The 101,276-nt window shown below is 50.6% G+C and overlaps 2 protein-coding genes and 1 long non-coding RNA gene across 4 annotated transcripts; 1 reads left to right on the plus strand and 2 right to left on the minus strand.

The window, feature by feature from the left end:
* Positions 1 to 7,958: 7,958 nt before the first annotated feature.
* On the minus strand, positions 7,959 to 10,626 carry EXOSC6 (exosome component 6). Its single transcript, XM_043526353.1, has 2 exons — positions 9,761 to 10,626; positions 7,959 to 9,721 (listed from the first exon to the last, which is right to left on the minus strand). Exon 1 carries the CDS (start codon positions 10,576 to 10,578, stop codon positions 9,775 to 9,777), a length of 804 nt encoding a protein of 267 aa, XP_043382288.1. The 5' UTR covers positions 10,579 to 10,626; the 3' UTR covers positions 7,959 to 9,721; positions 9,761 to 9,774.
* Positions 10,627 to 11,896: 1,270 nt separating this feature from the next.
* Positions 11,897 to 60,567, minus strand: AARS1 (alanyl-tRNA synthetase 1). 2 transcript variants are annotated; one of them, XM_037877512.2, is made up of 21 exons: positions 60,224 to 60,567; positions 57,965 to 58,128; positions 56,876 to 57,064; positions 54,285 to 54,430; positions 52,419 to 52,610; positions 51,243 to 51,387; positions 48,561 to 48,706; positions 46,467 to 46,575; positions 46,197 to 46,347; positions 40,109 to 40,233; positions 39,246 to 39,390; positions 38,264 to 38,442; positions 35,653 to 35,766; positions 34,124 to 34,330; positions 31,918 to 32,102; positions 31,712 to 31,820; positions 30,521 to 30,634; positions 29,852 to 29,971; positions 29,020 to 29,106; positions 21,797 to 21,910; positions 13,013 to 13,650 (listed from the first exon to the last, which is right to left on the minus strand). In XM_037877512.2, exons 2-21 carry the CDS (start codon positions 58,106 to 58,108, stop codon positions 13,465 to 13,467), a joined length of 2,907 nt encoding a protein of 968 aa, XP_037733440.1. In that variant the 5' UTR covers positions 58,109 to 58,128; positions 60,224 to 60,567; the 3' UTR covers positions 13,013 to 13,464. The 2 variants fall into 2 exon arrangements, with proteins under 2 accessions (XP_043382022.1, XP_037733440.1); XM_043526087.1 differs by lacking the exons at positions 13,013 to 13,650; positions 60,224 to 60,567 and adding an exon at positions 11,897 to 11,965.
* On the plus strand, positions 13,650 to 44,065 carry LOC114020951. The gene is made up of 4 exons (XR_005222205.2): positions 13,650 to 15,542; positions 15,797 to 15,944; positions 42,603 to 42,689; positions 43,541 to 44,065. It is a non-coding gene; the product is annotated as an uncharacterized LOC114020951 (long non-coding RNA).
* Positions 60,568 to 101,276: the final 40,709 nt, after the last annotated feature.

The raw sequence follows: 101,276 nt of genomic DNA on the forward strand, positions 1-101,276 counted from the left end.
ACACCACTTGGACACTGCCCCTCCTCCACCCAGACCTTCTGCAGGGGCAGCAGCACTGCCTGGGCAGTTTACCTCTGGCTTCTGGGGGGCCAAAGGGGAATACTGATATTGATGAGGACTGAATCAGCTTCAGTACAGCTGCTCCAGTGACGTAAAGCAGAAGGAAGGGGTGAAAGGGTAGAAGACTTGGAACAGGGAAAGGTGGGGCAGAGGAGTGGAGGGCATAGAAGCCACATCACTAAAAGGCTAGCATACAGCAGATGGAAATAAACCCAGGAGGAGCCCAAAACAGATCTTGAAGGGGGAGAATAAAATGGCAGAATTGCTTCATTTTAGGTTAGAGAGTCTATCTGAGTTTCTTTCAATTACCAGCCTAGTTAATTGTGGTAGTGATGGACTGGGAGGTGAAAAATAAATAAGACATCTCTGCCTACAATGTCTGAAACCCATCTGAAAGGGGTGTGCGCAAATTCCCCTACAGACAAACATGACATCAAACAACTGCAGAGCTCACCGCGGGAGTCTATCAACAGATTCCTCAATAGCTGATAAACTACTATTCTGCCTTCAAGGAGAAATCTTGACCCCATGGATATCAATGCTAAAAAAAACCCCAAAAGTTACCTACCTTCTCGTAACTGTTGTTCTTTGAGATGTGTTGTTCATGTCTATTCCAATTAGGTGGGCACACACCGTGTGCTGCTGGAAAGTTTTTCCCTTAGCAGTATCCTTCGGGTCGGCTCAGGCGCCCCCTGGGGTTGTGCCTTTATGGTGCTGGATATAGGGCCCTGCCACCCCCCCAGTTCCTTCTTGCCGGCTGCTGCGCCAGAGAAGTGGGAGGGTAGGTATTAGAAGGAACATGAACAACACATCTCAAAGAACAACATTTATGAGAAGGTAGGTGACTGTTTTTTTTCTTCGAGGGCTTGTTCACGTCACTTCCAATTAGGTGATTACCAAGCCCAAGTTTTGGAAGCGGGCTTGGAGCTCAAAGGTTCGCTGAGAGTAGCACCGCACTACCAAAGGCTGCATCGTCTCTGGCCTGCTGGGTAATAGTGTAATGTGAGGTAAAGGTATGTATTGATGACCATGTTGCAGCTCTGCAGATCTCCTGCATTGGAACATGGGCCAGGAATACTGCTGAAGATGCCTGCTCCCTCGTGGCATGTGCTGTAAGCGGGAGCGGGCAGGTACATTCACCTGGTCATAGCATGCCCAGATGCAGGATGTGATCCAAGACGAGATCCTTTGGGAGGAGACTGGAAACCCCTTCGTTCTGTCTGCTACTGCGACAAATAGCTGAATGGATTTCCGGAATGGTTTTGTTCGCTCGATGTAAAAGATTAACGCCCGGCGAACATCCAACAAGTGAAATTTTTGCTCTCTGCTGCTTGAGTGAAGCTTAGGATAGAAAACTGGGAGAAAGATGTCTTGGTTAATATGGAACTGGGAGACAACCTTAGGGAGGAATGCCGGATGAAGTCTGAGCTGAACCATGTCCTTATAGAACACGGTGTATGGAGGCTCATAACTTAATGCCTTGAGCTCTGACACACTCCTGGCTGATGTTATCGCTACCAGGAATGCCATCTTGTATGAGAGCTACAGCAAGGAACATGTCACCAGCGGTTCAAAGGGTGGCCTCATCAATCTGGACAGGACTAGGTTAAGGTTCCAGGCCGGGACCAGCTGTTATACATGAGGGAAAAGTCTGTCAAGTCCCTTTAGGCTCACCATCAGGTTGGTGAAGACCAGCTGACCTTGCATGTCTGGATGGAAGGCCAAAATAGCAGCCAGGTGGACCTTTATAGAAGACGGGGTAAGCCCTTGCTGTTTGAAGTGGAGAAGGTAGTCCAAAATAATAGGTATGGATACTAAAGTTGGAGACGAAAGCTGTTGTGAAGACCAAATTGAGAATCTCTTCCATTTGGCCAGGTAGCGAGCTAGTGGAAGGTTTTCTATTACGGAGAAGGACTTGTCTGACTGGGTCCGAACAGGCGAGCTCATCGGATTCAACCATGGAGTGTTCACGTGAGATGCAGTGATTTGAGCTTCGGGTGCTTAAGATGGCCGTGATTTTGAGTTATCAAGTCCAGGAAGAGTGGTAAGGTGATTGGGGTGCCATGGACATTTCCAGAAGGTACGCCCTGGCCTGTGTAGAGTCCTGTAAACCTATAAACTCTATCTGCTGCACGGGGAATAGGATGGACTTTTGTACATTCAGAAGGCGGCCCAGATCATCAAAAGTAGCCCTTATGAAGCTGACGTGTGCCTCCACATACACCCTGGAGTGGCCCTTGTTTAGCCAGTTGTCAAGTTATGGAAATAACTGCACCTGTTGCTTGAGCAGGAACGCAGCCATGACTGACATACACTTGGGAAACACTCGAGGAGGCCGAACGGGAGGACTAAGAATTGATAATGAATGTGGTTCACCACAAATGTGAGGTAACTTCTGTGGGACGGCGTGATTGAAATATGAAAGTAACATCCTTCAAGTCAAGGTTGGCATACCAGTCCCCCGGATCCAAGGAAGGGATAATGAAGGCCAAGGAGACCATGCGGAACTTCAGTTTCTTCATGAACCTGTTGAGATGTTGCAAGTCTAAGACGGGCCTGAGGCTTCCTTTGGCTTTTGGTATTAGGAAATACTGGGAATAGAAGCCTTTTCCCCTCAGCTCCTGAGGAACCTCTTCCACTGCCCTCAGCATTAGGAGCGAGTGTACCTCCTGCGTGAGGAGTTGCTCATGAAAAAGGGTCCCTGAAGAGGGATGGGGAAGAGGAGGGAGGGCAGGATTAATCTGCTGTCTGGACTGATGTGTCGCCCGAGGCGCATCTTCAAAAGTTTTGTTTCTGGCCAGAGGACTGCTTTGTCTGACCAGAGCCCTGGCCTGACGAAGGGTGAGGCCTCTTCCTATTGTTTCTATTCTGCCTGTGAAAGAAATATTGCCTATTTTGAGGCTGGTAACAACAAGGTGGAGGCTGCAGCTTAAAGTGTTTCCTTTAATTAGCCGGAGTATGGAAGCCAAGGGACATGAGGGTGGCCCTTGAGTCTTTCAGGCTGTGGAGCCGGGAATCTGTTTTCTCAGAAAACAGGGCCAAACCCTCAAAGGGGAGTTTTGTATTGTCTGCTGGACCTTGTAAGGGAGCCCAGAGACCTGCAGCCAGGAGCTCCTTCTCATGACTATCCACGAGGCCATATTGTGGGACACCGAGTCAGCCACATTTAGGGCTGCTTGAAGTGAAGCACGGGCAACCAGTTTCCCTTCCTCCATGAGGGAGGAAAACTCCACCCTGGAGTTCTCTGTTAACAGCTTCGTAAACTTGGCCATCGCTCTGCAGGTGTTGTAGTTATACCTAATGAGGTCCAATTTTTCGCTTCTCGATTTTTGGGGAGAGTCCCTGGAAGCCTTGGCGCTCCCTCTCATTTGCCACAGCCACCACTAGGGAGTCCGGCAGGGGGTGGGTATAGAGGTGCTCGTAGCCTCTAGAGGGAACAAAGTACTTCCTCTCATTTGTCTTTGCTGTGGGCGGCTAAGAGGCAGGGGTCTGCCAGAGAGTTTTAGTGGTGTCACTAATTTTTGTTAATAAGTTGCAGAGCAACACGGGAGGGGCCCAAAGTGGTGAGGATGTCAACCATAGGTTCTGATGCCTCCACCCCCTCCTCAGCCTGGATTGCCACCCTCCTAAGAAGTTGTTGGAGCACTCTGCTGCCCTCCAGGGCAGAGGCTGTCGACATTCCCACCACCGCCTCATCAGACGAAGACAAGGACAAGACCCTAGCTACCAGCGGGTCCTGTTCCCTGCTCTTGGTGCCGAGGGGATCTCAGGGTGCTCGTTGTTCCGGCGTGGCCCCTGGTGCCGGAGTGATCAATGTGGATGCTGGTGTCAGCGTCATGTCGGCGGTGCTGAGTGTGTCGATGCCGGTTCCAGTTGGGTCAGTGCGATCAGACCCTGGTCACACTGGGATGGCGAAGGAGCAAAGGTAGTCGACCCTGAGTAAGACCACTGGCTCTGGTGGAAAGCCCAAGGGGTCCAAAAAGGCCACTGAGCAGGGGGCTGCCACTGTCTCGGCCACGGTGCCAACTGAAGGTGGTCTCTGCCTGTCTGATCTGGAGAGGAAGGACTCCGTGTAGGAGGACCAGGGCGGAGCAGTGCCACTTGGTGCCGGAGAGCGGCATCTAGGGCTAGGAGACTGGTGCACTCCCCTGTGTGTGGCACCGGAGACTGGAGTCGAGGGGATGGTGACCAATGCGCAACCATTATCAGTTTGCCTGTGGACAGCACCGGAGGTCTCATGGATGCCCCTGTGACCGACATGAGCGTCCTGTCTCGTCTCGGAGGGGAGGGCGGCGACATGAGGGTGATAAGGTCTCTCGCCACCTCGAATGCCTCCAGCGTGGATGGCATCTGTAGATCACAGCCCTCACTGACCAGTGACAGATGGGGGCCCGGACTCGACTGGTCCCATGTAGGGGCAGAAGTCAATGCGCCCCTCGAAGCCGAGGCCGCGTGGCCCGACGCAGGTCTTATGGTAGCTGGCTCCTTTTGAGCTGGTCTGGGCGCAGGGGAGCGGCCCCTTTCGGGTTTCTTCTTTCTATGAGGCACTGGCGAATGTAAGTGGTGCTGGCCCCTGTCCTGTTGGAGCTGAGAGTCTCTACTTGAGTTCTTCCTCGGTGCTGCTTCATGCGCTGGCCGTGCCAGAGCACTCCGCACCGGTGAGGTGCTCAGGGTTGGCTCTGCCGAGCCAGGGTCCAACTGCAGATGGAGAGCTGCCTCCATGAGGATTAACTTGAGGCACTGCTCTCTCTCCTACAGCTAGGGGAAAAATTTTCCGGCTGCCATGCATGCAGCCTACGCACACCTAATTGGAATTGACATGAACAAGCATTCTAAGAAGAATCCCACTGCTTTCAGTGGAGGCAGGATATCACCCAGTGGTTTCCTAGTAAACATATGGCTACCAGAGGCTGCTGTTTGGTAGCCTGGTGTGCTGCTATATATACTGATTGGCAAAAAATGTGTATAGCTTTATTGAGCCTGGAGAATAAACAGACAAGATGGGTAGCATGATATTGAGTGCAATAGCTAGCTTCCTCTGCGATACCTAATTGAGCTAACAACTTACACAGTTTTTGACCCAAGGAAGGAAATTTTTGTGCGCCAATAGTTTGTGTATACGTTATTTATTGCTCTAATTAGATGCTGTTCATTATCTCCCTTGTCCACCTATAACATTGTGAATGGCTCGCTTTGATTTGTTCATGTGTGACTAGAAATTGAGCTGGGACCTACTCTGTTATGGAGATTTATGGACAAACTGTAGAGATGCAGAAGCCAGAGCTTACGGACAGAACAGACCATAGTCTGTGGTTACATTTTCTGAAACCTGGTGAGCAGAGTGTCATTTTGGTGTCCTTTTCCTGTTCCCTCACTACAGCACAGCTAACCGCTTTCCACTGCTGAACTGTGGTAGGAAGAGTGTCCCTGTACCAAGCCTTCAACATCCCCATCAGATGCAACTTGGCTAGTCACATCCTTTACCTCCCTCACAGAGGTGTTGTGAAGCTTAATTTCCCAAGGCCTGTGAACTGCTTTGAGATCCTCCAATGAACTGTGCTACACAGCAAAGAATTCTTTATTATTTGTCTTATCAACTGGCCTTTCTGCTTCAAGAGAGCCATATCATAGTCACTGGCCAAGGACTTCCTAGAACCCAACCCCACCCTGAAGGGAAGGATTGGTCACTCTCCATAGCACTATCTACCTACATCCAGCCTTATGGAGATCAGAGACAGTTGGATCTAACCTGTCTAGACAGACTTTTAGAAGGCACAGTCAGAAGTGCTAGCACACAAGGCTGGCCTATGCCTCTTAAGTTCACTTAACCCTAAGATTCTCCAGTTTACTTTGGTAAGGGACATTGGCCCTCACCTTAGGGAGGGGTTCCTCTTTCCTCATTTCATGCCACCTCTTGCCCTGACACCAGTACAGAGGCCTTGATGCAGAGTGCTTCCAGATCAGCGTATCAGCTGCTAGGTAACAAACAGGTTATTACCTTCTTCCACCATATTTCCTAGCAACTATTAGCTGACAAATGAATCAAGAGCTATATAAAACAACCTGCCTGCTGCAGCTCTGCTTGATTTCTGGTACCAGTTACAACTCACCACAGGGGAGAGAAATTCAGATACTTTAAATCATCTTCCTTCCACCCCTGATCCCACGTTCATCCACGGTACTCTCTGGCTTGTCTTCAGCCCAGAGCTACAACCAATAGCGGCTATAACTAAAGATCAGCAAATAAGCTTAAAGAGTTTTGCACAAGCCCACTCTACTATTGCCTCCCTGTCCTACCAATAATCAACCTTCCTGGAAGGCAGCTGTGACAGCACATAGCTCTAGCCGGTATCAGACTGACGTCGCCCTCCTCCACCCAAACAAAGGGTTTTATAAAGTTAAAAAGTCAGTGTTGCCTTGTGACCTCTGCATTCTACTTTGTAAGCCTTTGCCTGGGGTAAGTGTGCTGTTCTGCCAGTGAGAAACAGTTGCTAGATAAGAGGGGAAGGATGGCATAATGGTTAGGATGTCATCCAGGACACCTGGGTTCAATTCCCTGCTCCACTAGACTCACTAGGGCTAGGTCTTCACTGCAAAAACAGACTGTTTGTTCACTGCGATCACTGCTCCCTCCTTGTAAAAGACCAAGAGACAAAGCACAGCTATGTTTGTACCTCAGCGTAGCTAGTCAAGATCAACCCAATACCCCTGCACCATGCAGCTGATCTTGGTTAGCTACATCCAGGTAAAGCTACAGTGCCTTGCCTGCATTAGGATTTCACACCAAGATAGCTATCTTGATGGAAAAACACACCTTTCTTGCCGCAAAGACAGGCCTTGTCTCTTGAAGCCTCAGTTCCCATCTGTGCAATGGTGATAAGAGCATTTCCCTATCCCCGGGGGGTGCTGGGAGGATAAAAACGTTAAACACTGTGCTCAAATACTACTGATGGGGGCCCACAGGTAAGAACAGCCCCATATTGGGTCAGACCAAGATCCATCTAGCCCAGTATCCTGTCTTCCGACAGTGCCCAATGCCAGGTGCCCCAGAGAGAATGAACAGAACAGGTCATTACCAAGTTATCCATCCTGTCACCCATTCCCAGCTTCTGGCAAACAGAGGCTAGGAACACCATCCCTGCCCATCCTGGCTAATAGCCATTGATGGACCTGTCCTCCATGAATTTATCTAGTTCTTTTTTGAACCCTGTTATAATCTTGGCCTTTGGCAAGGAGTTCCACAGGCTGACTGTGCATTGTGTGAAAAAATACTTCCTCGTGTTTGTTTTAAACCTGCTGCCTATTAATTTCATTGGTTACCTTTAGTTCTTGTGTTATGAGAAGGAGTAAATAACACTTCCTTAGTTACTTTCTCCAAACCAGTCATGATTTTATAGACCTCAATCATATCCCCCCCCTTAGTTGCCTCTTTTCCATTTAAGGGATATCAATCACATCATCGCCTCTGCATAAACACTAACAGCTGTAATGCCTTCCCCGCTAGGACTAGACTCAAACCAGCCCAGCTGTTACAATGTGCTGTTCAGTAACCGTGGTGAAATTTGTTGCTGTCAATCCAGTTTCTAAAGCAAAGTTTTAGATAATTCCCCTTTTCCATATGAGCAGAGGCCGATATGCACAAAGCTACCCTCTCCATGCTAGAGGTGACCCCTACGGCTCAGAGCTGGAGAGTGGGCAGTAGGTGAAAGCTAGCACTGCCACTACCTACACTGTATCTGATGTGTGGATAAGTATGGATTTTTAGTCTGCAGGGCTGGGAACCTGGCACTTTTCACCAACACAGATTTCACTTAGAAGATGTTCCCATCAAAGGGCCCATTAAAGAGGAGAGGATTAACTGAGACACTCACACAGATCAAAGCCAAGAAAAAGTGAACTTCACAGTAAGATGATTTATTATAGAAAAATGTTTCCCATACAATCAGTTATCTTTGGTCGTGAATTACAAATAGGTCTTATATATGCACTGGATTTTACTGGGAAGTGGTTTCTGACTGTTGTTCACAGTTTAGTCACAAAGCATAAAGGCGACACCCAAACCCTTTCATCATCACTTCTGTCTGGAACACATCTCCCAGTCAATACAATCCAGGGGCTGGGTGAGTTACTCTGTTACAGCAGATTCAGCACGAAGGATCTCATTACCAATTCTTCCTATTGTGGTCAATTAACAACACTTGCGGGCAACATGAAAAGAATGCAAGTGTACATGAAGCCCACAGAAAGAAAAAAAAACTGCATTAGTACATGTCCATTGTATGGAGAATTTGAGTTAATTGGCACCTCTGCAAATTAAGCATTGACAGACAATAAAGAACCCCTACTGAGCAGAGTTGCAACCAGAGAGGTGGTAAGAAAGGGCCAGATCAAACCAAAATAATCACACTAGCCTACACTAGCATGGTTCCTGCCATTTTTAGGGAAAGAGAAATGAACACCAGGAAAAATGCAGTCTCGATTTTCAGGGGAAGAGTTAAGATATAATCAACAAATGTCAAAAAAAAATAATAGAAAGACATTTCAAACCATCTAATAAAACAGATCTCTGGTGATCAGCAGTATTTCTTGCCATATCCTAGCAATCAGTTAGGAGTCAACAGAAACCTTTTAAAATCTAAGGCAGGAGGGACAGTTTTTTTTTCCTGGAGCACACACTAAATACATTTATACACACCAAAATATCAAGGAAGTCTAATCCTACCAATGGAAAGATTGGACTGCTTCAAATTTTTGCATAGAACCAACAACCTGCAAAACCCAGTTAATATCTCAGTGGCATCTGCTGAATTGTATTAACCATAAAGTACAAAATCATTTCTATTATACTTTAAAAAACACTTAAGAGTAGACAGTTGTATGGCGGATGATAGCTGCCATGGGCACAATGTGCCACTGGGTGTGGGGAACTTGCCCTAAGGTTTGCCACAGTTTCTGTAATTTCTGCAGCGTTAAGTCTCTTCTACAAGACATCTCCAGCTCACCCCACTCAGTACTGGAGTTGAGAAGAAAAGAAAAAAAATCCCTCCATATGTTCCGTCTCCAGATTCTGCCTCCTGTTTTCAGTCCCAATTTCGGTTGAAATGTCCACAATTTTCCCATCATGCAGGTGCAGAGTTTTCCTCAGGGCATGGGGGCTGCTTGATCCCCAGTGCAAATGTCTATGATGTGTTCCCCTTGGAAGACAGGCCTCAATTTGGCTCATTTTTCCTTGCTGAGTGGAGCAGCCCCAGGCAGTGGCCACACCGCCTCCTTGTTGATCCCCAGTGGGGCTCCCCTTTGGGGAAGGTGCCGCTGCCCCGTGGGTCAGTTACGCCGCCCCATTAGCAGTCCAGCAGCAGGAGGATGGGATTGCGGCTCTGCCCCCCCCAGCAGTGGGGCAGGTCTCCAGCTGGCTTTGTTGGGGGGGGGGGGGGGGGGGCGCCCTGCTCACCAGCCGCGAGGGGGGCCGATCTCAAGTCACAGATTTGCTGGCCGGAGGGAGCTGTGCTGCTAGGACCCCCAGACGATCTCTGGGAGGGGGGCTGCCCCATCCCCTGTTCAGCCTGGAGGACGGGGGCTGGAGCGGTTTCCCCGGGAAGCGGGAGCGGTGGGCACCGCTTTGAGGGAGCTGGGGGCCCGGTCGGTGCCGGTTCCGGGGGCCGCCGCTGATCCCCCGGGCCCCGCCGCTGACCCCCCGGGCCCGCCCGCCGTGGCTCAGGCGCTGGCCCCCACGGCCCGCGGGCCCTCGGCCGCCCGGCGCTCGGCGGCGCGCAGCAAGCTGCGACGCAGCACCGGGTAGAGGCGCTGGCAGCCCTCCAGGCCGAGCCGCACGGCCTGGGCCCAGCTCTCGGGCGGCCCGCCCTGGCCGCTGCCCAGCAGCCCGGCCACCTGGTTGAGGCCGGGCATGAGGGCCACGGTGAGGCGGGCGGCGGCCGCGCGCTCCTCAGCCTCGCTGGGCTGCAGCAGCCAGGCGCCGCCGGGCCCGGGCGCGCGGCACAGGCCGCAGCCCACCACCAGGTCGAACATCTCCACGCCCGCGTCGGCCAGCGCCAGGGCGGCGGCGGAGAGCGCGGCCGCCAGCGCCGAGCCGCCGTCCTGCAGCACGAGCGCCGTGAGCTCCAGCCGCGCGCGCGGGTAGCGCGCCAGGCGCACGGCCGGCGCCAGCGCCTCCTGCAGCGCCAGGCCCAGCTCGCGCTCGCGGGCGGCGGGGGCCGGGCCGGGCCGCGGGCGCGCGCCGCGGACGGAGAAGGGCGCGCGGCGGAACTCGCAGAGCAGCCGGCCGCGGCCCTCGGCCGCCTCGCGCGGCCCGCGCACGGCGCACAGCACCTTGGTGCCGCCGGCCAGCTCCACGTAGGCCGAGCCCTCGGCCTGGCTCAGCAGCCCGGCCCGCGCCAGGAGCGGCCGCAGCGCCGCCGCCTCCCGGCCCGGGGCCTCCGGGCCCGCCTCGCCGGGCGCCGCGTACAGCAGCGGGGCCTGCGACTCCTCCGGGCCCGGCACGCGCCGGTGGTCCAGCGCCATGGCGGCCCGCTGCGCTCCACGCGGCGCGGGTGGGCGGGGCCGCTGCCGGGGGCGGGGCCAGCGGCGCTAAGCGCGGGGAGTGAGCGCGCGGCCGGCCGTCAAGGGGGGGTGGGGCTGGGGTAGCGCGCGGCCGGCCGTCAAGGGGGGGGGTGGGGCTGGGGTAGCGCGGGGCCGGCCGTCACGAGGGGGTGGGGCTGGGGTAGCGCGGGGCCGGCCGTCAAGGGGGGGGTGGGGCTGGGGTAGCGCGGGGCCGGCCGTCAAGGGGGGTGGGGCTGGGGTAGCGCGCGGCCGGCCGTTAAGGGGGGGTGGGGCTGGGGTAGCGCGCGGCCGGCCGTCAAGGGGGGGTGGGGCTGGGGTAGCGCGGGGCCGGCCGTCACGAGGGGGTGGGGCTGGGGTAGCGCGGGGCTGGCCGTCACGGGGGGGGTGGGGCTGGGGTAGCGCGGGGCCGGCCGTCACGGGGGGGTGGGGCTGGGGTAGCGCGGGGCCGTCCGTCAAGGGGGGGTGGGGCTGGGGTAGCGCGCGGCCGGCCGTCACGGGGGGGTGGGGCTGGGGTAGCGCGCGGCCGGCCGTCACGGCGGGAACCGGGGTGGTAGCGAGAGGCGGGCGGGGGATTAGCGCGCGGGCGGCTGGGAGGGCGGGAGAAGGGGTAGCGCGCGGCCGGCCGTGGCGGCGGGGGATTAGCGCGGGGCCGGCGGTGAGGGCGGGAGAAGGGGTAGCGCGCGGCCGGCCGTCGCGGCGGGGGATTAGCGCGCGGGCGGCGGGGAGGGCGGGAGAAGGTGTAGCGCGGGGCCGGCCGTGGCGGCGGGGGATTAGCGCGGGGCCGGCGGTAAGGGCGGGGTGCGCGGTTTAGCGAGGGGCGACCCTCCCCAGGGCCCCTCAGCAGGGACAGCGCAGGCCCTAGGCGCAGGGCTCCCCGCGAAGGCAGCCTGGGGCTGACCCCCTTCCTGCAGTGCCCCCCCTGGGGAGCGGGCACCGAGCTTCCAGCTAACCCTGCCCCCCTGAGGTAGGCTGTGTGGGGCCCACCCTGACACCAGGCGCCCTTGCAGGGGTGGCTGGGGACCAAGGGTCATCGCAGTGGCGGTCAGGGATCCTGCAGGCCTTGCCTGGGGGGGTTGCTCCGTTGCCTGAGTTCAGGCCCAGGAGCTGCTGTCTAGCCTGGTGGCTGGGCTGAAGGGGAAGGGGACGTATGTTCCAGGGGTTGCTGTCGCAGTGCGCCAGGCTAGCCGCCTTCTCCCTGTAACCTCCGAACACACGTGGGGCAGCATTTCACCAAGAGAATGACAGGGACGCTGGGTGTTTGTGTGCCACAATCACTCCGCTGCAATCAAACACCCTACCTAGCCCCTGCTTCCCTCAGGATCATGCCCCCACGAGGCTGGGCTCCCTCCTGCTGGAGACACAAGACAGTTCCAGATTTTTCCAAGCTGGCACCCCATAACTAAACTGACTCAATTACAGCAGTGCTAACCTCTACCCTCCATGCACTACACCAGCACAAAATGGGGCTTATGCTGGTTTGGGTTAGGTTGCTGTAGGTTGAATCGAGCCCTGAGGCACGTTAGCAAAGTATCTGTGGGGCCATACTTGCTCTGGTTTCCTATGCTTCATTCTTCCTTTCCTCATTCCTCTGTTTCTTCTTTATGGAACCCCGGGGTCTGATTCATAAGGGAAGCCGCATAAGGACATTACAAGATATTACAGGGTGAGGGTTACTAAGGCTATGCTAGGGCGAAGCCACCCTTCCCCTGTCCCTGGTGCAAGCCTCTCTGTATACACTGCTCCTTTTCCTGTCTCTCCAAGTCCACAGTGAAAAGCAGCTCTTAGGACAAATGAACCACTGGATTCATTAACTTGTTCTTTTTGCCAATAAGGGGCACCTACTGTGAAGGGTGGAAACATCTGATTAATATGCTGCTCCCACACTAAGTGCCCTCAGCAAGTCAAAATGGCAACACTTAATTTTTCATTAACAATCACAGAATATCAGGGTTGGAAGGGACCTCAGGAAGTCATCTAGTCCAACTCCCTGCTCAAAGCAGGACCAATCCCCAATTTTTGCCCCAGATCACTAAACAGCCCCCTCAAGGATTGAGCTCACAACCCTGGGTTTAATCAGGCCACTGCTCAAACCACTGAGCTATCCTCCTGCTCCTTTTAAGTTCACAGCACTCAGTGCATATGTCATTTTATTAACACTGACCCAACACTGACTTGGCTCACAGTTCCAAGCAGAGAGAGGTTTCCCAGCTAAAGGTAGGAGATATAGCTAGAGCAGCTTAGATTAATACAGCTTCCCACATTATCTACAGCTGGGTAACAGTGGTGAGGGACAAAATAACGTAGCAGCTTGGATCCCAGCTCCAACACTCATTCTAATTACAGCTCATGCTTCCAGTGGTTGTAACAGGAAGGGACGGTTGGTATTCGCAGACTCTTGACTTTCATGCATTTTAATTTATTTTAGAAGGTTGACAATATTTACTAATATTTAGCACTTTGGACTGTGCTCTGCAGACTTTACATTAGCTAGTTAATCCTCACAGCAACCCTGGAAAGTAGGTCAGTATTATCAGCTCAATTTTAGACAAGGATCAGATACAGAGGGATGAAAGTGAAGTGACTTAACCAAGGCTACAGCAGGAGACCTTAGAGCTGGATTAGGACACGAGTTGCTGGCTCTCTGTCCCTTGTTTTGATCACTACAGCATGATTCTGCTTTTAGTCTGCTAATGCCTCAAGCAGATGGATTCAGAAGGAATGATGTGCAGTATCTGTCTCCACAGACCCCATTAGAGTAAACTGTAACCTATCAGCCAGGCTGATGAGAATGAGGAGGGAGTTGACAGCATTCCCTTATGTGGCACGAGCCAGTGTAGGGGCATTAGGTCAATTCTTCAACTCGCCCAGGTGGAGCTTGGCAAAGTCTGTGGCCAGTTTCAGAGCCTCCTCTAAGCAGCCAACATTCTTGCCTGTAGCCTGGGCAGAGACATCTTTCCCACCACCTTTGCCATCCATCAGCCCCGACACCTCCTGCACCCACTGGTTGGCCTTCAGGCCATTGTTGGCGACCTCCTGGAAAAGCAAAAGAGTTCAGATTATTATAAAGACAGCAAGGTTTGGAGTCAATTCTAGTGACTGCTGGGGGAAGGCAGGATTTCCAGGCTCTTTGCTGTAGCTGACAGTGCCGGGGGTTGAAGGAGGTGTCTTTTCCAGGTAGGCAGGCAAGAGCCCCCATCTTTGTTTACATCAGTGGCTCAGACTACTATACCCCTTTCAGGAGTCTGATTTGTGTTGCATACCCCAAGTTTCACCTCACTTAAAAACTACTTGCTTCCAAATTCAGACAAAAATACAAAAGCATCACAGCACAGTAGTACTGAAAAATTGCTTATATGGTCAAAATGAGAAAGTAATTATAAAATAAATCAATTGGAATATAAATATTAAGAACATAAGAACGGCCACACTGGGTCAGACCAATGGTCCATCTAGCCCAGTATCCTGTCTTCCGACAGTGGCCAATGCCAGGTGCCCCAGAGGGAATGAACAGAACAGGTAATCATCAAGTGATCCTTTCCCTGTCGCTCATTCCCAACTTCTGGCAAAACAGAGGCTAGGGCCACCATCCCTGCCCATCCTGGCTAATAGCCATTGATGGACCTGTCCTTCATGACCTTATCTAGATCTTTTTTGAACCCTGTTATAGTCTTGGCCTTCACGACATCCTCTGGCAAAGAGTTCCATAGGTTGACTGTGCATTGTGTGAAGAAATACTTCCTTGTACTTACATTTCAGTGTATAGTATATAGAGCAGTATAAACAAATCATTGTTCGTATGAAAGAAGTAGTTACCTTGTGCAGTAACTATGGTTCTTCGAGATGTGTCCCCCTATAGGTGCTCCACTTTAGGTGTCGGTGCATCGTGGAACTGCAGATCGGAGATTTTAGGTAGTAGTGCTCGGTCGGGTCGCGCATGCCCAGTAGTCTCTCTGTGCTGTTGGCACCTCATGTAGTTTGCGCATGACCCAACCCTTTCAGTTCCTTCTTTACTGAGGAGCTCGAGGTACGAACTCCAAAGTAGAGGGGAGAAGGGCAGGTAGTGGAGCACCCACAGGGGAACACATCTCGAAGAACCATCGTTACTGCACAACATGTGTAACTACTTCTTCAAGTAGTGTCCCTGTAGGTGCTCCACTTTAGGTGTCTGTAAAGCAGTGCCCTATTGTGGACAGTAAGGCCTAGTATAGCGTCCGACATAGTGCACTGGGTGATGGCATAGTGTTTTGCAAAGGTGTACTCTGATGCCCATGCGGCAGCCCTATGTGTATCTATTAGAGGGACATTGTTCAGGAAGGTTATGGATGTAGCCATGGCACGGGTAGAATGGGATTGGATGCCTGGTGGAGGTTCCTTGTTGTGCAGCTGGTAGCAAAGTTGGATACAGGTAGAGATCCATTTAGATAGTCTCTGGGTCAATATTACCCAGCCCTCGGAGCATTCTGTTATGGAGATAAACAGTCTTGGGGATTTGCGGAAGGGTTTGGTTCTGTCTAAATAGAATGCTATGGTTCATCTGACATCTAGTGTATGTAGGGCGGCCTCTTATGCATCCAAGTGTAGTTTAGGGTAAAATGTAGGTAGGTGTATGGTTTGATTTACATGAAAGGATGTTTCTACGTTCGGTAAAAATTTTGGGTGTGGTCATAACATGATTTTGTCTTTAGTGAACACAGTGTAAGGAGGTTCGGCCATAAGTGTCCTGATTTCGCTGACTCATCTGGCTGATGTGATCGCTACCAAAAACGCAACTTTCATAGACATACGAAGGAGTGAACAGGTCTCCAGTGGTTCAAAAAGTGCTCTTGTAAGGCATTTGGTACATGATTCAAGTCCCCTGGTGGTGCCGGTTGTCGGACTTCTGGGTGCATATTCTGTATACCAACAAGGAAGCGTCTAGTAGTTGGGTGAGTGAAGACGGACGTTCCCTCCACCTTATGGTGAACGGTTGTAAAGGCTGCTAGGTGTACTTTGACAGAGCTTATGGCTAAATCCAATTCTTTTTAGTTCTAACATGTAATCTAATATGATCAGTAGAGGCGCCGTGACTGCAGTTAGTTTTTGTTGGCACCATAGTGAGAATCTCTTCCATTTCTAGAGGTAGATATGTCGAGTGCTAAATCTCCTGCTATTTAACAGCTGTTTCACTCTTTCTGAACAGTCCAATTAGCTACGTTGGAACCACATAGGAGCCATGCTTTGAGGTGGAGTTTCGCTGGATTCAGATGGAGAGTCCAGCCTCCATTCTGTGAGAGGAGATCCAACCACAATGGAAGACGTCATGGAGCACACACTGTTAGGCTCGACAGGTAAGGGAACGAAGTCTGTCTGGGCCAAGTGGGAACAAGCAGAATGTGTGCGCTCTGTCAGCCCGTATCTTGTGAATAACTCATGGGATTAGAGGTATCGGCGGGATTGCATACAGGAGTGATGTGTTCCACGATATGAGAAAGGTGTTCCCTAGTGACTTGGGTGCTAGTCGCACTCTGGAGCAGAAGAGTTGGCACTTGTGCTTTGCTGCTGATGCAAACAGGTCTATGGATGGATAGCCCCATTTTTTGAAATATCGGTTTGAGGACAGTCGTGTATTTACCATTTGTGTTCCTCAGAGAAATGTCTGCTTAACCTATCTGCTGTTGTGTTGACACCCCGGAAGGTAAGATGCCACAATGGTTATGTTGTGGCAAATGCACTAGTTCCACAATTTCAGGGCTTCTGTGCAGAGAGAATGGGAGCAAGCTCCTCTTTGTCGATTGATATAGAACATGCATGCTATGTTGTCAGTTAGTAGGCAGATTGATTTGTTCTGTATAATCAGGACGTGTCGGCACGCACTGTATACCTCTTGGAGCTCCAGAAGATTGATGTGGAGCTGAGTTTCCATCGCTGATCACTTGCCTTGTATGGTGTGTTGGTCTAAGTAAGCGCCACATCCTATCAGGAGACATGTCGGTCGTGCTTATTAGTGATGGAGGGTCCTGTTGGAAAGGGATCCCTGTGCAGACATTTTCTGGTTTCGTCCACCAGTGTACTGATGCAATAACCTTTGAGGGTAGTGTCACTTTCTTGTTTAGAGTGTTTGCTGGGCTTGTACACAGTACTCAGCCAGTCCTATAGGCAGCACATATATAGTCTCGCATGGTGCATAACGAACGTCGTGGCCGCCATATGACCTAATAGTTGTAGGCAAGTCCTCGCAAATTTTTGTGGGCTGCTGGTGACTGTCAATATGAGATTAATTATATTTATGAACCTGTGGTGGGGCAGCATTGCTCTGGCCTGTGTGGAATCGCGGTAGGCGCTGATGAATTCCAGTTGTTGTGTCGGATTCAGAGTAGATTTCTGTATATCAATCTACAACCTTAGTGTATGGAACAGTTTGATGGTGGTCTGTACTATGTGCGTCGCTTCTTCCCGAGTCGTACCTTTCAGTAGGCAATCGTCTAGGTACAGGAAGATCATCACTCCTCTCCTTTGTAAGTGGGCCATCACTACCGCAAGGGTTTTTGAAAAAACTTGAGGGGCAGTAGAAAGGGTACCAAAGGGTAGTACTCGGTATTGGTAGTGGTTGGACCCTACAGTGAATCTTAAGAATAATCTGTGAGCCAGGCGTATGGTAATATGGAAATAGGCATCTTGGAGGTAGAGGGCTGAAAATCAGTCCCCTGTCTAGTGTGGGGATAATTGTGGCCAGTGTGACCATCTTGAATCTGTGGTTGCGCACAAATTTGTTGAACTTCTGAAGGTCTAAGATGGGTCTCCATCCGCCGATTTTCTTTTTGGTTAAAAAAGAATGGGAGTAAAAACCCGTCCCTTTGTATTGATTTAGAACTTGCTCCACGGCACCCAATTGTAGGAGATGGTTCACTTCTTGTTGTAAAACGTCCTTGTGAGAAGGGTCCCTGAAGAGGGATGGGGATGCCATAACCCAATCTTATGATCTCCAGTACCCACTGGTTCATTGTTATTGCTCCCCAAGCATAGTAAAATGGGCGCAGGCAGTGGCCAAAAATTGGGGTAGGAGCAGTGCTGTAGTGTGTGGAATCATACAATATCAGGGTTGGAAGAGACCTCAGGAGATCATCTAGTCCAATCCCCTGCTCAGCAAGACCAATCCCCAATTTCTGCCCCAGATCCCTAAATGGCCCCCTCAAGGATTGAACTCACAACCCTGGGTTTAGCAGGCCAATGGTCAAACCACTGAGCTATCCCTCCCCCCAACCAAGGGTCATTCAGACCCTCAACCAAGGCTTCAAAACTGTGGCTCGGTTGCAGATGGTTGAGAAGACGAGGACTGGCTTTGTGCAGCCCTACATCTTTGTGGACATTTGTTTCTGTTGTGATTGAATTGCCGTTGTTGTGGGTGTTGGAAAGCTGTGCGTCTACTTTTCTGGTATGGTGTATACCAGCGTCGCTTATTAGGCAGAGTGTATATGCCTAATGTGCACAGGGTGTCCCGAGAACCTTTCATCGTATGTAAAACCTCATCCATTTTGGTGCAGAAGAGAAGAGCTTTTCCTGGTCAAACGGAAGGTCCTCCACCTTCAATTGAAGCTCTTTTGGGATCCCTGATGGCTGTAACTAAGATGCTTTACGTATTACAACAGCTGTGGTCGCTGTTCTTGAAGCAGTGTCTGCTACATCCATTGAGACTTGTATAGGCAATTATCTGTCCCTTGTTCATGATGGCAGTGAACAGGGGACGTTTGTCCTCTGGAAGGGCTTCTAGAAAGTCTTGCAGCTTGCTATAGTTATCAGTTATATTTTGCCAGGAGGGCTGAGTAATTGGCAACCCTGAATTGGAGTGTGGCTGACGAGTACACTTGACGATGGAAAAGGTCTAATATTTTGTGCTCCTTATCCTGGGGGGGTGGAGCGGAATTGGGGTTGTTTGCTGCGATGGTTGGCAGCTTCAGCCACCAGGGAGTTGGGTTGTGGGTGGGAGAAAAGAAAGTCCATCCCTTTTGCTGGTACAAAGTACTTTGTCAGCCCTTTTACTGGTTGCAGTACAGTTTTACTTGTACAGTTTCAGGGGTCTGCCATATATATGTCTGCAATATTTGTAGCAGCTTGTGCTGGTTCTCTTGCACCTCCTCAAGCCAGAATGTCCTGGCTGGCCACTACTCTTTTGAAGAGTTCCTGAAACTGTTTCAGGTCATCTGTTGTAGTTGGAGGCAGCAGTATGATGGCCGCATCAGGTGTGGAAGATGAGTTAGGAGCTGGTGAAATGCCTTTCTGTTCCTGTTCTGAAATTTCTTCCTCTTCTTCTGCCACCCCTTTGCAAGCCTCCGATGTTTCCCTACTTGGGGAAGGTGGAGGAGAATTAATTTCCCGTCAGGCTGGGGTAGAGGATCTGTATAGTGAGCTCTATATGCCGCCCAGGAGTCCTAGGGAGGCCACTGCATAGGGAAAGGTGGCGGTGGGCAGAGCCAGGGTTGCCCATACCATTGTTGCATCTCATGAAATTGGCAGGGATTGATTCTGGCAGCTTCCCATGGAGGTCTCCTCTCTGTAGGCGAAGAATGCTAGGAGAACTGGCTACCCTGTGCATCCTCCCTCTTCATCACTATGGAGAGACCGTGAGGCACATTGGCCGGTGATTGCTCGGTGCCGAGCAGTGGTGACTGCAGTACCAATGAGACCGCTGTGTCTTTCTGATGCAGAAACTGTGGTGGTGCAGATTTGGCCGGTGCCGCGCTATTACTGCGGTCCACCTTTGTCGAGACAATCAGTGCCATTCTCAGCCTGTCTGCCGGTGCCGACGAATGAGTCGGTGCAGATGGTGGCAGCATTGCCAGAGGAACTGGTGTCGGTGCCGAGTTCCACACTGGAGTGGTCAATGTCGTGAAGGAGGCATGGCGTCTCAACTCCATGTTGGTGTAGTGGGGCTTGGCAGAGGGACCGTCCACAAGGGGATGATGCTTCGAAGCCTCAAAGGTTCTCACTGTAGATGAGCTCGGCACCGAGGATATCAACCTCACCGGGGACCTCTTCTTTTTCTGAGTGTTCCTTTTTTTGGGGTGGGAGTGGGGGGGGGGGTCATGACTCACTTCCTAGATGGTTTGGAAGACTGAGCACTCCTGTTATTAGAGGGTTTGCTCTTAGAGCCCTCTGCTGATGTGGATTTGGTTTCCTGAGGAGGCTGAAGAGATTTTTTCATCAAAATCATCTTGAGGCGGAGATCTCGGTCACACCTTGCCCCAGCCTTCCGGTTGCTACAATGAGCACATTTCTAGGGGACATGGGTCTCCCTCAAACAACAGACACCCTGTGCGTGGGCGTTGGAGATAGGCATTGCGTCATGGCAAGATTCGCATTTTTAAAATCCAGGCAAGCCAGGCATCATGTCCGCTAAAGTTTCCCAATTGGAAAACGAGTGAAAATACTCTCTCTATTTTTATATATATTATATACATATACACATACACACAAAAAGAAAAAGAAAAATTTTGAATAACTGACTAGTTAAGAGTCTATGTACTAACTATCTAAGAACTATACAACTATAATCTAAAACAAAATTTATTTCTAGAAAGAGAAAAATGAAGAGGCAGCAGTGCCACTGAGCTCTGTCTGCAGCTGAGGACGTAGAGAAGGAACTGAAAGGGTTGGGTCGTGCGCGCGCTACATGAAGTGCCAACGTCACCACGAGACTACTGTGCATGCACGACCCGACCGAGCACTGTTACCTAAAATCTCTGATCTGCGGCACGAGGACTCACCGACACCCACAGGGACACTACTTGAAGAAGAATTTTAGTTTGTACTGACTTCACTAGTGCTTTTTATGTCGCCTGTCGTAAAACTAAGCAAATCTCTAGATGAGCTGCTGTATCCCTGAAAAACCTCTGCGTACCCCTGGTTGAGAACCACTGGTTTACATTAAATGCATCCTGGAGAGAGGAAAGAGGGGCTGGGGGACGAGAAGCCTAGTACTTCACATGGTCTATAAATACAGCATCCAGGGTGAAAGGGCCCACCCCAGTATATCAGTGAGATGGGGAAGAGAGAGCCAACTGAACATGGGGGAAAGTGCAGAAGGGGGGGAAAAAGGGAAAAGAGAAGTGAGTGGAATTCATCTAATGAATGGCCATGAGCCTGATCCAGAGAGATGTCAGTCTGAAGGCTTGTCTACACAGTGTGTTTCAGGAACAGCTTTCAAAGTAGGTTACACTACACTAGCAACAAGGTACTCTTATTCCAGATGAAGAGTGTCTACATGTGGCATTATCCCAGAATAGCTGTTTCTGAATAACCCCCCTTGTATAGCCCTGAAACTACCCAGGAGGTTTGTCCTTCTATTGGACTGAATTACTGAAGTTATTCTTCAGTATGGCATCCCTTCCGCACCTTGTGCCTGACCCAGTTCCCTCTCAAGCAGATCTTGGGACCACTGGCACACAATTAAAGTGCCAAGCAAAGCAGCCGACACACACGTTCCTTACTGGAGCAGCAGGGAGCTCTCACTCATGGAATCTTCACTGCATATAGTTCGCACCTGCCACTCTGCAATGCCCAAGCCTGGCTCCAGCATCTACAGCTCGCGTCACCTCAGGAAGCTCAGACTCTTGGTTTGCTCTTTCTAGCAAGACAAAGCCCTGCACTTGCACCAGTAACAGAACAAAAAACTGGAATATGCCATTGGATGCCAGTGCAAGGCTGAAAGGGCGCAGTCAGAGCAAGAGGACAGGAATGAGAGGAAACACCAGGTAATACTCCTTCAGAGTCTCTCTCCTCAGTGGCAGCTGCCCATTTTATAGGATCCTAATTCAAGGGCAGTGTCTGTTCCCATTTTTTGATCTCTTATCTTACAACAGTGGTCCCCAAAAACTTTTCAGGGTTCCCCCACCCACCCAGGGGGAAAGGGGCCAAGGCTGTGGTCACAGCTGGGGGTGTGGCAGAGTTGGGTGGCACTGCCTCCCCACTCCCCAAGGGGGCTAGCCCGGGCCCCGCCAAACCTTCCTCTGTGCCCTCCCAGTGGGGTGCACCCCACAGTTTGGGGACCACTGTCTTACATAGAGCAGTCCCCATTACAGACACTCCCTGTGCATGAGGGGTGCAGAAATCCTGTAGTGGCCCCCAGCTGGTGGTGAGTGCTCTAACACTCCATTTGAATGGCTGCAGGGTGGGCACACGGATGAGCACACACACACGGTACTACCTGAGGTACTTGGCATAAGCAGGTAATCTTTCCAGCTTCATTATCCACTGAGAAGAGCATGGCCGCAGTCTGAGGGGAATAAGCCTTGAATAGCTTCAGAGATTCATTCAGGGCCTGTGGAGTGACACATACATACATAGAGAAATGGCAAGAACCAGTCCATCCCAGCATACCTTCCACCTGGCCTAGGAACACACTGCACATTGCAGGCTCCCACACAGGTTACTCTGCAGTCCCAGCCAGGACGGTCCCCAGTGGCCCTGAAGATAACTTGACACAAGCCATTGCCAGGCCGAGATCCTGGATCAAGATCTTCCTCATGCATTTTGCCTTGAAGCAGCGAGGAGCACCTTTGCAGCACTCAGATTCTCAGGAGTGCAGCGTAGCCTGCATGGATCCTCTAGAGTTGACATGGCCTTCCATGTTTCCATCAGCAACAGTGGCTTGTTGTCCCAGTCACCCCAGGCCACCGCTTGGAGTACTGTGCTTCTGAAGCCCACACAGACTCTACCCCCGAGCTGCGCCAGCTCCCCAGTCCATACCGAACTCTCAGCCTCATTCAGTTCCCTGTCTTTGGTCACTTGAGGCCTCATAAATCTGCAGCTCTTCAGCCACAAAACCAGTGAAACCATGGTTTGCAAGTGGGTCTAAGCGAGGAGAGGGGAGAGCTGCTCAGAACAAAGTGAGGAGATGACCACCTTCTTAGCATGCATACAGCTTGGGGTGGGTGATGGGGAACCTGCACAGGGAGACTGAGACCCTCTGTTGTGGCCTGCAGGACCTGAAAAGTGATACCTAGAATACTCAAGGAGCTGACTGAGGAGACGTCTGAGCCATTACTGGTTATCTTTGAAAAGTCATGGAAAATGGGATAGATTCCAGAGGACTGAAAAGGGCAAATATAGCGCCACACTAAAAAATGGTGACTAAGGAAAACCCGGGGAATTACAGACCAATCAGCTTAACTTCAGTACTCGGAAAGATAATGGAGCAAATAACTAAGCAATCATTTTATAAACACCGAGCAGATAATAAGGTGGTAAGTAACAGCACGGATTTGTCAAGAACAAATCATGTCAAACCAAGCTAACAGCTTTCTTTGACATGGTAACAGGCCTTGTGAATAGAGGGAAGCGTAAATGTGGTATATCTAAGTAAGGCTTTTGATACTGTCTCACAAACTAGGGAAATATAACCTGGATGGAGCTACTATAAAGGTGGGTGAATAACTGGTTGGAAAACCATTCCCAGAGAGTAGTTGTCGGTGGTTCACAGTCAAGCTGGAAGGGCATACCAAATGCGGTTCCACAGGGATCAGTTCTTGGTCCAGTTCTGTTCAATATCTTCATCAATGATTTAGATAATGGCAGAAAGAGCACACTTATAAAATTTGTGGACGATACCAAGCTGGGAGGGGTTGTAAGTGCTTTGGAGGATAGGATTAAAATTCAAAATGATCTGCATAAACTGGAGAAATGGCCTGAAATAAACTGGATGAAATTCAAGAACAAATGCAAAGTACTCCACTTAGGAAGGAACAATCAGTTGCACACGTACAAAATGGGAAATGATTGCCTAGGAAGGAGTACTGCGGAAAGGGATCTGGAGGTCATAGTGGACCACAAGCTAAATATGAGCGAACAGTGTAACACTGTTGCAAAAAAAGCAAACATTCTGGGATATATCAGCAGGAGTGTTGTAAGCAAAACACAAGAAGTAATTCTTCTGCTCTACTCTGTGTTGATTAGGCCTCAGCTGGAGTACTGTGTCCAGTTTTGGGCACCACATTTCAGGAAAGATGTGGACAAATTGGAGAAAGTCTGGAGAATAGCGACAAATATGATTAAAGGTCTAGAAACCAGCTATGAGGGAAGACTGAAAAAACTGAGTTTGTTTAGTCTGAGAAAAGAAGAAAGAGGGGACAGAGACCTGGTAGGATAACTCACATGACTGGAGTACTGTCATGGATGGATATAAACTGTTCAGGAAGGACAGGCAGGGCAGAAAAGGTGGGGGAGTTGCACTGTATGTAAGGGAACAGTATGACTGCTCAGAGCTCCAGTATGAAACTGCAGAAAAACCTGAGAGTCTCTGGATTAAGTTTAGAAGTGTGAGCAACAAGGGTGATGTCGTGGTGGGAGTCTGCTACAGACCACCGGACCAGGGGGATGAGGTGGACGGGGCTTTCTTCCGGCAACTAATGGAAGTTACTAGATCGCAGGCCCTGGTTCCCATGGGAGACTTCAATCACCGATATCTGCTGGGAGAGCAATACAGCAGTGCACAGACAATCCAGTACGTTTTTGGAAAGTGTAGGGGACAACTTCCTGGTGCAAGTGCTGGAGGAACCAAAGAGGGGCAGAGCTCTTCTTGACCTGCTGCTCACAAACCGGGAAGAATTAGTAGGGGAAGCAAAAGTGGATGGGAACCTGGGAGGCAGTGACCATGAGATGGTCGAGTTCAGGATCCTGACAAAAGGAAGAAAGGAGAGCAGCAGAATACGGACCCTGGACTTCAGAAAAGCAGATTTTGACAATCTCAGGAAACTGATGCGCAAGATCCTCTGGGAGAATAACATGAGGGGGAAAGGAGTCCAGGAGAGCTGGCTGTATTTTAAAGAATCCTTATTGAGGTTACAGAGACAAACCATCCCGATGTGTAGAAAGAATAGTAAATATGGCAGGCGACCAGCTTGGCTTAACAGTGAAATCCTTGCTGATCTTCAACACAAAAAAGAAGCTTACAAGAAGTGGAAGATTGCACAGATAACCAGGGAAGAGTATAAAAATATTGCTCAGGCATGCAGGAGTGAAATCAGGAAGGCCAAATCACACTTGGAGTTGCAGCTAGCAAGAGATGTTAAGAGTAACCAGAAGGGTTTCTTCAGGTATGTTAGCAACAAGAAGAAAGTCAAGGAAAGTGTGGGCCCCTTACTGAATGAGAGAGGCAACCTAGTGACAGAGGATGTGGAAAAAGCTAATGTACTCAATGCTTTTTTTGCCTCTGTCTTCACGAACAAGGTCAGCTCCTAGACTGCTGCACTGGGCAGCACAGCATGGGAAGGAGGTGACCAGCCCTTTGTGGAGAAGGAAGTGGTTCAGGACTATTTAGAAAAGCTGGATGAGCACAAGTCCATGGGGCCGGATGTGCTACATCCGAGAGTGCTAAAGGAGCTGACGGATGTGATTGCAGAGCCATTGGCCATGATCTTTGAAAACTCATGACGATCGGGGGAGGTCCCGGACGACTGAAAGAAGGCTAATGTAGTGCCCATCTTTAAAAAAGGGAAGGAGGATCCCGGGAACTACAGGCCAGTCAGCCTCACCTCAGTCCCTGGAAAAATCATGGAGCAGATCCTCAAGGAATCAATTCTGAAGCACTTAGAGGAGAGGAAAGTGATCAGGAACAGTCAGCATGGATTCATGCCTGACTAATCTAATTGCCTTCTATGACGAGATAACTGGCTCATGAGGGGAAAACAGTGGACATGTTGTTCCTTGACTTTAGCAAAGCTTTTGACACCGTCTCCCACAGTATTCTTGCTAGCCAGTTAAAGAAGTATGGGCTGGATGAATGGACTATAAGGTGGATAGAAAGCGGCTAGACTGTCGGGCTCAACGGGTAGTGATCAATGCTCCATGTCTAGTTGGCAGCCAGTATCAAGTGGAGTGCCCCAAGGGTCGGTCCTCGGGCTGGTTTTGTTCAATATCTTCATTAATGATCTGGAGGATGGTGTGGATTGCACCCTGAGCAAGTTTGCAGATGACACTAAAGTGGGAGGAGAGGTAGCTACGCTGGAGGGTAGGGATAGGATACAGAGGGACCTAGACAAATTAGAAGATTGGGCCAAAAGAAATCTGATGAGGTTCAACAAGGACAAGTGCAGAGTCCTGCACTTAGGATGGAAGAATCCAATGCACCGCTACAGACTAGGGACCGAATGGCTTCGCAGCAGTTCTGCAGAAAAGGACCTAGGGGTTACAGTGGACGAGAAGCTGGATAGGAGTCAACAGTGTGCCCTTGTTGCCACGAAGGCCAATGGCATTTTGGGCTGTATAAGTTGGGGCATTACCAGCAGATCAAGGGACGTGATCGTTCCCCTCTATTCGACATTGGTGAGGCCTCATCTGAAGTACTGTGTCCAGTTTTGGGCCCCACACTACAGGAAGGATGTGGAAAAATTGGAAAACGTCCAGCGGAGGGCAACAAAAATGATTAGGGGACTGGAACACATGACTTATGAGGAGAGGCTGAGGGAACTGGGCTTGTTTAGTCTGCGGAAGAGAAGAATGGGGGTGGAGGGGTTTGTGAGCTGCTTTCAGCTACGTGAAAGGGTGTTCCAAAGATGGTGGATCTAGACTGTTCTCAGTGGTAGCAAATGACAGAACAAGGAGTAATGGTCTCAAGTTGCAGTGGGGGAGGTTTAGGTTGGATATTAGGAAAAACTTTTTCACTGGGAGGGTGGTGAAGCACTGGAACAGGTTACCTAGGGAGGTGGTGGAATCTCCTTCCTTTGAAGTTTTTAAGATCAGGCTTGACAAAGCCCTAGCTGGGATGATTTAATTGGGGATTGGTCCTGCTTTGAGCAGGGGGTTGGACTAGATGACCTGAGGTCCCTTCCAGCCCTGATATTCTATGATTCTATGATAACAGTTTTCAAGTACATAAAAGGTTGTTACAAAGAATAGGGAGAAAAATTGTTCTCCTTAACCTCTGAGGATAGGACAAGAAACAACGAGCTTAAATTGCAGCAAGGGTGGTTTAGGTTGGACATTAGGAAAAAACTTCCTGTCAAGGTGGCTAAGCACTGAAATAAATTGCCTAGGGAGGTTGTGGAATCTCCATCATTGGAGATTTTTAAGAGCAGGTTAGAGAAATACCTGTCAGGAAAGGTCTAGATAATACTTAGTCCTGCCATGAGAGCAGGTAACTGGACTAGATGACCTCTCGAGGTCCCTTCCATTCCTATGATTCTATTAGTCAGCAGAAGTGGGCTGCACGGAAGGTGGGAGCAGAGAGGCTGCATGGACTGGCAAGAAATAAGTCCCTGAGCACCAGGCACAAAGTCTTTCCAAAGGAGATGGAGCTCCCTCACTCAGAGAAAGATCTGGTGTACTTACAGAACTCCCAGAAGAGGCTGTGTGTGTGGATAAGCTGATGCACACAACTCCAGCTGTACTGTTAGATGCTGCCAGCCCAGGAGGTGCTGTCAGGATGTGATGGCTGTAATCCCACTGTGTGCGCCATCCCCCAGCGGGCACCGCCAGCACACTACTACACAAAGGACATACCACCAGCACAATGGAGAAAGGCTCCTGCACTCTGGTGAGGGAACACAGCAAGGGAGATGCAACATCTGTGTAGATCGCAGTAATGGCCCCAAAAAAGAATTCTAGATCCAGAACAATGTTCTCCTTCTGCACAGAAGCCAACAGGCCTGCAGATACTGTGGAGACAAGGGTTGTGTAAGTGGGTGTCTGGAATTGTGACAGATAGGGCAATTTCCAGCAATATCTTTGAAAGCCTTATTATATTAACTCGATGTATTATTGTGGACCGGATTGTATGGCTCTCTAGATCGGGGGGAGGCCTGGGAGTTCCAAGAACTATATTGAAAATGTACCAAACAATGGACTCTGGGGACAAGAAGTCTTCAGTAGATTTCCTGCGGACTCCCAATGCGAGGTTATTACAATTTCCTCCATCTCCAGTTATGCAAAATCCCAGCCTTTGGAAGCTAGGATCTAAGGCATGGGTCACTGTCTGCTGATCACCTGCTGATCACCCAGAGACTGGAGATCAGCCATTTCTTTATATAGCTCGGGCCTCTGAACTGCCAGCCTGGGTCTGGTTTGAGTCAGAGACAGTTATGAACTTGTCACTACAGGGAAAACCCATTTGTGGGTTCTGAAGGACTAACACCTACCAGAGCCTGAGGCTGGAGTTGGGGAGACCTCTGATGAGCTTTTTAGCATGCCTGTGGGTTCTTTTAAAAAAAAAAAAAAAAAAAAAAAAAAAAAAAAAAAAGATTTCTCTGTAATGCTCTCTCTTAAAAATAAAGGCACTTGCTCAGAAAGGGCTGCGTGATAACTTATAACTGCAGGCAATGCACTGGGCATATCCTCTGCAGAGAAGGCAAAGCGCATACACTGGCCTTGTAGGCAGTCTGGTTTGCTGGAGATATCACAGTGCAGGCAGGGAGGAGTGCAGCCTTAAAGGTCCCCTAGTCAGGAGGGAGTACAATGCAGGTCTCTGCTCAGGAGAGGTGAGGGCTGGGAGATGGAAGTCTAGAGTGGGTGGCCTCCAGGGACCAGAAGGGGGGAAAAAGAGGTGCAGTTGCCCTGAAACTGACAGGAGGGATGGCTAGAACGAGATCAGCTGGGAGGCTGTCCATGGAGAAGTTTAACAGGGGCATTCAAAGTGGATGGCTGCAGCCTCATTTACCATGACTGTCCATTTACAACTGGTGCTTGGCAGTGGTAGAGCTCAACCAGCACAGCCAAACAAGCACTGCAAAGACGAAAGAATGGATTCAACTCATGGCTACTTGAGGTGGAGGGGGATGGGAAACAAGCTTGTCCCTGCCTGTAACAAAACCAGCTGAACAGGCTACAGAATCCAAGAAATCAGAGCTGGAGAATAACACACCACTCTTCCCTTGCGCTTGTCCTAGGCTCCACCTAGTCCCTGCCTTGGGGCCAGCACAGGACACACTGCACTCACCTGGCTAGCTTTCAGTGTCCCACGTGACAGAACTTCCGCTGCTTCTCTGCAAATCTTCCTGTTCAGAATGTTTCTAGCCTGTATTTCCCCCTTATTCTAGCTACCTCCTTGGGCTACCCTTACTTGGGTCACTTAGGAAAGTCACTGAGAGATTTTTGAAGGGATCCCCATCCTCAGCCAGTGTCTGGAAGCGGGGATGTGGAAGGAGAGGAGAGCTAGGACGACAAATAACAGAGATCCTCACTGTTCTGTTTATGTTTAGGGTGGGCTTAGTTAAACCAGAAGGAGGGGTGCAGAGACCCAGCACATGAGCAGCAGCACACACCACTCCCCACCCTAGTCTGTGCCCCCGGATGGAGGCTCTCAAACAGACTGTGTAATGAGTACGCTGCGGAAGTGTGTCTGCCCAGAGCAGAGATTCAGAGGCTAGGTTCCAAGCTCCCCAGCCATGTGTATGGAGGGGGCCTGGACAGGCTGTTCTGCCTTGGTAGCTGGGTTACCTTTGCTGAAGCTCCACTCTCCAATTCCAGGACCACCAGTGGCTGGTTAGGATGACCGTCAATGAGCTGCTTGGTCTTCTCCAGTACCTGCGAGAACAAGCGGACAGTCAGACTGTAAATTGGTGCGTGTTGGCGGGACAAGGGAGGTCCATTAGTGTCAGGGAAAGATTTCAAACCTCTGCCAACTGGAACTCCCCATCTCCCCTTCCCTGATCATTCTGCCCCAGTCCTGCACGGACCCAAACATTGGGCCAGCCAGGAGTGCAATGCAACCCTTGAGTGTGTGCAGAGGAAGATCTGTGTATGTGACCCAAGAGAAGATTTTGCTGTACAGCCTCCCAAATACAGTCATCAGTTACCACATGGAGTCAGAAGCAATAAGCACCAGTCCCTTCAGCTGCAACCCATAAATACCCCACATCAGGCCCTGGGCTGGCCCTGAAGCATTTTCCAGGCGCTAACATGGCTCGCCCACCTTTCTGGCCAGCAGAAGGGGCGGCTGAGTTTCAGAGGGGCAGACCATTTGTCCAACAGCACCCCTGGTGGTCAGCTGAAAACATTTATTACTGCTACAGAGGACTGTCCAACCTCACTCCCCCCAGGTAGCTGCGGAGGTGGGGGAAAGAAAGAGGAGATTGCGAAGGGGAAAACAGAGACCATGACTAGAAAAGGTGGGTGTCAGCTAGACTGCTGCATTTAGGCAGCACAGGCCCCTTCCTCAGGGAGGAGAGCAGCACATATTTGTTTGGGTTGGGAGCAGGAAGCAGAGCCCACACGGATGTCACAGGACCCCCCATCCCACCAGTGTTATCCAGCTGAGCTAGTGGCTCACTCGTTTCTGGATGTCTGTTTTGCTTGTGCGGTCTAGGTCATCCATAATTTTCTTCAGTGCTCTAAGCGCCTCTCTCAGTTCATCCTTCCGCCACTGTGGGATAACTGCGGTAGCCAGTGTCTGGAAGCAGAAGAGGGGGGTTCAGGCTCTAGGCCTACCATAACAGGAGGCCGAGGTTTCTGTGCCCCCCACCCTAATGAACTGATGAAAAAGCCACTCAAGCAGAGCACCCAGCACGAAACTTCCTCCCCAACATCACACATGAGACAGAGAACAAGGTGGCAGTTGCTCAATCTGCAATGCACAGTCCACCTAGAATACTTCTGTGGCCTCCATCACCATAGTGTCCGAGTGCCTCCCAACCTCTAACGGATTTAGCCCCTCAACACCCAGGTGAGGCAGGACAGGACTATTACTGCTATTGGAATAATGGGGACTGAGGCATAGGGACTTGCCCAAGGCCACACGAGACCTTGGCAGAGCAGGGAATTGAACCCAGGTTCCCCAATCAGCACTTTAGGCACTGGACACAGGTCCCATGCGCCCTTGGTTCTACGACAGCTAAGTGACTTGCTTTTATTTAAAGAACCCAGGCTAAGGCATCTCACTCTTCTCTGCTCCTGCCAGTCTGATGCAATGCTCCCAGAGTGGCTGGGGTGCCCACCCTACCTCACTGAGGTCTGCAATCTCCTTCTGCACGTCCTTGTTGGGAGCGGTCTGGACCTTCACTTTGGCATCCAAGGCAGAGAGTGATTTCATGAGGCTGTCTGCATTTCTTAGTGCCTGAGAGAGCAGAATCCAGGTCTTAGCTTCATAGGAGGGCTACCGAGCGCTGGGCTGTCCAACACCATGTGACAAAGGACAGAAATACTACAACCCACGAGAGATGTTCCCACAGGGAGCTACAATAAAGATATCTCAGCAGCAGAGTTCAAGACAGTGCTTGTCTATTAGCCAATCTCACGCCCAGCACCTGCCACTCCCCTCCTAGTACTGGCCTATCTCAGATGCTTCAGAGAAAGCCATTAAACCCCACATAGATGCACCTCACTGACCCTGGGGGAAAACGCCCTCTTGACACCAGCGTGGGACCAGTTTACACCCCACAGCATGAGGACTGGAACTCTTGTGATGTTTAGTCTTTGTTCACATAATTAATTGCAGCTGACAATATAGTGGTTGTCCCAAGAGCTCTCTCTCCACAGCTCTGCTCCAGGGCCGTGTTCTTTGTGCCATTTGCCAAGTGCAGAGAACACTTACAGATCTATCGTACCAAGAGCTGAGCTACTTCCCTTTCCCTAGCACTGTCCCATAAGACACCAGCCCAAGAATGGAAGTGCAGCTGCTACAAGGCTAGCAGGAAGCATTTCTCCTCCATTTCTCTCACCCCTGTCACCATCCTTTGCCATACTTCCTCCCACCAACATGGCTTGGCATGGCCTGGCAGGAAATCAGACACTAATCTTCATAGTCTCCCGCTACACTGCCAGTCTGACAGACAGCTGGAGGGTGTGCAACAGTGTTACATGGAAGGCTCCCCAGGAGGCCTGGCCAGGGAACCTCCCGCACAGTTCTCCTAGATCTGCAAGGGAATCGCGCACTTCACCCATCGGACCTGCAGCTCTGAAGCTACAGTTAGAAGCTGTAAATGCTGCAGGGACCTGGGGTCAAGTGCTCAGTGATATCACCCCAGTGGAGTCAGTGGTGCAAGAACCATTTCAACCCAGTGGAGGATCTGGCTCTTAATCTTTAATACAGATTAAAATCTCTGTCCACGATAGGGTTGCCACACGCACATGCTCCAGGAGGCTACTCACAGGACTTGGATTTCAAAATGATCCCCCTTCTCTCTCCACTTACCTTCAGTGCCTCAGCACCAGTGATCGCAACTATCCTCCGGATGCCTTTAGCAATCGCTTCTTCAGAGGTAATCACAAAAGGGCCAGCGTGGCTTGAGTTCTGCAGGTGTCTTTGGAAAGAACAGACATGGGCCCCCAAGGTGAGATGGCTAAAAATCCTATCACTGCCCTCCTCCAACCCCATCCTCCTCCTGTTCAGATACTCACGTCCCTCCACAGAACTCGACAGAAGTGATGGAGCCAGCGGCGCTGGAGGGGTCGGCCAGCATGTTCTCCACAGGGATGCCAATGGAGACGACACGCACAGGATCAGGGTATGTCTCATCAAACACAGCCCGCAAGCCCTGGATAGCTTTGGCTGCTGCCAGAGGGCAATCCTTGGCATACACAGTCTGGAGAGGGCAAAACAAGGGGGATCAGATGGGCACTGCCAGCACAGACGGAAATGCAGATACAGGTTAACTGCTGTAACCAAAGCATCAGAACTTTTTATCTCACTTTCAACAAGCAAGAGTTGTACTTGTCTCTGGGTGAGCAGCCTCAACTCTCACACCTTCTCCTCTGAGACATACACCCGTTCTGTGCTAACCACTGCTTAGAGAATTAGATTCATAGCCTGACAGATTTCAGCATCCAAATTAGCCTATGGCTAATGGCTCATCAAGGTGCTGAGTGGGTAGCATGAAGGACACAGCTGGATTTGTAGGGGACTGTGTCTACACTAGTGATTGGGGGCGGGGGGCTCCCAGTTTCTCTGGCCCTGGTGCAGCTTCCATGCTGACACCAGTGTGCTTTTCCAAACCTGGAGAACAGTGATCATGAGTACTCTACTGGCCATCCCACCAAAACAGGGGTGGGAAAACTATGGCCCAGGGGCCGCATCTGACCCTCCAGAGATTTTAATCTGGCCCTCGAACTCCCACCGGGGAGTGGGGTCAGGGGCTTGCCCTGCTCCAGCCAAGGAGCAGGGTCGGGGACTTGCCCTGCTCTGCACAGCTCCTGGAAGCAGGGGCATGTCCCCCCTCTGGCTCCTACATATAGGGGCAGCCAGGGGTCTCTGCACGCTGCCCCACCCCAGGCGCCGCCTCCGCAGCTCCCATTGGCCGGGAAATGCAGCCAATGGGAGCTGCAGGGGTGGCGCCTATGGATGGGGAAGCGCGCAGACCTGCCTGGCCGCGCCTCCACGTAGGAGCTGGATGGGGGACATACTTGAAGTAAGTGCTGCCTGGAGCCTGGACCCTGACCCTCTCCTGCGTGCCAACCCCCTCCCCCAGCCCTGATCCCCCTCTTACTCTCTGAACCCCTTGGTCCCAGCCCAGAGCACCCTCCTGCACCCCCAAACCCTCATCCCCAGCCCCACCCCAGAGTCTGCACCCCCAGCTGGAGCCCGCACCCCAACCCCCAATTTTGTGAGCATTCATGGCCTGCCATACAATTTCCATACCAAGATGTGGCCCTCGGGCCAAAAAGTTTGCCCACCCCTGCACCAAAGAGATGTCATGTACACCGACAACAGGTGCAGCGAATACAGAACAGCCAATTTATATTCTGGGAAATACTGATGAGGCTCACAGAGTTCAGTTTAAACCTATATTTTCCAGTGAATACAGGCCCACATCTTACCAGGAAATCTGAGTTTACACAGAAGAGGCCAACAAAGAACAGCTCCATACCCTCCAGTGACTGTGGTTCTTTGAGATGTTGTACTCAGGGTGGATCTCACTCAATAGCAGTGCTATGAGAAAGAATCCGCTCTGAAACATGAGGTGCAGGTACCCCTAGGATGGGATGCACACTGACACACTTGAGGAACTCCGCATGCTCTCAGCTTTGCAGTATCACTGCATCCCCCTCAGGACTGCACCACATTACAGATCAACGCTGGCCACCTCCAGACCCAATCTAACACAAAGGGCATGCAGCTAGAAGACAGAGAGCCAGCTCCCACAGCAGACTATATTCAGGACATGTCTGAGATGAAACCTCTACCCATGAAACATTGGCAGAGCCACGCAGGGCGATCTGCTGCTGCTGTGAGGAGATAAGGGGGATCCTTGATCTGCTCTGGTCAGCCAGTTCCACACTTGCTCACACTGCACTGCTGACAATCAAGAGGGTGGGATGATAAGGACCTGGTCTGCCTAGGCAGCATGCGTCCTTCTGCCTGCCCCTCTCAACATCAGCTCCGCATTTTTTCTGCAAATGAATGGCCTGATGGTCCACTTGGCCCAGGTTTAGGAGGTGGAGAAGGAGTGCATGTGTCACATCACCACCACCACAGGGGAGCGAGGCAGAGGGTTAACTCAATGAATCGAGCACATTGGCAAGCTGAGCCTACGGCTCCCACCATCAGAGTCCTCCAGCAAGCACCCTCTCCCCAGGACCCAGAGCTGGCGCCCCTGCTCAGGCGCACCTTGGCGTCCTTTATCATTTGGTTGGCAATCTCTTCTGTTTTCTTGATCTCCTGGGTGGACATGGCTCCCCTGGCAGTGAAGTCAAATCGCAGCCTGTCTGGGGCAACCAGGGACCCTCTCTGGTCAGCATCCCCCAGCACCAAGCGCAGGGCAAAGTTGAGGATGTGGGTGGCAGTGTGGTTGCTCATGATGGGTCTCCGCCTTGGCTGCAGGGAGCAGAGGGAAAGTAATTATTAAAGGGCTCTGTGTTGGAGGAGCCGCCACGTGCCTCCTGCTTACACACCGTTGGCCTAGCCCAGTGAGACCTGACTATTCATGGGACAGAGAAGCAGGAGGTTACAGCGACAAATCAGTTCTGCTTCAGGAGAAATCTAGGCCAATGCAGGATGGAGAGACCAAAAGCAGCTTCTGTCTGAGGCTGCTCTGGGGCAAGCACCAAGGAAAATAGTTAGTCTCAATCCAGCTCCCAGGACCCCTGTCACAGAGACCATCTCCCCAGCTGCTGGTTGGCAGTATTTGGCGAGAGGCAGTGGATGCTGGACTGCCCTCAGGAGCGGGTGAGGAACAATGGCCAGGGCCAGCGAGGGGGAAGTACACAGGGAGCAGCAGGCTGCCCGCATACAGGAGAGAAGAAGATTTTACACAACAGGGTTCAACCAAGTATTTTCTACCTACACTGAAGTCACCCGAAAGAAAAATTTCTTCAAAAAAGAACTAGATAAGTTCATGGAGGACAGGTCCATCAATGGCTATTAGCCAGAATGGGCAGGGATGGTGTCCCTAGCCTCTGTTTGCCAGAAGCTGGGAATGGGCGATGCGAGATGGATCACTTGATGATGACCTGTTCTGTTCATTCCCTCTGGCGCACCTGGCATTGGTCACTGTCGGAAGACAGGATACTGGGCTAGATGGACCTTTGGTCTGACCTAGTATGGCCGTTCTTATGTTTTTATGTAATTGAAACCTTGTAGAGACCAGGGCAGCTGGACAATCCTTTCCAAGCCAGGATTCCACTAGTGCCCCAGTTTAACCCACATCGCATTAACCCTTTAGGGGAGAACACAAATTCCAACTGCCAGCTCCTGGGGGACTCGTGGCTCAACCCTAACTCTGCTAAATGACATCTGCAAGTCCATGACTGTGATCCAAAGCTCTGTGGGAGGCAGGAGTTCTCAGTCACACAGCATGGGACCATTGCACACTGGGCAGAGAAAGACCCAGATCTACTGGGATGCCCTGGTGGGAGCAGGCAGCGGCCTCAGAATGGTGGAAGAAAAGGAGACAGCAATCTCTCACGGGGAAAGAGAGATGGCGTCACCCACCGTAGCATGGGGGGAGGGATAGTTCAGTGGTTTGAGCTTTGGCCTGCTAAACCCAGGGTTGTGAGTTCAATCCTTGAGGGGGCTATTTGGGATCTGGGGCAAAAATTGGGGATTCGTCCTGCTTTGAGCAGGGGGTTGGACTAGATGACCTCCTGAGGTCCCTTCCAACCGTGGTATTCTATGATTCTATGATTACTCTGACTCACCTCATCAATATACAGACGGACTTGGTCTCCTACTTTCAGGCTCCCGTAGACCATTCCTATGTGAAGCACATAGCCCCCCCGGATCTGCACGTTCTTCACCGTGAACTCCGTTTTCTGTACCAGATGGAGGAGAGCACAGACAGCAGGGGAGTTGTTGTTATTATTCCACCCAGCATCCTGGATGGCAACTAAAAAGCACCCAGAAGAGTAAGTCCCAGGAACACAGGCCTCTCTGGTAGCACAAGTGGGTCAGCCAACTCTCTCTGGGGACTGACAGTTGCAGTGGGAGCAGGGGACAAACAGTGAACTAGAAAATTAAATTAAGACCAAGGAGGAAAGGTGGCTCTGGGGAGTGCAGTGCAGAGCTCAGTTAAATCACTCGACAGGTCAGGATCACGGACAAAGAGCCAAAGAGGGGGCCTGCAGAATGCTCGGCTCCAGTCAGGGCCACGGTAGTTATTTGGCCTCCATCACATGTGAGCACTCGATCATCTGTACCATTTACCTGCACACACCCCTGGGAGGCAGGTCAGGGCTATTCTCCCCATTGTCATCAACAGAATGAAATTCAATAGTGCAAACTACTTCACTTTGGCAGGACAAAAAAAAAAAGCGAATGGGGACACCTGGCCAGGCAGTCATACTGCTGGAAAGCCTCAGGCGGGGGGGGGGGGGGGGGGGAGGGAGGGTTCTAATGGATCACAAATTGAATCTGAATCAGCAACATGATGCACTTGCAAAAAAAAAAAAAGGCAAATATCATTCTGGGGTGTGTTAGCAAGAGTGTGGTACGTAAAATGTGGGAAATAGTTCTCCTGTACTCAGCTCTGGTGAGGCCCCAGCTGGAGTACTGTGTCCCATTCTGGGCACCATGCTTTAAGAAAGACATGGACAAATTGAAGAGAGTCCAGAGGGGAGCAACAAAAGTGATCAAAGGTTTAGAAAGCCTGACCTATGAGAAAAGGTTTAGAAAGCCTGACCTATGAGAAAAGGTTAAAGAAACTGGGCTGAAAGGAAAGCTGGGGGCAGGGGAGGGGAGGGGGGGACTTGATAACAGTCTTCAAGTTATGTTAAAGGCTGGTACAAAGAGAATGGTGATCAATTGTGGTCCATCTTCCCTGGAAGCAGGACAAGTAGTACAGGGCTTAATCTGCAGCAAGGGAGACGTAGGTTCGATACAGTAACTCCCCACTTAACGTTGTCCCAGTTAACGTTGTTATGTTACAGATCAATTAGGGAACATGCTCGTTTAAAGTTGCGCAATGCTCCCTTATAATGTTGTTTGGCAGCTGCCTCCTTTGTCCACTGCTTGCAGGAAGGACCAGCCCATTGGAACTAGCTGCGGGGGGCTTGGAACCAGAGTGGGCCGGCAGCTCCCCGCTCCCCTAAGTTCCCTGTGCGGCAGCCGCCCAGCAGGCTATCAGCTGCCAGCAGTTCAGCTGTCCCTCCCCCCACTGCCCTGTGCTGCTCCTGCCCTCTGCCTTGGAGCTGCTCTGGGAGCCTCCTGCTAGCTGTGGGGGCGGGGGGGGGGGGCGGGTGCTGATGTCAGGGTGTCCCCCTCCCCCTGTACTCCCATCTCCACAGAGCTGGGGGGGGAGTGCGTGCGACACGAAAGCGGAGGGAGCGGTGCGCTCCAGTGGGATAGCGTGGGTTCATCATCATATTCAGTGTCCATAGGGAATGTTTGCAGCCACTGCCATGCGTCTATTCTGTCTCCTCCCTCCACACATTAACAACGTGTTAACCCTTGAGGGCTCAGCCAAGTGCTAGTTCGTCATTTAGCAGCAAGGCATCCCCTGGGAAATATCCCACCCTCTGACTCCACCTCCTCAACCAAGCTTCACAATCACTGGCGAAAAAAATTTCCCTGGAATCTAATTCCCCCATTTACATTCATTCTTATTGGGGAAATTGGATTCGCTTAACATTGTTTTGCTTAAAGTAGCATTTTTTAGGAACATAACTACAATGTTAAGCGAGGAGTTACTATATTAGGAAAAACAAGAAGGAGTTCTTGTGGCACCTTAGAGACTAACAAATTTATTTGGGCATAAGCTTTCGTGGGGTAAAACCCACTTCGTTAGATGCATGGAGTGGAAAATACAGTAGGCAGGTATAAATATACAGCACATAAAAAGATGGGAGTTGCCTTACAAAGCGGGGGGTCAGTGCTAGTATTAGGAAAAACTTTCTAACTCTAAGGGTGGCTAAGCTCTGGAACAGGTGTCTAAGGTTGGTTGTGGAATCCCCATCACTGGAGGTTTTGAAGAACAGGTTGGACAAACACCTGTCAGGGCTGGTCTATGTTTAATGATCCTGCCTCAGCACAGGGGGTGGGATCAGATGACCTCTTGAGGTCCCTTCCAGCCTGACATTTTAGGCTTCTATGATTGTACAGATGGGGAACTCATGGCCTAAGTGACTTGTTTGTGGTCAAGCAAGGAATTGAAACTGGGTCTCCCAGAGCCTAGGCCAAAACACTATTCACTGCACCACTCTTCCTCTCCCTTCCTGTCCCAGCCCCACTGTCTTTTCACCCCTCTTCCCCAAGAATGGCACTCAGGGGATGGTTCTGTTTGTATGTCAGCACACAGGTGCCTGGTCCACTTACATCCTCGCTGCTGTCATCGTCCTTGACCAGGTAGCCCTCGTCGTAGATCTGCCCGCCCTGCTCGGCGTAGAAGCAGGTCTTGTCCAGCACTATGCCGCACTCCTGGCCCGTGGACACTTCCTCCACAAACCTCTTCTCTCTGCGGATTGCTTGCACAGTGGCCGCTGGGCTCTCAAACTCTATCGCCAGTGGGAGAGGCAAGGTCAGTGAGACGACAACCCCAGCCATTTACACATAGCCATAGACATACATGCCCAGCAGCCACCTCTGGAGTGCTCGAGCAGTTGCTTAACAGTTTAAGACAAGAAGTGAAGAAAGAACAGTGTCAGTGGAACCTGCAGGGGACCTTTAGCCTGGGTGGGGAAATCACAGACCTCGTCAGCTCCTTGGGGCAGGGGCTGCCTTTTGTTGTGTCCATACAGCATGGAGCACAATAAGGCCCCGATCCATGACCAGGGCTCCAATAAATCAGAATATTCAGGGAGCAGGCCAAGGGCTCAGTAATGGACCAAGATACCGGGAAATCCAGGGAAAAGGAATCTCCAGGGATGCCCAGATACAAAGCTGAAAAGGAACCACTAGAGGGTCCCACTGGTCAGGCAGGGAGTGAATGAGCTGGACAGTTCCTAGAGCAGCCAGACAAATCAGTTCCCTTTAAAAGTTTTCCCTGGCTCCAAATGGTCAGTAACTTCTGCCAGGCAGTGGATTTGCCCCTCTGATTTGCACTATCCTCCACCTACCTTTGTTGGCAGCTGTCAGCCCCTGTCATGGTTCTCTCCCCTCCCTCATCCCTAAAGGTTGCCAGACGATCACCGGGCAGGGGAAAGGGGTGAGATTCAGGAAGACACAAAGGCGCCCTCGCTCAGCTATGCTGCGAGCTGCAGCAGAGTCCGCAGACTAGCCTCCAGGCCTGACCCCATGCAGGACCCACGAAGCGAGGCTAGGGGCAGGGGAACCATTTGGAGGACACTTTATCACATACCGTAGGCACCACTAGGATCCGACGTGTAGTTGTACTTAGGCGAGTCGTCGGTTACCTCCAGTCCCCGGGTGCGGAGCTCTTCAATAGCATAGATGTCCAGCATGATGCGGTCTTCCGCACCGTCTCCCTTGCCCTGAGACTTCAGCTAAGAATGGCAACAGGTGGAAGTGTTAGGGGCAGGGAGAGGATCCCTTAATACTGCCATGGGGATCCAATCCTTGTGCATCGGCTGGTTGGGCTTTAGCAGCACATGCAGGGCTGGAGGCATGACTGGGGACGGGACACATGCCAGGGCAGATGCAAAGGCAGGTTACCCACCATCACAGAGGCGTGAATCTTTGCATGAGATGTTTGCAGTCTCTGTGGACATCCCATGTCTCTGTGGACAACGTGGTGCTCCCGATTGTTGAGATTACGAGAAAGAAGGAAGGAAAGCAACACGACATCTGCACAGCCCCCATGAACATAATGGGAGATAGCAGGGCTGATTCTCATGCAACTTGCTCACTGTTTACTTCTGGGAATTCAGCCTTCAAGAGGGCAATGGGGAAAAAAGCTCCATGAGACCTGGCAAGGAGCTAGGCACCCTGCTAGGAGGCAGAGGTTCCCAGTGTTTCACCATGCAGAGGCGGCCTGCACCCTCAGGATCTGCCCTCTAGCCAGATTTATTTGTGCTTTGCCCCAGCCTGCCCCAGGACCCAGCAACATGGCCCAGGGTGCTCAGTGTCAGATTTCCTAGGAGACACCCTGTTGTAAAGGAGCAGAGTGTTGTCCCTTTAAACCAATAACAAAGGAGTCCTCCCACACCTGTGCCCCCTGCCTATTCCTTGTAGTAGGGTCAAAGCAGAGGGGCTGGTCTTTACCTGAGCCATCTTCCGCTCTTCCTCGAAGCCTTCCATATCCACAGTGAGGCCCTTCTCCTCAGCAATGAGTCCAGTGAGATCCACAGGGAAACCATAGGTGTCGTACAACAGCCAGGCAGTGTCCCCTTGGGAGAAGAAACAGATCAGTCAGGTCTCCCACTAAGATACCCACTACTCCTCCATCAGAACCCTCCCGCCTGGAGCAAACCAGCTCCCAAAGGACCTGAGACACTTCCCTCAGCAAACGGGAAGGCCTATGAGACTCGGCAGTGGACCTCAGAGATTTGCCTGGCTAATGGGCACTGGCAGTCGGTGGTCACAGTGCCGGGGTCACAGTCTGCAGGACACCTGTGGGTGGATCTCAGTCCAGTCCCTAGTGGACAGCTGTCTGCAGTAAGATGTTGCCACTCAACCAGAACAGGAAGAGATTACTCACCCTGTGCGGTAACTGACGTTCAAGATGAGTGTACCTGTGGGTGCTCCACTCCAGGTGTTGGTGCATCCCTGTGCCTTCGCTCGGAGATTTTTACAGCAGTAGTCATACCGGTCGTGCACACGCAGAGCCTGCCCCCCCCACACACACACACTCCGAGTGTACCTTAATAGTACGCATGCGCAACCGGTCTCTTCAGTTCCTTCTCTACAATGGAAGCTACCCCAACTCCGAAGTAGGGGGGAGGAGGGTGGGTAGTGGAGCACCCACAGGGTGAGTAACCTCCTCCTCTTCTTCAAGAGGTGTACTCGTGGGTGCTGCACTCCAAGTGACTTAAAAGCAGTGTATCTCAAGGAGGTAGGGACTTCGGATTGGGTAGAAATGCAGTAGATAATACAGCTCTGCCTAATCATGTATCCGAGAGAGGGCCCTAAGTAAGGTCATAGTGTTTAACAAAAGTGCGTTCAGAAGACCAAGTGGTTAGTTTACAGATGTCAGTCGGGAACTTTGCGTAGAAAAGCCACGGAGGTAGCCATCGATCTAGTGGAGTGAGTTCTGATGTCTGCTGGAAGCGTAACTTTCCATATCTGATAACGGAGTCAGATACAGTCAGAAATCCATTTTGAAAGTCTCTGGGTAGAAATAGGTGTCCCTCTGGACCACTCCGCAATGGAGACAAAGAGTCTAGAAGAATTCCTAAAGGGCTTGGTTCTATTCAAATAGAAGGACAAAGCCCTGCATCGTCTAGGGTATGCATTGTGGATTCAAAAGAGTTTGCACGTGGTTTAGGAAAGAAGGTCGGCAGGTGTATTGGTTCATTGATGCGGAATGACGAATGGACCTTTGGAAGAAATTTGGGGTGTAATCGAAGGGTAACTTTGTCCTTAAAAAATAGGGTATATGGTGGGTCTGCCACGAGAGCTGCTATTTCTCCTGCCCGTCTGGCAGAAGTGATTGCCACTAAGAATGCTGTTTTCATAGAAAGGTGTAAGAGGAAGCAAGTGGCTAGGAGTTCGAATGGTTGTTTAGTTAAGCAAGATAAAACTAAGTGAAGGTCCCACAGAGGGGTAGGAGGTCTAACGTCTGGGTATAGGGATTGGAGTCCTTTGAGAAAATGTTTAGTGATCGGATGGGCAAACACAGAAGTATCGTCAATTTTGTTGTGGAAAGTTGTAATAGCAGCTAGGTGGACTTTGATGGAGCTGAAAGAAAGGCCAGATTGTTTGAGGTCTAACAGGTAGTCAAGTATAAGAGGAAGAGGTGTGGACATAGGAGACAGTTGTTTAGATGAGCACCACAGTGTGAATCGCTTCCACTTTTGGAGATAGGTGGTGCAAGTAGGTTGTGTTCTGCTATGTAGGAGTACTCTTTAAACTTCCTCAGAGCATGCTAGTTCGTTTTGGGAGAACCATGTAGGAACCAAGCTTTGAGGTGAAGCATGGACAGGTTGGGGTGGAGAAATGATAGGAGGTGCAGAATGAGAGGCAACGAAATTGGTGGTCAAGTTGACATTCTGGTGAGGAATGGGAACCACGGTTGTCTGGGCCATGACAGGTCAATCAGGATCACCGTGGCACGATCTGTTCGTATCTTTGTCAGAACTCTGCGGAGAATAAGCATAGAGTAAGTTCCGGTGCAACAGAATCATAAATGCATCTCCCAGAGAGCGTTTGCCCAGTCCCGCTCTGGAGCAAAATTCGGGGCTTTTCGTGTCCTCCGCAGTTGCAAAAAGGTCTGTGGTTGGATAGCCCCAAATGCAGAATAGATTGGTGATTATCACCTCGTTCATCTCCCATTCATGGTCCCAGGGAAAGCGTCTGCTTAATTCGTCCGCTGTGGTATTCATAGTTCCAGGAAGGTAGGCAGCTGATATCCCGATATTACTGGAAACAGTCTCGAGCGGTGACTTGAGGACTGTTGCGAAGTTTTGTTGCCAGCTGCTTTATGGTGTCGAAGCGATCGGACGGGAGAGATGCTATTCCTGCCCGGGAATCGAGGTGTGCTTCTAATGAACTCCAGGTGCTGGGTAGGAATTAATGTGGATTTGTCTTTTATTTGTAGGCTGAGGGATAGGAAACAATCAACAGTGAATTGCATGAATCGAAGCGCTTCGTCAAGCGTCGAGGCTTTGAGGAGGCAGTCGTCTAGGTAAGGAAATATTATGACTCCTTGCTTCCTAAGGTGGGCAGTAACTACGGCCAGGAGCTTGGAAAAAAACACGGGTGGCAGTGGATAGGCCAAAGGGTAGTACCCTGTATTGAAAATGTGTCAAGCCGAGGGTGAAACGAATGAAGCATCTGTGGGCTGGATGTATTGTCACATGAGAAAACGCGCGTTCTGTAGGTCAAAGGCTGAAAACCAATCGCCCTGCTCCAGCGCTGGGATTATGGTGGCGAGGTTCACCATTTTGAACTCTTGCTTCTTGATAAAATTGTTGAGCCGCCTGAGGTCGAGGATCGGTCGCCATCCCCCGGTTTTCTTTTCTGTTAAGAAATAATGGGAGTAAAACCCCTTCCCTCTGTGTCATTCGGGCACAAGCTCCACTGTCCCAATGGAAGGGGATGCTATACTTCTTGCAGGAGCAGTTGCTCTGAGGAGACACGGGAAGGGTGGGTGGGTAGGAGGCATGGATAGGAAGGGGATAGAATAGCCAAGTGTGACAACCTCTAAAACCCACTCGTCGGTTGTAATGTTCTGCCATTGATGGAAGAATGGTCGTAGGCAGTGTCCAAAAGTAGGGACAGGCGGTGTAAGCGCTGAAGTGGGAACATGGGTTTCGAAACCCTCGACCAAGGATTCAGATCTGCTTGTTAGACAGAGGGGGTTGAGACGCTGCCGCGGAATTGGGGCGGCGACGCTGGTATCTGGGTCTCTGGTGTTGCTGCTGTTGTTGCTCATGTGATCTCTGGAAGCACTGGGTATATGTGGGGTAGCGTGGACGGTGGTAAGGTTGGTATCTATATGGTCGCCTTCTGATTGTGTGGATTTGTATTCCTAAGGACCGGAGGGTTGCCCTTGAATCCTTCATTGAGTGAAGGACGTCGTTCATTGTGGAGACAAAGAGTTTGTCGCCATTGAATGGAAGGTCTTCAACGGTACTCTGGACCTCTCGAGGAAATGAAGAGGAGGAGAGCCACGAACCTCGGTACATGACTACTGCTGTAGCGGTGGATCTTGCTGCAGTATTGGCCGCATCGAGGACCACTTGAAGAGCAGTACGTGATATGATTTGTCCCTCAGAGACTAAAGCAGTGAATTGTGGTTTCTTTTCTTCTGGAATGTCCTCAATGAAGTCCATGAATTTGTTGTAATTTTTGTGATCATATTTTGCCAGCACGGCAGTATAATTAGCAAGTCGAAATTGTAGCATGGAAGATGCGTATACTTTACATCCGACCAGATCTAAACGCTTACTGTCTTTGTCGGCTGGGGTGGAGCGGGGATACTAGTGTTTGTTCTTTTGGTTGACTGCATCTACCACCAGCGAATCAGGTGCTGGATGAGTGAAAAGGAATTCAGAGCCCTTGGAAGACCTTGCAGTCTGCTCATTTACAGGTAGGTAGGTTTGCAGCAGGAGTCTGCCAGATAGCTTTGGCTGGTTCCAAAAGGGCTGGGTTGATTGGCAATGCAATCCTGGAAGAAGGCAGCGGCTGCAGGATGTCCGTTAACTCATGCTGCTGTTCAGGAACCTCCTCCAGATTAATTCTTAATTCCCTGGCCACTCTCTTGAAAAGATCTTGAAATTTAGAAAAGTCATCTGAAGATGACGGGGGAGGAGGAAGCAGGGCTTCGTCAGGCGTTACAACTGGGTCTACTGGGTTAGAGACAGGTCTTGCCTGATCCTGCACTTGTGATGGTGGTGTCTGGCATCCGTGGCAGGTTTGTGAGCTTGTGGTAACGGGCAGGTGTCGGGCCTGGTTGAGGTGGCATAGCGAGTGTGGTCTCAGGGATAGGGTGCCCACGGGGCACAATATTGCCACTGTGGTGGGAAGGGCATAGGTGGTGCCATCCAGGGGTTTACACACCACGGGGCAGGATCCTGAGAGTAGGACGAGCTGATGTTTCTATGACCTCTATTAATTGGGGTCTGAGAATGAGAGACTTGGTATGGTGAAAAATCCTCCTGCAGTCCAGCTTCCTCCTCACTGGAGGAAGGCTGTTCAGACCCTGGCTGAGAATTTGGAGAGAAGCAGGTGTTCAGTAGGGGTGACTGCAGGAGGTCACTTGACGACTATGTAAATTGCGGTGCTGGAGCCCCTGTGTGGCGAGGGCGGTGCGAGAGGAATCTGCTGCAATGAAAAGTTCCTCTGCACCGGTGTCTTTAAAAGTCGTTTGGCTGCCGGCCAGCTCAGCGGGTGCTGGTGCCGGGAGAGCGGTGACAGCTTGCGGGGGGTCAGGCATACCAGCCTGTGTCAGCGCTGCGACAGAAGCGGTGCCAAACGGTGCCATGTGAGAGGCAGGCAATTGGAAGCCTGAAGCCTCGGCACTGGAGCGGTGTGCTACCGCCGCAGTCAGGTTTCGCATGGCGCCGGAGGAGCCCGGCGCATCAAAACAGCTCAGCCGGGGAAGCACTGGGAGGGAGGCAGGAGACCTGGCCGGAGAAGCCTTCTCCTTCAAAGTTCCCTTTGCGGGTGACAGAAGGTGATGGTTTATGGAAGTTTTCTTCAGCTTCTTTGAGGCGGGGGGGCTGTGGCGTGCAGCGGAGCCGGAATCAGCGCCTGAGTCTGAAGCGGACCCTAAGCATTTTTGAAGCAGGAGAAGCTTTAGCCTCAGCTCCTTGTCCTTCCGTGCCCTAGACTAAAGTCTGCTGCAGTGGGCACATTTTGGGGGAATGTGGGACTCCCCCAAACATTTTATGCATCTGGAATGGCCAGCTGACAGGGGATAGCACCCTTACAATTCGAGCAGCACTTAAAGCCTGGAGAGCCAGGCATATCGGAAGCGGCTGCGCTGACAGGAACAAAGAGAATTTTATTTTTATTTTTTTAAGAAAAAACTCACACACACTCCGGGTAACACTAATAACGAACACTCTGGGTAACAAACTATCTAAAAGGGTAAAAGTAACAAGGGAGAAAAAGTTTTCTAGCAAGTCTGCTGAGCTCCGTCTCAGACCGGGGACGGTAGAGAGGGAACTGAGGAGACCGGTTGCGCATGCGTACTATTAAGGTCCACTGGGGTGGGGTGGGGGGGGCGGCGGCCGCCGCCTCTGCACGTGCTTGACCGGTATGAGTACTGCTGTAAAAATCTCCGATCGAAGGCGCAGGGACGTACCAACACCTGGAGTGGAGCACCCATAGGGACATCTCTCGAAGAACAACCAATTGTTGGCAGCCTCATCAGAGAGCCCAAGGACTGAATAGGCCATGGAGATGGGATCATCTTGTAGGTCACAGATGAGCCAGGGGCAGGACGGTGCATGGGGGGCTCAGTCTGCAGCTGCCCCCGCTGTGATAGAGGACTTCAGTCTCCAGTACCATCAATCTGACACCTTTCACCCTGCTCAATTCACAGGCAGCCCAGCTGAGCCCTGACCAACTCCCAGGTGGAAAATGCTGTTCCGCAGCAGATTTCCACAGGACACAGCTGGTGTGTCGGGGCAGGAGGAATCCCTGGAAGCCTCATTCAGCATGAAAGGAGTTAAACAAACCTTACCAGGGATCGTTTTACTGTCTCCCAAGCTCTGGATCTTCCGGTCCAGGATGCGGCGCCCTCTACTGAGCGTTTTCAGGAACTGAACCTCTTCTTCATTGATAATATCCTTCACCATGAACGGGTCCTTCTTTAGCTCGGGGAACGCGTCGCCCTGCAGACGCGGGAGTAGCAGCCATTAAGAGCAGAGATCAGCATCAGAGAGCAGGTGGAGTCTCCTACCATGCACAACCTCGGATTCTCACGCAGTCACTGGGCAGCAAAGGGACCTACCAGCAACTGCACCACAACATCGACCAGCGAGGCGAAGAAGCCCTTGGGGGCGTTGAGCTTCTCGTGGGAGTAGCGCACGGCCCGCCGGAGAATCCTTCTCAGAACATACCTGCGGGAACAGCACAGAAAGGGGATCCTCACTCAGACATTACGCCCCCTCCCCTCCTGCCAGTGGCATCCGCCAGCAGCTAAACATGGGCAATGCAAGTACTGAGGGCCTCTTCCTCAGCTCCTCCCACCTAGTTTTGGATTCCACGCCCTCAACACCTGTGGGTGGGAGATGAGGTGTGCTGGCAGAGTGCAGGGTGTGGGGAGCAGGACTAGAACAGCAGAGGGGCTGCGTGTCAGGACTGAGGGGCATCAGCACAGCTGTGCGAGAGACGAACATATGCCAGGCTGCATCAGACCCAAGGTCCATCAGAGGAAGCTGTAAAAACCCTACAGTTATAGATGTGAGATAATCTGCCTGCAGATTAGGTCTCACACTGACCTCTAACTGTTAGAGCCTAGCTTACACCCAGCAGCATAAGGCTTCACATCCCTTCCCAAAATGTTGTGATCAGTAATTATGATTGCTCTGGCTATTCTTGATATCTGTATAAGTGTCCAATGCCTTTTTGAATCTTGCTAAATTCTTGGCCTCACAGATTTCCCGTGTTTGTGAGTTCCACAGTCTAATTATACATTGTGCAGAAAAATATTTCCTTCTATTAGTTTTGAATTTTCCTCCTTTTAATTTTATTCAATGTCCCCTTGTTCTTGTGTTAATGAGAGACAGACACCAGAACTTCTGGATCTACCTTCTCTACAAGTCAGTATTTTCCATACTTCTACCGTGTCCCCTTTTATCTCTCTTTGCTCAGGTAACAATCCCCGTTTTTCAGTCATTCATCCCATGAGAGTTTTTCCAGGCCATTGATCATTCTCATCACTCTTCTTTGACCACACCTCTGGTTCTGCAGTAAGCTGGGGTGACCAGTGACAGACAAGGCCACACCTTTCATTTATATCAAGGCATTTTAATACTTTCAGTGTTATTCTCCACCCCATTCCTGACACATCCTAAATCTCATTGCTTTGACACCCAGGTCCCTTTCTAGGGTTGATCCATCTATGGAGTTTACCTCCTTTATTTTTAGCTTCAGGACCTTTTTGACTAACCTTCACATTTTACTGAAATCTCCCTTTCTAAAGGTTAATGATGCTGTGTCACTTTCTGTAGCTTACTCATCCCCTGGATATCAACACTAATTATATTATGGTCACTGTTAGAGTGGCTCAACTACTCTCCCTTCTTGAACTGGTGTCTGTGTGTTCACTTAAAGCTGAGTTAAGAACAGCCTCTCTTCTTGTGCTCTAGAACTAGCTGTTCCACGAAGCAGCCACTTTTAAAAGCGGTCTTTTTAAACTTGGTCCCATTGGGTCATTTGATCAGTTTATACGGTTAGTGGGGGTCTCCAATTACTACCACGTTGTTCGATTTTGCTACCTCTGCTCTCCAACACTGTGCACTCGCTCAATCTCCTTTACTTGACACAGGCCTGCAGTACACAGCCCTAGTCATAGATTTACACTCTTACAGCTTGGGAACTACCTCCCTGTGGAGCGGCTGCACATCAGCATTGAGGGACACTGGCCGAAGCATGTGCGTGAGAAGCCCAGAGCTGGAATAGCAGGGGCAGAGCTGACACTCAGGACTGAGATGCATGGACAGCACTGGGTGGAACATTTGCACAGCACTTACCCAAACCACAATAAGCCTGGCTCCAAGCCCTGCTATTGATCCCTTCCAGCCTTCTCAATTACAAGGAAAATAGTGCCTTGCATGTGCAGGTGGTTCAAATGAGGGATCTCCAGATGCCCAAAGGAGTGAGAAGACCCTCACTGCACCCAGAGTAGAGGGGGACACCACACCACCTCTGTTTCCCAGATCAAGATGTCAATGGCTGTAAGTTTCACCTGCCTCTAAATGGTGGAATTTCACCATCGCCAGGACTGACCTGCAGCCTCTGGACACACATACAACCTGCAGTAACACAACTCCTGCTTCCTCCCCGGTTCAGTAATGCACAGTTGTGCCACATGCATTCTTACCCTCTGCCAGTGTTGTCAGGTCTCCCTCCATCAGCAAGGGCCACAGTGATAGTTCGGGCATGGTCTGCCAGGACTCTGTATGCCATGTCTATACCGTCTGCATCCTCAGCACCAACCTTCCCTGTGTACGGCCTGGCCCCAGTGCCCTATGCAGAGAGAGGACACAGTGGGTATGGAGAACCTTGCTGTCTTGTCTGCTTATAGAGGGACACACACAGATGGTTAGATACGTGGCTCTGCTCGGCAGCATGGCCTGGATGACCCAAGTCCAGGGCTGGCCTTGCTCTCCTTGCTCAGGGCCAGTGGAGGCTGGGAATGTTATGGAGGCAGCACACTTCTCTGGATGGGAGAAGGATACCTCACTGTCCCCCGCACCCTCTGGAATAGAGGCCGAGTGGCTCTGGAAGGAGCCACGCTCAGCTCTCCCTGATCAGAAGGGAGCAAGCAAAGTGAAACTGCTTGGCTCAGACAGAGCCCAGGTCAGCAAAGGCAGTGACTGAGATGGAGAATCCAACAGGATTTGGAGTGACAGCTGCGGCTGGTTTTGCTATGCTGGGTCACAGACTCCAGCCAGGCATAACCAATACAGCCAACAAGTCTTTCCCCCAAGCAGTTTCACTGCAGTCCCCATTCTATTTACCACGCTCTATTGCTGCTTTCAGGGCCTGGCTTCTTCCTTCACTGACAACGCCAGTGTTCAGGGAAAGCCGCCTTAAAGGCGACCTGCAAAGAGAAACAGGTGTTTGTGGCCTTTTCTTTGTTCCTTTATGGTCGATGGAGATGGCCTGGGAAGGCTTTTCACAAACAAGCCCCCAAAATGCAGCTTTTCTGCCTGTTTTTTTATATTTGAAATATTGATCCTGTCAACTCATTTGTAGAAATGAGGATGACTGGGAGACTGGTAGGATGAAGATATCAGAAACCCCCAGTAAGGGAAAGCCTACTGACAGACAGGGGAAGGGATTTTTAGTCAGACTGTGAAACCCATGTTTTAACATCTAGTCAATTCCAATGTCTGAGAAACGTTCAGGAGAAAGGATGTCTTTCTTAAAGATTCAACCCCCTCCCCAAGGGCTCAGATTGTTCACAATCCACATTTCAGAGTCTTCCAGCAAAATCAAGATGATCACATGGGATATTCCGAATGAGAAAAGCAAGCAGAAAAACAACTTTTTTTTATCATAAAGAACCAAAAAGGAGCATAAATCCACCCACTTCTGCTGCGCATCTTTCAGACACCACCCCACAGGCCAGCATATGCCACTTACATAGAATCATAGACTTTAAGGTCAGAAGGGACCATTATGATCATCTAGTCTGACCTGCACAACGCAGGCCACAGAATCTCACCCACCAATTCCTGTAACCGTAACAAACCTCTAACCTATGTCTGAGCTATTGAAGTCCTCAGATCGTGGTTTGAAGACTTTGAGGTGCAGAGAATCCTCCAGCAAGTGACCCGTGCCCCACGCTGCAGAGGAAGGCGAAAAATCCCCAGGGCCTCTGCCAAGCTGCCCTGGAGGAAAATTCCTTCCTGACCCCAAATATGGCGATCAGCAGAACCCCGAGCATGTGGGCAAGACTCACCAGCCGGCTACCCAGGAAAGAATTCTCTGTAGTAACTCAGATCCCATCCCATCTAACATCCCATCACAGGCCATTGGGCACATCTACCGCTAAAAGTTGAAGATCAATTAATTGCCAAAATTAGGCTAATTTATCAAGCTTAGTCTTGATGCCAGATATGTCTTTTGCCCCCACTGCTTCCCCTGGAAGGCTGTTCCAGAACTTCACTCCTCTGATGGTTAGAAACCTTCATCTAATTTCTGATTACTTAACAGAGATGGATTATACAAGTCAAGCTATGTAGTCCTGCAAGCCTTGAGCAGGGAGGTTTTAAGGCAGGTGACCAGCTGCTGAAGTTTGGCTTTGGACCCAGTTTCACCACCTAGATCCCCACACTGGGTTCCACCCGTCTTTCCAGTTGAGGAGAGCTGGACATGGCACCCTCCAGAGCACAATGAGACTTCCCCCAGTGCTTGGACAGGGAGGTGGTGGGTAATCAAGAGGAGGAGGAGAGGTGGGGGACCCTCTCCACCAAGACTCCCAAAGGAGGTACATGCTGCTTCTGCAAAGTTCCCAGCCTCTGCTGGCCCAGAGCATGATAAATGGAGCTTGGCCCTGAACACAGAGCTGTGCCATCTCAAGCCTACTGATCAGGTCCGTTTGTTTAAAACAAAGTCTCTTTGAGTTAGGCTTTTTAGGGCTCTGAAAAGCTCTTAGTGCAGTTAGGAAGCTTGCAAAAGGAAGGCAGCTATATAGAGGGGAGGGCGGTGTTTCCTACTTTCAAAGATGACCATACGGTTCATGGTCAGCACAGCTCACAGGGAAACAACCCTGTGAGCTGCTCTGATCAGATCCACATGCTCTCCCCAGATTCACTCCTAAAGCAGCAGCTATGGAATAGTCTAGCCTTCTACCCTTGCCAAGGTACAAATCTGCAAGCCAAGCGTTTTTAGGTTGACATTTTTAGATTCTCACAGCCACTAGGAAGTCACCATGGTCCCCTCCTCTGGGACAGCTTCCCTGAGTGTACAGTGCCATGCACAATATGAGGCTATGCATAACAGGGTAAGCAGACAAATTTTGATCAGGTTCAATGGCCCAGTCATGGATCTGTACCTTCTGGATGGCTTCAAAGTAGGGGATGAAGAGATCAGTGTCGTAGTTGGACATCTTGTTCTGCAGCACAGACACCAGCCTTTCCAGACCCAACCCAGTATCAATGTTCTTCTTGGGAAGAGGTTTCAGGGTCCCGTCAGCCTCTCTGCCCAACCCCAGGGAAAAAGACAAACAGTCGTTGAATGGGTTGCTGCAGCGGGGCTGCCATCTCTTCTCTCATCCCCACAAGACTTTAAATGATCCCCTTGGTCTTATAAGGCAGGCAGACACATGGGCCCCCAAGAGCCTTAATAAGAGGATAAGTAACAAGACACTCAAGAGCAAACTAGAACCAGCATAAACAAATCCTCCCCCACCCCAGAGAAATGGGCTGAATAAGTGTCCCCAGCCTGGCCCAGGAGGCAGCCACAGACTAACTCATGTATATGGGAGTAGGGGGGGAGCATTGCAAAGTCACAGGCCAGTGGCTGAACGGCCCTCCTTCCAGAGCTATAATGAGAGAAAGGTCAGCCACCTCAACCCCACTGATCAAGGCTGTGATGGGAGATGGCGCAGAAGTCAGCCCGGTGGGGAGTGAAGCCAAGCGTTCGGCCTGAAGGACTCCCTCTGAATTACAGCTTGCAGAGCCTCCAAGCATGACGACAGTCCTTTCCGCTCAGCAGCTGGGCTTGATTATTTGCTCCCAATAGCTGCTTAGGGAAGATGGTTAACACACATGAAATACCTTGTACTGAGTGACATGGGGTGCTGGGAGTGCAGCTCAGCTGCTGGGGTGTGGAGGGTGAAGAGAGAGGAGTCTTAATGGCCCCCCCCCGTGTCTGATGAAGAACAGCAGTGGCGGGTCACTAGAAGGAGCCCGATCAGCGGTGCTAGAGGCTAGTCACGGGGCAGAGGTGTTACACAGGGAAAAACAGTGGGAGGTAACTACAGATGAACTACAACCTCCCTCCTCCTAAATCCCAGATTTCACAATTTAACCATATTCCCCCCACACCCATCAGGGGCAGCTCAGAAGCCAGCTGTGGGGTTGGCGAGAACAGTTCACAATGGAGGGCGGAGGCTCCCAGCCTACAGCCTCCCGGTGCTGCGGCTTTACAGAGCTGTCTTTTTGCCAGAGTGAAGCTCTCCTTCTCCATTAAACAAGAAATGCCTGGAGGGGGCAGGCTCTTGGCTCACCTGTTAAACTGTATAAACACCAGGTTCCAGATCTCCAAGACATTGGGGTCATCTTGATTGACGAGGTGTGAGGCATCCCTGTCCCCAATCCGGTCATAATGAATCTCACTGCAGGGGCCACAGGGGCCTGTCTCTCCCATTTCCCAGAAGTTATCCTTCATGCTGCCAGGCAGGATCTTGCTCTGAGCCAGTCTGTACCATGAAAGTGCCCATTAAATCAGAGAGGTGAGAGCAAGACAGGGACCTCCCCCAATTCAGCGGCAAATAAAGAAACCACCTTTTACTTGTTAAAACTCATTGAACGGGTTGGAAGAGCCCACAGGCTTTTGAGAGAGACCCAGCTGAGATCCTGCTTTCTAACACCTACCATTTGGACTTCCCATTCTAGCAGGACCAAACAAGTGCCCTGCTCCCCCACTTCAAAACTGACACATTCACAAGAAGCTCACCTCTCCTGGTGAGAGGCCTGTTGTACGTAGAATATTTTTAAGATGCCACCATGTGCTTTTAGAACTGAAAGTGATCCATTTTTTACAATCTTCTGTCCTCAGGGACAAGTCTGGCCTTGGTTAGGCTTCATTAGGGGATTTCTTTTGTGCAGAATGCCCAGGCTTTATTTAAACAACGATACAACAGGATGCATCTCAATCTCTCCCTTTTAATTACGAGTGTCACCTCAAAGCCCTTGGCTTTATGGCTCTTCCACCCAGAGAATATGATCTGTGATATGCTGCCACGGTGAAGACCCATTGATGTGTGTCCATTGCCAAATAAGACATGCTGCATTTCCTTAAAATAAAATACTGTGTGAAGTAAATACCACCTACTTCCTCTGTTCCCACTGCAAAGCATATAGGATTTCAGCCAGCAATGTATCTTCAGCATGGTCATAAATGGGTTTCCATGCAGTTTCTGATTCCATTTCAGTGGTATAAGGTTAATTCTTTCACAGCAATGGCCCACTCTTGCTGATGGAAGAGAATTTGCACGTCCTGAGTCTGTCCAGTAATCCTGTGCTGAAGGGATTCAGCCTTCACAGGTGCATCTACAATCCCAAAGATCCCACTTCCTAGCTGGCAAGGGTTGCCTGGTTAGGCTGGGTCAATGTTTTACTTATTTCAGTCTATGTAATCTTCCAGGCTCAGGTGCCACTGGAAATCCAATCTGTGACTACAGAACAACGCAACAGCAGATCCCAGCTCTTGTAAATGGCAGTAAATTAAATAATCACTAAATGGAAACTTCCCTTCCCCTCAAATTTCCCCAGCCCCTCTCCCATTCCAAACACCCATTTGAAAAGACAGACTTTGCAGTATGCCCTGGAAATCAGCAGATCCAGACTATTTCAAGCCAAGAGGAAAGCAATCCCAAAGTCACAGGCTCCTTGTGGAGAACACGACATCAGCAGCTCCCATTCAAGCAAGCCAAAACAGTTCCACTTCGAATGTTTTTGCTGAGCACTGCTGCAGCAGAATAGCGCAGGAGTGCTCTGTCAGGCAGACCCATCCCAGGCCATTTAGGGCTTTACAGATCAAAGCCTACATCTTTAACTCCATCTGGAAACCAACAGGCAGCCAGTGCAGACCACGGAACATAAGTGTCATGTGCTCACTGCACTTATGACTCACAAGGAGCTTCTCAGCAGAGAGGTCAAAGACTGACTGGGCAGAGGGGAGTGAATTATTTCTCACCCATCAGGCTATCCCTTTAGGGTGTGGTTTGGCTCACTGGTGAGACAACATGAAGCTTATTCCGCCTCAACCATGGCATGGGCAATCAAGGGACTCCAGGCTCCAAGGCTGTCAGGCCTGCACCTATCACCAGCATGGTTTTCATAAGAAAAGTTATATTTTTAAATGCCCTTACCCCAAATCCTGCCAGATCTGTTTGCACTCAAGGTCTGGCTCTAATCCAGCTGCCTTGTTGCCACCAAAATAAGTGACATAGAGTCTTTCTATGGGGATGCCGAACTCGTTGGTGAGAAGCTCCAGAGCCAGTTTACAAGCCAGTTCCTGCACCAAGAAAGACAAGGTTAGTGAGGAAAAGCAAACCGATCTTCATACCCATACAACACAGCCCAACCCAGAACAGGCAGGAGTTGAAGGCACAAACTGTAATGCCTCAGAATAGGCTTTGCACATCACCAAGTCTAAAGTAAACTGAATAGGAAGCACAGGGAACACAGAACACATGAAACATCCTCTCACTGACTCCACTGCATGCAAAAGAATTGAGGCCTGGAACCGACACAATGGATTGCCCCTCTCTCTAGGCCCACTGCAGGTACCCCTTGGCAGAGCTGGCGGCTCAAAACACCTGCCCCTCAGAACCTGAAATGAGCTGAAGTCTTAGACTTTTAGATAGCAAATAAGGTCAAGAACCAGAGTGCTTTAGCCAACGTCAGCTGAAACAGGCAGGCCAATATTTGCAGGGGGCAGGAAATCCCCATACATCAATAAACTTAGGATTCCCTGGATGGCTTCATACAAGCAGCCAAAGAATAAAAAATTAACACTTAGCAGGTTCCACTGTGATTCTCTCTTTCCTCATTGATTTTTGGGTTCCACTGTTATTTTAATTACCTTGCTGCACTTTGACCTTCATGAAGTTCAGTGGCACAGTATTAACTCTTGAACTAAGCCACTTGCAAGGACATCACACTTCCTCATTTTATGCTCCTATCTCCTCAGCAAGTCCTTCTCACTGTCTCCGGCTTGCATCCAGAACATCTGCTGGAACCCTGCCTCCAAAGTCCTAAAGCCTGCAATCTGAGCCACTTACAAATGAAGGGCTGCAGAAAGTGCACTGGAAAATGACCATTCTGGATGATAGCCTGCTTAGACGCTAAAAGCCTGACACAAGGAATTGCTTTGCCTTTCGTAGCCCACTGGACCAGGAGACTTCAATCCAATTTAAAAGTACTGGTTTATTTGTATTTATTTATTGATTCCCTATTGTTATAAGAAGGAATGTTTGTCACACTGCTGTAGTGCTAACAAGATGTTCAGATTGTACTTCTTACACTGCACTGAGATTAGACAAACAAGAACACAATTCTACAGAGAGCTTTTCACATTTGAAGGCTTTACAAACATTACCTAATTAATCCTCACAACATCCCTGGGAGGCAGGTAGGCAGCTATGGGCTTTTTCCATCCAGAAGGGTCCCAAGTGCTTTATTATCCGATGCACAGATACATTCTTACTTTCTATCGATGGTCCCACTGTCGTGAGGTGGTATACAGAATTTTCTGTCTTAGGCGACTAACTTATGCATCTTACTACCATGCTCAGGGTCTAACTGATCACCAGATTTGGGGTCTGGAAGGAATCTTCCCAAAGGTCAGATTGCCTGCGACCTTTGGGGCTTTTCACGTTCCTCTGCAGCATGGGGCATAGATCACCTGCCAGGATCATCTGGGCATTGTTAGTATATAGGCTTATTTGTCAGCCTGAGATAGAATTTTGGGTTTGACCTTTGATACTCTTATATCTTATACTAATATGTGTAATCAAAACACAAAGACGGTGTATGTTTCTTCTGCCTAGTCAGATGGCTTTGTCAGTACAAGGAGAACAGATAAGATCAGTTAAAGTGTTACAGGGCATGGTGGGAGTGTAATATATGAGCACATTTTAAGTCTGCCTCAACCCCTATCTCAAGGCAAAGTCAAGCAACCAGTCAGGAGGGGCAAGGGGGGACTGGGTGGAAGGTATAAAACACTAAAAAACCAAAGAAATGCCCGTCCCTGACCAGAGCACAACCTCACTCCTTCCACCTCTTTTGTACCCCATGGGAGGGGTGACCAAGACCCTCGACCCAAAACGGAACATGACCCTAAGCTGTAAGGGGTGGGACTGTGGGCATCCATTGCAGGTATATTTGGACCTGCTAAGAAGGAGGGCATGGGGAACAGGGACACAGACAAGGCTCTGTGGCGTTAGAACTGGGAAGGGGGACATGGGGTAAATGTTCTGCGGCATCAGAGCTGGGAAGGGGGATGTGGAATAAATGCTCTGCAGTGTCAGAGCTGGGAACAGACCACTGGGAAATAGACACTGCTGGCATGTAGAGCTCTGGATATGCTCGCTTGGAACTAACCCCAATAAACACCACATTGCCTGTTCTTCAGACTTTTGCTTTCTGTCTGCGTGACAAGAACCAGAGGAGAGGGTGAAGGGAAAGCCCTCTAACAGGCATAACCAACCTAATCATTCCCTGCCATCACAGGAAACTTGGGCATTAGTGGCATCTCAGTCACTCCCATTCTCTGCCTGCCATACACAACAGTCCTCATGTTAGCCTCCCAAAGACTGGTTTAACCGAGGTCATCAGGCTCAATGTAGAGGTATTTGGGTGAAGTTTAGTGGCCTGGAGGTCAGACTAGATGATCTGATGGTCCCCTCTGGCCTTAAACTTCATGAAAGCTCCGCTTAGATTCCAGATCTCCGCTTACCTTGAAGTAATCTCCAAATGACCAGGACCCCAGCATCTCAAAGAAGGTGTGGTGGTAGACGTCTTTCCCCACATCATCCAGGTCATTGTGTTTGCCCCCAGCTCGGATGCACTTCTGGGTATTGACGGCTCTGGTCAGTTTAGCCATGGGGTGGGAGGGGTCAAGGGTATTGAGGAAGATGGGTTTGAACTGGGAGGAAATAGAAACATGATGATTTAAACTTAAGAACTCACCTAGGCAGCGAGCACTCTGTGGGTCAGTATGCGTGGGCCAATAAGAACATGCCCAATGCATGTATTTAGAAATGCTGAGGTTGCCACTCCACCAGACTAGGGAACCTTTCCATCACTCCTACCAAACCAGGAGCAGTACTGGTGGACTCCCAGGGGTGCGGCATCCACCTGTCTGTGCCCAGGAGGAGGGCAATTATGCCCTCTGCCCCAATTCAAATAAAAGACTACCAAAGTTTTTTTAAAAACAGGATTTGTTTGCTTGGTGCTAAGGGCCTAATCCAAACCCCACTGTAGTCCTGTCACTAGCTGCCTGGGTACTTGGACCAGGCCCCAGTGGCGGAATGACAGCATGGGAATGAGGGAAATGATGCCTGGTACACAGAACGGAGAGGTCTCTGGAAAGCCCCCCGTGTCTGAGCAGGGTTCCCCTAAGGAGCAGGGAGCAGTCTGCACCTCCACCAAGGGTTCCATATGGGGAGGGAGGGAGGCTTTAAACACCAACCACAGTTTAGCAGAATCATTGTTGAGAAAAGCTGCCCAGGGATGTGCTGACTTAGCACATCCCCCAGGTGACATGGCCAGACTCCATTCCCAGACAGGGCTGCGCTGCTCTGGGCCCTCCAGCGTACAGGGACATCTTCTCTAACATCATCACAACACAGCACTGGGAGCCCACAGCCAGGGGTCTGACGGGGAACTGCTGGAGCAATTCAAGCCCGTTATATCTCACCACAATGAATTTCAGAACGATAAGTACTAGCCACAATATACACGGCCAAGCACTCCTTAGTTCTTTGCTCCTGCAGAAAGCACAGGACAGGTACCAAAGTCACACAGTCCTAGGGGAGAGTCCTACCTGATTCATGCCAGCATTGGCAAAGAGCAGAGTAGGATCATCCAAGGGGATAGTCGCAGATGAGTGGACGTAGGTGTGCTGGCGCTCCTTAAAGAAATCAAGGAACTTTTGCCGGATCTGCCTAGCTGACAGTGTAGTTTCCATCCTGAGATCACCACGCAAAGCTGGCAAAATTAAAAAGAGAAAGCAGATGGGTGAAGGACACATTCTGCTTAGTTTAATGGGACAGTAATGAATAAGGATGCCGGGGAAGGGGCAACTGGGATGTAATTCACCTAATTCTTTTGTCTGGGTCTCATGAAAGTTAGGATTTTCAGATGTTAATTTCTAGTCTCACTTGTTTCCAGGAGTGATGAGAGTGTCTCACTGTGCCATAAATGGTATTGGGCTAAAGGATCACAGATTCTGCAGCTTTAAGGCAGAGTATCCCCTCAACACTTGTGTGTGGATACCAAACCATTAAGTCAGATTGAGCATGGCTCCTCTGGGAAGGGGCCCTGAGTCACAGACACAAAGGCCTACAGTACTGGTGACTCTATGCTGTGGCTCATGAATGCCATCCAACAAGGAACACATTGCCTTGCAAATACAATAGACAGAAAATGGGTTTTAAGTGATCACTGCATGCTCTACAAACCACGAGTTAGGGCTGGCAATTCAATAATTCACTTAGCAGGAAAAAAGGGAACAGATTGATATAGTTTAAAAAAACCCTAAACATCAGGATGCAAGGAAATCGAGACTTAAGGATCCAGCACCAATCATCACTATCCTACAGCAAATTAATTACCAGCCCTTCTCCCCAGAGAACACTGGCTGCTTCCTGCTTCCTCTCAAGACAGAGAAGAGGACTGGGGACATGCTGCAGTCCCTGAAAGTGTGTATGGGAGAACTGATAAGCAAGGTCTTCTCCAGCTGCCAGGGGGACAGCAGGCAGAAGTAAGAAAGGGGTCTGAATGGTTTCTTTCTGTCTGCTTCTCCAGAGCCACAGGAGTAGCAGAGGAACCAGCAGTATGATTGTCAGTGCAACACCCCTTCAGTAGCCCACATGTATTTCAGTTCCCAGTCACCCAGGCCCAGATTCACAAAAGCATTTAAGCACCTAGCTCCCATTGAAATCAATGGGAACTAAGTGTCTAAATATCTTAGAGGATCTGAGTCTTGGAGTCCATTCTGGAACCCTCCAGCGGAATTTAGAGAGAAAGAAGTGTCCGGAGCAGAGAATCTGCCTGTCCACCACCCAAGTCATTAGAGCAGCTGCCTCTCTCTGAGCAAGGGAGAAGAAGCTGGGGTTGGAAGCAAGGGGAAAAAAAAATCTAAATTTAAAAAACCACAAAATCATTTTTAAAGTGTATTAAAACGCCTGGTGACATTTTAGCTGTAAGGCTTTTTCACTTCTCCCAGAGCGAGGATTTTGGCAAGAACCACCCATTTAGCGAATTGGCCAAAGGTCATACGCAAAGAACCGAACCCAGGAATCCTGACTTCCAGTCCCCTGTTCAAACCAATACCCCTCGCAGCATATGCGGATGGAAAACAGGCTATGCCATTTTAAGCAGGGCTAAGATGATGCAACAAGACTCCAAACATTCACAAATAGGGAACAACCCCGATGCACCTGGCATTGGCGACTGTGGGAAGACAGGATACCGAGCCAGACAGACCATCGGTCAGACCCCGTATGGCCATTACATTTTCCACTGCATGCATCCGATGCAGTGAGCTGTAGCCCACGAAAGCTTAGGCTCAAATAAATGTGTTAGTCTCAAAGGTGCCACAAGTCCTCCTGTTCTTTTTACATTCTTAAAGTACATTTAAAACGCAGGCCCATGGGGCCTGACATTTGGGAGATCTAGCTGAAAATATCAGAGCCAAAAAACTGCACCCAGACCTACTCCCCGAAGGCCCCGGGCACGGGACTGCCAGAGCTCCGCCACGTGCCCCTCAGGGCCTGCTCCCGGTGCGCCAGCAGGTCCCGCGGCCCCGCCCCTCCTCCCGGGGCCCCCGCCCCTCGCCGCGTGGCTCGGCTCCCGGCGCGCGCCCCAGGGCACACGGCGCCCCCAGGCCCGCCGCCGGCGCCGGACTCCCAGCAGCCCCCGCGGCCGCGGCCCTGGAGCCCAGCGCCAGCGGGGCTGAGGGGGCGGCCCGGGAAGCGGGGGCACCGCGGTAATCGGGGGGGGGGGGATCCTGCTCCCTGCCGGCTCGGCTCGGCCCGGTCCCCCCTCCGCTGCCGGCGCCCCCGGGCCTGCCCGCCTTTACCTCCGCCCGGCAGCGCCGCCACCGCACTCCGCGCCTCACCGCGCGACCGAACCCGCTGCGCCCTCCGCCCCGCCCCCTCCGGGCAAGGCGCGGGCGCCGGCCACTGATTGGTCTCTGCCGCTGACAGCCACCCGCGGGCCCCGGGGCGGTGCGTTTGTGACGTCACGGGGAAGGGGCGGGGGGGCGGCTGATGCAACGGCCACGAAATGGCCTCTCGTGGGGGAGGGGAGGGGAGGGGAGGGCTGCCATCGTCGCTTCGCACGGGGCGGGGCCAGAGGGGAGCGCGGGCCCTGAGGCCCCTGTGGGCGGGGCGGGCGTTCCGCGCGCGGGCCGGCGCCCCCTGCTGGCGTCACGAGGGACAGCCGGGGGGGAGGATAGCTCAGTGGCTTGAGCGTTGGCCTGGTAAACCCAGGGGTGCGAGTTCAAGCCTTGAGCCGGCTGCTGGTGGCCCTGGGCACCACGCTAGGTAATCGGGAGGGTGGAAGAGCACGAGGGTCGATGAAGCCCTCTTGCTCTAGGCCCAGACAGACTGGGGCCCCGCTGCTCCTGGAGCTTTCTGTGGCCCTGCACAGCTCCGGGGAAGCTGGCGCGCAAACGGGCAGGTTGGCGCACGGCTCGCCGGCCAAGGCCCGCTTCGGCCTGGGAACCGTAGAGCTGAGGCAGCAATGTTTGGCAAAAACCAGTAACAAGTAGACCCGAATAAGGCAGGGCTCGGGCAATGCTACTGAGGAAAAACACAACCGGCTGCTTCAGCTGATTGGCTACGGCATTGTGCCGGGCAGCAGGGAACTGGTTGCATAAGCGTGTGTGGAGAAGTAGGCAAAGGTATAAAATGTATCCTGCGAAGACCTGGGGACGCCCGGAGTCGTCCTGGGCTACGGGCCGGGGCAGAGTGCTGCAGGCAGGGCCCAGTGCACGCCCCTAGAATGCCGTCTAGCACACGGGAACGTGTTTGGCTCGCATCCAATGACAAAGAGCAAATTGAAAAGATTTTGTACAGCAGCCTGGCCTCAGTATCGGCTAGAGGACCAGGAACGGTGGCCACCGGGAGGGTCAATCAATTATAATACGATCCTCCAATTGGTTCTGTTTTGTCAGCGAACGGGTAAATGGAATGAACATCTGTATGCGCAAGCGTTTATGGCTTTAAGAGATAGAACAGACATTCTGCAGAGCTGTAATTCGACTCCAACAGGACCGGTAGTAGCTAATGTTAGCCCCCGAGCCCCCCCCAATGTTGTAATGGCAGATTCGGTGTCCCCTTCGGCCCCCACACCCCCACCTTATAGGACGCCTCGGGTTACAGAGATTGCCCCCTCGGTGGGACTCTATCCTTTGATTAGCGAGACTGTTGTGGCTCGCCCAGGGGCAGACGGACGCCAGGCCACCACCATGCAAGTTTACACCCATGTGTCGTTCAATCCAATAGACTTAGCAGCTTTTAAAACACAGGCTGGGGAATTCTCCACGAACCCAAGCCGGTTTATTTCAGTCTTTGAGGGGTGCCTCAGTAGTCACAGCCGGATTAGGACGACTGTAATATCCTCCTGAGAACCCTGTTGTCTGAGGTAGAGCGGAATCAGGTTACAGCTAAGGCAAGGGAGGAGGCAAGGCAGAGACACGAAAGCCGTGGGTCTGCAGGATCTCTCTAAGCCATTTCAATTGTATATACATGAACGAAAAGGGGTGGCCCTGGGAGTGCTAACCCAGTTGCTGGGGACCTGGAAACGTCCCTTGGCTTATTTTTCCAAACAACTGGATCAGGTTGAAAAGGGTTGGCCGGCATGTTTACGGGCAGGCGCAGCTACTGCCCTAGTACTTGAGGAAGCCGAGAAGCTAACATTGGGAGGGGTTATGCAAATATATACTCCCCATATGGTCCGAGCCCTGCTAGACACCAAGGGTGGGCTCTGGCTCACCCAGGCTCGGATTGCTTGGTGTCAGGCTAAGCTGTTAGAGAACCCCGAGGTCACCCTGCAATCTTGCCCCTCCCTTAACCCAGCCACCCTCTTGCCAGAAACAGAGGAACAGGAACACGACTGTTTAGAGATCATAGATGCCCAATACTCCAGCCGCCAGGACTTAAAGGATCAGCCGCTCCCAAATGCGGATTATGAGTGGTACACTGATGGTAGCAGCATTGTCATGGAGGGGCAAAGGAGGGCGGGTTATGCTGTCGTGACCCTCCATGATACAGTAGAGGCCGAGAGGTTGCCCACCGGGACCTCTGCCCAGCTGGCTGAGCTAGTAGCCCTGACCCGTGCACTCAAACTGTCAAAGGGAAAGCGGGTCAATATTTTTACCAATTCAAAGTATGCTTTTGGGGTGCTACATGCTCATGCTGGCCTGTGGAAGCAAAGGGGAATGCTAACAGCCCAAGGCTCCCCAGTCAAGTATGGGCCCCAAATTCTCCGGCTCCTAGAAGCCGTACAACTCCCCTCGGAAGTAGCGGTGGTGCACTGTAGAGCCGATCAAAGGGAAAGTCAAGACATGGCCGGGGCAATGCCAGGGCAGACAAAGAAGCCAAGCATGCCGCCACCTAACTCCACCGGGAGCTGAGGATGCCCACATGCATACCCTCATCCCATTAGTGGGGGAGCTTCCGACCCCTCAGTACTCTGGGGAAGAGAGGAAACTAGCTGACAAACTCGGTCTTCAGGAAAAAGAGGGATGGCTTCATTCCCCGGAAGGGAAGATCCTCCTACCGAAGGGCCAGATCCGGCCAGTACTGCAGCAGTTACACCAAACCACTCACGCCGGCAGAGAGGCCCTTATCTAGCTAATGGGAAAATACTTCTTGACTTCTGGACTCCAACCCCTGGCTACCCAGATACAAGCTGACTGTTTAGTCTGCCAAAAGAATAACCCCCGGCCAGGACATCCACTAACACCAGCTACCCTGGAACCCATTCCAGGCCCCGGACTGGTGTGGCAAATAGATTTTACTGAGTTTCCCCGAACTCAAGTGTTCAGATATCTCCTTGTCTTGGTGGACCAATTCAGCGGATGGCCCGAAGCCTTCCCATGCCGTAATTGCACTGCCAAAACAGTGACCCTCAAGTTCGTTAGGGAAATTATTCCCTGCTTCAGACTCCCCCAATGGATGGAATCTGACAATAGGACGCACTTCACATCAAAGATCGTTCAAAACATCTCAGATACCTTACAGATCCCCTGGGAACTCCATACGCCCTGGAGACCGCAAGCCAGTGGTGTAGTGGAGCGTACATATGCCCTTAAGCGACACCTCTCAAAAGTGTGCCAAGAAGCCTCCCTGCGATGGCCCGATGCTCTGCCCCTTGTCCTGCTCCGTGTCCGTGCGCTCCCGAAGGGTAGATTAGGGCTTAGTCCCTTTAAAATTATGTTTGGAAAGGCATGGCCTATGAATGGGACACCAGTTCTGGCAGAGGAGTGGGAAATGGGGTGTGGTTTTTTGTCTCAGTACATGTGCTCTCTGTCTGCTGTTCTCTCTTCTCTCCACAGGTATACCAAAGACTTCCAGCCTCTTCCATTGGATGCCCCTGTCCAATCCTTGCAGCAAGGTGACTCCATGCTTGTTCATACCTGGAAGGATGAGCCTCTCCAAGAGAAGTGGAAGGGACCCCACACCGTCCTGCTGGTCTCGCACACGGCGGCAAAGGTCGAGGGACACAAAAACTGGACCCATCACTCTCGCCTGAAGGCGGTGCCTGCTCTTCCACCGGCGGAACAGTGGACCATCCAGCCCATCACCACCTCACCCTTCGATGATCTTGGACTCAAATTATTGTTTAAAAAGACATAAGCACGGGGGGTGGGGGGGGAGCTACAAGGGCATATACACCATTTGTGTATATACATACATTTGTCCCCAGCCGCAAATACCACTATTCCTCTACGTAATAGTGCTGGCCAAGATACAGGTGAAGGGCTTCAATATTACATCCCCTTAGAAGCCGCAGCTGACAAAACGGGGCACAATGGCAAGGTAGCCAATGGACAGTCCTTTTATGTCTGTGGTACCTCAGCCTATAAATGGCTACCCCACCACTGGCAAGGAAGCTGTTATGTGGGATACCTTATCCCTCCCCTTCAGGTCATGACCCAACTCCCATCGGGCCGTCCCCGGCATCAGCGGTCCCTGTATGCCACCCCCGAACCCATTAGCGAGGAAGATAGATTCGGTATGATTCTTATCCCAGGCTACAGGGTAGGTAGATTGGCCAACCTCTATCGTCAGCTTTCTGTATTCCTCACTAAGTTTGCCAATGATACCTTAGCCATAGAAAAAAGCCTTAATTCAGAGCTTTACCAACTCTGGTTGTTGTCCCTGCAAAACCGTCAGGCCTTAGATTACCTTTTGGGTGCGCAGGGTGGGGTGTGTGCCCTGATTGGGGAAGAATGCTGTACGTATGTCCCAGAAAATGCACAGGATATTAACAAGCACATCCTGTCAGCCGAACAGGCTCTTAACCAGTGGAAAGCCCAGGAAAGAGAGCCCACTATTTTTGACTCACTCTGGGGATGGCTGCCCGACCTGGGGGGAGGCATTGTTCATCTCCTGGTCACAGGTGCCGTGTTGTGTATTATCATTCTCCTCTTGCTTGCCTGTTGTAAAGCGCTGATGTATAAAATACTTGCCTCCCGCCCCACAGAAACCCCATTATATCCTCTTGTTGAGGCTTCTAACTCCTCAGCACTTAATCACTTATTGTCCTTGGAATAGGAGACAACTCAGTTGCAAGCTTGTTGAGTGTTCTCAAAGGAGGGAGTTGTTGGTGACACTGGGCACTACTCTAGGTAACTCGGGAGGGTGGAAGACCATGAGGGTCGATGAAGCCCTCTTGCTCTAGGCCCAGACAAACTGAGGCCCCTCTGCTCCTGGAGCTTTCCGTGACCCTGCACAGCTCCGAGGAAGCTAGCACGCAAACAGACAGGTTAGCTCACGGCTCGCTAGCCACGGCCAGCTTCGGCCTGGGAAACGTAGAGATGAGGCAGAAATGTTTAGCAAAAACTAGTAACAAATAGACCCAAATAAGGCAAGGCTCAGGCAATACTACTGCGGAAAAACACAACTGGCTGCTCTAGCTGATTGGCTACGGTATTGTACGGGGCAACAGGGAATTGGTTGCATAAGCTTGTGTAGTGAAGTAGGCAAAGGTATAAAATGTGTACTGGTATCTGCATGCGGGGCTGCAGGATTTGAGACAGCTCAGTCTCCCTGCGCCCTATTTGGAGCTCCAAATAAATCTCTCTGCTTCTCCACCCCGTTGTGGTCATTGGCGCGACGCACACCGGGCAACGAACCCAGCTGTTGCTTGCCTCGGGTACTCTGTGCCGGCAACAGGGCCATCTAGGGATCTGGGCCAAAAATTGGGGATTGGTCCTGCTTTGAGCAGGGGGTGGGACGAGATGACCTCCTGAGGTCCCTTCCAACTCTGATATTCTATGATTCTATGAGTCCGCCCCGTTGCCCCTCGGGCGTCAGCCCGGGGCACCATGCCAAGAACAGACACACCAGCCCGCAGGGACGGGGGCTGGCGAGGACCTTGCCTGGGGGGAGCTCGGGCCCACGAGCGGCCAAGGTCAGCCACGTCCCCGTCCTCGCGTCTCGTGGCCCTGTCGCACCTTCCTCCGGGTATTTCATCAGGTGCTCAAGGGGCAGTGCCTCAGAACCGAGCCCAGACCTCGGCAATACCAGGAGAAAGGAGCTTCAGTCTCCAGGAGAAGCCAAGGCAGGCAAGGAGCCGGAATACTCTTTAGTGGACCGTATGTATTCAGGGACTACAGTCCTGATTACTGAGGGACGGTTCACGCTCCTCACAAGCTATTCCGAGTGTAACTTTTCTCAAGACCAGAAGAACGGCCATGCTGGGTCAGCCCAAGATCCAGGTACCTGTTCGGCATGATGCAAGTAGAAAGTTGGCAACCCTGGGCTGGGGCTCCTCAGGGTGGGAGAACAAGACTTTAAAAAGCCCGCTCCTAAGTGCCCAGAGGAGCTAGGGAACAGGAGCTCAGGGCTACACTAGAAACTTCAAAGCGCTACCGCGGTCACGGGGAGAGAGCTCTCCCAGCGCTCCTGGTAATCCACCTCCACGAGGGGATTAGCTCTGAGCACTGGGGGCCTGTCCACACTAGCGCTTTAAGGAACTTAGACTTGCTGCGCTCAGGGGGGTGATTTTTCTCCCCCCTGAGCCAGCAAGTTTTGAGCGCTATAAAATGTAAGGGCGTGGCTGCACGTGTGAGTGACAGCGCGATAAAGGAGCCCCGGGAGCACTAGCTCACTACCCGTCCACACTAGCAAGGCACGTAGAGCGCTCTGACTCTGCAGCTACAGTACTGCTGGTACCTCACCTCAGCGAGTGCAATAACGTTTGCTGCGCCCTCGTTGGAGTGCCACGGCGCCAGTGTGAACGAGGTGTTGCTTTACTGCGCTCTGATCAGCCTCCGGAAACATCCCATAATCCCACTCTTATGGCCACTCTTGTCATTGTTTGGAATCGGCTGGAGGAATGCCGAAATACCCTTTGGAAGCTCCGTTTCTGACAGCCGGCTGCTTATCTGCTCCGAGACAAAGCAAGCCGTTGGTGTGGAATGCTGTGTGTGTGTGAGAGAGAGAGAGAGGCGGGAGGAGGGGGGTCTGCTGCTGTCTGAACTCACAAGACAGAATGCTGACATGCTCTCAGCCCCGCAAAAACCCACTCTCTCTCCCACCACATACACACAACACACTCCCTGTCACACTCCACTCCACCCCACCCCACCCCATTTGAAAAGCACATTGCAGCCACTTGCATGCTGGAATAGCTGCCCATAATGCACCGCTCCCAATGCCACTGCAAGTGCTGCAGCTGTGGCCAAGCTAGTGTGCTTGAAGCTGTCGGTGTGGACAGATTGCAGCGCTTTCCCTACTGCGCTCTGCAAAGGCTGGTTTAACTAAAAGCGCTCTACATCTGCAAGTGTAGCCATGCTCTAAGTGTAGACAAGCCCTTGCAGTATGGGAAACTGAGTCATCTATCTGCCACCCTCACTGGGAAAACCGAGAAGTCTGCTGTTTGCCAGGAGCTAGGATTCACGATGTGACGGAGAGACTGCCGAGACTCATCAAGCCCTCGGATTGCTACCCCTTCCTGCTTCTCCACCTGGGCACCAATGATACTGCCAAGAATGACCCTGAGCGGATCACTGCAGACTACGTGGTGCAGGGAAGAAGGATAAAGGAGTTTGAGGTGCAAGTGGTGTTCTCGTCCATCCTCCCCGTGGAAGGAAAAGTCCTGGGTAGAGACCGTCGAATCGTGGAAGTCAACTAATAGCTACGCAGGTGGTGTCGGAGAGAAGGTTTTGGATTCTTTGACCATGGGATGATGTTCCAAGAAGGAGGAGTGCTAGGCAGAGACGGGCTCCACCTAACAAAGAGAGGGAAGAGCATCTTCGCAAGCAGGCTGGCTAACCTAGTGAGGAGGGCTTTAAACTAGGTTCACCAGGGGAAGGAGACCAAAGCCCTGAGGTAAGTGCGATACCAGGAGGAAGTACGAGCAGGAGAGCGCGAGAGGGCAGGGCTCCTGCCTCATACTGAGAAAGGGGGACGATCAGCAAGTTATCTCAAGTTCCTACACACAAATGCAAGAAGCCTGGGAAACAAGCAGGGAGACCTGGAAGTCTTGGCACAGTCAAGGAATTATGATGTGATTGGAATAACAGAGACTTGGTGGGATAACTCACATGACTGGAGTACTGTCATGGATGGATATAAACTGTTCAAGAAGGACAGGCAGGGCAGAAAAGGTGGGGGAGTTGCACTGTATGTAAGGGAGCAGTATGACTGCTCAGAGCTCCAGTATGAAGTTGCAAAAAAACTTGAGAGTCTCTGGATTAAGTTTAGAAGTGTGAGCAACAAGGGTGATGTCGTGTTGGGACTCTGCTATAGACCACCGGACCAGGGGGATGAGGTGGACGAGGCTTTCTTTCGGCAACTCACGGAAGTTACTAGATCGCAGGCCCTGGTTCTCATGGGAGACTTCAATCACCCTGATATCTGCTGGGAGAGCAATACAGCAGTGCACAGACAATCCAGGACGTTTTTGGAAAGTGTAGGGGACAATTTCCTGGTGCAAGTGCTGGAGGAACCAAAGAGGGGCAGAGCTCTTCTTGACCTGCTGCTCACAAACCGGGAAGAATTAGTAGGGGAAGCAAAAGTGGATGGGAACCTGGGAGGCAGTGACCATGTGATGGTCAAGTTCAGGATCCTGACAAAAGGAAGAAAGGAGAGCAGCAGAATACGGACCCTGGATTTCAGAAAAGCAGACTTTGACTCCCTCAGGGAACTGATGGGCAGGATCCCCTGGGAGAATAACATGAGGGGGAAAGGAGTCCAGGAGAGCTGGCTGTATTTTAAAGAATCCTTATTGAGGTTACAGGGACAAACCATCCCGATGTGTAGAAAGAATAGTGAATATGGCAGGTGACCAGCTTGGCTTAACAGTGAAATCCTTGCTGATCTTAAACACAAAAAAGAAGCTTACGAGAAGTGGAAGATTGGACAAATGACCAAGGAAGAGTATAAAAATATTGCTCAGGCATGCAGGAGTTGAAATCAGGAAGGCCAAATCACACTTGAAGTTGCAGCTAGCAAGAAATGTTAAGAGTAACAAGAAGGGTTTCTTCCGTTATGTAAGCAACAAGAAGAAAGTCAAGGAAAGTGTGGGCCCCTTACTGAATGAGGGAGGCAACCTAGTGACAGAGGATGTGGAAAAAGCTAATGTACTCAACACTTTTTTTTACCTCTGTCTTCACGAACAAGGTCAGCTCCCAGACTACTGCACCGGGCAGCACAGCATGGGGAGGAGGTGACCAGCCCTCTGTGGAGAAAGAAGTGGTTCGGGACTATTTAGAAAAGCTGGACGAGCACAAGTCCATGGGGCCGGATGTGCTGCATCCGAGAGTGCTAATGGAGTTGGCGGATGTGATTGCAGAGCCATTGGCCATTATCTTTGAAAACTCATGGCGATCGGGGGAGGTCCCGGACAACTAGAAAAAGGCGAATGTAGTGTCCATCTTTAAAAAAGGGAAGAAGGAGGATCCGGGGAACTACAGGCCAGTCAGCCTCACCTCAGTCCCTGGAAAAATCATGGAGCAGGTCCTCAAGGAATCAATTCTGAAGCACTTAGAGGAGAGGAAAGTGATCAGGAACAGTCAGCATGGATTCACCAAGGGCAAGTCATGCCTAACTAACCTAATTACCTTTTATGACAAGATAACTGGCTCTGTGGATGAGGGGAAAGCAGTGGACATGTTGTTCCTTGACTTTAGCAAAGCTTTTGACATGGTCTCCCACAGTATTCTTGCCAGCAAGTTAAAGAAGTATGGGCTGGATGAGTGGACTATAAGGTGGATAGAAAGTTGGCTAGATTGTCGGGCTCAACGGGTAGTGATCAATGGCTCCATGTCTAGTTGGCAGCCAGTATTAAGTGGAGTGCCCCAAGGGTCGGTCCTCGGGCAGGTTTTGTTCAATATCTTTACTAATGATCTGGAGAATGACATGGATTGCACTCTGAGCAAGTTTGCAGATCACACTAAACTGGGAGGAGTGGTAGATATGCTGGAGGGTAGGGACAGGATACAGAGGGACCTAGACAAATTGGAGGATTGGGCCAAAAGAAATCTGATGAGGTTCAACAAGGACAAGTGCAGAGTCCTGCACTTAGGACGGAAGAATCCCATGCACCGCTACAGACTTGGGACCGAATGGCTTTGCAGCAGTTCTGCAGAAAAGGACCTAGGGGTTACAGTGGAGGAGAAGCTGGATATGAGTCAACAGTGTGCCCTTGTTGCCAAGAAAGCCAATGGCATTTTGGGCTGTATAAGTAGGGGGCATTGCCAGCAGATCAAGGGACGTGATCGTTCCCCTCTATTCGACATTGGTGAGGCCTCATCTGAAGTACTGTGTCCAGTTTTGGGCCCCACACTACAAGAAGGATGTGGAAAAATTGGAAAGAGTCCAGCGGAGGGCAACAAAAATGATTAGGGGACTTATGAGGAGAGGCTGAGGGAACTGGGCTTGTTTATGCTGCAGAAGAGAAGAATGGGGGTGGAGGGGTTTGTGAGCTGCTTTCAACTACCTGAAAGGGGGTTCCAAAGAGGGTGGATCTAGACTGTTCTCAGTGGTATCAGATGACAGAACAAGGAGTAATGGTCTCAAGTTGCAGTGGGGGAGGTTTAGGTTGGATATTAGGAAAAACTTTTTCACTGGGAGGGTGGTGAAGCACTGGAAAGCGTTACCTAGGGAGGTGGTGGAATCTCCTTCCTTTGAAGTTTTTAAAATCAGGCTTGACAAAGCCCTGGCTGGGATGATTTAGCTGGGGATTGGTCCTTCTTTGAGCAGGGGGTTGGACTAGATGACCTCTTAAGGTCCCTTCCAATCCTGATATTATATGATTCTATGAAGTGGAGAGCTGCTTAACGAGGCTTTGATGGCCAAGTCCTTTAGCACCTATCAACCCTTAAACAGAGGATGGGGCTCCTGAGGGAGAACAAGGCTTTAAAAAACCTGCTCCTAAGAGACCAGAGGAGCTAGAGAACAGGAGACTTTTTTGAGGGAATTCTCCAGGTGAAGGAGAAGCAACTATGTGACCCTATGAGAGCCTGTTGTCTGTAGAGTGTTTGTGGTGTGCTTATTACTTGATTGAAGTGTATAGTGTCGTCTCTTTGTTTGAGGGACTTTGTGCTGAGGCTTGCAGCCTGCTATGCAAGTGGAGAGCTGCATAACAAGGCTTTCATCCCCAAGCCCTTTGGCACCCATCAACCCCTAACCAAGAGGTGGGGCTATTCATTGACAACAAGGGTTTAAAAAGCCTGCTCCTAAGGGAGGAGAGAAGCTAGGGAACAGGAGTGGCTACTGTGGGTTTCGGTATGCAGTTAACAAGGAAAAGAAGCAACTCTGTGACCTTTGGGGTGAGTTTGTTGTGCGTCGTGCAGTGTGGTTGCTGCTTGTATGAATTATATAGTGTGGTCTGTTTGAGGGAACTTCTGCCTAGTCTAGTGGTCTGCCAGGCAAGTTGAGAGCTTTTTAAATGAGGCTTAAACCAGGGGTTGGGGCTAATCATGGAGAGCAAGGCTTTAAAAAGCCTGCTCCTAAGCGGGCAGAGGAGCTAGCAAACAGGAGAGTTCTGCGAGGGAGTTCTCCAGGTGAAGGAGGAGCGACTATATGACCCTTGGGGTGAGTGCGTTGTCTGTAGCATAACTTTTTTTTTTTGCTGGTGGGTGGTTTTGAAGAAGTGTGTGCGTTTGGGAAGGAGGTGTGAAGGGGGCACTCTGCCAATTTTGGGGGGAGGCAATTGTCAGCAATTATACTGCACACTTTTATCACATTATTCCAGTTACTGAATGTGTCATTATCTTTATTAGTTTAAGAATTAAATTGTTTTTACAGGCATAATTACATTATTATGAAATACAGTATATTAAAATCATTGCCATTCGTTAAAAGCTGGCTTCACTAACATCCCAGTTTAAACACATTATGTACCACTTTAGCCTTCTGGATGAAACTGTCAGCAATCTTATTAACACCTAGGTCCCTTGGTATTGTTTTGATACATGTTTAGGACAGCTACGTTATTCAGTTGAGTCTGTCCCATTGAGAACCGGAGATAATTTTGAGGTCTTCTGAAGCTGAAGAATTGAGTTCAGGATGAAACAGGCACAGTGAGAAGGGTTCTTATACATTTGCAGTTCTCTGGAAACATAGTGCTTCTGGAGTAGTGCAAATGACTCCAAGATCTTTCTTGATGGGTAACAGCTAATTTAGGCACCATCATTTTGTATATATAGTTGGGATTATATTTTGCCATATGCATTACTTTGCATTTAATACTGAATTTCATCTGCCATTTTGTTGCCAGGTCACTCAGTTTTGTGAGATCCTTTTGTAGCTCTTTGCAGTCTGCTTGGGACTTATCTATCTTGAGTAGTTTTGTATCATCTGCAAATTTTACCACCTTACTATTTACCCCTCTTTCCAGACCATTTTGACTACGACTGGTCCCAGTACAAGCCCCTCAGGGACACCACTATTTACTTCTCTCCATTCTGAAAATGGACCATTTAGTCCTACCCTTTGTTTCCTCTGTTCTACAGGAGTGCCTGGGAATGGTTTCATGATGTAGCATGACAAGCCTTTTATTGACAATTTTATTGACTTAATGACAAGCCTTTTGTTATCTTAATCACCCTAAACCTAACCCTATGGTCTGTGGCATGCTTGCTGCTTGTCTGAAGTATACAGTTGTCAAGGTTCCTTCCCCACTCTGAACTCTAGGGTATAGATGTGGGGACCTGCATGAAAACCCTCTAAGCTTATTTTTACCAGCTTGGGTTAAAACTTCCCCATGGTACAAATTAATTTTACCCTTTCCCCTTGGACTTCCACAGCCACCACCAAACGTTTATCTGGATTTATTTTATTAGGAAAGCGTTGTTTGGAAACATCTTTCCCCCCAAAATCCTCCCAACCCTTGCACCCCACTTCCTGGGGAAGGTTTGGTAAAAATCCTCACCAATTTGCATAGTTGACCACAGACACAAACCCTTGGATCTTAAGAACAATGAAAAAAGCATTCAGGTCTTACAAGAAGAATTTTAATAGAAGAAACAGTAAAAAAGAAGTAACAATAAAAAGAATCACCTCTGTAAAATCAGGATGGGAAACACCTTACAGGGTAATTAGATTCAAAACATAGAGAATCCCTCTAGGCAAAACCTTAACTTAAAAAAGACACACAGACAGGAATATCCATTCTATTCAGCACAGCTTAATTTTTCAGCCATTTAAAGAAATCATAATCTAATGCATACCTAGCTAGATTACTTATTAAGTTCTAAGACTCCATTCCTGTTCTGTCTCCGGCAAAAGCATCACACAGACAGACGACCCTTTGTTTTTCCCTCCCCCCAGCTTTTGAAAGTATCTTGTCTCCTCATTGGTCATTTTGGTCAGGTGCCAGCGAGGTTATCCTACCTTCTTAAACCTTTACAGGTGAGAGGATTTTTCCTCTGGCCAGGAGGGATTTTAAAAGAGGTTTACTCTTCCCTTTATACTTATGACACACCCCCCAAATCACAGCTAGGGTGAAACACTGGCTGGGATTTCTTCCTGGAGCTCTCGGAAAAAACAGAGTTAATAAGACACAAGCACCTCTAAATATACTACTAACTGTATAAAGACTAACAATATTTTCCACATCTCAAGGACGATTTTAACCAGTTGATTCTGCGAAACTTTCTCGGGAGAGTGCATCAGCCACTTTGTTAGAAGCTCCTGAGATGTGTTGGATGTCGAAATCAAAATCTTGGAGCGCTAAACTCCACCGAATAAGTTTTTTGTTATTTCCCGTGGCGGTATGAAGCCACCGTAGCACAGCATGGTCGGTTTGCAGGTGGAAACCCCGTCCCCAAACATATGGGCGTAGCTTTTCCAGAGCGTAGACAATGGCGTAACATTCTTTTTCACTGACTGACCAGTTGCTTTCCCTCTCAGTTTTTTGCTGAGAAACACTACAGGATAGAATTCTTGATCAGGTCCTTCCTGCATTAAAACTGCTCCCATACCACACTCGGACACATCTGTGGTTACTAGGAACGGTTTGTCAAAGTCTGGGGCCATTAGTACAGGGTCAGACATGAGTGTCGCTTCAAGCTTGTTAAAGGCCTTCTGACACTCTTCGGTCCACTGAACGACATTTGGCTGTTTCTTTTTGGTTAGGTCTGTCAGTGGGGCGGCGATTTGGCTGTATTGCGGTACAAATCATCTGTAATAACTGGCCAAGCCTAAGAAGGATTGAACCTGTTTCTTTGACTTTGGGACAGGCCACTTTTGGATAGCATCCACTTTGGCCTGTAGGGGGCTGCTAGTTCCTTGACCCACCTGGTGTCCAAGGTAAGTCACTCCGTTGAGGCCTATTTGACACTTCTTAGCCTTAACAGTTAGTCCTGCCTCCCTTATGCTCTCAAGGACTTTTTGTTCTGCCCAGAAATCCAAAAATATGGCCACATCGTCAAGGTAGGCGACTGCATAGTCTCCTAATCCCACTAGAAGACCATCTACAAGTCTTTGGAAGGTGGTGGGTGCATTTCGCAGCCCGAAAGGGAGGACATTAAATTCATACAGCCCGAGATGTGTGGTGAAGGCTGACCTTTCCTTGGCGGATTCATCTAGCGGTACCTGCCAGTACCCCCTGGTTAAGTCCAAGGTAGAGATGAACTGGGCCCGTCCCAGTTTCTCTAATAGTTCATCTGTGCGTGGCATTGGATAGTTGTCTGGGCGAGTTACTTTTTTGCGTGGACTACCATAAGCTAAATGCTGTAACTCCCCATCTGGTTTGGGAACTAGAACCACTGGAGATGCCCATGCACTTCCAGGGGGCGGATTACACCCACCTGTAACATATCCTGGATCTCCCGTTCTATAGCAGTTTTAGCTTGAGGAGACACCCGGTAAGATTGGACTTTAATTGGGTGAGCATTACCTGTGTCAATGGAGTGGTATGCCCTTTCAGTCAGTCCTGGGGTGGCTGAGAACGTTGGCGCGTAGCTAGTGCACAGCTCCTGGATCTGCTGTCGCTGCATACGCCCAAGGGTCATGGAGAGGTTCACCTCTTCCACGCCACCAGCACTTTTCCCTTCGTAGTAGACACCTTCAGGCCACTCAGCATCTTCTCCTCCCTGGGCTGTAAACTGACAAACCTTTAATTCTCTGGAATAAAAGGGCTTTAGAGAGTTAATATGGTACACCTTAGGCTTTCAGTTGGAGGTGGGGAATGCTATGAGATAATTAACAGCTCCCAGGCGCTCCTGGACCGTGAATGGCTTCCCACGATGCTTCCATTTTATGGGCCTGGAGCGCCTTTAAGACCATGACCTGGTCCCCTACTTTGAAGGAACGCTCTCTGGCATGTTTATCATACCAGGCTTTTTGCTCATTTTGAGCATCCTGCAAGTTTTCTTTAGCAAGGGCAAAAGAGGTTTGGAGGGTGTTTTGTAGGTTGGTTACAAAGTCCAGAACGTTAGTTCCTGGAGAAGGTGTAAATCCCTTCCATTGCTGCTTCACCAACTGTAATGGCCCCTTAACCTCACGGCCATATACAAGTTCAGATGGGGAAAACCCTAAACTGGGATGTGATACAGCTCTGTAGGCAAAGAGCAACTGCTGCAACACTAGGTCCCAACCATTGGAGTGCTCATTTACGAATTTACGTATCATGGCCCCCAAAGTTCCATTAAACTTCTCCACCATGCCATTTGTTTGATGGTGGTAAGGAGTGGCAACCAAGTGATTTACTCCATGAGCTTCCCAGAGGTTTTCCATAGTTCCTGCCAGGAAATTAGTCCCTGCATCTGTGAGGATGTAGGAGGGCCAACCTACCCTGCCAAAAATGTCTGCTAGTGCCTGGCACACACTTTTAGCCCTGGTGTTGCTTAGAGCTACTGCTTCCAGCCATCGGGTGGCAAAATCCATGGAAGTCAGTATGTTCTGCTTTCCTCTGGGTGTCTTTTTCAGAAAAGGACCCAGAATATCCACAGCTACTCGCTGAAACGGAACTTCAGTGATGGGGAGTGGCTGGAGAGGGGCTTTGACCTGGTCTTGGGGTTTTCCCACTCTTTGGCATACTTCACAAGACCGGACAGAAACATCTTTGCCCATTCCCTCCCAGTGGAATGACCCCCCCAAAACGGTCTTTGGTCCTGTTCACCCCAGCATGGCCACTAGGATGATCGTGGGCTAAGCTCAAGAGCTTGACCCGGTACCTAGTTGGAACTACCAACTGTCTCTGAGGATGCCAGTCTTCCTGGTGTCCACCAGAAAGAGTTTCCTTGTATAAAAGTCCTCTTTCTACAACAAACCTGGATCGATTAGAAGAGCTGAGAGGTGGTGGGTTGCTCCGTGCCGCCGTCCAAGCTGTCTGGAGGCTTTCATCTGCTTCCTGTTCGATCTGGAACTGTTCCCTTGATGCTGGAGACATCAGTTCCTCATTGGATTGTGGACCTGGGCTTGGTCCCTCTGGAAGCGATGCAGGTGATGGGGCTGTTTCCGTTGACTGTGAACCGCTCTCCGCTGGGACACTCTGTTGGGGTTCAGGCTCCGGCTGAGCCTCTTGTGTAGGGTTACGGGCTGCTGCCGGTTCAGGTTTGGTGGGGCCCTCTGGTGTTGAGGTTGCAAGTACTGGATTCAGTGCTGGCAATGGGTCTGGTGCTGGTTGTTCCGCCGGTTCCGGTTCTGGGACTGGTTCCGTCTGGGTCTCTGGGACTGGATCCACTACTGCTGTTGCAGACATTGGCCTGGGGTCCGGGTCCATCACCTCTGACCGGGTCCTGGTAGAAGTTTCTAGAACAGAGCTAGGCCTCACGGCTTGTTTAGCCTGGCTCCAGGTGACCATTCCCACCCTCTTGGCTAGCTTCACATGATTGGCCAAGTCTTCCCTCAACAGCATGGGGATGGGATAATCATCATAGACTGCAAAAGTCTGCGTTCCTGACCAGCCCTTGTACTGGACAGGCAACTTGGCTGTAGGCAAATTGAAAGCGTTGGACTTAAAGGGTTGAATCGTCACTTGGATCTCTGGGTTGATTAAATTGGGGTCCACTAAGGAAGCATGGATAGCTGACACTTGTGCTCCGGTGTCCCTCCACGTGGTGACCTTCTTCCCGCCCACACTCACAGTTTCCCTCCGCTCCAAGGGTATCTGGGAGGCATCTGGGTCTGTGGATCCCTGGTGTGATTCCGGTGCAATGAACTGTAATCTGTTGGGGTTCTTGGGGCAGTTGGCCTTTACATGCCCCAGCTCGTTACATTTAAAACATCGTCCAGCTGACGGGTCGCTGGGGCGAGGTGGGTTGCTGGAGAATGGGGTGGTGGGATGATAAGGTGTCTGGAGGGTTCTTTGGGAGGTAGGTGGGGCCTTGGGCGGCCCCCAGTAATAGGGTGTGGTCTGGGGTTGTCCCTTCTGGTCTCCGCTCCAACTGCGACCAGTTTTCTTCTTCTCTGCCACCTCCACCCACCTGGCTCCAATCTCTCCTGCCTCGATTACAGTTTTGGGCTTCCCATCTAGGATGTATCTTTCTATTTCCTCAGGAACACCTTCTAAGAATTGTTCCATTTGCATTAGGAAGGGCAAATTTACTGGAGATTCAACACTTGCTCCTGATATCCAGGCATCCCAATGTTTCACAATGTGGTAGGCATGTCGGGTAAATGACACGTCTGGTTTCCACCTTAGGGCTCTGAACCACCGACGGGAATGTTCGGGTGTTAGCCCCATTCTGACTCTCGCCTGGGTTTTAAACAGTTCATACTTGTTCATGTGTTCTTTAGGCATTTTAGCTGCCACCTCTGCTAAGGGTCCACTGAGCTGCGGCCTCAGCTCTACCATGTATTGGTCTGTGGAGATGCTGTACCCAAGGCAGGCCTTTCTAAGTTTTCTAAGAAGGCCTCGGTATCATCACCTGCCTTATAAGTGGGGAACTTTCTGGGATGGGAAGTGGTACCTGGAGAAGGATTGCTAGGGTTGGTTGGTATATTCTGCTGAGCTCTTGCCTTCTCCATCTCCTGTGCATACTTCCTCTTTTTCTTTCTCCTCCATAGCTCTGTTGTGGGCAGCTTTTTCTACCTCCACCCTGGCTTTTTCTGCCTCCATAGCTCTATTGTTTCTCTTCAGCTTCGAATCTGGCCGCTCTACTTTATTAGCTGCTTCACTGGTAGTCATTTTCCTGCTTTCTTGTGCTTAACTCTAGCTATACCGAGAGTTGGGGGGGCAAAAAACAACTTGTGAATTTCCCTGCAGGAGGTTAACGACCGTGCCTTTAGGTAGAGAAACTCCAGTTCAAAAAAGAAAAATCCCTTTGTAAAAAAACTAACACCTCTGTCTCCAGGCAAATAGACAGAAAACCCTCTAGCTGTTCTCAACTTTAAAAAAAAAAAAAACCTCTTCAGGTCTGTGCTTTTGGTTCAGAATGATCTCTGCTTCAAAGTGATCCCACCGCTCTGCCGCCATGTCAGGGTTCCTTCCCCACTCTGAACTCTAGGATACGGATGTGGGGACCCGCATGAAAGACCCCCTAAGCTTATGCTTACCAGCTTAGGTTAAAAGCTTCCCCAAGTTACAAAGTTTGCCTTGTCCTTGAACAGTACACTGCCACCACCAAGCGTTTTATACTACTTGGAGACGTCTTCCCCCAAAATATCCCCCCCATGTCCTACACACCCCCCTTCCTGGGGAGGCTTCAGAATAATATCCTAACCAATTTGTTACAAAATCATCAAAGATCCAACCAAACCCCTGGATCTTGGAACAATGGAAAAATCATCAGTTTCTTAAAAGAATGATTTTATTTTAAAAAAAAGAAAAGAAAGAAAGGTAAAAATCATCTTTAAAATCAGGATGGAAAATACAAGGTATCCAGATTCAAAACACAGAGGATCCCCCTCTGGGCAAAACCTTAAAGTTACAGAAAACAGGAATAAACCTCCCTCTTAACACAGGGAAAATTCACATAAACCAAAAGATAAACTAATCTGCCTTGCCTGGTTTATCTATACTGGTTGCAATATTGGAAACTTGGATTAGGATAGGTTGGAGAAGATGGATTTCTGTCTGGCCTCTCTCAGTCCCAAGAGAGAACAACCACATAAACAAAGAGCACAAACAACGCCCCCCCCCCCCCCCCCAAAAGATCTGAAAGTATCTTGTCCCCTTATTGGTCCTTTGGCTCAGGTGCCAGCTGGGTTAGCTGAGCTTCTTAAGCCTTTACTTGTAACAGGATGCTGCCTCTGGCTAGGTGGGATTTTAACACTGTATACAGAAAGGTGGTTACCCTTCCCTTTATAGTTATGACATTCTTAAAGTGTGGCACCCAAAACTGGACACAATATTTAAAGGACATAAATCCACACCATGTAGAGGTCAAGCACAGGAGTTTATTATGTACAGCGCTGATGGAGTGTCACCTTGCTTCAGAGACACTGTTAATTCATGGAATATCAGTATTGGAAGGGACCTCAGGAGATCATCTAGTGCAACACCCTGCTCAAAGTAGGACCAATCCCCAATTTTTGCCCCAGATCCCTAAATGGCCCCCCTCAAGGATTGAACTCACAACCCTGGGTTTAGCAGGCCAATGAGCTATCCCTCCTCCCTTACAATGGAATATATGGATTTTTTTATGGGTGCGAGAAAGTGACTGGGTAGGCAGTCCCACACCCCCCGGATAGGTCTAGCAGCAAGACATGATAGGACAGTAGCCAATGGCCAAAGGTTACATAATGTCTTCACCCATGGTCTCAGGTTGTCAAATTAACATTTAATTAATACTTTAATAAATGTATTAGTATAAAATATATATGTTGAATTCTGATTTGGGGTCCATATGAATGAAGTAGCTCCTTTGATTGTCTGACAGGTACGTATCTAGGGGCAAAAGCAAAAAAACAGTGAAAGTATATTGTAATAAAGATTGTCTTTCAAGTTGTTCATTTGTGTTTTACGGCAGGCATTGGTCCCTGGGAAAGGGAGGAGGCCATATCTTATACTGACATGCTTGAACCTTTCATAAACTCAAGGTTGGATGTGTGGGAAGAACTCCCTACAGAAGAAACTAACACAACAGAAACAGGACTTCTGTGTTCTATTTGCAACTTTGAATAAGACACAATTATTGCCCCCAACATCTGGCGTTTTGCTGACCAGGCATATCTTACCAAAAGCGAGCTTATCTTTTGGTTATTCTGCTTTCTCTTAGCTCATCACTATTTGCTAGGCCTCTGACCTCTTGACCACACTCTGGACTTTGGGCCTATACACAAATCCATATACCAGGTTATTACATCAGCAATGGCTTTTAACCATTCAATATTCCAACTGGTACGTCACCAGTGTCAAGTAGAATGGAACAATTAGCTCCCGTGTCTTGTATAGGACACTACTGATAATACACCCCAGAATGATACTGGTCTTTTTCTCAGCTGTATCACATAATTGACTCAAGTTCAATTTGTGATCCACTGTATGCCCTAGATCCTTTTCTGCAGTTCTGCTGCCTAGCCTGTTATTTCCCCTTTCGAAGTTGGGAAAGAAAATATCAAATGCACAAGTGTAAGACTTTATTTGTCTTTACTGAATTTCATCTGGTCGATTTCCATCCAATTCTACAATTTATCAAGGTTATTTTGAATTCTGGTCCTATCCTCCAGACCACTTGCAATCCCTTCCAGCTTGGTGTTATCTGAATATTTTATAAGCATACTCTCCACACCCATTACCTGAGTCAAATGAAAATATTGAATCTTTCTGAATCCAGGACAGATCCTGTGGGACCAAACTAGATATACTTCCTAGTTTGACAGCAAACTATTGATAATTATTCTTTGAGAATATTTTTCAACCAGTTGTGCATCCACCTAATAGTAATTTCCTCTATACCACATTTCTCTAGGTTGCTTATGAGACTGTGATGTGAGACTGTCAGAAGCCTTACTAAAATCAACGTATGTCTACAGCTTCCCCTAGTCTTCTAGGCCAGTAATACCACCCCTCCTTCCTGCCGTCTCAAACCTCTCCCCCTATGCCCTGTACTTCTCCACCCCCCAATTCTCCTCCCAAGAAGCAGTCACCTGTATAATTTATATTCAAAAACAGCTTGAGTGCCTTCTACACTTTTCTGCTGTACTTAGATTACAACCCTCCCAAACAAAGCCTTTGACCGATTCTAAGAACCTTCCTCCTTTTTTTATTTTCGAGTTTCTGTTCAGGGTTTCGTTCAAACTTAGTGGCTGTCTGATACTAAGGTTCAACAGCCAGAACATCTTCCCTTGTGCCACACAGGTCCTCTGAGGCACAACCGGCTAGCAACCCTCTTGAATGCTAAGACTTCACATGCTTGGTGTAATCTGCTTGGCATGCAAGTATTAGACATGTGGCTATCTTGAGAGTTACATGCTTTGGCAAATACTACTGAAATATGGTTTTCAATTTTGCTCCCCCACAAGGGTGAAGATCAGAGCCCCGGTTTGATTCCTAGGTCTGTGCAGAAAAAGGTAGTAGACTCTGTGAGCCTTAAGAAATGCTATTATTCTTGGGGAGGCTGTATCTCAAGAATCTTTTAGTCAAATAACTCCAAATTTGTATTACTAACCCTATCCCACAGCCCAATGAGGCACACTAACTTTCAAGGCCATCTGAGTAACCATGTGGCTTTATAGCACTTAAAAGAGTCTAGCTTTAACAGCTAAGGCAACCAATAAAGAAATGCACTGACGATCCTCTGCAAGAGACACCTGGATGTTACTGGACTTCAGATCGAACTATTGGGCAGTCAAACTTCACACAAAGGCAGCAGAGTGTATTTCTTTAGGTTCTGGACAGCTTCATAGCCTGGCCTATTATGAAGACCCAACACACAAATGCTGGACATTTTCATACTATTGTGAGCTCTCAACTGGGGATCCGCAAGCGAGTTCAGGGGGGGTCCATAACTGACCAAGAAAAAAAAATCCTACAATTTAAACAATACACCCTGCAGATTTACAGTATATGGTAAAAGTGACACGTTTTAAATCACTTTTTAAAGTAGCATTTGGCACTATGACCAAACTGACATTGCTGAACAGTAACACTAGAAGTCCACGGACGTGGGGGCAGAGGGGGAAGGGGAGTGTGTTTGTGTGTTGGGGGAATGTGTGTGCGGCTCAGTGAGTGTGTCAACATGCTCTCTCTTTAAGCAGAGCACTCACCAGCCTGAACACTTGTTCGGACAGCAGCTGGCAGCAACCACTACTCCAGAGCCAGAGGCTGGTGCACAGACAGACGTCCTTGTAACCCCCCATCCCATCCCAGTGGAGCTCGGGCACACTGGCAGGCGGAGGGGGACACCCTGACATCAACCCATCCCTCCCTGCTCTGCACAGCAGATCAGGAGGCTCCAGATCGGAGCAGCTCAACTCTCTTAAGTGCTCCTGCACCCAGCTCGGCCATGCAGCCTGCTTTGCCTGCCGGCCGCTGTGGTCCTCTTAGTGCTGTGGAGAGCAGGATTCTGCATTAATGTTTTGATTCCGTGATTCTGTTTGTGTTCTCGTTAACACAGATTTCATCGGGCCCTATCTAGGTATAGGCACAGAATGCCTTTAGCTGTGGATTGCACTGTCGATCTGATTCTCTGTAAAATCCTGGGTATGTCTGCCAACATGAAATCGCATGAACTGGTCCTTTCGTTTGGTCTGGCTCTCGGGAGGTAAGACTAAAAGGTCGTCCACTAATTCTTCCCGGTTTGTGAGCAGCAGGTCGTTTTTGCACAGCAATTCTACTCTGTAGTTCCTTGACAGCAAGATCCCGACGGAATGTGTGGGTTAACCCTCCCCGGCAGGGTCAGGTTTTCTGTTTGCTCTTTTTAATTATTTAAATGCTCTTCTCTTATTTGTAACCTACGCATATGTTTGTGAATCTAATTGCAGAGCAGAAGCAGACTGTTGTCAACATTCCCCTGAGACAACTAGCTAAAGAGAGACCTATTCAGTAAGAGCTCCCTGCAGGTTTACATGTGCATGGAGACAGCATACATGCTGGTCTCTAATTGTCAGTGAAGTTTCTTTCTGTTATATGTTAAATGTTTGGCTACTTGTTGCCTGGCTGTTGGCAGCTAAAAGGATTTAGTATCTGAGGAAGGATTCATCCTCCTTGTTAGCAAAAAGAAGCACCAGATTTCATGACCAGATTGTTGATTTACAGGCAAGGGTGCCCGCAGGCAAGGGCAGCGCCAGGGCCAGTATAACCACGAGGGGAACTAGGCGGCGGTCTAAGGTGCCAAAAAGTGGTGCCCCTCCCATTTTTTTTACACCATTACTGGAAAACGAGTGAATAAAGAAAAGAGAAATGTCATTGAACTTGCATTTTTACGTCCGTGTTTTCCCAGACATGTCCGGCTTTTTGCTTCCTAAATCTCCGTCCGGGAGGCGTTTCCAAAAAGCCGAACATGCCCGGGAAAATGCGGAGCTCTGGTAGCCCTGGCATTACCTGCAGGAGTCGCATGTAAGCTCCCGCTCCCAATTCCCACTTCGGGTGCACTGAGCATGCGCACCCGAAATGAGCGTGCCCAGTAACCTTCGCTGTTGCCACTGCCCTCTCTCTACCCTCACTTCTCCTGACGATTTGCTGCCTCCTCTTTGGAGGGGTTAAAAAGGATCAAGGGGGGCAAATCGCAGCCGGGAAGTGTCAGCATCTGAGCAGGGGGCAGAAATTTACAGGCCGGGGGGATCAAGCTACTGTAGATAGCGGCAGGAGAGGGGCTGGAGGGGAAAAATGAGGGGGTGGGAGCTGGGGTTAAGCCCGGGGTGGGAGACGCTGCCAGACCCTGTGGGGGGACAAAGCCCCTGTTTCCAGAGGGGGAGAGGAGGTAATGGTTACCCCCTGTAATGAGCCACCTGCTATGCTCACAATTCTAGGGGTGGGGGGTGGGGGCAGAGGCGTTTTTAGTTCCCCACCCAGGATGCTGCATGTCAGTCCTGGAGCAAAGGGCGGGTTCCTGGGACCGGGTTCTTAAAGGCCCGGGGCGCCCCATCCCCAGACTGTCAATGCTCAGACACCGCAGCTCCTCTCTACCATATACAAGTGCAGCGGTGCTATGTTCCTGCTCCACCCAGGAGACTGATATTGTACGGACACGCCCTCCCTCAAACTCTGCCGCTCACATTTTGAATATGTAAAAGAGTCTTCTATCAGTTTCTATGTCTATATGAAATCACTGCAGCTCCTTTCTCTTACATAACGTGCTGAGTTGGTAACTCCCTCCCAGAGCCCACATGTCTGCACCCCCTCCTGTATCCCAATCCCCTACCCCAGGTCAGAGCCTGCACCCCTCACTCAAACTCCCCATAGCCTGCAACCCTCCTGCACCCCAACTCTATCGTCAGGAATGTGCCATCTGCTGATTGATTCAGCAACAGCATGATGAAGCAATTCCCATAGACTGGCATAGGATTAAATTCCTGTAAAAATGGACTCTAGAAATTGAGAACTTTAGGATCTGATTCTGCAAATCAACTTCCAGGAGCATCAGATGTGCATCTGACAAGGCCCTGCTCCCTCCTCAGGTCCAGGCCACTTGGCCAGTGGCTTGGCATGAACAACTCTAAGGCTGGTAACTATGATAACAACCTTGCAGAACCTGTGTGTGTGTATGAATGAATGTATGGATAAATATGAAAGTGAATGGAATGTTATAGCTATAACTAACTGCTTACTATGATTCTTTCTGTATTCACAATAAACGTGGCATTTTGCCTTTTCCGCTTTAATAAGATCCTGCTGGTTTTTATTTTATTGGTATAATAATTTTAACTCTTTCACTGCCTTTAACCTGATAGTAAATCCAGTCTTCTTCAGGCCTTGTATTTATTAGGAAGGAGGGAGAGGAGAATCCTATTATAAATTCAGCAAACCCTTTCTCTAATGCACTACTTTGAAGGCAATTTTTCTAATATGAGCCAAGCATGTTTATATAGTTTACAAACATGGGAAAAAATGGTGAAGTTCACTAGAAATGGTCTGTAGAATTTTTGCTTGTAACTTTATTCTTCCTCTTAAAAGTAATAATTTATAAAAATGATTTAGTGTGTCTTAATCGGCTAGTTTACCTTAGAGCATTCAACGCTCCATGGAACTTGCGGGTGTCACCCTCTGTGTAATTCAAGACTCACTCGTCAGAGTGCTCAGGTACTAAGCTGGGAATGATTTCCCACTCTAAAGACTGCAAGAACAGGACAGCAAAGCAGTGTCAAAGGCACCCCAGGCTAGAGAACACCAGCAGTTCAACAGTCCAGATTGTACTCTGGGGAATGTCCCAGTTGTGACAAAGTGGGGGTTTCTCCCTTGTTATGTTGCATGTGAGTCTTACAGTCTTGTATTTATACTGTGTGTACCTCAGTTTCCCTGTGTATTGCACCAGTGCCTAGGTGGTGGGAATATGGGTGTGTAACTTTTGCTGTGGCCCTCGGGGCAGGTGAGGCTGCCCAGCTGCCTGCATGTTAGCAATGGATAACTTTCATAACCTAAGAACCAGGAAGGGGGTGCAACCAGGTGACACGTTGCCCTGGAAGCCAGACAAAGACCGGAGGTGGGGCAATGGGAAGTAGGGAGGCTAAGCAGCTGGGTCCAGGTCAGTCTGCTGTTGGGGATTCAAAGACAGGGGAGTCCAAGGCATCTGGCCTGGGGTTCCCCCAAGATGGAGTCAGCTGAGTCACTTATTTCTGTACTAACAAATTTTGTTCCGTGCTGAGTTCCTGTCGATGAATAAACCTTCCATTTTACACGCTGACTGTGGAGTAGGGGTGCAGGGTCCCGTCCAGGCTGTGGGAAGCTCACGGTGTGACAAGGGGATGGTGAATGCTCCAAGATCAGACCCAGAAGGCCGAAGCCGTGTACGCTTCGTGTCCTGGAGACAGTGGGGAGGCATGCTACACCAGAGTCCTGACTGGCTTCATTTGGAGTGGCTCCAAATCACCAGCCGGGTGACTCTGGGACACACCCGTGGTGCAGCGATTAGCAGAGTATGCTTGCAGCTTGTCATTCTGAACGAAGTTTGCACTTTAAGGACTGGTGTGCTGGTTTTAATGACGGTCACTTGGGTTAGCTGAAAACAGAGGATACAGTTTTATGATTTTTTGATTGCTTATTTTGGGAGAGAGAAATAGAAACAGAAAAGCATAAAAATGAGAAACTGGCCAAATTAAAGGCAGAAGGAAAGAAGGGAGGAATGCCAACGTCAGAAGTGGGGAACCAAGAGGAGAATGACAGAAGGAATTGCAGCTGAGAGAGAAAGAGGCAGCCGCTGCATTGGAAGAACACTTGCTGACTCATGAGATAACTAGACCAGTCCACAAAGTGTTACCTTGTCCACAGAACTTTTCAAGAGCAAATGTGGCTAACATTACAATGCTTAGAAACACTCAGGAGTTATGTTGTCAAAACACAAAAGGGCTTCGAATGCACTGCCCTTCGCATCAGCCACTGGCCGACCGACACACTTGCAGTTCTGAAACGGGGGACTTGTGACACTCTGTCCCCCATGTTCACCACTTTTATAAGGTTATGATCTCTTTTGAACAAAGTGCGTCTGGTGAGGTATCATTTGAAAACTCAGTCTGCTGAACATGAGTGCCCTGCTAAAATATGTGTATCAACACTCTAAGATTCAGTTAATTGTCTGGGTGCTTGGGGAATGCAACCATGAAGAAGGAGCTTACTTTAGGGAAGTGGAGATGAAGAGTTCTCAACAGGCTCGATCCAAAGCCCGATTCATTCCCTGTTTGAAGGTATTCTAAGCAAGACACCTGTCACCAGGGTATCACAATAATATTGTTGTTGTTGTTTTAAAGAGAATGAATTATATGACCCAAGTCACAAAGCAAGTCAGTGGTAAAATTTTTGTAGGAGTGGAATCCAGGTCGCCTTCCTCCCAGGACTATCGTTATCAAGTGAGCCCCGACACACATACAGCAGGCTGGCTGATGGAAAAGCTGGACTGACTACCTTAGACTGCTTTAAAATTACTGATATTAATCAGCTCCCGAAAGCTTTGGGTCCAATAATTAAAAGAACATTGTTAAGCAACCTGCAGGAATAGGAAGGCACAGGATTTGCAGAGATGGGTGGGGCTATTACAAAGAAACACAAACGGACATAAGAAGCCCACATTTTTTGTTCTCTGCACAGACACTGTGACTCTTTTGCTTTGATGAATCACACCAGACACTGGGTACCAGGAGAGAAAAGAGCTCAGCAGGACTCCATAAGAGATCGCTATCTCTTCATCAGAAATGCTCATAGCCCCATTTACCGGTCATTGGATAAACTGCTACACCACTCATAGAATCATTGAAGATTAGGGTTGGAAGAGAACCAGGGCGCAGTATTCAGCCTGTCTGACTCATGAAGGACATCCCACCCCCCACCCCTGCCCAGCCTCTGCTTGAACTGATCAGAGAAAAGTCTTGCAGAGAACAGTGAAGGGCAGTGGGAGACACACCTAGACCCCTCCTGAGAAGGGTGATAGGATTCAGGCAACTCTCCATGCCTCATGTGCATCAATGATGAGACAGGGAGGCATCTCCATTAGCATAGAGAATGGAGAATGCAAGGCAAGAACCGCACTGAACTCTGCGACCAGAAAGGAAGGGAAGCACTGCATCCTGGGGGAATCTCTGCTCCAGCACACATCCAGCTCAGCAGTTATCAGACCACGTCTAGTAATGAGTCCTTGATATCCAAAATACTAAAGCTGCCTAATTGCACTGTGAGCTCCCTGGAAGGAACACTACCCACAGCCAAGCATGATCAGCTCCTGTTGTCTAGCCTAAAGAAAACCCTTGAGTCATCAGTTTAATCATAAACAAATCTAGTGTTTTCCCTTGAACCATTGTTGTTTCCCTACAGAAAAACCCTACCTACACTCCAGTAAGTGTTCTGATGCATGGATCCAAACTCTGAATCATTTCCACTGGGATTTCATCCGCTCCTGACTGAGCGTGCTCGGGGCTCTGCCTGTCTCCAGCACTCAGGACCCTGAGCTACCACCATCACCTAGGAACCCCGACTAGTTCAATCTTCAAGGAATGGTGATCTCTCGATCTCTTGCTCTCTCTGTTTTCTTTTCTACCTCAGGTATAAGTTTTTAACCGCCTTCAGCAGCCTTTGTCCACTTTCCCAGGCAGAGGTGCCCCATCCCCATCCTGGCTCAGGTTACAGGCTCTCAAGTATCCCATCCCCAATGAAACTCCTCTGCAACATTCCCAGGTCAACACTCCCCCCTCCCTGCCGTGTCTCACCACCCCACTCCCTACTGCGTCACATCTCTCCACCTTTCGACGCTGAACTGAATGGGGTCACTCGGACCAGTGACCTGGGGAGCTGGAGCCAGTGTCAGTGTGTTGCGGCCAGGATCCCCACTGACAAAACAGTGGGCCTTTGGCTGCTGCTAGGGCCCCGGGCTGGGAAGCAGTGTAGGCCCAATATAGGGCTCTGCCGACCCCCCCCCCCCCCCCAGTTCCTTCTTGCCGGCTGCTCCGACAGAGGGGTAGGAAGGTGGGTTTTGGAATGGACCTGAACACCACATCTCGAAGCACAACAGTTACAAGGTCAGTAAATGTTTTTCTTCTTCAAGTGCTTGTTCATGCCCATGCCAATCAGGTGACTCACAAGCCAAAGTTCAGGAGTTGGGGTTGAGTCCTCCACTGACTGGAGCACGGCTCGGCCGAAGGCTGCCCTGCAGAGTAATTACGAAGCGCATGGTGAAAGTGTGTATCGAGGATCACGTGGCTGCCTTGCAGATTTCCTGTGTGGGGACCTGTGCCAGAAAAGCTGTTGAGGAGGCCTGAACCCTGGTGGAGTGCACAGCGATCAGCAGAGCGGGCCCCTTCGCCAGGTCGTAACGCTCCCGAATGCGGGACGTGATCCACCACGAGCTGCGTTGCGATGAGACGGGGAGGCCTTTCAGCCTGTCTGCCACCGCTACAAATACCGGGATGGACTTTCGGAACAGCTTCATTCTCTCCATATAGAAGGCTAGCGACCTGCAGACATCCAATGAGTGAAGCATTCGCTTCCTGCAACAGAAATGCGGCTTAGGCCAGAACACTGGGAGGAAGTGGTTGATGTGAAACTTGGAGACAACCTTAGGCATCAAAGCCGGGTGAGGGCTGAGCTGAACCTTGCTTGTCCTTATGGAATACAGTGTAAGGGGGCTCTGATCTGAAGGCCCTGAGCTCCGACACGCTCCTAACTGAGGTTATCGCCACCAGAACCCCACCTTTGTGAGAGCTAAAGCAGGGAGCATGTCACCAGTAGTTCAAATGGTGGTTCTGGAAAGGACTAGATTGAGGACCCAAGCTGGGACAGGCTGTTGTACTTGTGGGTATAGTCTGTTGAGACCTTTAAGGAAATTGACCATTGGATTCGCAAAGACTGAGTAGCCGTTGGATTCGTATTTCCTGCTTACATCAGGGTTTGGCCGCGCTCTCAAAACAGGGGACTTGTCAGGTGACGGTGGCATTTGTCACAGCTCTAGAGGACGGCAAGTTGTGAGGCGAGTGCTCCAAGACCCTTCAATCGGAAGCGGCCACATGTTATTTTCTTTGTTTAAAATCCAGTAGATAATTGAGGACCGTTTGTTTGGTGTTTGTATCTGGCTGTGGCCCAGTGGCTCCCAAACTTTAACAACCCGCCAACCCCTTTCACTAAAATGCTAAATCTCGCAAACTCCTCCTAAAAAAACGAACATTTCCAGGGATTTTATCCTTTACCGGAGTATAAATGATAAAAGCAGCGATCTTGGAAATATAACGTGTTTTTATGACATGCTTATTACAAACTGTTTATTAATTATTTATCATGACAGTATTTTTTTTGCATTATGAACAGGGCAACACTCTTCCAAGATCTCACTTTCGTAGCTTGTATCACTTGCAATAAGCCTGTTATAAGACAAGGCTCCTAGGTTTCATCAAGGAGTATCAGATGTGAAACAGCATGAAGACATTAAGAAACCAACTCAAAGAGTTCCTCCTGCACAAGCATTCAGGTCTTGAGAAGGCTCTGGGCTGGGCTGGGCTGGGGTGCAGGCTCTGGGAGGGAGTTTGAGGGCAGGAGGGGGGTGTGTGGGAAAGAGGAGGGGGGGTACAGGCTCTGGGAGGAATTGGGGGTGTGTGCGGCACTTACCTGGGACTCCTAAGCAGGGCAGGTGGGGGGGGGCCTCCACGCGCTGCTACCCCCAGGGACTCTCCCCGCAACTTCCTATTGGTTCTCAGGGGTGCTTGGGGCGGGAGCAGCACGCGTGGACACAGACCCGATCCACCCCACCCTGGGGCTGCCGGGAGGGGCTGGCAGTCATGTGGTGGGTGGGGGCCCCGGGGAATTTAAAATCACCAGGGGGACGTGCAGGGGGAGCACTTGGGGGTGGAAGGTGGGGCCGGGGGGAGACCCGGCCTCAAACAGTGCTGGGCCAGCACCACGGGCCCATTGAACTCTCCGCCTATGGTTGCTGCCCCATGCTGATTTGTAGAGTAATGGCTGCTGGACAATTTTACATTTTACCTGAAAAGCATTTTGTTTTATCTTTTTTTTTTTTTTTTTTTTTTTTGTTCTGTGTTTGAGAAAAGGAAGGAATGAGACAGGGTCATATGTAACTCAAATTCTTAGGGTTTCAGCTATATCCAGGCCGATTCCAGAACAAAGAATAAAAGTCCATAAAGCTGATGATTCTTGTCATGATTTGTATTATTCACTGGGCGCCATCGCTGTGCTCAGCACTGTTCAGAATATTTCTAAAAAAGGTAGGTCATGCACATTGCGGTGAGATGCCCAGTCACTGACAGCCGGGGCCTTGCGCAGATCCATCTTGATGCCTTCTATGGACAGGATGGTAGCTTTGAAGTGGCTCTCTGTACCTCTGGTGGGGAAGATGGAGTCCCAGAGGTACCAGACCTTTCCCCCCAGGTGCCATGGATACCTCAAGTTGATTCTGTTTCAGGTGATCCAGAGAACAAATGCTACCTTACGCAGGCACTCCCTTCCTCCTTCATTCTGGCCAGTCTGGCTGGGACCTCTGACCTCACCCTGCCTGTGGAGCCAGGGACTCAGGATGGAAGCTGAGTTATCGAGGGGTCCAGGCCTGCTTCCCCAGGTGGATCCCTGTGCTCCTGGTCATATTGGTGAGACACAGGTGTCAGCTGTGGTGGGCCGAGGGGAGACGGGGGGGAAAGAAAAAAGCAAAAAGAACAATTGCAACAGGAAGAAAGAATTATAAAGAAACTCTGCCTATACCTCCTGGGATTCCCAGATGTTCTCCCAACCAAGTACTAGCCAGGCCCACAAGAGTTCAGCTTCCGACATCAGACAAGACTGGGCGCATTCAGCCCATAGGAACCTGCCTCTCTGCGTCCTTGCCAGCTTCCCTGTACTGACACACAAGCCTGCAAAAACCAAAACCAAACCAAACCCCACACGCCCTGCCAGGCTGGGAGGGTGGGATTGGCGCCCCCTTCAGTTGTTCGAATTGGCTTCTCTCATTCTCCCCAGGAAGCCAGGTGCGGTGGCTGTGGGAGAAAATACAGACTTCCAGGGGCCCGATCCTGGCTGAGAAAGAGGCTCTCCGTTGCTACTGCTGGGGAGGGAGAGCCCGAGACAGCTTGTGGGGTGGCAGGCAGCCTGTCCCAATGGGCTTGACCTTCCCTTTGAGTTCTGGGGCTACCTTGGCTGGTTCATCAGTTTGGACTGGAGCCTCCCCACACCGTCAGGCCAAGTCCCGCCAGCCAACAGGTCAACTGCAGAAAAAGTAGAAAACATTTTCTAAGTTTAACTGGCCATCAGGTCGACCCCATTCTAGTCAACTGGTTGCTGTAACGGCTGGTAATATCACAGCTGTCCACAGGAGGCCACTCAAATTCTGTTTGTCACCTGTTCAAACCGCACAGGCAGCTTCGTCCCCCTGCACAGCTCCGCTGACAGGGCCAGGTGCCTTCCCATTAACTCCTGTGCAAAAAGTCCATGGAGACTTTGTTGACAGGGTTTTCAGCACCTGGTGAGAACAGAGCTGAGCCCAGGGGCTCAATCCCAGTGTTGTTCCTGACCTATATGAGGGCAAGGCAGATATTTAAAGGTGGGAACCAGCCCTCCGGTGCTCCTTCCAGTCGGTACCGTTTTCCCCAGCTCGTGGTCTCTGGTGACCCTGCAGCCATCCCAGTGGCCCAGACTTGAGATCAGAGAGTGGGTGGCCTTGCCTGGGAGGGCCCTCCGTGCGCTGGCGCTGCTCCCAGGGTGCCAGAGCATGGGGTCCTCTTCCTTTTCTCCTGCCAGACCCCAGCACAACTATACTGTCCTCGGGGAATGGGCACGGGTGCCCCTCGGGGAATGGATTTGGGTGCATGCCTTGGTTCCTACCCCTCCTCCGTCTGACCAGTCACTGGAGTGACAGGGAGGGCCCTTCGTGGGCCAGCATCTCTCCCAGGGTGCCAGTGTCGAAGCAGATCAGGACCACCGGTCTCTCTAAGCTGTGCGTGTGCGCGCACACAGATCCTAAACCCCACGCACTCAGCAAAACACCACGCACACAACCATTTGCACAGAAGCACAACAATTTGCACAGAAGAATTTTTTTGCACACGCGGCCTGTCAAAAATTAGAGGGAACACTGATTGGGACCCTCCTCCCTTTTGTGTATCACACCCAGGGACACTCGAGGGTCTCCTCAGGGAAGAGGGTCTTTGTACATGCCCTCCCCTTCCGGGGGCTGGCCGATCTCTGCCAAGTGAGGCTGAGCTGCTCTGTGAGCCCATCCGGGGATCAGTTACGTCCCAGAGATGTGTGTGTCGGCAGGGCAAAGCAGTTGCAAAAGTGAGTAGGGGGCACGCGGTGGAGCCCACCACACACGATGGCTCACCCTTGTGCATGCTGGGGTGGCTCCTCCCCCTTGGTGGGACCCTCAGAGCCCCCTCTTGCAGGAGCTCCAGTATGCCCTGCTGCCAGCCCAGTCTCTGTTGCTGCTGTCTTCTCTAGCAGTTGCCTCGAAGGCATGCATGGGCCCCATGCCAGCTAGCCATGTTGTCTCAAAAAGCCCTTGGGAAACAGGGAGAAGGGGGTCTCCATACTCCATCCTATATTCCACTGTCCTTTGCTGGTGTGACCCAGGGAACTGGGGGAAATGGGGAGAAGGGGGTCTTGATGGCTGTCCCTCTCTTCTGTCATCCTACCCTGCTGTGACCCAGACCAATCATGGGGGAAATGCCATCCCTGTCAGTCCACGTGTTGCTCTGCAGACCCTTTTCCTTCCTTCTGGGGAAGCCTGGTGGGGCCTGCCAGGGGTGCCCCCTGTCCTTAAGGTGGGGCCTGTACTCTCCTTCCTAAGCATTGCTACCTGGTTGTTCCTGTCAATAGCATATGGTTGGCTCAAAGATTAAGCCAGGTATGTCTAAGTACACATGGCCAGTACCCTGAAACTGTGAATGGCTCATTAAATCAGTTACGGTTCCTTCGGTCACTGTATCCAGTACCTGGAGAACGGTGGTAATTCCAGACATGCCAATGAGCTCTGACCTCAGGTGATGTGTGCATTTATCAGACCAAAACCAACCCACTCATCTGCTTTCGTGATTCTAGATAAGCCTGGGCTACGCACACGACCCTGTGCTGAGATGGTGCAACAATGTCTGTCCTACCAACTTTTGATGGTATTTCATGTAGCTAAGATGGTGACCACGGGTAACAGGAAATCAGGATTCAATTCCAGAGACAGAGCCTGGGAAACAGCTACCGCATCTGAGGAAGGCAGCAGGCATCCACATTACCCACTCTCAAGCTGGGGAGGTAGTTATTGAAAAATAGCAGTACGGGACTCTTTTGAGGCCCGGCGATTGGAATGAGTGCACTTTAAAGCCTTTAACGAGATTCCACTGGAGTGTAAGTCTGGTGCCAGCAGCTGTGGTAATTCCAGCTCAAACAGGGTACATTGAAATTGCTGCAATTAAAAAGCTTGTCATTGGATATTGGCATAGGCATCAAGTTCCTCTCTACCCAGGGGTGCTCGACACCCCCCACCCAAAGCCTGCCCCCACTTCACTCCTTCTTCCAAGCTCCTACCCCTGCCTGCCCTTTCCTGCCGCCCCTCTGCCCCAGATCCCACCCTCACTCCACCTCTACCCCCACGGCCCCACCTCTTCCCAGCCCTGCCCCCTCCCTGCCTCTTCCCTCCCCCGAGAGCACCCCATTCCAGCTCCTCCCCCTCCCTCCCAGAGCCTCCTGCATGCCGCTGAACAGCTGTTCCACAGCATGGAGGAGCTGGGAGGGAGGGGGAGGAGTTGATCAGCAGGGCCGCTAGCGGGCGGATGGACGGCACTGGCAGGGGGAAGCTTGGCTGCTTGTGGGTGCTAAGCCCTGGAGCACCCACAGAGTCGGCCTGTATGGATCTTGGGCTCAACCTTGCAGTCTGCAGTGAGGTGAGCTTCTGCTTCTGCCAGCCCCTGCCTCTCAGTGCTCCCTCGCTACTCTTAGCTGAGTGTCCTGGGGGTCTGAGGCATTTACTTTGAAAAAATTACAGTGTTCAGAGCAAGCCAGTAGCCAGAATACCCCAGCTAGGGATAACGGAGCAGGACTTCAGTTCTATTGTGCTAGGTTTTGGACGGGGGCCATAATTAAGGGAGATGGCCAGGGGCAATTATCTTGTGTCAATGGAGGTGAAATGCTTGGACCAGCACAACACAAACCAAAGAGAAAACATTTGCCAAGAATATTTTAATTAATCAAGAACAAAAGTCGGAGGACAAAGATGTTAAAATACCACTGTAGTTCCACCTATAAATGGTTCTGACTGGCAATCCAGTGGCATTATTCCAATGACCTACCGGGCAGCTTATGGGAAGCCAGAGTCTTTGGGTTCTGGGGAAAGGATGGTTGCAAAGCTGAAACTTAAAGTAAATGATCAAAGGACACCACCAGGAGTGCAGCCTACAGCCTAATTTGACTCATCACAGGAAACCTCCCCGAATCCAGAGCTGGAAAGGATTGTCAGATTAATAGCTCTTTTTTGTTCCAGCAGGTGCTGGTGGATGGCTGTTCTTAGTTGGTGGAGTGACTTGGCTGGTTAATTCGGATAATGAACGAGACCCTGGCATGCTAACTAGTTCTGCGATCTCTGAGCAGCCAGCTTCCAACTTCTGAGTGGGACAAGTGGGGTTCAGCCACCCAAGGCTGAGCAATATCAGGTCTGGGATGCCCTTAGCTGTCCCAGGTTGCATGCGCACCACAGAGGCTAGCCTAGGCTGTGTCTACCCTAGGCTGAAAGGTGTAGGTAACTTACTGAACTGCGTTCACGATGGGGATTGGGGATTGCAATTATTCCCCATGAATGAGGCATTCCTGGTAGGTGCAGATCATAAGCTAGCGTTACGTCCCTGCTCGCTGTACACACCACTCGTCACTGCTACCGACTGAAGGGTTTAGTAAGGTCCTTGGATCGGCCCTGTTGGGCTTGGTCAATGGCCCTGGCGGAGCGCCGAGAAGACGGTCGAACTTGACTATCTAGAGGAAGTAAAAGTCATTAAAATGTTTCCAAAGGTGAAGCTGCAGCAGGGTGATCCATGGGGCTGCATGTGCTAGCTCAGCCCCCGCCCCCGCCAGCCCCACAGCAGTGATGGAGCTGCACTGAAAGCCTTGGATGCCTCTCCATGTGCACGGTGGGGTGCCAGGCATGGGGAAGTTCGGGCAGCCCCCTCCATGGTTGTCCTGTCCCCTGCCACATGGCTGGGAAGGAAAGATTGAGGCTATTCAAGGGGGTTTCTTCCAAGCAGGCTGGTCCACCATGGGGTCACTTTAATGCCTTCCTCCATGCATGTATCTGAGCTGCCCCCTGAGTGCCACTGTGCTTCTGCCTGTTCCTGTCACCTGGACCATCCTCCCCAACAGCATGCTGCACTGGCAAGCGTGAGTGCTTGGCCAGGGGTGGGACTGGGAATGAACTGAGACCCCGCCCCCCCCCAGCCCCCCCAGTCAGAGGTGATGCGCTCCAGAAGCCCGGGGAGGAAGACTTACTGGGATGGCTCATCCGTGGAGGGGAGGCCTGAGCAAGGGATGAAGTGGGTCACTTTGGGAGAGTGGTCCACGAGCATCAAAACTGTTGTAAATCTGTTGGCCCTAGCCAAGGTCTTGATTCAGAAATTCACTTCACCTGCCCGGGCACCCATCCTCTTTGTTAAAAATAAAAATGACAGAAGGCTCTGACTACGTGTTGAGTAGTGGGTCCTAAATCAGGTCACCAATAGAAAACGATATCTGGTACCACTAAGCCCCAAGCTAAGGGGCCGTGTAAGTATCACCCAGCTGTACACAAAACTAGACAGCCTGGGGCATAAAAGCTGGAACACATTAGAGATGGGGATGGAGGGAAGACCACCTTTGGAATGCATTATGGTCACTTCAAGTATCTCATGGCTTTTTGGATGACAAACACATCTGTGATGCACCGACATTTTATTAATGATGTACTTCAGGACATTCTGAATACAGTATGCCATACCTGGACAGCCATGACCAAATGCACCCCTGCATTCACACCCTACACACTATTGCAATAATCTTCATCCAGATTATGCCTTGGAAGATATCATTTGAAAACTAACAATTCACTGGTCAATAGTATCATGATCAAATGTGTAGCATCATTATATATAAAGTTATAAACAAGATGAAATTAGGTCTCACATGTGTTTACTGGACAAGTTTGAGTAAAACAGTTTCTCAGAGACAAAGGACAAGCTTGCACCTCAAGCCAAGTGTCATTAAAGTTCTTGGGCAATCATCGGTCAAGTGGCCATTCTTTGGCAAGGAAGGGAGCCAGGAACAAACAGATCTGCATTTTAGCGAACAATAGCATGTCACTTCTTTCACCAGGACACTCCTTGTCTCCATCCTCACAGTGGGAATAAAATTTATCTAGGGGTAATCTCAGGAAAATGCTTTTCAAAAGTGGCATGAACTATAAAAGTGAGCAGTAAGATGACCCCCAATGTAGCTCTCCCTCTCTCTCTCTCTCTCACTTAAGATGACAAAAGAAACAGACTTTGGAAGCAGATCCTGCCCTGAGAATTTGGTCATCAATGTTACTGGGAACATGTGGTAAGGGACTTCACTTTAAACCAAGTCCAGTTTTTTTTAAGTTTTAGTACAGGGCAGCCTTTTATCTTCATTTCTCTTGTAATCATTTCTGACTCTAATACCCTATAGCTGTACTCACTTAAAATCTCTCTCTTTGAAGTTAAATGAACTTGTTTTATTCTTTAATTAAAACTAATGCACTGCTGTCATTAAACTGAACTGTGTGGGTAACTCCATTTAAAGTAGCAAACTGTTGTATATTGCTCCTTTACAGGGGCAACAGACCTAAAATATCTGAAATGTCCAGGAGAGGGCTGGACAATGCAAAACACACCGCAGGGGGATGGGGCGGGGGGCGGAAATTTGGGACTAGGATTGTGTTGGGGGTTATCCTGCAAGTAGTAAACAAGGCTGCTAGAAGCCTGAGTATGGTTGGTGTGCTGCTGATAAGCTGCTGGGTTCAGAGTTCCTGGACCAGGTCTATAGCTATAGACAGACACTCGGTGTGATTGTGAATGACCCAAGTTTGAAACCACAACAACAGCTCACGTATTAAGCCTTCCTGTGAGGTTTCTGCTGCTGGGAAGCTTAATGCCCTGGGGAGGGAGGGGGCATTTGGCGGCAAATCCTACTCAGGAAGAATTCTGGCTAACAGGTCAACCCATTTGGTGGCCTGGTGATTTAGTCCTTGGGGCCAGCAGGTCAAGCCAACTCTCCAACAAGCACGGGAGGCGGCCACGGAGATGCCCTCCCAGCTCCAAATCCTTGTCAGCCAGCTAGTCAGGCCAGGAGCCCCGAAAGGGACAGCAAGGAGATGGCCAGATCATCTTGCCACCAGGGTCTTACCACCCTCTCTCTTCCCCACTGCCACTGGGCCCCAGTCCCGATTGGCCACCACGTCAACCCATGAAGTAAGGTAGGAATGGGGCGAGGGAGGAAATCAAGCTGAGAATGGCAGGCAAAGCTAATCTTGCCTTGCTAGGCCGCCTGCAATAGTTTTCTTCTGGAGTGCCACGACTGAACAAACAGCCACACGAGAGTAGCAGCAAGCAAAAGGCAGGGACCAGAGTAGCTCAGCTGTGAGCACATTAGACTGAAGGTCCCTGGCTCAGTCCTGGGCTTTGGCATGACTCTTCCATCCAGGGTGTCTTTTGCTGGTGATGCATTTTGTGGGAGTGCAGCTGCGCCCTTTAAACCAACGAGAATTCCTGGTCCCCGGCTCCTGAGCAAAGGAGAGTGTGTGAGCGTATGCTTCTGCACCTCGGTGGCCCACCTGACCTTTCTTTCTTGCCTTGCTCAGGAAGGCGAGGAAAAAGCAGCTCTCCTTCAAGCCAGAGTCAAATCGGCAACCTACAACTGACTTCCCAAGCCCCCGCTACAGCCCTCCACTCTGCCAGCTGAGCTATCAAAGGGCAGCAACAGCAGGTTCTTCCAGGTTCGCCCAGAAGCAAGTGGAGTTTCTGTCGTTTAGTGGTTATCACATTTACCTAAAATGCAAAAGGGCCCCAGTTCAACACCGGACAAAGCCTCTCACTTTTTGCAGCTCCCTTTGCTCTCCGAGGAGACGTGCCCCTTTCTGCCGCTGGCTTGTACCAGGGATTCCCGCTGCACGAGAGACAGCAGTAACATCTGCCTGGGCAAGCTGGAGGCGTTAGGCCGGTCACCTCTGCGAGGCTTGTGCCTTGGCCTCCTCTGCCCTGGGAGGCTAGCTCCTCCCTCTGGCTCCTTTGCTCCCCTTGCCAAAGGAGGAAGTAAGGCAGGCTGGGGCGAAAGAAGCAGGTCACCATGAGGAAGGCAGGGCAGAAGCTACGCGCCTCCATGAGGCGAACGGGGCTCGGTCGAGTGCCACCGTTCCTTCTGCCATAAGCTGTGGTGCTGCGGTTGGGCCCAGGGAGCTCGAATCATGTTGCTGCCTCCCGATGGGCCAGGGAGGGCGACTTGGTGCCCAGGAGGAGAAGGGGGGAAATGGGTGGAAGGAAGAGGAAGCCAAGTAGAGCCTGAGTCGGCGTGGCCCGGCACTGCTTTCTGGCCCAGCTGGGTGCTCCCTAGTGGGCTTGCGGGGCTGCCTGCCAGCCGTGGGCACCCGTGATCCAGAGGGAATCGCTGCTCCTTTCGGGCTGTCCCGGGGCCCCATTGATGGGTTGGGAGAGGGCGGGGGGACTGGCTGTGAGTGAAGGAGCTCCTGGAAGCCCCAGCCTGCCCCTCAGGGGCCTGAGTCTTCTGCTTCTCCCCTTCCTTGGGGCACCAAGGCTCAAGCCTGCCCAGCATGTGCTAAGCCTTTGTGTGTGGAGTCTGCTGCTGGGGGGGGGGGGAGGCTATTTGGGGGGAAATCTTGGGAAGAATTCTGGCCACCAGGTCAACTCATTGGGTCGAATGGAGCAAGCTTGTGGCCTGGTGACTTAGGCCTGAGGGCCAGCAGCCCACGTTGACTTACCTGCAAGTGGGGGAAGTGGCCGCAGAGGCTTGCCCTCCCAGGCCCTGTGCCCCAAATCCCTGTTGGCAAGCCCCTCAGGCCAGGAGCCCAGAGTGGGCTGGCAAGGCGTTGGCCAAATCCTCATCTCACAACTGTGGCCCAGCACACCTTCTTCCCCGCTGGAGCTGACCAGCACGTCTAACGATGGGGGTGAGGAAACATGTCAATCTGAGGAAGACAGGCAAAAAGCTAACTTGCCTTGCTCAGCTTCTTGAAATTACTCCTGGGGGAATTCTGCATGACTGCGCACCCCCAAAAAATGCTCCCCCCCGCAGAATTCCTGTGCTTCTGGGCAGAAACCAGCAGGGAAGCAAAGAGAAACCGTGTGGGAGGGGAGAAGAGGGATGACCCTGGCACTACCCCCAAAACAGAGGCAAGGCATGGGGGGGGGGGGAAATGGGGTTATATGCCACTTCCCCCCCTCATTTCTGCAAGCACAGAGCTGCCCAGCTGAAGGAGGCTGTGTCTGGGCTGAACGCAGGCTCCTGGGCCATAGTGCCAGTCGTGCTCCCCTTCTATGTGCTGGCAGTCTTCCTATTCTCTGTGCAACAGTGAGTGCCCCTGGTGGGGCTGGGGAAATGAGGGAAGGGGGGGGATGAGGGGGTAGGGAGAAGAGGCAGTGGGGAAGGAAGGGGGGCTGGAATAGGGCAGGGGAGGGGAACGTGGGAGTGAGGGGAGGGGGATGGAGAAGAAAAGGGGAGAGGGAAATCGCAGGAAGAAGCAGGAGCCTGGCATGCAGCATCCTCTCGGCAGCAGCTGGGGGTCCCCTATTAAGCAGGCCCATCGAACCCTCACCCTGACAAGCCCTACCCCCTACACCTGAACCCCTCCGACAAGCCCCGTCACACCCAGACCCCCCACCCCACTGATTCTCAACCGGCTGCACCTGGACCCCCATCCCATCAAGCCCCACTCCCCCAGCACCCAGACCCCCCTACCAACCCCTCACATCCAGACCCCACCCACAAGCCCCTCGCCCCACACCCAGACCCCCTGCTGAGCCCCAACCGTCTTCACCTGGATCCCCTGCAGAGCCTCATTGCTCCTGTACCCGAACCGCCCCGTGCATCCAGATCTCCCACCGAGCTGCCCACACAGAAACCTCTCACCCCACACCTGGATCCCATCACTAAGCCCCTCCGCACTTGGATCCTGCTGGGCTGAGCCTGCCCACTCACACCTGGTGCAGGGGGGCAGGGCCCTGGGGCATTTCTGGGGCAGATCCAGTCCTTGCACTGTGTCAGGGTCAGATGCAGCCTCACTGCCGAGTCCCTGTACTGAGGGGTTGAACACTTCAGGGTGATCTCCCACCTGCATGCAGCCAATGCCTGGGCTCCCCACTGCCATGCTGGAGCCACATTTATTTATTGACAAATAAAATTTGCAGAATTTTAAAATATTGTGCACAATTCTAAAACTTTTGGCGCATAATTTTACATTTTTGGGTGCAGAATTCCTTCAGGAGGATGAAATGGCTTCCTTCTTGTGTGTCATGGCTGCCAAAAACGTCCCTGACAAAGTAGCAATGGGCAAAAACACCAACAGTTCTGTAGGCCCAATCTCTATGCTATGATAGATGTCACTAACTACTGGTAAACCCATCGGTGATCTTCCTGAAAACACCATCCTGGCCACTATGGATGTAGAAGCCCTCTACACCAACATTCCACACAAAGATGGACTACACGCCGTCAGGAACAGTATCCCCGATAACATCACAGCAAACCTGGTGGCCGAACTTTGTGACTTTGTCCTCACCCATAACTATTTCACATTTGGGGACAATGTATACCTTCAAATCAGCGGCACTCGCATGGCCCACACAGTATGCCAACATTTTTATGGCTGACTTAGAACAACGCTTCCTCAGCTCTCGTCCCTAATGCCCCTAACTCTACATGCATTGATGACATCTTTGTCATCTGGA

Source organism: Chelonia mydas, chromosome 12, assembly GCF_015237465.2.
Source record: "Chelonia mydas isolate rCheMyd1 chromosome 12, rCheMyd1.pri.v2, whole genome shotgun sequence".
Taxonomy (NCBI): domain Eukaryota; kingdom Metazoa; phylum Chordata; order Testudines; family Cheloniidae; genus Chelonia; species Chelonia mydas.

Bases quoted from the DNA above. Each gene is read 5' to 3' on its own strand.
- EXOSC6 (XM_043526353.1), bottom strand. From the start codon at position 10,578: ATGGCGCTGGACCACCGGCGCGTGCCGGGCCCGGAGGAGTCGCAGGCC.
- AARS1 (XM_037877512.2), bottom strand. From the start codon at position 58,108: ATGGAAACTACACTGTCAGCTAGGCAGATCCGGCAAAAGTTCCTTGAT. The intron at 57,065-57,964 runs GTAGGACTCTCC...ATTTCCTCCCAG, and splicing joins CCAATGCTGGCATGAATCAG to TTCAAACCCATCTTCCTCAA. The intron at 48,707-51,242 runs GTACAGATCCAT...CTCTCTGCATAG, and splicing joins ACTTTGAAGCCATCCAGAAG to GGCACTGGGGCCAGGCCGTA.